This window comes from Macaca thibetana, chromosome 4 (assembly GCF_024542745.1).
Source record: "Macaca thibetana thibetana isolate TM-01 chromosome 4, ASM2454274v1, whole genome shotgun sequence".
In the NCBI taxonomy this organism is placed as follows: Eukaryota; Metazoa; Chordata; class Mammalia; order Primates; family Cercopithecidae; genus Macaca; species Macaca thibetana.
This window is the reverse complement of record NC_065581.1, coordinates 157430347-157574525: the sequence shown is the minus strand read 5'-3', so window position 1 is coordinate 157574525 and position 144179 is coordinate 157430347. Positions and strand designations below refer to the sequence as shown.

At 43.2% G+C, this 144179-nt stretch overlaps 1 protein-coding gene and 1 pseudogene across 1 annotated transcript; one reads left to right on the top strand and one right to left on the bottom strand.

Annotated features, from left to right (window-relative positions):
* The first annotated feature begins 3513 nt into the window (after positions 1-3513).
* LOC126953472 (histone-lysine N-methyltransferase SETMAR-like) lies at positions 3514-4515 on the top strand (annotated as a pseudogene).
* A 44865-nt stretch (positions 4516-49380) lies between these two features.
* FNDC1 (fibronectin type III domain containing 1) lies at positions 49381-124443 on the bottom strand. Its single transcript, XM_050789213.1, is given in 23 exon segments — positions 49381-50156; positions 53862-53984; positions 55523-55684; positions 56750-56779; positions 60478-60557; positions 65145-65253; positions 70231-70461; positions 72585-72728; positions 74793-74861; positions 81526-81652; positions 81654-81970; positions 82817-82928; positions 84883-84983; positions 86712-89345; positions 91197-91385; positions 94656-94763; positions 95509-95696; positions 97578-97695; positions 99539-99637; positions 106317-106523; positions 121190-121258; positions 121690-121776; positions 124126-124443. Coding segments are annotated over 23 exon segments (5568 nt in total). The 5' UTR covers positions 124274-124443; the 3' UTR covers positions 49381-50040.
* Positions 124444-144179: the final 19736 nt, after the last annotated feature.

Sequence of the window (144179 nt, the reverse complement as noted above, 5' to 3'; positions counted from 1 at the left end):
GGTTTGTTATACAGCAACTGACAACTAAAGCAATACTGAGAGTAACCTATGTAATATGGAGTAAAGGGAAAATATGATGAATTCTGCATGGCACATCTGGAGTGTCTCCCTGAGGCTGTGATGTGCACTGTGATGGCAAAACACCTTATCAAAAGTTGCTATTGTCAAGCTTTCAATTCAGGAAACTCATTCGTGTACAGCAACAGCGCACCCCCCTGCTGACGACACAATAGGTGCTGTGCTCGGCACCTCACACTCACCTCATTCAGGACTCTCAGCGCCCTCCCGAGGCAGGTGTGTGAACATCATCTCTGCTCTACCAGTGGGAAAACTGAGACTGGCGGGAGTGCGTGTGGGGACTGGGGTTTGAGCAGCTTGTCCATAGTCACACAGCTCGTGAGTGACATGACAAGGAATCACTTCCAGGCATTCCAGCACCATTATTAGGGTTTTTGTCTCCACATGTCTCTGCCTAGAGATGGCTCAGGACAGGAGCCCTGGCTTTGCCACTTAAAGATTCAATGGGCCTTTGGTTAGCCGTTTAGCTGCTCTAGGCCCAGCTGTCAAATCTGTAAAAGCAGGGAGTCGGATAAGCTCAATGATTTTCAAAGCGTGAGCCCTGGCGCTAGAGGGGGCCACTGGGACCAGCAGAGGATGGAGGTGGTACCTGCTGCTTCTCCCTTGCTTGGCCAGAGGCAGCTCTCCTTGTAGCTGATTCACATAGTGGGAGACACTTAAGAGTTATTTTGAGGAGAGTGTTCTGCTGATGAAGACATATTTGAGAACCACAGGCCTGGATGACCACCAGGGTCCTGTGATTCTGCAACCTGATAGGCTGGGCCTCAGCAGCCCAGTCCCTCACCTACAGAGCTGGTCTTTTTAATGGATTAGGAAGCACCCAGTCTAGGAGGCTGGACACAGCTCTCACTCTGCCCGCAGCTCTGTGGCTTTCAGGCCCCCTTCTCCCTTGGAGCCCCTGTCTCCTTCCTCTTCTCCTCCTTTCCCACTGAGCTCCTGCTTCAATTTGATGTCGGTGTTCCTCCCCATTATCCTGGCAGTGCTGGTCTTGAACTAGGTACAATTTCCTAACTAACGAGGAAAAGCAGGCCTTGTGGGCATCCTGGTATTGCTCACGTCTCACAGCTTAACTTTGATGCCCCGTTGTGCGGGAGGGTGAGCAGGAAAACCAAGACCAAGACCCCGTACATGCCTGGCAAGGATGGGAAGACATAGGGGCGAGGGAGACCTGTCGGGCCCCAGATGGACACAAACTGGGCTAGGACTGGGGAGAACCAAATTCCCTTGGCTCTGACATTCATCTTCATGTGGCTTCAGGCAAGTCACCTTTACAAGGCAAAGATAATCCTATCTGTTCTTTCAACATCATAGAATAATTATAAAGATTAAATGAAAATAGGCCGAAGTTGAATACTGCATATGCATGGAAAATATCATTATCTCTAAATGATAACTGTATATTATGTAGAGAAAATTTATTTCATGAAGCTGTGGCCTTCTTTGTTTTCTCTTGTCATTTTTTGTCAAGAGAGAAAACAGGACAAAGTGAAAAATATTAATCTTTTTTTCTAATACTTTATTAATAAAAGGCAAGTCCTAAATTATTTTGCTGCACAGAAAAGAAATAATCGATTTGGTATTATAACATTCAAACAAAAGGTCAATGGTCAGTGATTCTCCTTTCCTTTTCAAGAAAAGCCTTTGGAAGTTCTTCCCTCCAGCAACCTCGCAAGTAAGGTGTTCAGAGCATCTGAACGGACCCTGGAGACGGCCCCAGTCAGTAACAGTGGATGGGAGAGTGGCTGGCCATAGAAGTGGACTATGTTTCATGGGACAAAACGTGGACAACAGATCCCGCGGTAGGGACACTAACACCCTGTTTTGACAGAGCAAGTCAGAAAGCATCAGCTTTCTGTGTTTTCTGAGTAATTCTGCTGGAGGAAAGGCCCAGGACCTCAAGGCCGGCATCTGCTGAGGCAAGAATGCTCATCTGAGAGAAGATAAAACTAAGGAAGTTTGTGTTGGATGTTGGAACTGGGACACGTGTTTCTTGGCGGAGAGCAGCACCCACAGAAGTGCAGTTACACTCACCAAACCCCTGCGGAAACAGCAAAAGCTGGAACGACAGCCCGCTACTTTGAGGTTCGCCTCCCGCTGACATGTTTTCCTATGGTTCGAGCAGAAACTTCACGTGTCCTGGAGTTGACAAGAAGGGTGCTTTTCTGCTCTCATCACAGTTGTCTAAGGGACCAGTGACAGACGAGGACCCCAGGCCCAGAACAAGTTTTGGGAGGGGCTATGCATGTATCTGGTTCCCCAGCCCTGGTGCCGTGGAGGTCTGAAGCACGTGGCATCCTTCAAAGTCAGTTTGCTCTCCTACTCCACCTGCAGGGCTGACTGCAGTGCCTGCTACATAGTTTAAAAACATATTAAAAATTTTATATATATGCTTTCACTGTGCCAAAAAGCTTTTCTTTTTCTATTCTGGACTCTGAAATACTTTATCATTTTTAAGGAAAAAATGTAGATATGGAAAGTTCAAAATACCCCTGCCCTATTTCCTGTGCTGCCTCTTTAAGGCCATGCCTGTGCTTCCCCCAGGCTCAGAGGAGCTGCTGCACTGGGGAGAAATGTCCCCAGGGAAGCACTGTGTGAGGTCAGCAAATACTAGAAAAGAATGGAGACATTTTCCTTTACTTCTTGTATTTTGCTCTTTAACGGATTTTTTCCCCCAAATTGGGGAACTTTTTAAACATTGGCACAGGCTGTAAAATGCCCTTAATTAAAGTTTTGTTAAAAGAAGAATTTTGGACAAATTAAATTTAATCGGCAAAGAATGATTCGTGAACAGGGCAGCTCTGAGAATAGGCAGATTTGTGGACAGAACATGGAAGTGAGGCACGGGGCTGCTCTGCTGGTTACAGCCCAGTCTCAGCCTTATTTGGGCGTGGTCTGATCAGCAGACCATGCCTGACCGAAGCTAGGCTGCTGTGATTGGCTGAGACTCAGTTATTGGTTTGTTTGAGTGGAATAGTAATTGTGGTTTTTGCATTGTTGGAATTTGCCGTTTGATATTGGAATACATTCTTTAAAAAATGTTATGCTATACATCATTTTGATGGGCATTTCTCACTTTATTATTTATTTTTTTGCTGACACTTATTACTTGCTGTTTATTTTAGACTATGGAAATGATGTTAGAAAAAAAGCATTTTTTTTTTTTTTTTTTTTTTTTGAAACTGAGTCTTGCTCTGTCACCCAGGCTGGGGTGCAGTGGCACGATCTCTGCTCACTGCAACCTCTGCCTCTTGAGTTCAAGCAATTCTTCTGCCTCAGTCTCCAAACTAGCTGGAACTACAGGCATGCACCACCACACCCAGCTAATTTTTGTATTTTTAATGGAGATGGAGTTTCACCATATTGGCCAGGCTGGTCTCAAACTCCTGACCTCGTGATCCATCCACCTCAGCCTCCCAAAGTGCTGGGATTACAGGCATGAGCCACAGTGCCAAAAAGCAAATTTGTGCGATATTCTTATGTGAGTTCAAAATGGGTCGGATCATCAACAACGCATTTGGTCCAGGAACTGCTAACAAATGTACAGTGCAGCAGAGGTTCAAAAAGTTTTGCAAAGGAGATGAGAGCCTTGAAGATGAGGAGTATAGTGGCTGGCTAGTGGAAGTTGAAGACGACCAGCTGAGAGCAATCACCGAAGCTGATCCTCTTACAACTACGTGAGAAGTTGCTGAAGAACTCAACATCAGCCATTCTAAAGTCATTCGGCATTTGAAGCAAATTGGAAAGGTGAAAAAGCTCTGTAAGTGGGTGCCTCATGAGCTGAGGGAAATTTTAAAAAATTGTCGTTTTGAAGTGTTGTTTTCTCTTATTCTGTGCAACAATAATGAACCATTTCTCAATCGGATTGTGACATGCGACGAAAAGTGGATTTTATACGACAACCAACAATGAGCAGCTCCATGATTGAACCAAGAAGAAAATCCAAAGCACTTCTGAAAAGGCAAACTTGCACTAAAAAAGGTCATGGTCACTGTGTGGTGGCCTGCTGCCGGTCTGACCCACTACAGCTTTCTGAATCCCAATGAAACCATTACATCTGAGAAGTATCCTCAGCAGATCGATGAGACGCACTGAAAACTGCAATGCCTGCAGCCAGCATTGATCAACAGAAAGGGCCTAATTCTTCTCCATGACAATGCCCAACCACACATGGCACAACCAATGCTTCAAAAGTTGAACGAATTGGGTTACAAAGTTTTCCCTCACTATTTACCTGACCCCTCGCCCACTGACTACCATGTCTTCAAGCATCTTGACAACTTTTTGCAGGGAAAACACTTCCACAACCAGCAGGATGCAGAAAATGCTTTCCAAGAGTTTGCTGAATCCCTAATCTAGGATTTTTATGCTACAGGAATAAACAAACTTATTTCTCATTGGCAAAAATGTGTTGATTGTAATGGTTCCTATTTTGATTAATAAAGATGTGTTTGGGCCTAGTTATAATGATATAAAATTCATGGTCCAAACCACAATTACTTTTGCACCAACCAAATAGAAAAGCACTCTACTACATTGGGCTGTCAGATCCTTTAAGTGTTAAGTTAGGGGGTAACCCACAATAGGGAGGCAGCCTCAGGCCTAATGTAGTTTAGTTACAGTTTCAACATTGGAATACAGTTGTACTGTTGATTAGTTTAAAGCCTCTTCTCTCTGAAAATGAAACAGATGCATTCACATAGACAGATGCCATTCCCCTGGAAGCTGGCAGGCATTGGGCTTCGCTGCCATGCGGGCAATTTCCATAAGACATCTTGTTTCTATAAGACACATCAGTGTCCCAAAGCTATGGAAGAGTACCAAAAGCTGAAAGGCACCAGAACCATTAGGGGGAAGAGAACTGCCTCTGCCGGGTGCTCGCCTCAAGGTAGCTCCTAAAATTGATGTGTTGAGTTTCACAGATGTCTAGCAGGGCTCACTGTGTACTGGGGCCTCATCACAGCACTTAGTAAATGTGACCTCAACCCCCATAACAATCTCACAAGGCAGGTCCTGCTATTATCTCCAGTTTGGAAGAGGAAATCTAAGCATGGAGAGGCTAAAAACCTTGCCCAAGGACACACTGCTCCTAAGTGGCTGAGCCAGGGGTTTGGCCAAGAGGCATCTCTTAAACATCACATCATGGTGTTGACAAGCAAAGTCCAAAATAAGAACATGTGCTTTCTGAACACATGCACGTCACGGGAAAGGCTTCTAAGAGGGTGGAAGTCAATGCTAAGCAGAGATAACCCTTGTCAGAATCTTTTCATTATGCAGTGTCAGCTATGACTTCCCATCACCAGCATAAAGGCCACCATCTCAAAAAGAGTGCTAAGTGACCAGCAACACCAGTAGTAGGGAGAGTAAATCTCTTGAGGAGAGAAACCCCAGGTCTTTGTCTCTTTTTAGGGTAAAAGAAGGAGGAAGAATTGGCAAAGTAGGGTCTGGGGAAGGCTTGGTTTCATTATATTCTGAATCCTCAGCCAAAAGAGTCTCCATGACTGTTATTGCTGTCAAATGGAAGGTTATTTCTTTGTTATTTAACCTTGTTCTTCCATTAAGACATGAGAGGCTACACTGCGGTGTTAGGTTTGAGCTCTAACCACATCTTCATCACCTGGTGCACATTCCTCACCTTGTGGTCCTGCTGATCCCAAATAGTGGTGCTTCCCAGGCTTTTCTCCCGCACGGAGAGCCCTGTAAATGCAGAATTCTCTAAGGTGAACAACATTCTGGTTTGTCCTGGACCAGGTGATGGACTGAAGGGGTTCTGGGAACAAGAGACCTTTGGTGCAAAAACTGGGAAAGTCCTGGACAAACTAGGGTGAGCTCTAAGAAGTGCTCATAACCATTTCTTCGCCAATGGCAATGGATTTACAGCTGTTAATCTGTGTCCTCTAACCTTAGCCCACTTGTGACGGGTACTATAACAAGTACGTATCAACTACTTGGTTGGAGGAAGTAACCCCTCTCTGGTATCAGGCCATATCCACCCAGGCTCTTGAACTGTTTGATGACATGTTGACCGCCATGAACATTCCTTGGTTGACAGGGGAGCAGACAAGCATTCCTGACAGAAGGCTCTATTTCACAGCTGCCTCACTGCATGTAGCCCTCTGCAACTTGCCATAGGTACCAAGTAGATGGCATGCAATAAAACGGGCATCGTTCACTCAGCCCAGCTTTCCCTATAGCTCACCTCTCAGCCCACTCATTGCTTTTCATTCTATGAGTAGAGCAAAGTGCACCTCCACTGTCTTGCCGTAAGACTCCCAGGTATGGGAACCCTGGAAGTGAATCACAGGGTGTTGTCTGATTCCAGTCTACAGAGTGAGTTTGAAAGTGTTCCCTTCTCTACAATGTTCTGGAAGAGTTTGTTCAGACCTACCATTATTTCCTCCTTAAATGTTTGGTGTAATTTACGAGTGAAGCTGTCTGTGTCTGTAGTTTTCTTCATGGGGATGTTTTTAACTAAAAATCTAATGTTTTTAAAAGACATAAGGCTTTTCAGGTTTTCTGTTTGTCCTTGAGTGAGTTTTGGAAATTCGTGTCTTTCAAAGAATTTCTTTATTTCATCTAAGTTTTCAAATTTATTGGCATAAAGTTGTTGAAAACATTCCATAATTATCCTCTTAATATCTGTAGATGCTGTAGTGATGTCACCTCTCTCATTCCTGATATTAGGAATTTGTGTCTTTTTTTTTCTTATCAGACTGGTTAGGGTTTATCAGCTTTATTAACCTTCTCAAAGAACCAACTTTTCATTTTATTGATTTTCTATACATTTTTCCTCTTTCTATTTTATTGATTTGTGCTCTAATCTTAATTATTTCCTGACTTCTCCTTAATTGGGGTTTAATTTGCTCTCCTCTTTCTCTAATATCTTAAGATAGAAGCTGAGATCATTTGAGACCATGCCTGTTTTCTAAGACAGGTGTTTTAGTTCCATAATTTGCTGCTTTATCTGTATCCCCCAAATTTTGATATGTCATTTTAATTTTTATTTGGTTGAAAGTAGTTTCTAATATTTCTTTTTATAACTTCTTGGACAATTGGTTATTTAGAAGTGTGTTACTTAGTTTCCAAAATAGTTGATGATTTTCCACTGAGTTTCTTTATTGATTCTAATTTAATTCCATGTGGTCAGAAAATATGCTGTTATTTGAATTCTTTTTAATTAGTTGAGATTTTTTATGGATGAGAAAAATGGTCTACCTTGGTCTATTTGTTCTGTGTGTCCTTGAAACGAATGTATATTTTGCTGTTTGGGGCTGATACATTCTATTACTGTCTAGAAGGTTAATTTGGCTGACAATGTTGTTCAAGTCTTTTATAGTCTTCCTTATTTTTCTCTCCACTTATTCCGTGCTATTAGGAGGGATACTGAAATCTCTGAGCATAATTTTGGATTTGTCTATTTCTTCTTTTTAGTTCTATTTGTTTATTAGTTCTATTTGTTTTTCTTATTAGTTCTATTTGTTTTTCTTCATGTATTTTGAAGCTCTGTCAGTAAGTGCATAAACATTTAGGATGTTATATCATCTTAATTATTTGGTCTTTTACCATTATGAAATTGCCCTCTTTATTTCTGATAATAGTCTTCTAAAATGAATTTTGTTTGATATTCAGCCTTCTCTTGATTAGTGTCAGCATGATATGTCTTTTTCTAGCCTTTTACTTATAACCTATTTGTATATTTGAAGCATATTTCTTGTAGGCAACATACAGTCTGGCCTTGCTATTTTATCTATTCTGACAGCTTCTGCCTTTTAATCAAGGCAAGACTTTTCTGAGCACCCTACCCAATGCCTCAGAATTATGAACTTTTTATCTGGCTGGTAGAACAGCACTATTATTCATCCTGTGTTAACCCCAGGTACTGCTTTCTCTAATCCTGTTGGATGTTTCCTTGCCTTGCCTTCTGTATTTTTCTCACATGCATGAGCTAATCACTCTCTAACCCGCAGAGCTCTCAGCTTCTGTCTGTGGAGCTCTCTCCTCTCTAGTCTCTGCACTGTGAGGTTCAGCCACTCTGATCTCCCTGGACTCTCAGCTCCAACCACTTCACTCAGGGTTTTCATCAGGCTCCACCTGGGATCCCCCTTCCTGTCCTATGTCCTGAAAACTTTTTCAAGACAGTGACCCAGGGCAATTACAGGGTTCACCTCATTTGTTTCCTATTTCTCAGGGACTGCTATCTTTCACTACCCAGTGCCCAGTGTCTTGAAAACAATGGCTTCATATATTTAGCATGGTTTTCTAGTTGTTTCAAGTGGGAGGGTAAACCTTGCCCCTGTTACTCCATTTCGGTTGGAAGCAGAACTCCCAAGCAAAAAGGAGTCTTTCCCTCTGAAGTGAGCAGAGGTTGGGCCCAGAGGTTCAGAGGTTGAATCTGGAAGGCATTTGGGTGAGTTTTCCCATATTTGATTTTGATGGGATGGTATGTTATTATTTTTAAAGCAGGTTTGAAGTGTTTATAAATTAATTAGACAACTTAATTATTAGCTATTTTCATCCTTTTTTAGACTTTCTGTGATTCCTCTTTTCCGTGGAATTTAGAGAAGATCTAAAACCATGGGAAAATAAATTAGTTTTTACACAACCTTCAACACACAAAATAGCAAAATCTAAGAGCACTTGGAAAGCATTTGAGCCCATTCTGGATGCATCTTTTTCACCTTATAATCATAAATTAAACCCACTATCTTGTAGAACTGCTGACAAAACCCACAACAGAACAAATTGCACATATAATTTTAAATTGAAGGGATATAATTGTATTGGCAATGTTCTGTATATATAAGGATTGTCTCCAAGTGGAAAATTAGAAAGTTAAGCCCTGCGCCTACAGGAATAGTAAAAGCTGGATTTGCTGTAGGTTCTCTCCTATCCCTGTTGAAGAATGAAAATGTCTCGTGACTTTATAAGGACCCCAGCAATCAGCTTTGCTGCTGTAGAAGGTCGCATGGCTCCTTTGTCTCTGAGACAAGCCAGGGAAGTTTCAGGTAACAGATGCTCAGCACACCTCACTGGAGAGGCCAGAAGAGTACTTCCAATGGGAGTAAATGGCCTGCCATTAGGAAGATCAAACATCCATAGAAGTTCAGGAAATTGGAAATAAGGAGGGTCTATGTTAGGAGAAGTGACACAAACAGAAAAATGACACTGAGCTGCCAGAGAACGCCCATGCATGTTGCCTGCAATGAGGCCCAGACCTCCATTTTAACTCACTCCAATTTCTTTTGTTGTTGGAAGTTAGACTGTAAACATACTGTCTCCAAGGGTGTTTTAACTGCTCAGAACATGTGTTTGATTTAATGAGGCACCAGGACCCAGCCATCTTCCAACTCAGCTTTCCACAGAGCATGATGTTCATACAGCCAATCTGGATCATTCATTTCAAATCCAGACAGAAGAGAAAAGATCAAACAGTGGGTGAGGCCTTACAACGACCCTCGTCTGAGAAGACAGAAGTATTATCCCAGCAGGAAAACATACAATTCCTGTTGTCCTGCTGTTCAACAGTATCCAAGTCAACCTTCCTTCCCTGCCCACAAAATGCACCAGTTTCTAGGAGTGGATGTTCATGGAGGCCAGTCCTAGAGAGGGATGGAGCAGGGTCTCGGATGGGTGCTTTACTTTTAAATCTAAAAAGAAAGCATGAGAGGCTAGAACATGGAAACAATCACGAAGACTAACAAGGAATCTACTTGGGGTAGATTTTTTATTGCATTAGATGCCTAGAGCAGTCCCTTTACTGAAGCCTGGGAGATCTGCCAGCAGTGGCAGTGTGTGTTTCCCTCCTTCTGTGGTTGCTGCTGGTGGCTTTGGACTGCTCTGTGCTAGAACCTTCTTCAGCGATTCTAGATACACTTGGTCACAGCTCAGCTCTCACTCCTTGCTTCCTCCATCCTGCTTTTGCCCCTTAATGTCTGTGCAACAGAAGTGGTTGAATCCAATGGGTTACCACCCTCCTTGAGATCACAGTCATGGCACCACCAGCAGAGTGGCTCTCCAGTAACTCATGCTGAGCTTTGTGCCATGTGTCATACCCATCTGGTTAAACGATTTAGCCACTTAATTGAACAAAACTGATGGATAACATGAGGTGGAACTACACTCAGATTGCTTGTGGCCAATCCTTTCCCCTAACCGAAATACCAGTTCATAATCCTCATTGAAACCAATTCAGTACTCATTTGATTATTCCAGACATGAACTGAAGTGGTTGGCAGGAGAAAGCATAAATCAGCAATAAATAAAATGATACCTTGTGGAAGTCTCACTAACGAGTCATCTTTGGAGTAAAACAGAGACATATTGATGTTTTGAGTGCTTTCGAAAATGCTTTGATGAGAAGGACCCAATTTGGGTATAAGTTCTCTATGTAGTGAATAATGCTATAGAGAATACAGCAAAAGTTCTAAAATTAGAACTAAGAAGAATGAGTATTTGACTTAAAGACCTGAAGTGGAAGTTTTACTGGTGTGATTCCCAGCTTGATAACACAAAACACATTTCAGGATATCCCTGTCTGCCCCCACCCATATACCCCATTGAGTCAGAAATGGGGCAATGTCAAAGAACAACACTTCTAAGTTCATTTGTACTTCGCTCATCCCAACAGCATCTAGATACACATGGAAATATCATCAGCAGTATTTATTGTCCCTATGGATTTATGAACCCCTTGCTCTGCTCCCAGCACTGAACCATTACTCAGTGTTTGGAAAACACTTGCCCATTACGTGCAATATCAATGATGCCCCAAAGGCTAAGTCTGGGAGGAAGTGAAGTTTTTGAGATACTGCTATTGTTTATATGATCACTGGTGACAGAAACCATTGATCCTGACTTAGGGTCCAACTCAAGAGAAAATCATTCCTAGAGATACAGGGTTTCATTTTTGTCAGATGACTGTGGTTAATCTTCACTTGATAGTCTTTTAAAAAAAAATCTCATAAATCAAAATAGCAAGGAATCATAATTTATTTAGGCAGTTAATAACAAACAACTAGGTTTCCAGATCAAATATGAATGGAAATTACATCTCTAGGAGAAATTCACTTATTCCAAATCTGAGTTTTTCCAGGTTTGTGTTAGTCTGGACAATCTTAGGCCCTTTTACAAGGGCTACCATCAACATTTTTGCCTGGGAATAGCTCTTATTAAATGGGTTTTGTCAATTATTTAATGTTTTTAAAAGTTAAAACACAGGTTTTAACTTTCACCTGTTTCAATATCTCATATTCAATATGAAAACACATAAAGCACCCTTACCTTGCCTGCACGTGTGTACTTATGAAGTAACAGCACAACCTCTGGTTGGTCTGCTTTATGGTTCTTGAAAAGCTGGATAGGAATGGCCGGTATGTGCCCTAAACCACACTAGGCCCTCTGGACAGGTAAGACATTGGCCGCGGGAAAACTCCCAGAGTCCAGGAAGGGGCCAGGGTTACCTGTGTGCATTTGACAGTGGAGTTATCTGCACTGCAAGACCACGTGCAGTCACCCCTTCTGAGGTCGGGAGGCCTTCCTGAGGGCAGCTGAACCGTGTCACGGGCTCCAGCCTCCTGTCCTGGCCAGCGGCGTGCGGACTCCAGTGGGTGTAAAATACCCACTGCGTACGTGGTCTGTCCTTCTAGAGTCAACCACATCGAGGCCACTGGGAACGCAATAAAGAAGGTCCCTTGGGGAGGAAAAATGTTGTCTCTGTATCCCCTAGGGTGGGGACGTTGTCGATGACTGAAGACAGAGAGCTCTAGAATGGCAGGGGATGAGAGTCGCATACAGGAAAGAGGGTTGGAGAGGAGCGAAGGGGCGGCCCACCTGTGGTCGCCACGCGCAGCCCCTGCCTCCCCGCGGGAGAGGATCAGCATCAGGTGAGTCCAGGGCGAGTGCGAGGAGGAGAAGGCCCAGCCCGTCTGCGCCCTGCGGGGAGGGAAGGCCCTGCCTAGGACAAGGCGCGGGCGCTGAGGGATTTGGGGGTGCAGCAGCTTGGCAGCCCCTCGCTCCCGCTCCTCCCAGCTGCGCTCCTGGGTGCGAGGCTGCCGCGCCCGCCAGGGGCTCCCGGGAAGGCCGATCCCGCGAAGCGGCCACAGGGAGCCTCCGGGACTGGCTTGTGAGCTCGGGGAAGGCCCAGAAGGAGGGAAAAGTCCTTGTCCCTAGATTGTTCAAGTCACTGTCCCTAGATTGTTCGTGTGACTGTGACCCTCTTCTACCACCAGCAGTGAGAACCTAGGATGCTCTGTTTGCCACCAACACATGCCTGTGGCCCTGCTGGCACTGTCGCCTGTCCTGTCCTATTTCTCCAGGGAGCATCTGGGCAGGAAGTAAGTCGGCGCCAGGAACAAGGCGGAAGCCTGATGCTGTTACTTCTGCATGCAGATCCTTCGCGGTTTCTCCGGTTCCTTGCAGCTTTGGCCGGGTGGGCACAAAGCCCTGGGGAGCGCCTCTTCCAGGCAGGAGCTCCTGTGATGCGCCCACCCCCACATCCCCACGATGCTCCCAGGGACAGGAGCACCAGAATTTTCGGCATACCCTGGACACACACCCTGAGCTCAGGGAGGCAGGGGCACCTTGGTTCAAATCCATGGAAACAAGAACAGGCCAGGAAGGAAGGCCTGGGCCTTTAGGGGTGGTACCTGAGGTACACAGGAAGATTCCGGGGAGCGGGGATCTTTTTTTGTTGTTGTTGTTGTTGTTATTATAGCTGCACAATTCCATTCATTCTTCTTCTAAAACCACAGTATTTCAGGATTTAAAAAAAATAAAAACTGTTAAGCCATCTAGCCAACCTTCCTGATTTCACAGATTAGGAAATCGTAGCCCATAGAACCACTTATGGTGGGGAGGGGGGTCACACAGCAATTTCGTGGCAGAGCTGGGATTCGAACCTGTGTCTCTCTTGTCTAGTTGTAGGGCTCTTCCCAGCTTATCCTGTGTTCAGAGCCATTGTTCTTCCCAACTAGGTCGGTGTCTCCAGGGACCAGCTTCCCATTTGTTCCCGCAGGCCTCAGGGCAGCACCGGGCAGAACATGAAGACGGGGACTCACCCCTGCTGCACCTCTGTCCCATTTACAGAATTCAGAATCCGTGCCTGCTTTTGGGCACCCCCTCCCTGCTCCATCCCTGCTTGTTCCTCATCCATTCCTCCCAATTCTGGGACCATCTACCCTGGCATCATCATCAGCTGACCGTTTGTGACGTTTGCAGCCTCACACAGACTCCACAGAGCCACATGTGTCCACATGCACACACGGACGCACAGGTGTGTGCACCTCTGATGCCAAGAGGGCGTAGCCTCCGTGGCTGAACCATGGCCCTACTGGGCAGATCCATTGGGAACAGTTCACATGGCACATCAGTGCTGGTCTGTCCTCGCCCCTTCTGTGCTCAGAGCCACATTCCAGGTCCAGTCTAGCCAGCATCTGGGGGCCCTCATGACCCTAGACCAGGGCCAGCCTGGCACCTTCATGGAATGAGGGAAACCTGTCCCCTGCAGTGGATGGATTAAATGCATCACATCCGTGTACCTGAATGAGACAAAGGCTGCCAGCAGCTCCATGCCAGGGCTCAGCAGAGCTGGGTGGGCTTCAGCCCTCGGGTGCCCCTTACCAGGTAGAGTCTGCCCAAGCTCGTGCAGACCCCTCCAGTAACATGGTCTTTCTTTTCCTCCCTCCTCCCCAGAACATGGGACAAGAGAATAAAAGTGGGCTCAGGCCTGTAATCCCAGCACTTTGGGAGGCCAAGGTGGGCAGATCACGAGGTCAGGAGTTTGAGATCTGCCTGGCCCACACGGTGAAACCTCGTCTCTACTAAAAATACAAAAATTAGCTGGGCGTGGTGGTGGGTGCCTGTAATTCCAGCTACTTGGGAGGCTGAAGCAGGAAAATCGTTTCAACCCGGGAGGCAGAGGTTGCAGTGAGCCGAGATCGCGCCGTTGTACTCCAGCCTGGGCGACAAGGCGAGACTCCATCTCAAAAAAAAAAAAAAAAAAAAAAAAAGTGAGATTAATTAGTGAAGGAAAAACAGTAAAAACAACAGGAATATGGAGGCAATGATTCAAAAGATGACAACTCCTAATTCCAATGACGGGACATGATTTCCAACTCTAACACAAGCATCCTTTAATCACGCACTTATGACAAGCCACTAGGAATCGGCACAACTCAGGCACACAAATCTGTGAACAAGAAAACACAGGGCAATCTGTGTTCTCTTTTCAGGGAAGACCTTAGGAGCTCTGTTTATAAGTATTTGGAGGCTCCCTGCAGTCACGGAGTTGCTCTTCTTTCCCATAGTAAGGCCACAAGGTAAATATGTTTTCTTCTCTACTCTCTGGCCAGGCAGGAGATTGCCTCCGCTCGTAAAATCATCTGTAATCTCTTCAGCAGGGAGGTTTCTTCCATGGCTTAGGGTCTTCTTTCCTTCCAGACTGGTCCCCACCTCCCAGCCCCCATATCACATGGGCATCTCGCCTTTGCTGGCCTGATGGCCCCTTCTGGTTAAACTTCCCTGGCAGCCGGCCGAGGTGCAACCTCCTGTATCTGGACATGAGCTCTGGGCTTTGTCCTTGCCCCTGTCACAGCCAGCCAGCAGCAAGCCAGACAGCCTGGTAAATAGGGCAGTGGAAATTCAGCTGACGAGTGGAGGGTTTCCAACATAAATTTCCCTTTTCCCACCACAATTTTATAGAACTTTGCAAAGATGCACATCAGCACTTTTGCAAGTTGGCGCTCTTCTGAAAAGCATCAAGCTTGTCAAAGCTTTAACTTTTTATGTTGTTATTTCAAATGGTTTGATCAATGATCAAGCACATGATGTCCCTGTAACCCTATCCTAGGCCATAAGAAGAGGGTTTGAATACCAGGGTTTTAGAAAAGTCTGTTTGCCACATCAAGGAGAGTTTTATGTAACCCTTAGTACATTTTCTCTTTATCCTGACATCTCATTGCTATTTTTTTTTAGTATATTGGAGTACATTTAAATTCTGGCTACACAAGCCAACATTTCTGTAAATCGTCTTTCTGCCCTGTGTTAATAAGTGAATCTCCAGCAGAGAGACTGGCCTGGTTAGCTGACAACTCCTATGGAATGGGACCGAAGTAAGAAAATGTAATTAACAAAGTTGCAGCCCTAGGTGAAAGTGCAAGAAGTTCTAGCAAATTCCAAAGATATTTTATAGGCTCTTGATCTCATTAGGCCCTCTTTTGCAAAGGAAACTTACTGGGCAGTTTCTTAACTTCCTGTACTTCTCAGACTAAACTCAGAGCATTCACAAAGGCAAATTGGCTTCATTGACTTGATTTTAAACCCTTTCCAGTGAATCAAACAGTAATGAATGTCTAAAATACACGTCAGAATCAACACTGGGAACTTTTCTAACTTACAATGTTTTCTTAGTTATGTGCCAAAACAAAACCTTGCCAAGAGGAATTATTTTGATTTAGAGATATGACTGGTCTTACACAATTTGAGCTCTTTGAGGGCAAAACTGATATGTGATTATCTTTATATTTAAACATCTCAAAAAGTAGTTTTTGTAACTGAATGGAACCTAATACCAAGGACTTGACAGCCTCTCCAGGCCCTAAGAGGCCACAGCATGCCCCCGGCCTTGGCTCTTACATCTGTCCCTGCTAGGAGCATGCTGCCTGCCCCACACCGCAGCTGCTGGGGGAGCTCCTCCTCATCTCTCAAGACCATCTTTCCAAACTCTTTCTTGAGCCTCTTCCATTCATTGCATCCCCTGGCCCCCTGCACACACTCCAGTACAATTGATCATCCTTTCCATCAAATTCCCACTGCCTCTTATACATCCTCATCTCCTCACAAGGGACACTTCATTGTACTTACAGATGTATGCGTAGATTCCACTTTCTCCACCAGGGTTTCTCAAGCTCCGCACTGTTCACATTTGGAGCCAGATGACTCTTTGCTGTAGCATCCTGTACACTGTGAGGTATTTAGTAGCATCCCGGCCCCTGCTGCTGGGTAGCACTAGGAACCCTTCCCCAGTAGTGACAGCCAAGTCTGTTAGCCATTGTTACATATCCTCTGGGAGGCAGAATTGTCCCCATTGGAAACCACTGTGCTAGACTCAAAGCTCATGAGGTGTATGGCAATGTTTTATCACTCTTTAAATACTTAGCACTTAGCTCACTTCTTTCTATGTATTGGACATTCAGTATTTTTTGAATTTTGAGAATCAAGTGAATTAATACATGCAATACAATATGAATATTCAGCAAACCTTAACTATATTACTACTATTATCTGGAACTATGGCCCATCTCAGCAATAGGCAGTGATTATAATACTGACTTTATAACTTTCTGGTGAAATTAAATGTGCAGGGTGGGTGTCCAGCTGCTCTGGTGTGTGGTTGTGTCCACTTTGAACTTGGGCTGTCCTCTTAGATGGGTCATGATCTTTGAAACCCCGACTAAAGCTCTGGACCCGTGTCCACAGGTTTATGCTAGACCTGGTAATTCTGGCCTCCAGACCCTTATTAGGTGCTAACTTTAGTTACTAGAGCTTGCTTCTGCTTCTGCCTGCAGGCCTGGCCTAGGTCTCTGCCACTCCACTTCTTGCCTATCTTGACTTCTAGAAAGCCCAGGCCCCTTACCTGTTGTAAACCTCCACCACCATCTCTCTCTTCTTGTCTCAGTCACGCCTGTTAAGCTAGCCCATGACCCAGGGGGACTTGTTTCGCCATTCTCTGGACCCTGTAATTAGGTTATCTTTGAACTGCCCAAAAACCAGTAAGGTCTCACACATTCACCCTGGCCTGGTGTATATCACACTAAAGACAGCCTGCCGAGAGGAAACTGTTCCTTGGAACAGTTGAATTTGGGACTCTATGCCATGTGAAGTTCAGCCTGACTGACACTGTGACTCTCCCACTGCTTTAGTGTTGGGAGATCATCACTCATCACAGAATTCGGTGAGTTGTAAATGATCAACAGTGGTGACTTAATTGACAATTGCTGTGTTATAACATTGTTATCACTTATATTAGGGTTCTCTAGGGGGACAGAACTAATAAAATAGAACTGATAAAGGGGAGTATATTAAGGAGTATTAACTCACACAATCACAAGGTGGGGTGCCACAATAGGCCATCTGCAAGCTGAGGAGAAGGAAGCCAGTCCGTGTTCCAAAGCTGAAGAACCTGGAGTCTGATGTTCAAGGGCAGGTAGCATCCAGTATGGGGGAAAGATGTAGGCTTGGAGGCTAAGTCACTCTAGTCTTTTCATGTTCTTCTGCCTGCTTTATTCTGGCTGCATTGGCAGCTGATTAGATTGTGCCCACCCAGATTGAGGGTGGGTCTGCTTCTCCCAGTCTACTGACTCAAACATTAATCTCCTTTGGCAACACCCTCACAGATACACCAGGGACAATACTTTGCATCCTTCAATCTAATCAAGTTGATACTCAATATTAACCATCACATCAATATAGCAGCTCCTCAGTAACTATGGTCATTTTTGAGACCCAGGATAATGTAGGAAAGATAAGACTCTGACTTGTCTTTCCTACACTGGGTAATATCAGCCTCCTGGTAATATAGGTTGCCCCTGTTAGGCTGGCAATGTGGCCCCTATTCAGAGCAAGTTTAACATACATACATACATCCTATTATAAGGAGTATGCTACTTGCAGAGATCAGAAAAGCTAATCTGTAGATGGGACTTTTACCCTCAGTAGCATTTCCCAAGCTTGGCTGCTCATTAATTTGTTTCCTTGACCTTCACTCAGTCACTTACCGATCCATTCATTTATTTGTTCACTCAAGAGACATTTATTCAATACTGGCATGTGCCAGGCACCCCGTGCTACAGAGTCAGGGAAGCAGTGCGTAAGCCAAACTCTGGCAGACAAGGAGGAGTCCACTAGGCAAGATGTCAAAATAGCACAGGCAGCTTAAAAATAGACTTTTCTCTAGGACTTACCCTCCAGTATTCTAATTCAAAAGGTTTTAAGGTGGGCCTAAAGGTAGATTTCCTAAAAGCACACTTAAGGGCTGCTTTCAGCTGTGTGGACCTTAAAGGAGGGAAGGCCCCATGGCCCTGGAATGGCCCAGTGCCCTGAGAAGGTCAAGCGGGGTGCTGGAGAGCTGTCAACATGTCACTCTGAGGCCAGGCGAAGGGAACGCAAGTTAGAATAAGTCTGGTACATTCACCAGCCTCAAAATTCCTCTTCCTAAGCTGGAAGGCCAATGTATGCTAATTCTCTTTTACTCTGCCCCTTTTCAAAGATAATTTTCATTCAAAAAATAAATATAAAAAGATTTGAATGTTAATCTCCTCCAGCACAGGTTAAAGATGGTGATGCGGGTTTCTAGTCCTGTTGGATTTTGGCCAAACTCAGTTATCTGGATGAACTTTTTGCCACTTACATACCCAGCCAAGGTCCTAGATTCCCTATAGCCGATCCCATTTCTTCAGAATCCTTGGGCTTAGAGAATTCATTGTGAATCTTTTTCCCAAGAGAGATGTCCCAGATTGCATTTAGCTATTTAGGAACAAGCAATTAAAAAGCAGGATGGTGTTCGATGATTTTTTTTCTTGTGTGACTCCAACTTCAAATCCAGCAGGACTGAATCCATAAACAGTCGAAGTTAGTAACCTATAAACACCTCTGGCTCTCCCCAGTGAAGTCAAGGCCCATGCAACTCTAGACTCTGGGATACAAGAACCACATCAACAGATCTTCTTCTATCATGTGAACATAAAGATTTTGTTTCTTATTTATAAAAATTGTTTCACGTTTACATATAACAGCTTTAAATAAGTGTTAGCCGAACAGTGAGTTTCAGAGGCCCAAACTCAGAACTCGATGGCTCCAGGAGGTGCAGGAGCCAATTAATCAATTTCACGGCATTATAATAAACTCAGACTTTGGGAAGGCTTTTAATGTGTTACTCAACTGACATCAAGAAGAAAATGTCAAAATACTAAAAACAGACTGGAGTTAAAAATCTGGCCTCCAATTCCATGAGAAGTTTATTCATCCCTCTCATTTTATATACGCAGAGGTGATCTCACAGCATCACATGGCAGTGAGAGCAAAACGAAATAAAATCAACCAGGCAGGCTGCACGGAAATTCCAAAAACAGGACCCCATGAATGAGTGGGGAAGTAAGCCACCCTAAATGGAGCAAAGCACATTCTGCTTTGTCTGTTCAACTTTCCCCCAATGTAACTGATTTCCAGAGGTTGTTATTTTAATCAATGCCCAGCACAACCATATTGAATTAGACCTAGCTGATTTACAATCATAAATGTGTTGAACTGGAAGAGTATGCAAAGAATCTCTTGCCTAGCAGTTTTCCAAATTACTACCTCAAATTGCAAATACTCCAGGGACTTCCATAAGACTGAGATAGAGGCTAAGGGGAAGGATATGGCAGTCAGGACCCAGGCTCCAGATGTCAGCTTTGAACAGAACTGCTACATTTTCACCTATCATTTATATTAGTATGCCGAATCTAGATCATTTTTGGGGTGGGGGGAAATGAGCTTTACAAGATTACTCACACTCCCCACCCCTACCACGAAGCTGAAATGTACAGAAGGGTGGAGAATTGCCCCAGACGGCATAATTAGTGAGTGGCAAAGTACAATGGAATCTTGTTATTCTGGGTCTCAATATAGTTTGCAGATTTATCTAAATTTCAGATTTCAAAACTCTGATTAATTTCTCAAATGCTTCTTTGCAATAATGTATAAATTCATGTTGTGAGTCAAATGGAAAAAATTCAGTAAAGATTCATGCTGTTTTAAATCATTCTTGACCAATAAATCCTTGTAATTACCAAGCTACTTTATTTTCTTAAGCACAAAACCTACAGGCACAGTCCCAAAGGAAATTCTCCAATTTGGAATCCCTCTGAGCATTTATGTAATTTATTCCAGGAATGAATAAGAGGCTTAGCTAGCATGCCAGTACTGATTGATTGATAGTGACTGACTGAGAAAGATCCTGAAGCCACCACTGGCCACAGAGATTATGCAGCAATGATTAGCAATGTCTGCCATGGATGTGGGAGGGGGAAATATGGTATGGTTGCCCCATGTTTGTCATCCCTGTCCTCTCTTGTAATCCCAGCACTTTGGGAGGCCGAGGCAGGCAGATCACAAGGTCAGAAGATCGAAACCATCCTGGCCAACATGGTGAAACCCTGTCTCTACTGAAAACACAAAAATTAGCTGGGCATGATGGCACATGCCTGTAATCCCAGCTACTCGGGGGGCTGAGGCAGGAGAATCGCTTGAACCTGGGAGGTGCCATTGCACTCCAGTCTGAGCAAGAAGAGCAAAACTCCATCTAAAAAAAAAAAAAAAAAAAAAAAGAACCAACATTTTGTGGATGTTTGCACCCTCTCATTCCCTCCACTGGAGACTCTGGAAACACAAAGCCAGAAGAGCATAATGGGCTCCATTGTTCACAGCCTGGTCATTGTGGTTGAGATCTGTGTCCAGCATGAAGCACAGTAAGTATTTGTGAAATGAACTGATAGCTGTATAAATGAATGGACATCTGCATTTCACACCACCATATTCCCATCCTGAGACAATGAGCACAGCAGCATTAGCTGCTACAATGGAGAAGAAAGAGGGAGAAAGAAATCCTGGGGTGGAGGGTGTAATTAATATAGTATTTCCAAAATAGTATCCCAACATGTGTTCTTTGACCTGAATTTATAAGGAACTCAAAGACAAGTCTCTGCAGTTTAAGATCTATACTTTGAAAATACATTAGGCCCTGCCTAGAAAATGGTTCCCTTTTGGCTGGGATTTACAGTTAGCTGAACTGGGTGCTAATCCTCCATGCATGAAATATGGGAGATGTGAGTGAAATGCTTTTGCTCCTAACCAACTGTGTGAGCCCCTTAGGTCTGAAACTCCTCGTTTGTAAATAAGAGAGTTGCTCTCTTCCACTTGTTCTTTCAGTAAATATTGGTTGACTGCTGAGAGCTCCAGGCACTGGGCTGGAGGCTCGTAATCTAGGGAGGACATCAAACATTAAACAAACATCCCATTGCAAAGCCTGCTGAGTGCCATGAAGGTCACAGGACTCTGAAGGAAACAAGGTCCCTTCCAGCACCAGTAACCTGTGATTTTATAGTGGTTTCCATTGTTTCCCATCCCTGGGTGTCCACATTCCGACAGGAGTTGTGGGTGGGCACAATTAAAGGCATGAAGAGACACTGGGCCTGGAGTCCTGCCTCGATTTTGCAACTGGCAGGTCTCAGAAGCCCTCTTGCCCCTCCTTTTCCTCAGAGCCTTACAAAGAGGAGGAAAGTCTCTTGTACTTAAAATATTTTCTTGGATGAAAATGCAGTTTTCTTAGAAGTGTTGTTTGCCATTAAATTCTTCCTTGGCTTGAATTTAAGTCCTTCTTGTTCCTTCTGAGATGGAGAACCCCTGGCTAGCAGCTTGTCACCACCAGCCCCCTATGAGGTGCTTGAAGCCAGTCTCTGTCACAGCTTTGCCTCCTCTTCTGCAGAGAGATGCTCTCATTTCCATGAAACTCACTTCCTCAGAGAGACGCTCTCATTTTTGTGAAACTAACTTCACAGGTTTTCTTGCCTCTTCCTTTTAGACACTTTTTCTCCTGAATTCTTCCCCTGAATTCTTTCTAAGTCTCTTCCAACAGGACAAAACTAGACCCAATCCTTTGGAAAGGGTCTCACCAAGAATAAAAAGAATATTAATGTATTGTCAACTGTCTTTTCTGTCCTTTTCCTTTTTCAGCTTGGGGCAACAAGTATTTATTGATCTTATTAGATCTCAAATAACATTTATACTAGTTGGATTGTTATTCATTTACTCATACATAGCCTCCTAAACATTAGCATTGTACGTTTAAGACTTCGAAATAACATTAACAAGTATAATAACCAAAATACCAACCATAATGGGATTGGCTTGGTGAGCAGAAGGCTCTCTGGCCAGGTCTATGTTAAATTTATCAGGTAATTCGTGCATGCATAAATCATCAACTGTCTGTAAAATGAACCCAAATTTGCCCTCCAAAAACTTTCTAAGTCAGTTAAGGCAACAAACACAAGGGACCTTTGTGCAGCATGGATTTCATTATGAAACGCATCACTTATGCTTCCTAAAAAAACGTTTCCTGATAAAACAGAATCTTTTTCTTAGCCTGTTATTTTTATAAAATCATACTCAAAACTTGGACATTTCTAGGATCTCATATTAGTCCTTTTCTAATACTTCTTTATCATTTTTCTGAGAATGTTAATACTGGATAAAAGTAAAGTCTGTAGAGATTTTTGAAGATTTTTTAAGTCAAAACAAAAGTTATAAACAGAGGAATTGGAACTGAGGAGAAAGAAAGTGTTCCACCAAAGCAGTCCTACAAACCGCACTCTACAAACAGACACCAAATTTGTAAACCCAGAGACCCATATGGCTCAGAAACAGAGCACTAGCAGGTTCAAGAAGCTCAGTTTAAAAGCCAAATGGAATTCAAAAGGACTTCTATCATAGTCTGAGATCTCTTGAAGGACATTCAAGAAGCTGTAAATATGTGGTTTCAGACTCTAGGATCATTGACTAAAATCCTGTGCCTACCCTGGCTCTCCTCCCGGCAGTCCTCCCTCACCCCTCCTCCCTCACCCCTCTTCCCTCACCCCTCCTACCTCACCCCTCACCCCCACCCCTCACCCCTCCTCAGCCAGACACCTCTCCCTTACCTCACTGAACAAGAGCTCCTAACTTTTGATCCACCCCCTTCCCCTCTCACTTAGCACTTATGGTGCAAAAGGATGGTCTTAGGGGAAGTCTAAGAGATGGGTACATCTATGAATTCCCTGTCATTCATTTTTTTCCTAAATGTATTAGTCAGGATTCTTTCAGTTCCAAGTTTCAGAAACCCACGCAAACTGACTTCTCCGTAAAAGCAACATTACTGACATGTAATTGTGATGTTACCAAGGGCATTATTTCAGGCATAGTTGGACCCAAGGACTCAAATTATGTCTCTGGGAACTCATTTCTCTCATATATTGGGTCTGTTTTCTTTTGTATTTGCTCTGATATCTTCCAGTTGGTGGCAAGGTGACCACTAGGAGCATCAGCCTACCAACCCAGGGGCATGGGGAGCACCTCTTTACAAAACGTTGCAGAAAGAGTCCTGGAGGGATGCTCATTAACTGACCTTGAATCATGGACATCCTGAATTGTAAAAGGATGGGGTACTCTGAGGCGCCTGACTCTTCTTGTGGATCCATTTCTGGAGCTGGAGGACCCAAATCAGAGCAGTTCCACCCAAATCAGACTGGAATGGGTGGGTCCCCTGGTTCTTTTTCAGGGAAGACAGAGGAGCATTTATCTGAGTGGGGGAAACAGGCTGGGCAAACCAAAACAACAGATGGCGGTCAGGACAGGCTGGGGAATCACAGGAGCAACACAGCAGGGTTGGACTGTGTCCCTGTGCATGGGCATGCTGAGCCGGCAGGCAGCTCCGCTCCTGGTGCTCACCCAGGGCCCAGATGGTCAGCGATCCATACCACACTTGCCTTACAACCTCCAAAGCAGGAGAAAGGGGTGCTGCAGTGCCTCCCACTGGCAGAGAGGTGGTCCTTCCAGGAGCTGGCGCACATCACTTCCACTGGAAGAACAGGAATTACAGCCACAGAGTGTGCTTGGAAAGAAGAGAACCACTGGGAGTCCCAGGCGGGCGGACCACTAGAGGTCAGGAGTTCAAGACCAGCCTGGCCAACATGGTGAAACCACGTCAGGTGTGGTGGGGCACTCCTGTAGTCCCAACTGAGGTAGGAGAATCGCTTGAATCCAAGAGACTGAGATTGCAGTAAGCAGATCATGCCACTGCACTCCAGCCTGGACAACAGAGCGACACTCTGTCTCAAAAAAAAAAAAAAAAAGAGAACCAGAATATTTGATGACAGTCCCAGTGACATCCCATACCCATTCATTAATAAGACAGCAATGTCTCCCACAGGGACGAGCTCTGCACACCATGGACGTCTTTCTGCAAAGGGCGCCCAGGCCATTCACATCCTACTGACAGATCCAGGTCAACCCTCACAGCTGCAGACCCAACTCAGAGGGCATGACAATGCTCAGCGGCCAAGGCCCTCCAACCCTCCCTCTTTCCTTGCCTTTATTTCCACCTGCAGCGTCCCTCCCATGTTCCTAAGAAGAATCTCAATGCTTTATTATATCTAATTTTCCTTCTAACTCCAAAAGAGAAAAGAAACTTTGGAGTGGATACGGTTTAAGATGCTCCTTGCAATGCCTCTATGTGGAAGGGTCTGTGTGCCCCTCACAGCTACTGCTGACAGGGCCCTGGGTCTGCTCAGCAGGGAAGATAAACGCAGTCACTTTTCCTGGGCTATTTGAGTTACTTCATATGTTTAATAAGCAAAATACTCTGTATCTTCTCATACTTGTGAAAATTAACAGTCTAATTTTATCTCAAATTGGGTAACAGATTTTGGTTGTTTCAAATATAAGAAAATTCATACAAAGCAGAGACTGAGATCTTAAAAATCCTTTTTAAAAATCCTTTTTTAAAATAGGTTTTTCCACATTCTGTGCGGCCTATACAATATGACATGCATAATTACAGCAGCTCAGTCCTCATGTTCTTCCACAGTGTTTACAAACACCCTGAGGCAGCCATCATTAAAGAGAGGCACGGAAAAGTCACCCAAGGGGAGCAGGCTCTCTGCATGTGTGTTTACAACGCCGAATAAAGCTCTAGAACATCTCAGAGAGGGTTTTCCTAAAATACACTATACAACTAACTTGATTTTGCCATAGAAACAGACATATATAACTCTTCATAATTTCTATCTTGTATACATATAATTTATTTGTATAAATAGGTAAGACATTTAGGAAGCGATTTGATGACAGTCACAAAACTCAGGTGGTTTTCTTTAAGGAGATTTGTATCAGGAATATTTGATAAGACTTTTGGAAAACGCTTACAAGGCCATGATGGCTTCTTCGGGAGAACTGAATCGAGGAATGTTTGGTTTGCACTGGTGATCACCACACACGCAGGGAAGGTGAGTTCTTAACTATAAATCTTTCGCAAGCTGAGGATTACTCGTATTGGCCCAGATCAGAATCTATGGAAAACTAGTGATGCAGTGTTTCAGATTAAATGAAGGTTTTTGTTATTTTCCACTTGAAAAATGTGACTTTAGGCATCTTTTTTGCAAGAAAAAGTGGTCTTCTTGGCTCCGACTGAATACCATTTTAGTCAATGAGCTTATAGCATGGATCAGCAACATAGGATCACGTTTCCATCAACATGTGGGTGGGATTCAAAATTGAGGAAAGGGAGCTGCACAAATGCATTTAAGGTTTTAATCAAACCCACAGTATTTTCAGCAATGGTTCTGTGTGATTGATGAGCCCAGAACAATGCCAGGGTTTCAGCCACCACGCTGTGACAAAACAACTTAGCAAACAACATGCATTTATGAGTGTGGTTGTTTCTCAGCAACCAGAAAACCAAGGAGCAGTCTGTCTGTCACATAAAAAGTGTTGTAATGTGACCGGGCGTGGTGGCTCAGTCCTGTAATCCCAGCACTTTGGGAGGCCAAAGCAGGTGGATCACCTGAGGTCAGGAGTTCAGGACCAGCCTTCAAGACGAGCCTGACCAACGTGGTGAAACGCCATCTCTATGAAAATACAAAAAAAATTAGCCGGGCATGGTGGTGCATGCCTGTAATCCCAGCTACATGGGAGGCTAAGACAGTAGGATTGCTGGAACTAGGGAGGTGGAGGTTGCCATAACTGAGATGGCACCATTGGACTCCAGCTAGGCAACAAGAGTGAAACTCCATCTCCAAAAAAAAAAAAAAAAGTTGCAATGTATTGAATATTTACCACACAGAAGGCATTGTCCTAATCACTTTAAACAGATTATCTCACTCAGCCCTCATAATGGTCTTATGGGTAATTGTCACAATTTTACTACCTCCTACTGCATAACTTTGGGAAAGTTATTTAACCTCTCATGCCTTAGTTTTTGTGAACCAGGGATAAAAACAGACAAATTTCAGGAGGCAGTGCGTACAAATGGCATAGATCAGGAATAAGCCTCCAGGAGAAGAGATATTTGAGCAAGGACTTGAAGGAGGGGAGAATGTTAACTTTGCAGATATTGAAAAGAAGAATGTTCCAGAAAAAGGCAGCAACCAGTGCAAGGCAGGACTGACCTGCCCAAGGACCCATGCTTTAGAGGTCCTCAGGTATCCCAAGTGCACACACCAGAATAAATTCTCTGACACAATGCATGGGTGTTCAGACGCATTGAGAATCTGTGGCTCAGACCTGGTATACAACGCATTGAGGGGGTTCACAACGCATTGAGGGGGTTCACGACGCATTGCGGGGGTTCACGACGCATTGAAGGGGTTCACGACACATTGAGAATCTGGGGCTCAGACCTGGTACAGTGCGACCAGAGCCCTAAACATCCGCTCTTCTAAGTAACTCCTCCGGAAACACTTCTCTGCATCTCTCACCCCCTGTCCTGGAAACTCAAGGTGACTGTTCCAAAGCCCAAAGGTTGGTCATTGTGCTTTGGCCAATATCAGTGCCGAGAGAATTGAGCAGCAGAAGCACATAGGCAAAAGAAAAGACAAATTAATGAATTTGCCAAATCCGCAACATAAATGCATAGACTCTTGCACAATGAATTGTTTTTCTTTTCCTAGTGGTGTTAAGTGTCTATCTCATTCCTTCTCTTCATATGCTAATTCTTGATTTGGAGGGTGTCACAAACTAGTGTGGTATTTGCAACAGTTACACATGGAGGTTGAAGAATATTTTGCAATGTTAGACAACTCCCCTGACTCAGGTTTACATATATTTAGATGTAAACAAAGCATGCATGGAGCACCGTACCAATTCTTTCCGTTGGCATATAAATGGATTTTGGATCTTAAGTTGCAAAATAATTCAACAGTTTTAAAAATATTTATTGTGCTTTAATTCATATCCCAAACTAAAACTTTTGGCTTTATGTAAATCATATTTATTTTAAACTGTATATCAATAATTGTATTTTATATTTTGCTCTATATCTTAATAGATAATTATAAATAATTTAAAACAACACTCTTTTAGAAATGTGAAAAAACTTTTAAGTTTTAATTATTTACATTTAATTTAAATTTTGAGGAAGCTATCTTAAAATTTTGTCTACTTTGACTATATTTACATTTTAATTTTAACGCTTAGATTACAACTGTCAACAGAACACATTACGTAAAACTTGTTATAACAATAATGTTTCTGAAATGTGGGCCAAAAACATGGAATAAATACAAAATAATTTATGAATGTCTCTATAATTCATCCAAACATCTCCAGTCCATCAACTGCACACCAAGAGGTCAGAATAATTATGAAATGTAGTCATCTTTAATATTTTCCAGACATTTGGTCATGTAAAACCATAGCTTTGTACATTTATTTTATGTATACATGCTTATTTTTACATGTATTCCAGTCACTTTTTCTATGTCATTTTTAGTTCTGAGGTATATCTGTCAAGGTAAGAAGAGAGGAGAGGTTTTGCTGATTGTCAAGGTTATCTTGGTTTGTAAATTCACATTCAGACACCTAGTGTGGGGCCTCCATTTGCTTTCTCCTGGGGGCCCCCTGGGAGCTTGTGAAGAACCTGGCCTGAGACTGGGTGGTAAGGCCTGATCATAGATGATGGTGAAGGTCCTCCTAGCAGGCTGTGTGGGGACAGCTGGCCCTCCCCACACCAGACTTGGTGCACAGCCCGGGCGCTGCAGTCTCCCAAGGGAGCTGCAGTCAGGACTCCAGTCCCAGTAGGTTGTGCTCTTAGGCACATCTGTACGCCCCTCGGCATGAAGGCCCAACGACTGGGGCCTTCCCTGAGCATCCCTGCTGAGCTTCCTCATCAGGAAAGGGGGCTCTGGGGACACTTTTCTCCACTCTGACTCAGTACTTTGAGTTTTTTCTCTCCTAGTCCTTCCTCCTCTTCTTCCCCCAGCTCCTCACTCCATAAAATCTCAGGAGCCTTTTGAGACAGGCTCCTTCTGCATTGGTGGGTCTCCACATCTGCGCTGACCCACTGGCGTGGTGCTGTCCCATGGGGACAAATGGGATAGGAGGGAACCGGTGCTTTTCCGGTGTGGCCCTTGTTTATGCCATCACACAGGGCAGGGAAAGGCTCACCTGAGCCTCACTGCGGCTGGCCGTCTCCGCCAGCCACTTCGACACTTGTCAACTCTGCTCTCAGCTCAGCCAGCTCTTGATGCTCAAGAGGTCTTAGAGGTCCTATAGGCCAGCGGTCCCTAACCTTTTTGGGACGAGGGATCCATTTCATGGCAGGCAATTTTTTCATGGATGGGGATGAATGGTTTTGAGATGAAACTGTTCCACCTCAGATCATCAGGCTTTAGATTCTCCTAAGGAGCACGCAGCCTGGATCCCTCGCACGTGCAGTTCACAATGGAGAGACTCTAATGCTGCCACGGACCTGACAGGTGGCAGAGCTCAGGCAGTCATGCTCAGCCACCTGTCGCTCACCTCTGCTGCACAGCCCGGTTCCAACAGGCCACAGACTGATACAACGTAGGCCACTTGGAAGCTGATGAGCAAAGAAGTGACAGTATTTGACTTTTGTTGTAAAAAGATGACTCTGGGTACCATGTTGAGAGCACAAGGAACAGGAGGAGAAGTGGGAAGATGAGCTAGGGAGGCTCCTGCAGTGCCCAGGGGAGTGGGAAGGAGGCTCTGAGGGAGGTGGTAGCCGTGGAGCTTCAGGAATTATTTTGAAGATAGACCAAAGTGACTTCCTGACAGATTGGATGTGGTGTGTGTGAGACAGGAGTCAAGGGTGACTCCAAGGCATGTAGTGACTTCCCAACAAATGTTAGCTATTATGTCAATATCCTGATTTTGTGAATGGAGAAAAGGAGACAGAGAGAGGGTTCACATTGATGAATGAAGACAAGGTAGTACCCAGTCCAGTAAGTGGGTCTCAAATCACACGCATAGCTACTCTGCTCTTAAACTGGTTCTTTGTTTATAAAATATTGTTTTGTAAGTATTTCTGAATATCTTGTAAATAAAACATTACAACATTATGAAATTCCACAACTAACTTCATTCCTTCAAGGTGTCTTAATAGAATTTCAGCACAAACTGAGAGGTGATACAGTCTCAAGCTTTCCCATGTAACCGATATTCATGCAACAACCTTCCTTGTGCCTTTATCCTTCTTTAGGATCTACATTTCCAAGTGTCCAGAATTCACCTGTTTATTCTGATGCCATCATTCTTATTTGCTGATCTATTTAAATTAGTCTAGCCAAAGACAGTGGACATCTTTCTTCAGGGAATGTTAACAAGGGACATAGGAGTTGCCTTGGCCATACATCAACTTAAAACCACAGGCAGAATCAAAGGAGAAAATGTCTAGCCTCTTACCCTCAGATGAAGTCAATAAATTCCATAGATGTTGCTTTAGGGTGCATAATGGCTCCCAAGTAAGTTCACACCTGATGCTCAGAACCTGCGAATGTTATCTTACACGGCAAAAAGGAGTTTGCAGATGTGATTAAGTTAAGGGTCTTAAGACAGGGTGATTTTTCCTGGATTATCTGAGTGAGCCCAATGTAATCAAAATGGTTCTGATCAAAGAGGTGCAGCGGGGATTCAGAGTCGAAGGAAAAGGCAGAAGTAAAGCTTGAGAGTAGGTTGCTTTGTTGATGGAGGAAGGGGCCACAAGCCAAGGAACACAGGCAGCCACTAGACACTGAAGAAGGCAAGGAAATCGATTGTCCTGAGCCTCCAGAAGGAACCAGCCTGCCGACACCTTGACCTCAGCCCAATGCAACTGATTTCAAACTTGCGACCTCCAGGATTGTAAGAGAATAAATTTGTACTGTTTTAAGTGCTTAAGTTTGTGGTAATTTGTTATAGCATCTGAAAAAAACTATTAGAGATGCAGAGAATGAAAACATTATTTTAAAAAATTGTATGTAATCATTAACATGTATATTTGCTGAGCATCCATAGTCAAGATTTTCTAAAAATATCTTTTTTGCCAGTCTCTTCGTTTGCTTCATTTTGTGGAGAAGAATAATGGTAGTGAATTCTGCATTTTGGACAGAACCCTATTTATCACTATGGGCAGGTGAGATCTGTATTACTTAAGGCACAGTGTAAGCTACTATGCTCCAATACCTTAAAATATAACAGGCTAACCAAAACAGGACTTCTCCCCTCTCTCACACAGCAGTCCAAAGGCAGCAACCAGGGCTGTTAGGGTCCTTCTGCCAACCTCTACAACAGCTTCCAGAGTACAAACCAGCTTTGAAATCACCGTCATTTTGAATTGCAGCTAAAGAGAAGGTGAAAGTTTCAAGGAGAGCAAATACTCATTCTTTGTAAGGTCACGATCTTTGGAGGTACTCATCATTTCTGTTCCTATCCCATTGGCCGTAAGTTAGTGAGACGGCCATAAGGGAAGCATGTGCCCTGCTAAAACCTGGGAGTGCTGTTGCTAAAGGAAGAGGGGAGCATAAATGTTGCCAAAGCTCCATCCCTCCTTGCGGCATCCAGTGTACAGCAAGGGAGTGAAAAGCCTGGACTCTGAGGTCGGGCCTCCAGGGTTCAAATCCTCAGGCTCCCCTCGCCATTTAGCATTCTGCAATCACTGTTAGTTTCAAGCTCTATAAAGTAAAGAGATTAGGAACATCTACCTAAAGCTGTGTTGTGAGGATTAAAAAAGAGTACTTAGAACAGCACTTGGCACAAAGTAAGTACCTCAAACACATTAATTATTATTAAAATCAATTCATATATTGAAATCATTTAACATTTTAATAAATTATTAATTACTGATTCTTATATTCAAATGTTTTTATTAAAATTATTAAAATCAGGAGACACTCATGAGAATAAAAGTGGGTGCCTTTAGTGATCATGCTGAGGCATCAGGCTTAAACCAGGACGCCTCAAGGCAAAATAGGGACATCTAGTCACCGTAGTTATACAGCACTGGGGTTAATAGACAAATAGCACCATCAAATCTACTTCCTGGATACCAAAGGAATTAAGAGAAGGAAGAAAAGAGACAGTGATATTAAAGATATTTGCAAGAGTTGTGTTCCAAATACAAACTCCATCTTTTCAGAAATTCTTTGCTAGTTAGTTTCTGGAGATGGCTTCCACTTTTAACAAATGTTAGCTTCTCAGAGTTTCTACTTTCTAGAAACTAGAGACCATCTCTAAGGTTGCCTGATTTTTTTTTCAGTGAATTGATATGATTCCAGTCAAGAGAAACGAGATAAGAAATAGATATCAGCAACAAGGTTTCAGTCAGTACATTGGGGAATTCTACCAAACATTTAAGGAAGATATCAAAGCAATTCTGCATGAATTCTTCAAAAAGACAGAAGAGAAGGAAACACCTAACAACTCATTTTATGAGGTCAAAATTTCACTGGTACCAAAAGAAAACCCAAGTTCATTACGAACATAGTGAACATAGATGCAAGAATGTTTAACAAAGATATTAGAAAATTAAAGCTAACAATATATTATTACAATAAAAATAATAATAATAATACATCATGGCCAAGTGTGGTTTACCCTGAGAATACAAGACTGTTTTCACACTTGAAAATCTAATGAAGTAATTCACGAGATAAATAAACTGAATAACAAGAAGTATTTAACTATCTCAATAGATGCAGTAAAATCTTTTGACAAAATTCAGTATCCACTCGTGATAAAAACTCAGAGGAAACCAGGAATAAGAAGGAGCGTTCTTAACCTAATAAAGAGAATCTAGAGAAAAAGCTTACAGCCAACATCATACTTGGTGGTAAAAGACTGAATGCTTTCTTCCTAAGACCAGGAGCAAGGCAAGGAAGTCTTCTTTCACCATTCCTGTTCAACATCATCCTGGAAGTTCAAGATAGAGTGACAGGGCAAGAAGAAATGAGGTATATATAGACTGGAAAGAAGGAAATAGGGCTGTCTGTATTGACAGATGACATGATTGTCTATGCAGAAAGTTCCAAGATATCAACAACATACTAATAAGTGAGTTTGGCAAAGTTGAGGATACAAAGTGCACATACAAAATGAATTCTAGTTCTATGTACTAGCAATAAACTATTAGAAATAAAAACTTTTTTAAAAGTACCATTTACAGTAGTGCCAAAAAATACAGGAAGTGCTTAGGCATAAGTTCCACAAAATATGTGCAGGATTTGTATACTAAATACTAAGAACACGGATGAAAGAAATCAATCAAGAGATGAAGAAATCAAAAGATGATACCATAGTCATAGATTGGGAGACACTATTCTTGAGATGTGAAATCTTCCCAAACTCATTTAAAAATTCAGTGCAATCCCAATCAAAATCTCACAGGAATTTTTGCTTTTTATAAATCGGCAAGCTGATTCTAAAATTTACATGGAAAGGCAAAGGAACTTGAAGAGCCAAAATAATTTTGCAAAAAGAAGAAAAAAGCTGGATAACTCACATTACCTGATTTTCAGATTTACTATAAAGCTACAAAAACAAACGAACAAAAAAGACAGTGTGGTATAGATGGCCCGACAGACTAGTGGAACAGAAGAGAGAGGCCATAAATAGACCTATATTTATATGATCAATTGATTTTCAACAAAGGTAAATGAGTTCAGAAAGGCTAGTTTTTTTCAGCAAATGGTCTTGCAACACCACTCACATGCAGGAAAAAAAAAATGACCTCAACTTATACTTCATGCCTTAGAAAAAAATTAACTCAAAATGGATTATAGACCTATAAGTAAGAGACAAAATTATAAAACTTCTATAAGAAGACATAGGAAAAAGTCTTTGTAATTTCGTAAATATTTCATCCAAGTCACAATCTGTGAAAGAAAAAAATTGATAAACTGGGCCTTAGCAAAATTAAAAACTTCTGCTATAGGCCGGGTGTGGTGGCTCACGCCTGTAATCCCAGGACTTTGGGAGGCTGAGGCGGGCGGATCACAAGGTCAGGAGATCGAGACCATCCTGGCTAACACAGTGAGATCCCGTCTCTACTAAAAATACAAAAATTAGCCAGGTGTGGTGGTGAGGCTCCTGTAGTCCCAGCTATTCGTCAGGCTGAGGCAGGAGAATGACTTGAACCCGGGAGGCAGAGCGTGCAGTGAGCTGAGATCGTGCCACTGCAGTCTAGCCTGGGTGACAGTGAGACTCGGTCTCAAAAACAAACAAACAAACAAAAAAAAACCCTTCTGCTATATACAAGACACTATTAAGGAATTAAAAAGATAAGCCACAAACTGGGATAAAATATATGTTGATCATATGTCTGACAAAGAACTGGTTTCCAAACTATATTAAACACTTTTACAACTCAATAACAAGAAAACAAGGAACCCAATTGAAAGAAATGGGCAAAATATTTTTAAAAACACTTCACCAAAGACAATACCTATATGGCAGATAAGCACAAAAGATGGTCAAAATCATTAATCATTAGGGAAATGAAAACTAAAACCACAGTGTGATACAACACCACATCTGTTAGAACGGCTAAATTTTTAAAAACAAACTGACAGAAACTCACTCAAAACCACACAACTGCATGGAAACTGAACAACCTGCTCCTGAATGACTACTGGGTAAATAATGAAATGAAGGCAGAAATAAAGATGTTCTTTGAAACTAATGAGAACAAAGACACAATGTACCAGAATCTCTGGGACACATTTAAAGCAACTTGTAGAGGGAAATTTATAGCACTAAATGCCCACAAGAGAAAGCAGGAAAGATTTAAAATAGATCTATACCTAACATCACAATTAAAAGAACTAGAGAAGCAAGAGCAAACAAATTCAAAAGCGAGCAGAAGATAAGAAATAACTAAGATCAGAGCAGAACTGAAGGAGACAGAGACACAAAAAAAACTCTTCAAAAAATGAATGAACCCAGGAGCTGGTTTTTTTAAAAGATCAAGGAAATAGATAGACCACTAACCAGGTTAATAAAGAAGAAAAGAGAGAAGAATCAAATAGGCACAATCAAAAATGATAAACGGGATATCACCACTGATCCCACAGAAATACAAACCACCATCAGCGAATACTATAAAAACCTCTATGCAAATAAACTAGAAAATCTAGAAGAAATAGATAAATCCCTGGACACACACACCCTCCCAAGACTAAACCAGGAAGAAATTGAATCCCTGAATAGACCAGTAACAAGTTCTGAAATTGAGGTGATAACTAAGAGATGACCAACAAAAAAAAGTCCAAGACCAGACGGATTCACAGCCAAATTCTACGAGAGGTACAAAGGGAGCTGGTATCATTCCTTCTGAAACTATTCCAAGCAATAGAAAAAGAGGGACTCCTCCCTAACTCATTTTATGAGGCCAGCATCATCCTGATACCACAACCTGGCAGAGACACAACAAAAAAAGAAAACTTCAGGCCAATATCCCTGATGAACATAGATGAGAAAATCCTCAATAAAATACTGGCAAACTGAATCTAGCAGCACATCAAAAAGCTTATCCACCATGATCAAGTCAGCTTCATCCTTGGGATGCAAGGCTGGTTCAACATACACAAATCAATCAACGTAATCCATCACATAAACAGAACCAATGACAAAAACCACATGATTATCTCAATAGATGCAGAAAAGGCCTTCAACAAAATTCAACAGCCTTTCATGCTAAAAACTCTCAATAAACTAGGTATTGATGGAACGTATCTCAAAATAATAAGAGCTATTTATGATAAATTCCCAGCCAATATCACACTGAATAGACAAAAACTGGAAGCATTCCCTTTGAAAACCAGCACTAGAAAAGCATGCCCTCTCTCACCACTCCTATTCAAGATAGTATTGGAAGTTCTGGCCAGGGCAATCAGGCAAGAAAAAAAAATAAAGTGTACTGAAATAGGAAGAGAGGAAGTCAAATTGTCTCTGTTTCCAGATGACATGGTTGTATATATAGAAGACCCCATCGTCTCAGCCCAAAATCTCCTTAAGCTGATAAGCAACTTCAGCAAAGTCTCAGGATACAAAACAAATGTGCAAAAATCACAAGTATTCCTCTACACCAATAACAGACAAACAGAGAGCCAAATCATGATTGAACTTCCATTCACAATTGCTACAAAGAGAACAAAATACCTAGGAATAAAACTTACAAGGGGTGTGAAGGACCTCTTCAAGGAGAACTACAAGCCACTGCTCAAGGAAATAAGAGAAGACACAAACAAATGGGAAAACATTCCATGCTCATGGATAGGAAGAATCAATATCTTGAAAATAGCCATACTGCCCAAGGTAATTTGTAGATTAAATGCTATTTCCATCAAGCTATCACTGACTTCCTTCACAGAACTGGAAAAAACTACTTTAAATTTCATATGGAACCAAAAAAGAGCCCACATAGCCAAGACAATCCTTACCAAATAGAACAAAGCTGGAGGAATTACACTGCCTGACTTCAAACTATACTATAAGGCTACAGTAACCAAAACAGCATGGTACTGGTGCCAAAACAAATATGTAGACCAATGGAACAGAACTGAGCCCTCAGAAATAACACCACACATCTACAACCATCTGATCTTTGACAAACCTGACAAAAACAAGCAATGAGGAAAGGATTCGCTATTTAGTAAATGATGTTGGGAAAACTGGCTAGCCCTATGAAGAAAACTGAAACTGGATCCCTTCCTTACACCTTATACAAAAATTAACTCAAGGTGGATTAAAAACTTGAACGTAAGACCTAAAGCCATAAAAACCCTAGAAGAAAACCTAGGCTATTTACCATTCAGGACATAGGCATGGGCAAAGACTTCATGACTAAAACACCAAAAGCAACGACAACAAAAGCCAAAATTGATAAATGGGATCTAATGAAACTGAAGAGCTTGTGAACAGCAAAAGAAACATCATCAGAGTGAACAGGCAACCTACAGAATGGGAGAACATTTGTGCAATCTGTCCATCTGACAAAGGGCTAATATGTAGAATCTAAACAAATTTACAAGAAAAAATCAAACAACCCCATCAAAAAGTTGGCAAAGGATATGAACAGACGCTTCTTAATAGAAGACATTTATGCAGCCAACAAACATATGAAAAAATTCTCATCATCACTGGTAATTAGAGAAATGCAAATGAAAACCACAATGAGATACCATCTCATGCCAGTTAGAATGGTGATTATTAAAAAGTCAGAAAACAACAGATGCTGGAGAGGATGTGGAGAAATAGGAACACTTTTATACTGTTGGTGGGAGTGTAAATTAGTTCAACCATTGTGGAAGACAGTGTGGCAATTCCTCAACCATCTATAACTAGAAATACCATTTGACCCAGCAATCCCATTACTGGTTATATACCCAAAGGATTATAAATCATTTTACTGTAAAGACACATGCACATGTATGTTTATTATGGTACTGTTCACAATAGCAAAGACTTGGAACCAACTCAAATGCCCACCAATAATAGACTGGATAAAGAAAATGTGGCACATATACACCATAGAATACTATGCAGCCATAAAAAAGGATGAGTTCATGTCCTTTGCAGGGACATGGATGAAGCTGGAAACCATCATTCTCAGCAACCTAACACAAGAACAGAAAACCAAATATCACATGTTCTCACTCATAAGTGGGAGTTGAACAATGAGAACACATGGACACGGTGGGGGAACATCACACACGGTGGGGAACATCACACACTGGAGCCTGTCAGGGGGTGGGGGGCTAGAGGAGGGATAGCATTAGGAGAAATACCTAATGTAGATGATGGGTTGATAGGTACAGCAAACCACCATGGCGCATGTATACCTATGTAACAAACCTGCACGTTCTGCACATGTACCCCAGAACTTAAAGTAGAATAATAATAATAATAATAATAGAAGTGTCCCTGGTATTTAGGAAGCACTTATGGAAATTGACTATTACTGATGTATTGATGAACACGTTAATAATATTTACCTTGTATTTCAGCTGTGAACCAGGATACAAACTATTTTCCAATTTAGTAATTACACATTAACTCTGAAATATCCTGACTACAGATGAAGCCCTGAATTTTCACCAAGAAAATCTCCTGGGCTGGTGTTTTGAGAGCCCCCAGCAAAACTGGAATTTTATTACTAAAGCAGCTGCCAGTGGCTCCCTAGTGGGAAAGGAAGGGGAGCTGAGCGTGGATATCTCCAGTGTGCCTTTCAAGCGAAATTTTTTTTCCTGAAGGACTGTCTAGTCCCTAGTCATCTAACTTGAGACCAGGGGTCCCTTCCATGGGAAACCCATTTATGCTGGCAAATGCCCTTGTGGTCATTGTGTGACCTGTGTCTAGTTTATGCCTGCCTGGCATTGCTGTGGCACTGGGAGCCCAGCCTTGTGTTCTCCTTGGTGTTCAGAAAAAAAAAAAACCTGACCTTGGGCAGCCCTTGGTTGTTCAGATGGAACGTACAAATTCAGTACACCTCCGTAACAGAAAAAAATTCAAAGATTCATGCAAGTCAAGAATGAAGAGTCAAGCAAAGAGAGAGTGACAACTAGCAGTACAGTGGTCCCCCCCCTTATTTCTGGGGAATACATTCCCAGACCTTTAGTGGATGCCTGAAACCATGGATGGTACCAAATTCTACATGTATATATGGCTTATATATATATATAAAAAATATACATATGGGTGTGTATATATAGGTGTGTATATATGTATATATGCACACACATATATACAACCATATATATGTATGCACTATAACTGTATGCATATGTATATAGGTGTGTATAGACATATATATGTATAGACATATATGTATATACGTGTGTATAGACATATATATGTATATAGGTGTGTATAGACATATATATGTATACTCTACAGCTGTAAGCATATGTATACATCTATATATACACATATATACACCGTGTCTGTGTGTATATTTATATGGTGTACATATGTGTGTATATACATATATATATACACACTATGTTTTTTTCTATACATAAATGCCTATGATGAAGTTTAATATATCAAGTAGGCACAGTAAGAGATTAGCAACAATAACTACTAATAAAACAGAACAATTTTTACCATACACTGTAATAAAAGTTAAGTTAAATGCTTCTCTCTCTCAAAATATCTTGTAATATACCACAGGTAACTGAAACTGCAGAAAGCAAGACCTTGGGGAAGGACGACTGCTGTATGTATAAGGGACTAGGGTGTGGGCCACGCTAAATTCTCCAGTAAATGCCTTCAGGACGTGGTGGGAATGCAGGGAACCCAGTCTACTGGCCGAGAGAGGTGCCTCTTAGTGTTTAATCTCTGGCTACCGGCTTGAGCCATTTGGCTGTGACATAGAGCTGGAAACTGCCAAAGACACAGCTGAGCCCTGCTTTTGGTACGAGAGAGTTAAACCAGTTTTCAAAATGAAGGCAACAGAAAATTATAAAAATTCACTAAAACTGGTCAACAAGCTTTGTACCTCTCAGACCACCATTTGTTTCTCATTAACTAGAGCATTCTCAATGGATAGACAGCACTTTCCGATTCAGCATCAAAAAGAGAAAGGAGCTGTGGTCACCAAATAAATATTTCCTATATAACAGGCCAACCCAAAAATGTTGTAAACGGAATTTAGAGTCTCAAAGCAGCTGCACTTCACATGGAAATAGAACAATTGAGATGCCAGCACACAGAGAAACAAATAAACAAAAAGTATCCAACATTTAGGTCTAATTCCCCAATCTTATAGGAAAGTCCAGCTTTGCTAGTCCTGTGTTAATGTCGGCTGTGAACCGTGAGATGGGCGCGAGCTAGATGCACTCATCACCCCGTGGCACTCCCCGGCTCATGCGGTACCCTCAGCGTCTGCTGAGTTAAAGAAAGGGTGGGTAAAGGATGAGCCATGAAGAAAGCCCTTCAGAGCCGGGCGCCGTGGCTCATGCCTATAATCCTAGCACTTGGGAGCTGAGGCAGGTGGATCACCTGAGGTCATGAGTTCGATACCTTTCTACAGCAAAACTCTGATCACGTCAGCCAAAATTCTTCTCTGACTCTCAGTGCCTACACAGTGCCGTCTAGCTCCCAGACTCCTGGGTTTCATGATGGGGCCCACTCCTGCTCATCCACCTTCACCCCAAGTACTCTAAGGAAAGCTGTAGCTCTGGCTGAACAGAGAGGCTGAACATGGTGGAGTGGTTCTGAGCCTGGACTCATCGCTAGACAGCTTGTTCAAGCTTGACCAGCCTGGCCAACATGGTGAAACCTCGTCTCTACTAAAAATACAAAAAAGTAGCTCAGTGTGGTGGCAGGTACCCATAATCCCAGCTACTGAGGAGGCTGAGGCAGGAGAATCACTTGAACCCAGGAGGCAGAGGTTGCAGTGAGCCAAGATCGTGCCATTGCACTCCAGCCTGGGCAATGAGAGCGAAACTCCATCTCAGAAAGAAAGAAAGAAAGAAAGAAAGAAAGAAAGAAAGAAAGAAAGAAAGAAAGAAAGAAAGAAAGAAAGAAAGAAAGAAAGAAAGAAAGAAAGAAAGAAAGAAAGAAAGAAAGAAAGAAAGAAAGAAAGAAAGAAAGAAAGAAAGAAAGAAAGAAAGAAAGAAAAGAAAGAAAGAAAGAAAGAAAAAGAAAGAAAGAAAGAAAGAAAGAAAGAAAGAAAGAAAGAAAGAAAGAAAGAAAGAAAGAAAGAAAGAAAGAAAGGAAGGAAGGAAGGAAGGAAGGAAGGAAGGAAGGAAGGAAGGAAGGAAGGAAGGAAGGAAGGAAGGAAGGAAGGAAGGAAGGAAGGAAGGAAGGGAAAAGAAAGCTTCTGAAAATCCTCAAATATTGAGGGCACAAGTTTGGTTGCATTCATACTCCCAACATCACCCTAATTCTGACCTTGGGGCCCATGAAGTCCTGTGCCTGAGTGAGGAGTTGGTGCTGCCATCACCTCACCCCAGGGAGCTCCTCACCCCAGGGAGCTCCTCACCCCAGGGAGCTCACACACATTCATCCCTGAATGTACCTCAGACCTGGGCCACAGCGGGACTAGCTCTCACATTAGACCTTCCACACTCGTCTTTAAATCCCCCTACCAAATTCACATACTTTTCATCCTGATACTTATCTACAAATTTCCAAACCTTCCAAGGAGGTGACAGTGGAGTGGGCTTATTAGGGTCTTCTTAGTTTGAGCAGGTGGAGCACAAGCTATTCTGTCTAGGGCTGCGAGGTGGCCTCGGAGAGAAAGAAAGTACATCCACACTGAGGCAGGGAACCAGGGCGAAACGCAGAGCTCCTCCGGGTCCAGGTCCCAGGAGTGGGCGCAGAGCGCAGCTGGGCAACAGCACCTCCCCCAGACCCCGGTCAGCCCAGGTTGCAGAGGATAGCATGGATGTCTTCTTCCCCAAGTTTCATTCAACATTTTGAAGGCAACAAATACCCAGCTAGACAGCACTGAGTATACAATAGAGGCTGACCAAACCTGTGATGAATTGAACCACATGAGTACTTAGTTCTGAAGGAAGCCAAAATTTGTCAACTTAAACAAAAACCGGACCCTCTTGGGTAGAAAACACTGATTTACTTGAAACTATATCATTTCTCCTCTATTCTGATCACATGTCATGGGTTCCTGAGTGTGAGGGTTAGTTCTTGTCAGGAATCAAAACTGAGACATTTGCAGTGAATACAGCAGCAGAGTGCAGAGTTAGTGAGTAGGTTTGGACTTGACCTCAGGTGCTTTTCAATGAGAGAAAGGCCAAGAAGTCAGTGTTGACAGGGAGGGCAAATTCCGCGGAGAAGAATGCCTTGACTGATTAGTGATGTGTGTCCCGGCTCAGGGAAAGAGGAGTGGAGCCCCAGGACCGTATCTGCCATCTCTGTGGTGGAAGGAGCGGAGGCCTGAAGTTCTCCCCCTAGGCCTATAACTAGCTCTGTGACTTCCCCTGGTTATTTCAGCTTTCTGGGTCTCGGTTTCCCTAATTATATATGATTGACAAGGCAAAATAGCCTTGCTTTCTACCATCTCTAGGAAGAGAAGGGACTCTGAAGCCCTTTTCTTTTTAAATGAGCTCTCTAAAAATTGTTCTTGTGTTTGCTCACAATATCATAATGTGCTAGATGTAACTAACAATTGTAGGAAATGCATTATCAATTTCCAGATGTGGCGGATGCTGTTATTTTGTTCTTCCCAGTCTGCTGTCTTCCTTTCTCCACTCTGCTCTCCTGCAGTGGTTGATCTACATCAGTCTCGTCCATCAGCTTCCTTGCCACCTGGCTTCCAGATGGATTTGACCAATAGGGACACTGGCAGGAAATAGGAGGAGGAGGGGAGAAGGGAAGGCCGGGAGGGGTGTGGGGCTGAGGAAGCCCAGGCTCCCTCCCTGCAGGGCTGCCTCAGGCTGGTGCGGTCCCTTGAGTGAGATCATCATTTCTCTAAAACTGGACTTCTCAGTAAGACTTTCCTAGATTCTGCCAACCACTACTTCCTCTGGCCCTTTGGGCTCCGTGGTATTCCTATGGTACCTGTCCACACCTGCACACATAGCTTCTGAAAACCTGCAGGTCACATTTGGCAGACTTCCAAATGAGCTGCCTAGGGAAGGTCTTATGGATCACTGCTTACATCCTGTCCTTGCATAGAGTCTTATCGTGAGTCCCTCAAATTGTATCATGAGACATACTGATGAATATGCAGCCAACTAACGTTGAAAAGGACATATATTTGTTCCTGAATGATAAAGTTTTGCTGACTTTCTTGCTCGTGAAGCATTTTAGCCTATATGTTGTCATCTGCAGCCAATGATTGTAACCTATGCATCCTACCCTCCAATGGACAACCCCGATAAGAGGAATCCCTCTCCCCTCTCCTCAACTTTCTCATAAAAACATTCCAACTTGTAACAGATCTGGGGACATACCCCTTTGTTGGTGTGCCTTCCTAGGTCGATTGTCACATTTGGTTTCCAATAAACCTTGATCAAATGGTTTCTGCCTCAATAGCCTTTATTTTGGTTGGCTCTCCTTTATTAAATCTCCTTGAATTTCCCCAATGTGAATGGGACATCTGTTTACTGTTGGGCTGCTCATCTCCCATCACAGCACCTTATGTAGTTGGTAAATGATAAACGTTTGCTTAATTTATGCATACAAGATCCACATCTGTTTCGGTGGTTTTACTGTCTTTGTGGAAGTGGGACTAAGGTTGTGGAAAGCAAGGATAGAGAAGAGTCGTGGAGCAGAAACCAAGGTTTCCAAGTGAGAGCAAACATTCCAGGAGCAAACAGAAGGATGGGCACTCCCAGACCAGCTTGACTCTTCCGGTGTCTCTCTCGCTCTCCAACCCTCTCCTGTTGAAATCTTGGTGGGCATTACTACATGGATGGATGGAGATAGATAGATAGATAGATAGATAGATAGATGACAGGTAGATAGATAAAATAGGTGATAGATTAGATAGATAAAGATAGATAGATAGATGATAGATAATATAGATGATAGATTAGATAGATAAAATAAAGACAAGTCAGACAGACAGATAGATGATAGAGTAGATAGATGATTGATTGATAGATAGATGACAGACAAGATAGATAGATGATAGATAGATAGATGACAGACAAGATAGATAGATGATAGATAGATAGATGACAGACGAGATAGATAGATGATAGATTAGATAGATAGATAGATAGATAGATAGATAGATAGATAGACAGACAGATAGACATAAAGATTAGATATATATAGAGAGAGAATCTCTACCCCTATCTCCTCCTATTGGGACACCCTAGGGTCCCATCTGGAGTGTCCCCGTGGTCACCTTCTTGCAGCATCATTCCATTTTTTGCCCCAACTGCAAGTCTTCTTTGCAACAGAAAGAAATATAATAGCCTTGAGTCACCAGACTTTTATATTCCAGGTTCTACTTTACAATGGCATATAAGGTACCTTGGCTACTGGGTCTCAAATTTCTAAATGGAAAAATTATAAAAAACGAAAAACACGACCACAGAACTGGAAACAAACTAACAGAAGTCTGCTGTCAGACACTGGAGGCGTTTTTGCATGTCAGCGGGACTTCCTGGAGTAAACGACCCCGGCCTCCTCCATTCGGTTCTCCGAACAGACGTAAGCAGGGCCAGCAGGCTGAACGAAGGAGCACACATAGAAGAAATGCAGTCAGGGAGGCGAGCAGCAGGGCCTCCATGCAGTTGGTCACGGATCCATCCTTCCAACGAAAAGTCACGAATGGAGCACCTGCTCTGGGCCAGGCTGGATTAGATGCTTAGATGTCAGGGACAGGACAGTGAATGAAGTAACAGCCTGACCTCAGTCTTCATGATCTTTACAATTTAGTGGGCAGTAAAAATTGGTCTGGCAAAGTTTCAAAAATGATCAAAGTAAAATAAAAGATAAAAATAAAAGTGTTTCTATTAATTTTTATGTTTTCTAAAAGTTGCCAGCAATGTTCCGTCACTGGAGGTAGGTACACTTCATTCCGGGAAAAATCACACATTTGAGTCACACAAATACATGGTAAGATCCAAGACACTGTTTGGGAGGGAGATGAAGCCTGATTGGGCCACCTGTGGTGGGAGGAGCTTGTTCTTCCTTGTCCTCTCCATGCCTGGAGCTTGAAGGTGGCTGACTGGTGGGGTGAGTGGATTGGGATTGGATTCACCCTGTGGGTAGGATTCCCTCTGTTAGGTATCCAAGGCATAGCAACATAATGGAAAGCGGGCTAGTCCTGCTGAGTACAGAGGTGAGGAAGTGAGCATTCCTTTATCATTGCTTTGAAAATTGCACCTGAGGCAGGGCATGGTGGTTCACGCCTGTAATCCCAGAACTTTGGAAGGCAGGTGGATCATGAGGTCAGGAGATCGAGACCATCCTGGCTAACACAGTGAAACCCTGTCTCTACTAAAAATACAAAAAAAAAATAGCTGGGCATGGTGGCACACACCTGTAGTCCCAGCTACTCTGGAGGCTGAGGCAGGAGAATGGCATGAAGCCCGGGAGGCGCAGCTTGCAGTGAGCTGAGATTGTACCACTGCACTCCAGTCTGGATGACAGAGAGAGACTGTCTCAAAAAAAAAAAAAAAAGAAAAGAAAAGAAAGAAAAGAAGAAGGAAAAAAAAGAAAATTGTACCTTAGGTTTTTAAGTCCCAGTCATTTTTGGTGCTCCTGCCATGCTCGCCTCCCTTTTCCCAGCTACAAGGTGTCTGAGGCCTCTGCAGGAACCGAGCATTTGAGGGTCCTCTTTGTTGTCTTCAGGGCCTGCTTGCCGTTCTACTCATGTTCGTTCACTTTCACCACCTGACCCCTGGCACACTGGCTGTGTGTTTTCTGTCTGCTCCCACCTGGACACAGTCTCCATGAAGGCAGGGGCCCTGTGTATTTCTGGGCCACAGTATCTCAAAATGTGTCTGGCATATATTTTTGAGTCAGTTGACACTTGCTCGGTGAATTAGAGGAGTAACGTGTCACCAACTCTGTATTCACTGCCGGAGCCTCTATGGTCTCCTGAAGGAAGGCAGGCACCCCACCCTCCTGCTCCCACAACAATGGGGTAGGGAGTAAGAATGGGGGTGGAGCAAGCCAGGAGCCTCATGGGCTCACCACAGTCATCTTCATTCTGCCCCATCCTGGAGAGGTGGGAAGGAGGGGTCTGCAGGGTCCCCTCCCCGGAAGCCCAGCCTGGCGTCCACTGCGCAGTCTTCGGGGAAACGTCTCCTTGTCCGCTGCTCTTCGCAAGTCTTGCCTCAACCCCACCACAACCCCAAAAGCACTCACGTACCCCCACTTCTGCCCTTACACATTCTCCTCAGCATGTTTAGGCTTTTGAAAGAAAAGTCCAAGGAGAAAGTGGCATTCAGGTACCATCTGTTTTCACCCCAAAGCACCACATCTTCTTAAACAAGGGGTTGGAAGGCCCGGCTGCTATTCTGGAGTGGGGAAGGGAAAAATCCAGGCAAGGGAAAGTTCCAGAGGACAAGCTGGTGAACGCTGCCAAGTGCTGCTGAAAGACCGAGGCAGAACAGACTGCCTAGCAGCCACCAGATTCAGCCTCCGTGTGTGACTGGGGACCTGGGAGAGTGAGGGTGTGAGGAGGTGGCCCTGGAAACCATGGTACAGTGGAGTGATAAATGAATGGAATGTGGAGGAGACTCAGAGCTAAAACAAAGGTGGTGATTCCAGAAACTCAGCTCGAAGTGGAGGACAGCGTGATGGGAGCTGAAGGCGCAGGAGTGATGGGGAGACTCGAGCACGACTGAATGTTGGAGAGAATCTTTAAAGAGGGAGACGCTGAAGTCACAGGGGCTCAAAGTGTCTGAGTCTCCCATGGGGGCCAGGCACTCATCTTGGCCTGAGGGGACAGCTTTCTGCAAGAAGGTGCAGGGATGAGCACAGATGCAGGTCCCGCCGAGGGGAGCTACAATTTGGTGGCTCCAATTTGCTTTGCAAAGTGAGGTCATCTCCTGGAATTCAGAAGACAAGTAAGGGGTGGAGGAGAGGGAGACAGAGTAGAGTTGGAGGACGCGGGAACAGAGAGACAAACCCTGTGGAAACGACAGGGAGCTGGGGAATCAGAGAAGGGATGGCAGGAGTTTAAGGCATTCACAACATATGAGGTGTTCCAGCAACATGGGACGATTCTATCCATGGAATCATTTTGTCACTGTGCCCAATCGACTAGGAACTCTTTCCATGCCCAGAGAGGCAAACCCATTCTAGCCCCACCCCTCACATTCTCAAATCCCCTACCCTCTCGAACCGACCAAGATATGTGGCTTGAATAGGTCAAAGGAGGAAAAATAAGTCAAAGCTCATCTGATAAAAGCTGGAAATTATCAACTATTATTAACAAAATGGTTATATTGGAGATGCACGATCCCTTGTGAAGAGCATGTCACTTCCCGAGACCGCCCCACAGGCCAGGGACTGACCAAACAGGAAGTTGGCAACCCAGGATCCAACCACAAAACACAGAGTTCAGGTGTTTGGCACTGGGAGGTGATGGTGAAAATAAAGATAATTTAAGTAAGAGAAGAGGGAACAGACATCTGTTAGGGAGTTTGTGCTCATTTTTAAATTAGGACATAACTTAAACTTTTTTCAAACCTCAAGAAAACGCTAATCTGTGGGTACAAAAACGTTTTTCTTTTTTTTTGAGATGGAGTCTCACTCTGTCTCCCAGGCTGGGGTGCATTGGCGCGATCTTGGCTCACTGCAACCTCCGCCTCCCGGGTTCAAGTGATTCTCCTGCCTCAGTCACCCAAGTAGCTGGGATAACAGGCATGTGCCACCACGCCCAGTGAATTTTTTTGTATTTTTAGTAGAGACGGGGTTTCACTGTGTTAGCCGGGATGGTCTCGATCTCCTGACCTCGCGATCCACCCACCTCGGCCTCCCAAAGTTCTGGGATTACAGGCGTGAGCCACCGTGCCCGGCCAGGTACAAAAACTGCTTTCTAAAGGACCACACAGTAAATATTTTAGACCTTGTGAACCTCATGTGGCCCTATTGAACACTATTTAGCTGCTTTGCTTACAATCCTTTAAATAGGTTAAAAAAAAAAAAAAAGAAAGAAAGAAAATTCTGAGCTCCCAGGCCATAGAAACAAGCCAGGGGCCTCAAGTTGCAAGTTTAGACATTTCCAGTTATATTTAGTTTTTCAGGGACAGACATCTCACCGTTTCCCGATGAGGCTTACTTGACAGTTGGATCCTTTTAAAATTCTTTGTCATATTGGGCCAAGTTTTGTTCTCCTGATTCCCACTTGTATCTACTTCTGACCTCAAGAGTTGGCAAACTGTCCTCTTCCTCACGGGCTTTTTAAATAGATGAGCTTTTCCCTCTTCAGGTAAACATGCCGATCAAGTTCATCCTAACTTGATATGAAATGGCTTTCAAACTTCTTACTAACTTGAGTATCTCCTTCTTGGCATCTCCCTGCAAATAGCCTTTCTAAAATGTGGCTTACAGAATTTACACAGTTCTCGAGATGTGGTCAATTTGGGCAGAATATTGATAATCAATCTTACCACCTATGCTTGGATGCATTGTTTTTGTTTTTGTTTTGGCAGCTCTTGTCATCTGGGAATTATGGTAATTTTCATGTAAAATTGCAAACATTTATATCTAATAAAAGTTCAAATTTCTGTAATCAAATACAGCCTAAAGATTTCAGGCCGAGCTCAAAAATCATTGCATGATTGCATGCCAGTGAATTCTTTGTATTTCTGTGCAGTGAGCATAAACTTCTCTGAGGGGTGGCAAATCACAGAGGGGCAGTCACTTGTGTCTCTATGCTGAGCCCTAATGCCCACCTCTTCCAGTGGGGCCCCATAACCAATAAAGGCTTGTTAGACAGACCAAATGGCTCTTTTCTCGTGCATTCCAAATTGTTTAGACCCAAGAAAACATTTGCAGGAAATGAGCAATCTGCTGGTGGATGCTGATATGGTTTGGCTCTGTGTCCCTACCCAAATCTCATCTTGTAGCTCCCATAATTCCCACGTGTTGTGGGAGGGACCCTGCGGGAGATTATTGAATCATGGGGCAAGTCTCTCCTGTGCTGTTCTCATGATAGCGAATGAGTCTCGCGAGATCTGATGGTTTTAAAAATGGGAGTTTTCCCCCACAACCTCTCTTCTCATCTGCAGTCATGTGAGATGTGCCTTTCACCTTCTACCGTGATTGTGAGGCCTCCCCAGCCACATGGAACTGTAAGTCCAATACACCTTTTGTAATTTACCCAGTCTCAGGTATATCTTTATCAGCAGTATGAAAACTGACTAATACAGATGCTGACACAGAAATTTGGAGGGAGATGAGATAAAGGAAGCAAGCTATGTGCCTACTAGGAAATTCAGTTATATTTAAAGATCTTATCTTTGGCTTGGCATTGCAAGCATATTTGAATGTGGATTAGTGTGAAAAATAGGGCATCTCCTTCTTGAAGTCCCTTTTTAGTATAAGAGACCGCAAAGCTGCTTAAAGATTCCTACCCTATTTTCCAAACTGAAACATGGGTAACACATGATCTGTCTCCCTAAGGAATTCTAGTACTTTTCCAGGAGGTCAGAATGCTTGTATTTTCTTTACGGTTGTTGACTGTAGAAAGGAGCTTGTAGAATACGAGGAAAATATCAGACATCATGGATCTGTCACAAAGAGCCTGCAAAGTTCCTTCCTTGTACATTTTACCTTCAAACCTAGCAGACACATCAGGTTTCACCTCAATTCAGTGCTGGCACTGATAATCAACTCCAGAAGCGGGGACTGTATTCTGCAGTTGAATGGGTTGCATAGGGGTGCAGCCCAAAGACCCCAGAAAAGCGATTTCCTCCAGCCCATTTCCACCATTGCTGCTCTTCCGCTGACAGCTTTGTGAAAGAAGATAAGCTCACCATGGCACTGTGCCGCCTTAGGGACAGGGACCAGTCATGCTCATGGAAAAGACAGCATGTTTTAAAAATAATCAGAATGAGGGCTGGGCGTGGTGGCTCACGCCTGTAATCCCAGCACTTTGGGAGGCTGAAGTGGGCAGATCACCTGAGGTCGGGAGTTCAAGACCGGCCTGACCAACATGGAGAAACCCCATCCCTACTAAAAATATAAAATTGGCCGGGTGTGGTGGCGCGTGCCTGCACTCCAGAGGCTGAGGCAGGAGAGTCACTTGAACCCAGGAGGCAGAGGTTGTGGTGAGCCAAGATTGCGCCACTGCACTCCAGCCTGGGCAACAAGAGTGAAACTCTGTCTCAAAATAATAATAATAATCATCATCATCATCAGAATGAAATGTCTTTAAATAAACCCTATTGTGCTACAGTCAAGAGAGGCAAGGTGCTTCTATTTCAATGAGCAGATGTTGAGCTAAGAAGGAAAGACAAAGAGAATTCTTAAAAACAAGACTTTTAAACCATTTAGGACCTAAAATCTTTACCCATCTGGAACATATTGGATATGCCTCCATGGTGGCAACAAATATATTTTCCCTGTGGCTGTGGAAAGATCATCGCTTTAGGTGGAAAGCATTTGGTGTGCAGCGGTCAATGGTGTGGCCAGTTCTAGTACTGATACTGATGGTATCTCATTCTCCTCATTGTTTCAGAGCCCCGCAGCACCCACAAAAAGAATGCACACCTTCCACTGTTTCTAGAGTATGCATAGTACGTATCCCTGGATGCTTCTAAAAGATGTTAATATACAACACTTTTGCCCAAAAAGTCCCACACACATTTATCTGGTGAACAAGTACACATTTAGCAATTTTAATCAATATTCTTGCAGACAAGTGTGGATATGTATACGCATATATACATATATATATCAAAATTGAGAATTTACAAATAAGATTTGATACATTTAGTCTAACAGTGGGTGAGTCCATAGAGTAAATCTCAAGTAGGATATATTTATTGTCTTTGGCAGTGTTTTTAGTAATTCGGTTCTACTGCATACAAAGGGACGTGAAGCTTAAATTCAGCTAGTTTTGGAGAAATCCAAAATGAGAAAAACTGAAAGCATGTAGCATTCCATGAAGCAAGAACAGCATGCATATGCTGTTCCTGGAAATACTGAAGTATCCCAATTTCATGCCTAAAAAGTCTGGAAATCATACTGAATCAGCTGCTGGTTTCTGATGTCTCTGTGATGTGCTATTACAAACAAAAAAAAGTGGAGAAGCAAAGTTAACAGCAAAACTGAATCCTGTTCATTGTCCAGGCCAAGAAGTGGGACTGAGGTCCAGACTGAGATGACCAGAATGGCCAGTGTCCATCTGTGGCCTTCCTGGCACCTGGGGCAGCAGGACTGAGCACGCTGGCTGTCTGCTCACAGCCCCTAGTGCGACTTAGTTGGTGAGGCTGGGCAGGGCAAGCTTGCAGCATGATGGTCCTGTGATTACCACTTTCCAGGGATGGAGACCCCACACTCGTACCAGCCCACGTAATAGTAGGGGGTTCCAAAGCCAATGTTCCCAAAGCTGACGGGCTCCTGACGATACTGGCGATAGTAGCCTGGAAGGGCAACAGGAGAGGGGAAAAGAATCAGAGGCCCCTAAACCAACAGGTAAAACCCATCTTTACAGCCTCCTTCAGACAGAAGGCCTCTGGTAAGTTGTTCTTGTGACAAAATGCTACTTCCAAATAAACTGAACCATTTTTGTGTGGAGTTGTCATAGCCCTGGGGAAGGGCCAGGACCTCAGGCCCAGCCCCAACCCCAGCCTGGGGTGGGGTCTTCCCCACCTGTCTCTTATGCCTTTTGGGAAGGCCCAGCTGTAACTCGAAGGCCATGATGGAGCTGGGGACCAGCTCAGGCCTCCTCCATAGGAGCCCAGTGACTGAGTGTAAAGTATTTCTTTATTCCAAGCAGATCTGTAGAGATCGTCCTGTTTCCACACGTGTGTGACACAGCTAGGATGGCATGATCTCTATCTCCCCACAGAAGAGGATAATTTTAGCCAGTTGCTAGTCAGCACTCACTACTGGGCAGGCCCTGACCTGGATGGACAACATTGAGCCAGATGCCTGCCCCGTCCTCACAGAGCTCAGGGTCCCCAACTTACCTCTTTCCTCCAAGGCTTAATTCCTAGACTCTGGGGTAGATTTTTAGACCTTTCAAGGAAATCTCTCAAAGAAATCCTGTAGCATTTCTGACCATTTCTCCCTTGAAGTAGGAGGATGCTCCAACCTTCTCAAAACGTTTTTGGAAACTCAGTAACTGCTCTCATACTCTTGGCCCTGTTTACTTTCGCCAAATAAATAACTGCCTGCCCTTCCACCAGTGAGTGTGCTGAGTACCCAGCAGCTCTGTTCAGGGCCAGTCCCATGACCACAGTCACAGGGACACCATGAAATATGGATAATGCAGGCACTAGTAACTCTGGGGGACTGTAAGACTCAGAAAAATATGAAGAAAGGTGATATAATCTGTAGATTTGTTGTAATCGTTAATTTTATGTGTCGACTGGACTAGGCTACATATCTGATCCAACATTAAATGTTTTTGTAAACTATTTCTTAGATGAGATTAACATTTATTATTTCATTTCTTTTTCTTTATTTTGGAGACAGGGTCTTGCTCTGTTGCCCAGGCTGTTGTCCTCTTGCAGTCTGGTCACAAAACCAAGACAGGCTTGTAGGACAGACCAAATGACTCTTTGACCCAAAGGCAGCCTAGACCTCTAGATCACTAGTTCACCTCTAGGTCACTGCAGCCTAGACCTCTCCAGCTCAAGCAGTCCTCCCATCTCAGCCTCCTGGGTAGCTGGGACTACAGGCATGCACCACCACATCTGGATAATTTTTTTATTTTTTGTAGAGATGGGGTCTCACTATGTTGCCTAGGCTGGTCTCAAACTCCTGGGCTCAAGCAGTCCTCCTACCTCAGCCTCCCAAGGTGCTGGGATTACAGCTGTGAGCCACAGTGCCTGGCCAAGATTAACATTTAAATCACCAGACTGAGTAAAGCAGGTGACCCTCCATAATGTGGGTGGGCTTTGTCCAATCAGTCAAAGGCCTGAATAGAAAAAGACTGAGGTTCCCCTAACCAGAGGTAATTCTGCCTGCAAGCGGCCTTTGGATTTGAACTGCAACATCAGCTCTCCTCTGGATCTCCAACCTGACAACCTACCCTGCAGATTTTGCACTTGCCAGTTTGAGATGGTTCTTTAAAATAAATCTATAGATAGATAGATGGATGGATGGATGGATAGATAGATAGATAGATAGATAGATAGATAGATAGATAGATAGACAGACAGACAGATAGAATAGACGGATGGATGGATGGATGGATGGATGGATGGATGGATGGATGGATAGATAGATAGATAGATAGATAGATAGATAGATAGATAGATGTGAATTGATAGATGATAGATAGATAGATAGATAGATAGATAGATAGATAGATAGATAGATAGACAGACAGACAGACAGACGGACAGATGGACAGATGGATGGATAGACAAATGGGTGGATACCTAGATAGATAGATAGATAGATAGATAGATAGATAGATATGAATTGATAGATAATGGAAAGATAGATAGATAGATAGACAGACAGACAGATGGATGGATAGACAAATGGGTGGATACCTAGATAAATAGACAGACAGACAGACAGATAGATAGATAGACAGATAGATAGATGATAGATAGATAGATGGATGGATAGACAAATAGGTGGATACCTAGATAGATAGATAGATAGATAGATAGATAGATAGATAGACAGACAGATAGAATAGATGGATGGATAGATAGATAGATAGATAGATAGATAGATAGATAGATAGATAGATAGATAGATAGATGTGAATTGATAGATAATGGATAGATAGATAGATAGATAGATAGATAGATAGATAGATAGATAGACAGACAGACAGATGGACAGATGGATGGATAGACAAATGGGTGGATACATAGATAGAGAGATAGATAGATAGATAGATAGATAGATAGATAGATAGATAGATGGATAGATAGATGTGAATTGATAGATAATGGATAGATAGATAGACAGACAGATGGATGGATAGACAAATGGGTGGATACCTAGATAAATAAATAGATAGATAGATAGATAGATAGATAGATAGATAGATAGATAGATAGATAGATGGACGGATGGACAGACAGATAGATAGATAGATAGATAGATAGATAGATAGATAGATAGATAGATAGATAGATAGATGTAGATGGATGGATGGATAGATAAATGGATAGATGGATAGATAGATGGATAGATAGATGCTGGATAGGGAGCTAGACAAACAGATGAACAGATGGATAGACAGGCAGTTCTAAATATAAGGATAGATAGTATGGATAGATAGATGAATAGATGGATGGATAGATATATACATAAGTAGATGGGTAGATAGATGAATAATAGATAAATGGATGGATGGATGGATGATAGATAGATAATAGATGGATGCATAGATGGATAGATGGACGGATGGATAGATGGGTAGATGGATAGAGAGATGGATGGATACATACACACATATGTAGATGGATAGATAGATAGATATAGATAGATGATACAGAGAGAGATGGATAGATAGATAAATAGATAGATAGATAGATCCTATTGATTGTTTCTTTGGATGAGAGAACCTTGACTAATATGCTTATTTTACTGTTTTCTGTATTTTACTGTATTTTAATTTTTTGAAAATGGGTAACTCATGTACCTACTTACAGTATTTTTTCCAATCTAAAAATTTAGCAAATCAGAACATCTCATGTCTTGAAAATGCCTGATCACTCAGAGCTGAGTGCATAATGAAAAGGCTAGACTGCATTCAGTTGTTCTGTTTATTCATTTGGAGGCCAAGAGAGTTAATAACATTAAATTGTTAACTTTTGAGATTAGTGTATTTGTCTTCACCTTATAATGCCACAATCAAATAGCTTATACGTTACCTCCTGAAACATATCACGGGGGGTCTGCATGTGTGTTTATCTTTGCCTTCTCTGTACCTTTGTTTACGCCATTCCCCCCCTCCTTGAGGCTCACCCCCTCACCCATACATAATGGAAGTTATTTTGTTGATTCTTTATTTTTATTTTTATGACCTTAAGTGCTCCCAACATCCATCTTCAAATGACAAGGCAAAGGCAGACCTACTGTGGATTTTCCCTCTCTATTAATCCTTCTCTCCCACCTCCCAGGGTAATATATCAGGCATTTGTTTGTATTACCTTGAATGGTAGGGAGGGCTTCTACATAGGACTGAGGCCCTGTTCTTCCATCAAGGTGTGAATCCACAAATTGGCAATGGTCTTCACCTCTTCCCCAGCTGTCTCCAATGCTGTAGAATGTATCTGCATGAAGGAATTGATTGAGTCAATGACTAGATACAGAATGTCACAACTGGTTTAAGAGTTTTCACAAGCTTTGGAGAACTTTTGAATTGAGCATATTACTTAAACTGTGTGTGCTATACTTTTCATGTCTGTAAATGGTGATAACGGCACCAATCTCATAAAGGTTGTAAGAATTCAGCAAGATCAAAATATGCGAAATCCTTAATGAATGTCCAGTAAGTGGGAACTACAGCATTAAAACTATAGGCAGTTTCGAGTAGACCTTTCTATTCCTTAGTACTAAAAGCAAGGAATGATGAAAACTATGGTAGTTGGAGAATACATCATGAAATTATGAAAGGCGGGAAGGTCTATACAAACAGAAGAATCTATTTATCTAGGAGGGGGCGGGCCTGTAGAATGAGACGCTGTCCATGGTTCTGAGTCTTGGCTGCACAGTAGGACAAACTTGCTTCTCCCAATCCTGGGATATGACACATGGTTATGCAGCCTCTCCCAGGAATTCTGAAGCAGGGGAGGAAAAGGACAGTGATGGAAGAGAAAGAAAAGAGCAGAGAGAGAGAGACAGACTGTGCTTGTTGGGAGAAGCATATACACAGAAATTGCTAGGGTTGGGGTCGAAGGGGGGGACTTTGTTTTGACAGTTTTTAAATGATAACTGCTGACAAGAAAAAAAACACTCAAAATATATTTTTGACCAATGACAAAATGTAGACCAGCTGAGGTAAAGTTTTAACAATGTATACACTGAAAAATTTTAAGTTGTGCAAGTTTTAAAATAAAAAACAAGTTTGCTGTGTAGGTGGGTGAGTGAAAAGCCAGCTGAATAGAAATCGCATTTGGAAGTATTAGTAGCTCAAGGCACTCAGGTTATTCTTTGTTTTAATCTCCTACCATGATAAAAACAATGTGATTTTTATTAGGACACAGAACAGATATTACTGCCAATATATGTTCCACCATTTACATTTTTTCTCTGTAAAATTGTGGCTGTGGCAGGGGCTGGAGAGGAAACTTTGCCTCAATTACTCCAGCTCGGGCTCGTACTCATTATTATTCTATTAGTGGCAAAAAAAAAAAAACAAAAAAAAAAAAAAACCAAGAACAACCTAGATTTCTAACAGAATTTTGGAATCTCATAGCCAGTCATTCCTAAGACATAGTGAATTTTTCATTTGTTCATTTTTTATTTCTTTTTAGTAGAGAGGGGTTTCACCATGTTGGCCAGGCTGGTCTTGAATTCCTGATCTCAAGTAATCCACCCACCTTAGCCTCCCAAAGTGCTGGGATTACAGGTGTGAGCCACTGAGCCCAGCCAACATGTTAAATCTTTTAAAATATTTTGGGGTTGCCAGTGTAAAAACTAGTATCCTCAAAGTAGAATCTGTAAAATTGGTTTGCATTAGAGGCAGAGTGAGCCATAATCGTAGTTCCAGCCCTCATAAACATTCCGATGCACCTGTGATGCCAAGTTAGTACTTGATAAAATCAAAATGTTACATACCTTTCATAGCCAACCATGCACAAAGACTTACCTTTCAGGTTGTCACTGAGGAAGATTTTATACCTCAGTGAATTACAAAGAACAACTCCCACGAACTTTCGATACCACGTCCGCTTCACATATTGCCGTCCATGGCAGTCCGTGTAGCCGGGATCATGTTTGAAAGCGAATGGGATCCAGATAGGCTCACCGCCTTGACAACACAAAACACACCTGCTAAGCGTAAGCACTCCACGGTGTGTCTGCTCTCACAAAGTGCCAGGAAACTGGACTTCCTTCCTGGGCCTTCCGTTCCTTGCAGGGCTTTGTTTTTTGTTTGTTTGTTGTTGTTTTTGTTGTTTGTTTTTGATGGAGTCTCACTCTGTCACTCACATTGGAGTGCAGTGGCACGATCTCGGCTCACTGCAACCTCCGCCTCCTGGGTTCAAGGGATTATCCTGCCTCAGCCTCCTGAGTAGCTGGGATTACAGGTACATGCCAGCACGCCCTGCTAATTTTTGTATTTTTAGTTTCATCATATTGGTCAAGCTGGTCTTGAACTCCTGACCTCGTGATCCGCCCACCTTGGCCTCCCAAAGTGCTGGGATTACAGGTGTGAACCACCACACCCGGCCTTGCAGGGCTTTTTTGAGCAAAATTTTCCCACCCTCCTTCTCTTTCTCTGTCTTTTTCAGTACTAAAGTACATTTGGGGCATTATTTTCACCTGAACGTATTTAAAGTATTCACATTTCAATAAGGGATTCTCAGAGTTAAGAAGTCTTTAAACGGCAAGGAAAATAAACTGTAATGGCAGATTTGGTCTTTAGGGGCATGCCGTCCTGTCCCCAGGTCCCTCTGCATGGACTCCACTTCTTGCCACTCAGAAGACCTGTTTTGCACTTAAGCAACAAAGCTTTCTCAATTTCCTTGAAAAACAAAGTAAAACTTGTTGTTTGACTTGTTGCACTTTGCTACCTTTTCAGTGATTTAAAATATTCAAATGAGTCATGAAAATAAAGCATCTGTTTCATAGGACTGGCTACTCCATGATGTTTTTTCATACGTGTTGATTGCTATGGCTCTATTTTAAAATTCCCAGGTCATTCTTTCCCATAGAGTAAAGAAGATCAGGATGAAGAGTGAAAGGAAAGCATAGAAGTTAACAGAAAATTGTGAAAATGGTCCAGACTTTCTAATTGTGCCTAACCACAACAATCTCATATTCAATATTCAACTTGATTACCAGAATGTCCAGATTATCAAGAAGACAGACTTACCTGGGGGCCTCACAACAAGCAGAGGATTATCTGTAGAACGAAAAAAAAATAATGGACTTGGTGCCATATCTCGCAATCATGTAGTTTTTTAAATGGTTAGTGTAACTGAAAGAGCTAACCAAATTAGAATAAAGAAAAAGATAAGATTTGATAGATGCCAACATTTCCCTTGGTTTTATTTTCTAAACATTTCCTTTGGAGAAATACTGTTTTCTAGTTAGAGCATGTTGCTATTTACCTAGAAGCTGTGGATCCCTGAAAATAATAAGGTTTTGATATTATGTATTACAAAATAATTCAGTACTTATTTTAAAAAATTGTCTACCTTTAGAAAATAGTGTGGTGGTTTCTTAAAAAGGTGAGCATACACCTACTATACAATCCATCCATTCCACTCAGTCATTTATCTAAGAGAAATGGAAACATGTGCATCCAAACACTTCCACATAAATGTTTATAGTAACTTTGTTTGTAATCGTCAAAAAGTAGAAACAACACAAGTGTTTATCAACAGGTGATCTGACTAGGTAAACAAACTGTAGCACAGCCATACAAGGAAATACTGCTCACTAGTAAAAGAGAGTGAACTACTGATACACACAATGGTTTGGATGAATCTCAAAACGATGATGCTAGGTGAAAGAAGCCAGTCAAAGGAGTTCATACTGTATGAGTCTACTGATACCCAAATCTAGAAAGTGCAAACTAATCTATAGCGACAAGAAGCAGATGAATGGTTGCCTATAAACTGGAGAGAGAAGGGGCCTGGGAAAGCTGCATTGCACAGTAGCAGGAGGAAACTGTCAGGAGATGGATATGGTATCTTGACAGTGACAATTGCTTCATGGGTATATAAGCACAACTCAAAATATACTAAGATGTACACTTCAAGTATGTTCAGGTTACTGTATGGCATTTATACCTCAACAAATGTAAAACCTGTCTCTACCTTAGCCCAAGTAACACCATTTAAGAAAATATGACCCTAGCTTTTTAAGGAATTCTGCTTCAGAAAAAGTTGGGTTTTTTTGTTTTTGTTTTTGTTTTTTGAGATGGAGTTTCGCTCTTGTTGCCCAGGGTAGAGTGCAATGGCATGATCTCAGCTTACCACAACCTCCACCTCCTGAGTTCAAGCGACTCTCCTGCCTCAGCCTCATGAGTAGCTGGGATTACAGGCATGCGCCATCACTACTGGCTAATTTTTTTTTTTTTTTTTTTTTTTTTTTTTTTAGATGGAGTCTCACTCTGTCGCCCAGGCTGGAGTGCAGTGGCGCAATCTTGGCTCACTGTAAGCTCCGTCTCCCGGCTTCACGCCATTCTCCTGCCTCAGCTTCCCGAGTAGCTGGGACTACAGGCACCCGCCACTATGCCTGGCTAATTTTTTGTATTTTAGTATTTTAGTTTCACTGTGTTAACCAGGATGATCTCGATCTCCTGACCTCGTGATCCGCCCGCCTCGATCTCCCAAAGTTTTGGGATTACAGGCGTGAGTCACCGTGCCTGGCCAAAAAAGTTTATTTTTATAAAATGTCATGAACTAGGTAAATCTGGACGATTCTTTTTTTTTTTTATTTTTGAAAAATTATCATACAGTAAATTGCTCTTTTACAGTATATCTCCTATGAATGTTCACACCTGCATAGGTTCATGGAATCCTACCAAAATCGGCATGCAAAAGATTTACATCACCCCCAAATCTCCCTAGCCTGCACTTTGTACAGACCATTTGTTCTGATGCCCTCTGCTAGCCACAAAATAGAGGGACACACCATAGCCATAAGTGTCCAATGCTTGCTTTGCTCCCCTGCTCTGAAATGAAGTTCAACAGTCTGCCAAAAAAACATCCCAAATACCCCAGGGCAGGTGGAGGGAAACAAACAAAATGACACCAGCACAGAAAACAAGACCTGACCTCATGGCACAGCCTGTGTCACACACTACGTTTACTTTCTGTATTAATTTTCAGATTGTTATGTTTGGCAAACGCCATAATTCACTGACTTTATCGTTTTCCTGCTGTTCCTGTTGCTTGCCTAACCATTTTCAGCAGAGTAGCACAAAATGAAGGAGAAACTTGAATAAACTGATGGAATAAAGGAAGATGACCAGAGCAAGTAACTGTCCAATTTTCATGTGTGTGCGGCTCCTCTGGGAGCTCATTGAAAGCGTTTCCTAGAGAGATTCTTATTCAGATGGTAGGGTGGGGCCTTGAATTTTCCTCACCCACCCCTTGGAGGCCATAAAGAATGAATGAGGAGTTTTTCTTGGAGGAGAAGGTAGAAGACAGCTGTTTCATCAAAACTTTAGATTGCAGCTCCAGAAGTTACGTGTGTATCACTTTTACTCTCAGAAAGATTTCAGGTCGGAGTTTCTTGACAGCTTTTTGGATTTGAAATTTTTTAAACATTTTTTTCATGTTGATTCTGATAGTTGCCAAGGTCCACCTTGTTTTTAGAAAATGCAGTCATAATCACAGACACATCCCTTACTTTAGCAAATTAACCACAGATAATGGTTTTCTCTTGCTCTTTCCTAATTACTAACAGACACATATTTCTTAAATAAAGAGATGAAGACAAGTTTGAGGTCCTTTGCCTACATTTCTGGTATAAAGCATATTCTTACAAAAGATTTTATGTTTTCATTTATTTTGACTCAGTAGATTTTTAAATCATGACACTTAAAAATATCTTCCAATGACCCATTTTCTGGGATCAGGCTGCACGTAGAAGGTCATCTAGCCAAATGGAAGCTGGGTGTAGGGCTGGCTCAGCTGGGTTGCTCTGAACTCAGCCTGGCTTCCTGCTTGGAAAAGTCTCTAGGCCAAGAACTATCACAGTAGCTGGCTCTGCATGTGCTACCTTAGACCACAGGCCATAGGAACTGTGTTTTCAGAGGCAAGCTCTCACTCTGTCACCCAGGCTGGAGGGCAGTGGCGTGATCATGGCTCACTACAGCTCAACCTCCTGGGCTCAAACCATCCTCCCTCTGCAGCCTCCTGAGTAGCTGGGACTACAGGCATGCATCACCATGCCTGGCTAATTTTAAACTTTTTTTGTAGAGACAGGACCTCCCTGTGTTGCTCAAGCTGGTCTTGAACTCCTGGTCTCAAGAGATCCTCCCACCCTGGCTTTCCAAAGTGTTGGGATCACAGGCATGAGCCACCACCCCTGACCAGGAACATTTTCTTGCAGGGACTGAGAGCTTTGCCCACCAGCACCCCAAAAATGCAAGGGCATGCTCTGAATGACACTGCTTGTAAGACTGAATGATATTGTAATTAACCTCTCAATATTAATTGAAGATATATCTGCCTGCTACTAAAGGGGGCATCCAAAGTCTTGGCTCATTGGAGAGGCAACTGCCTGTCAGCCACATGACATGCGTGTTCTTCAGGTGCCTGCAATAATTTTTTTTAAACTCTGCAACTAAATTTTGTACAGATAGAGTCAACTTTATCTTTCCCATGTTGTTGAAATCTAGATTTTTTTCCTTTCATTGGAATTTGACCTTTCTGTTCCTCACAGAGCCCATGAAAACTACTTTTAATTTTATTATCCAAGTTTTAACCTAGCACAAAGCAAATAATGTTTACTTTAGAAACAGATATCCAACATGAGCTCATTAAATAGAAAAGTAAGTATTTATTCTATTGTAGCCATCATTCTAGATTATTTATTTCATTTTTTAGAAAAGTAAAACAAATCAGAATGTGAAGTCACTCATACCTGATTCGGTGACAAATGAGACCGAAGGGCTGATAGGTCCGTAGCCGTGAGGATTTTGTGCTTGCACTTTAAAATAATACCTGAAGTTGGAAGAAAATATATTTTGAAAGAAACGTGTATTTGACTTCTGTGTAATGAAACAGACTCCCGAACTGCTGAACACCTAAACTGTGACAGGCTTTGAGTTCTAATTTTCACAAATGCACATAGCACTAGTGATTCTTCATGTTTTTCCTGAACTTTCTCAGTTTTGAATAAATTCTCTAAATAATACAATTAACATAGCAGGGACACATGGCTAACGGCAATAGAAAGGACATATTAGAACACAGTTTGCTTGGTGACCACGCGTTCCTTCGCATCAGGACTGTCCCTGCTCTGCGCAGGCTCTCCTGAGCTCATCCCTGGTGAGATGCTCCTCTAGCCCTGCTCTCGCTCAGGTTTAAGACTCTGGTCTCCGCTTCAGTTCCACAGCCCGGTAGAGAGAGGGTGGTGGAGCATAACACTACAAAGCAGAATTCAAATTATAACCTAATTATATCCCTGGAGGCCATGTAGAAGAGCAGGATGTTTGCTCCAGCAACCACACAACTTAAGGTTGACAGCGAGAGGATGAACCGGGCTGGAGGCTGCCTCTTCAGTGAAGCTAATACGGCAATGGTATCTTGGGTGCACTGAGAAATGCTGTGGTTGGCTCTGGAGCTGGGAAGGGACCACCTTAAAAGTCACTGAGTTATGAGCTTCTGCGTCTCAAGGAAAGAGAAACAAGTCCAAGAAGGGAAAGGGGGAAAGATCCAGAGAGAGAGGCTTTTCTGTAGGACTAAACTTTGTCTTGGAAGAGCGAATGTGCTGGAAAGCACGCCGCCTGAGTCAACTAGCTCATCTGGAGGGAGACTGAGTCTCGAAGCATCTTATTGGCATTCTTGCAAGCAAAAGAAAAAGAATGGTGTTTAGAGAAGTAATAAAGACCAACACCACATTTGTGTCCCACTATATCTTAATCTTTGTGCTTTCCTCACCTCTTGATTCTAGATATTTTACATGCTCTTTTAGTGCTCAGCTACTTACAGATGAAAAGAGAGGTAAAGAGTCCCTGGTGGCTCTGTCATTTTAGAGAGCTCATAAGGGACCTCTTCTCTGGCTTTTGGCCAGTAAGAATGTCACACTTAAATGTTATAAAATGATTTATTTGATGAAGTCAGGCACACAGATTCTATGTACTAATTAAAATGCACTACATTTTTAAAAAGTGAACTATTCATATTCAGAGAGCAAAGGGTTATTAGGCCTATTGTACCAACAGCCCCGGCCTCAAGCCTTCCGAGCTGCTGGATCACCAAGGCCGTCTCTGGCCTCAGAAAAGAGATATTTTACTTTGGGTTTGATTAAACAGAAAGCAAAGAAAAGCCATTGGGTAAAATTAGTCTTCCTAAGCCATTTGCATCTTATTTAGGAGTATTCTTTTTTATTGCAATTTAAATAAAAAGATATGCACAATTAAGAACATATGAGTTTCCAAATCTCAATTCACTCCGCAGCTCGTGTTTTCCCAGTGACGCATACTTTTATGCAGTGGTTGTGGAGTTATTTAAGGCAAAACTCTGCAGGCAGTTTGAGCAGTGGGTTTGGCATACATTTGTGGTCCTGGGCAAACTTTACAGATACTTTTTTCGCTTAAAAAAGGAAATTAAAACATAAGGAAGGATGCATACTCAGGGGCTCCATGGGACACTTCTGCTGAGTAGTCAACTTTATGGAGGGAAGTGCCTCTATGCCATCAAGGAGGTGGCAGAAGGGTGACTGACGGGCTGAGAAGCACTATTCAGATGGATCTGTTTGTATCAATTTTGTTTTGACCCTGAAACCTAAATATTCTCCAAATCCACCTTCCCTGTTGACACAATGATTCTAGGCCTCCAGAAACTCACAAGTGACCATTCCAAAGACATATTCCCATTAGAACCTCACCTAAGGTGTCAAAGTAAATTTAAATATGCTGAGCTGGAAAACAACATGAAATTATGCAAAAAGTTAACATTCCATTTTTAAAACTCACATGAAACTTTGTCGATGGGCAAAAGTATACATTTCATACTCTGAATAGTCTCTGCCTCAGCCAAGTAACAAAAGCAATCCATGCCTCACCCTCTTAAGCTTCTGGCACCTTCTTTCGAACAGCCTCAACTGTGACAAGTCTGTGTGTTTTAAGTATGGATTTAAAATACGCAGACTCCAAAGAGTTCTTTGGGAGTCTGTCTGGTGTCTAAGGTAGACAATGCTCACTTAAAGTCAAAAGCAAGGTCTAATTGTAAATAACCAAAGCTCACCTTTATGCCCTGGCCCCTCTTTGGGGTAGACTGACTTCTGGTCTCCCCTGGATTGACTCAGAAGCTGGTTTCTCAAGCGAGCCCCCAAGAGGACTGAGACGACCAAAGTGAGTTCCCTGGAAATGATCTGCATTCCGGTGACACAGGGGCAAATGAGTGTCCTTACATCACACTTGCACTTTCCTAGCTCTAAAATTTAGCAGCTGCTCAGAAGGGTTTTGAGGAAATGCAGGAGGAGCTGTGAGTGTCTCTACCAGAAGAGCACATAAGCAGGTGGGCACCTCAGGAGAGGGAGATTAGCAGCTACAGCTCCTCCTTTGCCTCAAGGTGCTGAGTGTGTGTGGGGCCAACCCAAGGGCCCCTGGCACTGTCTGTCCTGCCTCTCCTCAACCTTCCTCCAAATTGGCCTCCTTTGTTTCCTAGGGCACACCCTTCTTTAAGGCATCCTCTCTGCTGGGAGCACAGCCTACTCTGCAGGATGACTGATTCTTATGATTCAGATTTACTTTCCCAGAGAACCTTGTCTGACTCCACTCTCTATCCCTAAGCTCACAAAGAAAAAAAATCCCCCCATTATATACTCTCAAAGCATGGTGTACTTCTCCCTCACAACACCCACTCAGGGAGGTTTATATTTATGTTGGTTTTTTTAAAAATCTGCCTCTTCCACCAGACTGTAAGCTCCTTGAGGGCAGGGCCATGTGTATTTTCCCCAGCCCAGCCCAGATGTTCCACCTCGCACTCAAGAAGTGTGTAGTAAGGACTGACTGAATGAGCCGTGTACACTCTCTAATACCTGTTGAAAGAATGAGTAAACCATCGCCCTACATAACCCTCCTGACATGACTCAAAGCTCAACATCAGTCTGGCAGCAGAAGTTGTGGAAAGAACGCTAGACTCGGTGAGTCAGGAGGCTGTGATTCAGATCCTATTGTAATTAGCTCTGTGGCAAGGCCTCTGGAAGGCCTCTTTCTGCTTTTTGATACTGAGGCTGTGCTGCAAAAGCATTGTCACTCTGCACACGCAAAAAAAAAAAAAAAAAAAAAAAAAGGACAGTGACTCCATTTTCTCTAATTTTCTTGGTTTTGTTTTATCTAATTGATTAAAAAATTAATTTGCCATTACTACTAGGGAAAAGCAAAAAAAAAAAGAGAAAACACTGCTTTCTCAGCTTCCTGGTTTACTACTTGCTTTTTATTTGCCAAATCCCAAAATTCATAATAATTTATGAAAGCTCAGCTCAAGTGGGCCCAAATGGCACGTTAAAATGTCTTGAGGAAAATTCACAGCTCGTTCAGTAGCCTTTCGGTGCCCACGGCTGGTGCCCAGATTCTACCCCCTTTACCACATGCCTGTCTAATGAGGGCCATTTTGTTCCAGCCTCCTCCATGTTCCTCAGCCTGTGTAGAAAATGAGAGGCCTCGGGTGCGCCATCACCTCACTTCGAGCTCTTTGCTAAGCAAATATGGTGGCTCCCCACAACAGAGGTCTGCTGGACCCATTTGTACCAGCTTGTGAGAGCCAGTCATTAAGTATTCAGGAACTCCGCAAGCCCACGGTGGCTTAAAATTGGCCACAGGTGGGAGTATTTACACCACAGAAGTTGGCTAATGGTATCAACCAGGGAACTCTTTTTCCAGAGAGCCAGTTTACCAGCACACCACTCTTGACCATCAAGTGCTTGGTGCTTTCCCATGCTCACCCGCCCGGGAGCTTTCTGAAGGTTATTACCACCAAAACCAGAAGGCATAAAAGGGGAATGAAGAGTCACTCTCTTTGTGCCCCTGGGAACTAGTTTTGCCTATTTCATGCCAAGGGCCATAAACTCTGGCTTCCAAAATGATTCCCTGGCCAGCCATGCCTAGTTTATGAAGGCATGCTTATAACCTCTACCAATGTGTAAAATGCATCTTTCTTGAATGATGTGAACTTCTACATCATAGAGTTTGGGAACCAGTTCATTAAAGTGTTCTGTGATTGCGGCTCCATTTTCACATATGAAGGTTACAATGCCTAGTGCCACAATGTTGGGGATGAAAAATGGACCAATTCTTTCAACACAGAGAACAACTTTTCTTTCCCTAATGGCAGGTAGTGTTTAAGTAAACAGAGAGGAAAATATAAGCACAATAGCCTAACAATGACAATACATACAGTCATTTCTTCTAAGAAACTTATATGCATATGGTAAGCATGCATTAACATTCTACTAGAACTAAACAGAGTATTCAAAGAAATCACAAAAACATTTAGATTCCTCCCTTCATTTCCAACCAAAGCATATCAGCAACTATGCACACAGCTCTAATCTTTTGTTTCTAAATGACCGACACATCATACCTCGTGTTGGGCTTTAGGTTTTCAATGGGCAAGTGAGTTACTGATGAAGCTTGAGTGGACCACTTGTTCCTGATGAAGTCTTCATAGGATGCACTGTAAACCAAGTAACCTGAAAATGGAAACAGGAAAGAACCTAATGGGCACCAAGGAACCAAGTCACACACAAGATGTAACCCACTGAGGACAGGAGTGAGGCAAAGCTGCAGATGCAGCTCCATGTGGGAACTGCAGGAAGGAGGGCACGCAGCACCGTAGGACAGGATGGGATGTAACGCTGGTACCTTCTGCTGAATCCAGATGGGGATGACAAAACTAAGACACTTCCTGATGACCTGCTGGCCCCCTACTTCTCTTGCTCATTCCCCAGCTTTCCCCATCGTCTCAGAACTAATCACGTCTCATCTTGACCACACAGAGAAAAAAGAAGCAGAAGAAAAAACAAGTACCCTCTACACATGTATTTAAGAGCTTCCTATTGCCCTGCACAGGAAACAAAGAAAGTTGCTGGTGGATGCTGTGCATGTGTGTGGGGCTGAGAGATCCCAGATGCCCAGGGGTCCCATGCCCATTTGGTGAAGGCTGTCCTGCTATTTCTCATTGCTGAGTATCTGTGCTGCCCTTGCCCTCACAGTCTAATCACAGCAGTGAGGCAGCTCTTCTTTCTATTGTCCAACCTGCTCTGTCTTACTTGCTAATAACAGATCTCAGCCGGTGTGCCCTTGACCCTGACACCTGCCCAGCCTTTACAGCTCTCCCAGGAGGCAAAGTGAAGTGCTTCCCACAGCTCAGCGCATCCCATATCCTAGGTCTCTTATGTGTACACAGAAGGAGAAAACATTTGTCAAGCACTTTCTTTGTGCCACACATTATGCTAACAAGGTACTCTCGATTGAATTTGATTTGATTAATCCTCATGATCCTAGTATGCAGGTATTGCCTTCCTCATTTTGCCACATGAGGAAACTGAGTCTTAGCAATAGGTTAAATATCTTGTCTAAGGTCACATGTATTGATTCATTCAACAAATATTTATTGTGCAACTACTAGTTGCCAGACATTATACTAAGTACTGGAGATAAAGTGGTGACCAAGAGCTCATGAAGCAGCGGGGTGCACTGGGAAACAGAATTATACAGCCAGGTTGAGCACTCTGCAGGACCAGTCCACAGTGCTGTGAGAAGGTGTGTAGCGGGAGCTGGCCCACCATGGAGCTTCCCTGGGGTCACAGTAAAGGAGCTGGCATCTAAAGGATAAGAAGCAGATAAGCTGTGTGGTAGGAGGTGGGATGGATTCCAGGTAGTGGGAACCCTGAGCAAGACACTGAAGAGGGAGGACCCAGGAGAAGGCAGTGTGACTGGAAACCGTAAGTGGCGGGAAGCGGGGGCATGAGCTGGGGCTGAAGCAGCACAGGTGGGAAAACTAGGCAGCACCCTTGGACCAAGCTAGGCTTTTGCTTTTCATTCCAAAAGAAAGGGAAAGACAGTTAAGACATTAAACCTATACAATTAGGTTTGCATATTCAACAAATCTCTCCTGTGCAGAATGCAGAATGCATTGGGTGTGGGAGTGCAGATGTGGATGGGACAGTCTAGTTAGACAGCTCTTACAGTAGCCAGGTGAGAGGTGGCAATAGCTTAGATGAGCACACCGCCTAATGGAGAGAAATAGATGGGTTCAAGAGGAATCCAGAAGGCAACACTGACCAGATTTAATGATGAGTTGACTATAGAAGTGAGATAGAAGGAGACTTGAAGATGCTTCAGGCTTGAGCAAATATGTGGAAAGTGGGACAGTTCTCCGAGATGGGAAACACAGATGAGGGCCAGATTTGGGAATGGGAAGGATCGTGAGTCTGACTTTTTTTTTTTTTTCTTTTTTGAGATGGAGTCTCACTCTGTCGCCCAGGCTGGAGTGCAGTGGCGCGATCTCGGCTCACTGCAAGCTCCGCCTCCCGGGTTCATGCCATTCTCCTGCCTCAGCCTCCCGAGTAGCTAGGACTACAGGCGCCCGCCACCGCGCCTGGCTAATTTTATTGTATTTTTAGTACAGATGGGGTTTCACCATGTTAGCCAGGATGAGTCTGATTTTTTTATACACCAAGTCTGAGATGCTCTGGAGACATCCCAGTGATGACATCAAGTGATTTTACCATTTGCATCTGATTTTACTATCTGGGGCTCAGAGGAGAGGATGATGGCCTGGCCTTGAGATATAAATCAATGACTCATTTCTGAGATGAATTAAAACCGTGTGCATGGATGAGACTCTGAGGGGAGAGAAGACAGAGCAAGAAGAAAAGAGGCCCCAGGACCAAGCCGTGAGAAATTCCACCACTGAATGTTGTACAAGCCTGGGAGGAGATGAAGAGGTTGAGAGAGATCACACAAGTTAAGAAGGAAAAGATCAATAACATCAAATGTACCTAAGAGGTGCATGTGATTTTATTTAGCACTCTACGATCTGATTAGTGTCACATCACATGACACTGATTAGTGTCACACAACTAACAAATGGGCAAGCTGGGCCTGGAAGCCAGGTAAACTGGACCCTGGAACCCTCCCCACACTGTTCCCTGGAGGAGAGTCATTGAACCTGGGAAGAGTTGCTGCCCTCCCCACAGCATTTCCCCTCTGGCACAGTGTAGTCAAGCCCTGCATGCTTCAGCTGGTGCTGCACACAATGGCCCACCCAGAGGGGACAGAGGTCACATGTGTGCCACGGAAACCCGGCTTCCAATGGAGTTGGCAAAGCTCAGACTCTTGGACCTCTGGCTTCCATCAGAACCCCGCGCTTCCCATGTAAGGGGCTGGTTTCTCGGCTGATCCTGTGTCTGGGTTTTGAGGGCTTTGGGGTTTTGATAAGGTGCTTGCTGAGCACAGCATAACTCCTGATTTCTCTGTTGTTCTCATCAAAACCAGTCCTGAAAGTGACTGATGAGCTGGTCCTGAAAAACTAAGAGGTCATCACATCGGTGATTTCCTACAGAATCGCTCCTAATAAAGTAATAACTTCATTCTTCAGGAGTGATTTGGGAAAGCAACAGGTTGCAGGCAGGAATTCTAGGAGTTTCACACTGTTTGGGCGCCACCTCATTACACACTGACTTGACTGCTTGTGAAAGAAAGAATGGCAGGTGAAAACGAGCAGAGCACACAACATCCATGTAGCCAGCAGGATTCAGATGCCCTGCAGGGGGCCCGATAATGTGATGCTTCGTTTAAGTCTAGGATGTATCCACTTGGCTTAGTTGTTCTGCAGATGAAAGAGCCGGTGTTTGGTTCACTAATGGATGACAAGCTGCCGCTATTCTCTCTCTGAGCCTTGTGGAGTCTGGTGTTTTCCCCCACGCCACAGGGCGTCATATGCTGCAGTGTTCTACAGTAATCAGCTTGACAGGAGTTGGCACAGCTCTGTGTTGGGAGTGCCCTATAAATACCTCATCCATATTATTTATGCTAGTGTCGTGAGTACTCATGATTAGGGCTCTGAGGTTTCGTTTCGGATGAGGTGCAGGGTGGGGCATGTGAGGACACTAAGGCTTCAGGGAGCTTTGAATGGCTTGGAACGCCCTTAAAGGGTATGGGTGTTTCAGAAGCCCGACCTCTACAGGACAATACAGAAATTACATCTGAATTAAATCTCAGGGACATTTGTTGAGAGTTCCCTGAAAGCTTCTTCACTGCAAGAACCCTTGAGGCACGTTTAACGGGGCCAATGCACTCTCATTCTACAGCCAATGTTTCCTAGAAGCCCTTTGAATCAGGATGCAGTGATATATTTATGTTAAGTAATATCTGTTATGCAAGAGGTCAAAAGCTAAACAGCTTAAAGTAAGGTTTTAAATTATTTTTTCTGCATGCTTTCTTGCTTGCTTTTAAAAATTACCATTCACAGAAGTGTGTTCAATTAATAAAAAGATGTTCTGGCTGTTTGATTACAAGCTTTCCTCCTTCCATTGATTGATTTGCATTCTATTCGGAACACCATGGACTTCATGGCTGTCCATGTAGCACCTACCCAGTACTGTACTTTTAGTTCCGCTAAAGACTTGAACTCCTTAATTCCACACCCTCCCTGCACCCCAGGCCTTTCAGTCTCACCTGGCAGAACACCCAGAAGCCTTCTTTTCTATGTCCCTTATTCTAGCATTTGTACTGCTATACAAATTCCACAAGAGAAGATGCTCTTTGGATATTCTTGAACACATTTTTTCATTGTAAGATACAATAGTGGGAACACCAAGACAAGCACTAGAAATTTTGAATTATATGAACTGTACTAGCACAATAATGGCAGAGAATGTTGAACTCTGACCTCTAATGCGACTGCTACCTCCCAGTCAGAGACACACACAGCCACAGCCATACTTCTTCCTCTTGCACAGCTCAGAGGCCCAGAAAAAAAAAATTGCAACTATTCACAGAAAATATCAATTCTCTTTCTGTAAGAACTTAAATTTCAAGATGTATCTTCAAATATGTCCTTGGCAGAGTGAACTTAAACATCTCAGAGGCCAAGGAGGCTCAAGATCCTCGGGCATTTTTTCATCACCTCCAATTCCCACATAAGGAGCCAAGAAGCACCCAGATTTGTCTGGAAGCACCCAGCAGATGTGAAAGGAGAGAAAGAGGCAGAGGCACAAGCCCAGGGCTGACTCCAACAAGGGACAGCTGTGTGGCCCAGTGGGAGCTCATGGTCATGCTCACTGCAGGATCTGATCTGGCAAGGGGCTAGCTGGACTCCCTGGCCATTTGCAAGATTACAGGATGTTAGAGATGTAGCGATGTTTTGCATATGGGGAAACCAAGGCCCAGAAAGATGAAGTACTGAGCTCAAGATCATGCAAATCAATCTGGGACGAGGATTTAGGACTTCTGACTTCCATCCAGTACTCCTTACCCTACCCCATGAGGCTTCCATTGTTGCTTATATTTCATCCAGCTGAAGGAAGACACCTACCCATCATCCCATTCATCCATCCAACCTACTCATCCATGCATGCACCCATCCACTCATCCATCATTCTTTATTGTCCACATTTCCCACCTACAGATCATGGGAACTCTGATATCTGCCTAGGACACACCTGTGACCACATCTCCTGGGGTGGCTTTGTCCCAATCCACAATGACAAATGAGTGGCAGCCTTCCACGGCCACCACGGTGATGTTGCGGGGAGAATGCTGGGGAGGCAGGTCACTCCTCCTCAGGTCATTGGGGATGATTTCATCCAGGCTGTCCACTTGGAAGTGATCCAGTGCATCAGTCAGAGAGCATGGGGCTGATGGGTCTTTATTTAGGTATGTCACGTAAGGAGCTGGAAAAGAACAGAGATATCCAATTGGATTGCTGGAGGCTTTTTCTGGAGGCAGAAATACAGCATCTGCTCCACAGAATCAGACCCACCATTCAGTCTCTCCCTGCTGGACAGAGGCCCCATCAGCCTTGATGCCAAGCTCAGAAACACACCCCCAGCTCTCCTTAATGGACCCATGTGTTTATGTCTTTCAATCTGGTAATTCCAAAAGATCCTATTGCCCCATCGACATCAATGACTATGCCTTCAAAGTGGTTTTGAGAGATCATGAAACTATCATTCAATGTAATGTAAGCCTGCAGCTCTCTGTCATTCCTGTGCCCCAACATTTGGAAAAGGATGAGTCAGGCCCACCCAACACTTTACTAGCATTCTCTCAACACAGTTCATTTCCTTGACTATATTGGGACCAGGAAAAAAATGTATACTGATCAAGATATGCAGACTTTAGCCTCAGCCCTGGGTGGCCTTCCCTAGAGCTTCATAAACCCCCACAACAATCTGAAGCATCTGTGCATAAGGCCAGGCCTGAACTGCTGTCTACAACATTACTGTTCAGTATAACAACAGCTACTCACATTTACAGATGGCTGGAGATTTTTCTACATACATTATTTCAGTGGATACACGATCCTGGGAGTGAGGCAAGATATGAACCGATGACTTCGTGTTACCATCTCTCCTACCAACACTGAGAGTGCTCACTATGTAAGGATCAGACAGGAGGCTGTCACCCCCAGCCCTTAACTCTTTCTATTATATCCCACTAAATTAGAAATGCCAAGGACTTGGGATTGGGGTTTTATACATGCAAAACTCTCAAGTGATCTCAAGTAACAATGTCTGGCAATTTCTGAAGATTCCACTGTAACTTTTGGGGCTATGTTGCCATTCTCAGTGGCTATTTGGAGTGAATGCAGTTTTTAGCTTCTCTATTTGACTTTTGGGCAAATAATGAAATTAAGACAGAAGTCAAGAAGTTCTTTGTAACTAATGAAAGCAAAGATACAGAGTCCCTCGGACACAGCGAAGGCAGTGTTTTCTAAAAATTAGTCTGAAGTTAGGCCTTTAGAACTTGTCCGTGGGTCTTATCAGGAAGTTTGGGGAGTGGGCTCCTATGCCTTAGAGAGTTGTAGACTTATGAAAAGAGCCAGACAATAATAAGCCTTTAGCATTCAGAGGAGTTCTGTGGAGTGGCTAATAATAGCACAGAAAGCATTTCAATTCCCGTCATGGAACAGCCGGGAAAGAAGTCAGCGCACGTGGTAAACACAGCCTGGCAGCTGCATACCAGAGACCCGTGTTAGTGTCTGCCTCAGGAACGCCACCTCAAATGAACATTCTTGTTCTTCAAGTATGTGTGGTTTAGACACTCAGTCACTACATCTTGGCTAGCAAGAGTTGTTCTCTGCCCGTGGCAGAACAGTTGTTTTGGAAACAGAATAAGTGTGATCTTAGTTTAAGCTGTTGCTTGTCTCCACTTAGTAACATATTAATCCAGCTGTCTCATTAATGAGGTTCATTAAGGGCATGGGAAAAGAAGACTTGCAAGACTTAACGCCGTTTAGTTTCACAGAATTTCCTACTGAGACTGTTTTAGTTACTGAGAAAGAAGAGGAAAATGAACTTCTAGATCCCAAATCCTTGAAGCTAACGAAAGTGATAGGAAACAACGAAAGAAAAAAGCTTCCTCTCCATGATACTATAAGCGCTAGTGGCTCAATTCAGTAAGCAGCTAACCTTTTAGGAAGAATTGAACAAACAGTACACACACAAGGCCCAGTGGTAAGTCTTGTCGTGGATAAACTGGCTACAACAAAAACACTCATGTTCCCTGGTCCAGATGGTTTTTAAGTGTTTCTTACTCTTACTCTCTGCAAGGCAGCCTGTCTCAGCTCTCCTCTGTTGGACTCCAAATCCTCCCCTCTTCTGATTTTGGCAGAAAGTAAAATAATACATATCTACACACGACTGACTCACTCAATTATCCCCAGTGGAAGCTTCACTCTGGGAAAACTTCTCAAAATGCACTGCCTTGGCCAGGCCAAGAGATTAGTAATGCTCTTCTTCAAAGACCAAAAGTTAAAAACCCATGTTTCTCTGATTAACAACATTATATTTACCAACAAATCGTTTCCTTCCAGCCAGATCAAATTCTTCTTCAGGAAAGGAACTGATGGCACCTTCTTCTGCGATGACCCCCGGTGTGGTAGCAGTGGTGGAAGGCTGGGTGGTGGTTGGTGGCCTTGAGGTCTCAAATTCATAATCTGAAATGATATGAAGGCTCTGTAATTGGGCACTGCCAGAAAAGGAGCACTTTCTATAGTCAAATGATACCTTCCTAACATTCAACGGTAGGCTAAAACCCAGACAGACGCACACACATGCACACACAGACACACACCCTAAAATAAATGCTATGCCCAAACGTAATTTGTTTCTACTAAAATACTATTTCTTCCCATTTCTGTCCCTGCAGAAAAGAAGCTGCAGACAGAAGAGAGAAAGGGCAAAAAGAAACACATATGACCAGAAAAAGTGGGGTTTTAGACTCACAACTGGAGAGAACGTTAGAATCCATCCATTGTAGCTCATGGCACTGGCCCAAAGCCATGCTCTACCTGCATAATGTTCTCTTTTAGGAAATAAAAGATAACATCAAAAAATAAACTTGAATTTTTTTCGTGTTTTTTTGGCCAGGCATGGTGGCTCACACCTGCAATCCCAGCACTTTGGGAGGCCGAGGCGGGCAGATCACAAGGTCAGGAGATTAAGACCAAGACCATCTTGGTCAACATGGTGAAAGCCCATCTCTACTAAAAATACAAAAATTAGCTGGGCGTGGTGGTGTGCACCTGTAGTCCCAGCTACTCAGGAGGCTGAGGCAAAAGAATCGCTTGACCCCAGGAGGCGGAGGTTGCCGTGAGCCAAGATCATGTCACTGCACTCCGGCCTAGTGACAGAGCGAGACTCCATCTCAAAAACAAATTTTTTTTCTTCTTCTGTGTATGAACTTTTTCTGGGCATGGGGGGTGGGATTAATCCTGCCAAAACAACTAATCCTTTAACATTTGAAAAAGAAAATAAAACTCTGCCCCTTTTTCAAACTGTTCAAAGATAAGAAAGATGCCTAGTATTTTCAAAGGTGCTAAAAAAAATCTTCGTTTGCTTTCTAACATCTGCTGTTTATCTTTAAGTCAGTTTTTGTTTGAAAACCTTGGGATTAAACCACTACATCAAGCTTTATTATGAATAAATAACACATCAAAAGTGACATTGTTTGCACAGTTGTGATTTAAGACAATTAGAGCTATGAATAATTGCAGAAAAGGTGGACCTCAAAAGTGAGAATCCTGAGCCTTGGTGTCAAAGGCCGGCACTGGACGTGGACAAGATTCCTTTAAGAACTTCTTCAAGTTGCAGAGGCAACTTCCAAATCACACAAAACAATCACAAGGTCCTAAGTATACTAATACCATTAGTTACCATTTACTGAATGACTCTCCCAGATGCTGTCCAAGGCACTTTGTATTCTTAATTTAAAAAAAAAAAATTTTTTTTGAAATGGGGTGTTGCTCTCTCACCCAGGCTGGAGTGCAGTGGTGCCATCATAGCTCAAACTCCTGGGCTCAAAACGATCCACCTGCCTCAGCCTCTCAAGTAGCTGGAACTACAGGTGTGTGCTACCATACACGGCTAATTTTTTAATGTTTTGTGGAGACAGGGTCTTGCTATGCTGCCCAGGCTGCTTTCGAACTCCTGGGCTCAAGTGATCCTCCCTCCTTGACCTCTCAAAGTGTTAGGATTACAGGCTTTAGCCACTGTGGCCGGCCTATGTTCCTAATCTTACAAACTTACCCTTGAAAAGATTCTATGATAAGAAATCAACAGATCTAAGCATCACATATTTTATGTAATTAGAAAAGGAGAGAAAAGAAAGAAATATGAAAGAGAAGAGCCAAGTAAGGAAGTTGGACTTGGTTAAACCAAGTAAGTTTTATAAATGAAGGTTGAAGGGAAGCCCCGATGGATAACTCCAGAATTCCTTGGGCCTAAGGAGGGTTGGGAGGGAGGGAACGGGGAGTACAGGGACCAAGTGGGAATCTGCATCTGCGTGTTAAGCACACTGTTTTTCTTAGATCAAATAGGCATTTGGGGGTGACATGGAAGCATGGGGTACAACCACCCTTCCCTAAGCCAGCCCTCGGCATTGCCACCGGCCCAAAGCTCAAAAGGAAACTTCCGTCAAGATCATCCATTCAATAGTTACAATCAGATCCTTTGATTAGGAAAGAAAGTGTGCAAATAATTTTTCAAAAGCCAGTTTGTACCTTCATCATATATAACGTAGGCCTCTTCCGTGGGTACTGCAGTGTCGGTCTCCAAGCCTGAGAACTCATCTAGTGAAGACAGAGAAAAGGACCGGTCATCCAGGGCTCCTTCTCCATGGTTCTCTCAGAAGCAGGCCCCAGAGCGTGACAATTCATCCACCTCAAGCAGGTCATGAAAACAAGTCCCCCAGGCCAGAGTCTCCACAACTTTTTCAGGAGGAAAATCATCAAAGCACTGACATGGAACCCAGACTTTCTCTCCTTTGGGCCCAGGAAAGGGTGATACAAATGCCTGCCCCGTCAGGAGCAAACACCCCGCTCCACATTCCCAGATTCCTCAGCACCCCCAAGCTCTCTCTCACCTCCCTCCTACCACCTCAGCCCACCCGCCTGCCTGCCTGCAGGGCTCTGATGCTGAGGGAAGCCCCCTGGCCCCTCATGCCACAGCAGGCGCTCTTAGGAAGCAGTCACGAGAGAGAGAGAGGAGAGTGGGCGGTTGGTGCTCAGGATGGTGACAAAAAGCCCCTCATGTGTGAACTCCCTTGTTCATCAGTCTTCATTCCTCCACCCCCTCCACCTTGCCTCTGGAATATTCAAGAAGCAGAGTAATTTCCTATCTCATCTACATCCCAACTTGGCAAACTCTACCAATGACAGTTCCCTGTGCTTCTCCACTTCCTACTGACTACCCACCCTCTCTTACCGACTTGGGAGATAAATCAGATTTCCTAATTTGCAGAGGAAATTTGGAAAAATATGCCAATCATTGCAAATTTCTCTTTACAGACAGATTGGGTTGTACTAACCGATAGGTCTATTTTGACTACAGAATTATACTTTAAATGTAATACAAAATTTCAGATGTGATTTTTGGAAAAGCCAGGAAACCCTAGTTAGAAGAACTATTACAATTCCTGTAATGACTAAACCAATGTTATGAGCATAAGTAACTTGTGAAAAGAAAGGTGAGTGATTTAAGCATAAAAGGCATCTTCACCTCCATTATCAGGGTAGTTTAAGCAGAACTCTTTTGGAAAAGGTGTAACGGAATCGATTATACTATTTCTCTACTTGGGGTATATAGATGCAGCTGTAAAAAGGAGAACATCTCACTGTAGCTGATAAAATCTTGAGTCAAAAGGTTTTATAGCTCAAAAAATAATTGTAAGGAATTACTTTCCTCCCTTTGACCTGAAGCCCACAGCAATTATATAGAACTCTCTAAACTTAATGCACCATTAAAAGGGGGCAAGGTGGGGAAAAGAGGAAGAAGTGACTAGTGGATGGCTCCAGATACCTTCTCTGTATCAGCCACTTTTATGTATAGATAATTCCACAACAAACCCTTGAGATACATTGAGCTTATAAATACTCACTTCTCAGCTGATACGGTTTGGCTGTATCCCCACCCAAATCTCATCTTAAATTATAATCCCCATAATACCCACATGTCCAGGGAGGGATCTGGTGGAAAGTGATTAGATTATGGGGGCATTTTCCCCCATGCTGTTCTCATGATAGTGAGTGAATTCTCATGAGATCTGATGATTTTCTAAATGGTAGTTTTTCCTGCACACTTGCTCGCGCGTTCTCTCTCTCTCTCTCTCTCCCCCTCTCACCTGCCACCATGTAAGATGTGCCTGCTTCCCCTTCTGCCACGATTGTAAGTTTTCTGAGGTCTCCCCAGTCATTTAGAACTGTGAGTCAATAAAACCTCTTTCCTTTATAAATTACCCAGTCTCAGGTAGTATCTTTATAGCAGTATGAAAACGGACTAATACATCAGCCAAGGACACCAAGGCTCTGGGAGGATTTACAGCACGCCTGAGACATGCAGATGGTAAAAGACAGCAAAACCAGAATGTGAACTTCAAGTACTCTGGCTCCAAAGACTACTGACTTTATACTTCATAAAACTGCCTCCACTTCTTAAAAGTTGAACTAACCAATAAAATTATTTGTCGATGTGAAGATGCTCTATTAGAATCACCATTCTACAGTGCAATGAAGGGGAAATTGAAGTAGAAGGTATATAAACTCCTGTGTCATTATTCTACCAGACTCTTCAACCTAGTTTGAATGACATGAATATTACATTGTAAAAACAAACTCCACCCACAAAGGGCAATGGCAGCCTCGAGTGGTCTGTCCAGCCCTCCTGGGATCACAGTAAGAACTCCCAGCTCCTATTCCGAGGCCCAAGAGATGGTCCTTGAGGCAATGACTCTGGTGTGTTCTGATTCAGCCAATGAATATTAAGCAGAGAGAAGTTGTAAATTATCCATCCATTTAGGGGTGGAATGGTCATTTCATGAAAAACTATTAAACACAAACTTTCCTTCGGTCATTCCAATGTCAATATGCCTGGGATCCAAGACAAATTACTTCTGAGCTTGTTCAAATCAGTTTTCAGGTTCACACCCTGTAAAGTTTGGGATTATCTTGCCATTGTTTCCTGGCCTACCATTTTCTTTCCCTTGTCAATTTAACCTTTAGGAGTATCGTCTTGCTTTTCCTCATTATCAGTTCAGTGTCATTTCTTTTCATTATTGTTTTTGGCCAGATCAAAACTGAATACATGGTGAAGTTTCTGCATCCCAGGGTGAACAAGAAAAGGGAAAAGTACACCATTTCCCTCATGGACTCTGGTGTTACGGGTAACTCCGTGAGGTGCTGAAATACTCCAGTGCATGTAGCAGGCTACAGAAATGATGCTTTTACCGGCAAATGAGTTCACTTCCTGAGATGAGTGACAGTTAAGTCCTCTGGCATTAAGTAAACAATCTACTAAGTGATTTTAGTGTTCTTTTTCTTAAGACCAAATAAACTCAGGCATAAATTTTCTAAAATAGAACCATCTTGACTCCAAGTAAAAATAACTTCCAGATGTAATGAAATATATTTACAATTAAAAAATTAAAAAAAAGTTGACCATCTTACTTTGGCCCACCTGAATGCCATTTTAAACTATTCAGAACTATGTAAAACTGGGTATTTTACAAGCCAACTCAGCACCAATGTGAAAAGCTTCAGCCTCTTCACATAAACACATTTGCCAGTCATCAACCACAGCAGTGTCGTTTATTCTCTTCAGTAGTTTATCAAGTAGCCATGAAAAAAATAAGTGAAAAATGTCACCAAAGAAGGAAGGCCTTTGCTCCAGAGATATTAAAAAATATTTTTTAAAAATTATTCTCAGTAGAAGTTTAGAGACAGAAGGTAAATGACAGCTATTTGAAACCCAAGGATATTTGCACACTGTACAGTTGGTCCAGCTCAAATGAATGTTTGCATTTCTCAATATTTTCTATCTGGAGACCCAGCTATGGTAGGGAAGGTCTGTTTTCTGTAATGACTGATGTTTTTCTGCAGCCTGTAACAAGGTCATGCTACAAATTCTTGACGGTGTTCATCTGGCTTATCACATTCCGTGTACACCCTCTGTCATCAGATTTGCTGTAGATACAGAACCTGGAAAACAAACAAACAAAAAAAAAGCACTGGCTTTTAGGACATGGAGAATGCCTATACCTTAAGGTCTTGCTTGGATATCCAAAGGTATGTACTTAGGTACCACAAGGAATTCGAGATGAAGCAGAAGACATTGTCCCAACTGCATGGAGTTTATTATCCAACGGAGAAGCCAGATCAAGCAGAACCAAACAAAACAAATGTTCGAGGCAGCATTATTCATAATAACAAAAAAGTGGAAATAACCCAAATGACCACTGACCGATGAATGGAAAAAATGCTGTATATCCATACAATGGAATAAAAAGAATGAAGTACTGATGTATTCTATAATGTGAATGAATCTTGAAGGCAATTATGCTAAGTGAAAGAAGCCAGACACAAAAAGCCACATATGACATGATTCCATTTATACAAAATGTCCCAAATAGGTAAATCCATAGAGAGAGAAAGTACATTAGTGGTTTCCAGGGTTGGGAGGAGGGAGGAATGAGGGTTGACTGCTGATGAGTACGGAATTTCTCCTGGGGTGATGAAAATATTATGGAATCTAACAGTGGTGATCATTGCACAACTGTAAATATATTAATATCCACTAAATTTAGAAGAATGAACTTTATGGCATATGAATTTTATCTCAACAGAGCTAGTATTAATACATTTTTAAAATTTAATTTCTTTTTTTAATTTTGTTTTTAAGTTCTGGGGTACAGGTGCAGGATGTGCAGGTTTGTCACATAGGTAAAATGTGCCATGGTGGTTTGCTGGACAGATCAACCCATCACCTAAATATTAACCCCTGCATGCATTAGTTATTTTTCCCAACGCTCTCTCTTCCCCCACCCGACCCTCTGACAGGCCCCATTGTATGTTGTTCCCTTCCCTGTGTCCACGTGTTCTCATTGTTCAGCTCCCACTTATAAGTGAGAACACAAGGTGTTTAGTTTTCTGTTCCTGTGTTAATTTGGTGAAGATAATGGCTTCCAGCTCCATCCATGTCCCTGCAAAGCACATAATCTCATTCCTTTTTATGGCTGCATAGTATTCCATGGTGTATATGGACCACATTTTCTTTATCCAGTCTATCATTGATGGGCATTTGGGTTGATTCCATCTCTTTCTTTGCTATTGTGAATAGTGCTGCAATGAACATACATGTGCATGTATCTTTGTAATAGTAAAACTTTAATTTCTTATCACAAAAAAATGACCACTTTCATGGTGAGTGTTCTTACCACAAATAAAGAAAAAAGAATAATACTAACAATAAAGGAGTGGGAGTTGGAGGGAACTTTGGAAGGTGATGGATGTGTCTGTGGCCTTAGCAGGATGATGATTTTGTGAGTGTATTCTTATCCCAAACTCATCGACGTGTATGGATTAAATATGCAGAACTTTTTCTATGCCAATCATACATCAAGAAAGTGGTTTAAAAAGATTAAAAGATAAAAATAACTATGATTACAGTCAATAAAGAAGAAAATGTTTAATGAAGTTGTTAATGAAAGAGTAGAAATAAGAAAGGCCATAAGAAAACTCTTTTTAAACTAACAAATTATATTGCATTAAAATGTGATATGAGGATGATACATTGCTGTCCCCACATTTAACTTTTCCCGAAGACTTTGTATTGATTTGTACTTATTTTCAAATGCTGTCCAGAGGAAAACTATTCTTTAGCTTGGACTAGGGAATCAGGAGACTGGACAGGAGTGAACATATATGTGTCATGATTTGCAAAGAAAATAAGAGACAAAAATGCCAAGAAAAATATTGACTTTCATGCTAAATAAAAGTCCAAAAATACAAAGTAAATGAAGGGAACATGTTAGAAGGCCTAAATAAAAGCAGACAAAATAAAACGTGAAATAATAGCAACAGTAATTAAAATCAAATCCAAAATAGTTCATTTTTGTTTACAACCAATTATTAAGTAATTATGTTTTAATTCTATTTCACCCTTTAAAATTAAACACATAAATGCATGCAGAAGTCAGATGTCAAGGAAAGCAACATCATATTTTAATACTAGAAATTCAAAGGTAAATTCAAATTTGTACTCACTGGGTCAATGGACAGAGTAGAAATTTTCTTCCCATTGTTCCTCTCCCTCTGTATGTTTCCATGTTTCTTTGGTGTGGAATTTTTAGATGTGTCAAGTTTTCTCGTTTACTTGGAACTTCTTCACAGAAAGACTAACTTCCAACAGAATTCCTATTTTGGATACAGTATTCATGTTCAGACTGATTGGGCTTATCATGGTCAGTAACGCGGCACAAGAATTCCAGACTTGATTCCTGAAAGGAAATGTCTTCACTCTGCCTTGGTTTAAAAAGACTTAAGCTTTACAGTTGACATTGCAATTCATTTCAAACTGAGGGAAAGAAGATGAATCTAGCTCCTCCACGGCTGATGCAAATCTAGAATGACTTCTTCCAAGGCAGCTTGAGCAGGGGACTGAGCAGAAAGGATGGAGACACATTGATATATGGGCTCCACGACGACCCGGATAAAGGCGTCCTAGCTCCTGCTCTTCAGGGAGAACAAGCCACTTTCAGAAGGAAGACAGACTCACATCAGGGGTGGCAGGATAGTGCAGATCAGCAAAGAAGGGAAAATGCTGCATTCTTACCCAGTGGAAAGCCCACACTCCCACAGGAAGCCCAGCCACATGAGGATTAGAATTCTCCAAAGGAGGGCTGATCAAAAAAGTGCCCAGCTGCCGAACATGCTGGGGAAACATTCCTTTTCTTGGAGATTCTCAACAAGACTATTCAGTGATCTAAGTGTTACAACAGTAAGAAATTTATCCAACCTTGTTTAAATCACATAGCTAATCACAGAACCTTTTAAGTAAATACATATATATTACAATCACTAATCTACAATATCCATTGGAACACACTTTGGGAAATGATAGCCCAAACAAATAATGTCACAAGTTTCAGCTAAATTCTTGACTTGGGTTGTGATAAGCGCTGCCAGGTAAACACAGGATGCCCAGTTAAATCTGACTTTAAGTCAACAAGAAATAATTTTTTCATATAAATATGTCCCATGCAATATTTTTATTTCCTAAGTCTTCCAACCTTAGCTGTGGCATGGTACTGTCAGACAAACCTGCTGGGACCAAAAATGTATCAGGTTGCTGCTTTGCTGTGCGTGGTGCTCATCCCTCCCTTGCAGGCTCTGCCACCCTGCTCTGAGCTGCAGCGTGCTAGTGTGCGTGATAAGTGGTTAGCATTAGAACAAAGCCAGTTACCTTCTTCAGTGTAGCACTCTGGGATCCCATTGGAGCTCATTATCAGGTTACCATCATTGTCGTGCCGTTCCAAGGTCCCAGGGGGACAGGTGGGGATGGGAGTGGTGGGTTTGGGGGTGGTGGGGGGGGGTGGTTGTCCGCGTAGTGGTTCGGACTGTGGTTGTTGGGCGCCTGGTGGTCGTGCGACGGGTGGTGGTTGTGCGGCGGGTGGTGGCGGTGGTGGGCCGCTGGGTTGTAGTGGTAGGCAGGGGCGTCGTCGTAGTGGTAGGCCGTGTGGTAGTGGTAGGGGGATGGGTGGTTGTTTTGATGACCTCCAAGCCCACCAGCGGCTTTCCTCCAAGACTCAAAATTGGCTTATCTTGGGCACTGGCCAGAGGTGTGCCATGTCGCCCCTGCCCAAAGAGTGGGAGGCCGTCAGGACTCACCACAGGGGTCCCTTCCAGATCTGAAATAAAATCAACCAATAGCTATGCAACGACGTGAAACAATCCAGAAAAAATAAAAAGCAAGCAATAAGTGTCTTCTCAAAGCTTATGTATTATCATGTTTTAATCAGTAAAAGGCAAAGGGATAAATGAATATTGCATCAGTATGCTCCACGGTCCTGAGATAACTCTTGTATCTAGCAAAGGAAGAAATACTTTCCTTTGCCTCATTCCTAAGCTTAAGGGGCGAAAGTGTTACTTTGGATTAAAGGTGGAAAACTTCTGTAAAGGGCCAGGAAGCAAATATGTTAAGCCTTATAGGCCAGATGGTCTCTGTTGCAACTACTCAATCAGCTTTTAGAGTGCAAAAAAGAAGATAGACAATAACAGCACATAACAAATGAGTTAGACAATGCATAATTAAGTGAGTGTATTGTGTTCCAATAAAACTTTGCATATGGACACTGAAATGTGCATTTCATATAATTATCATGCCACAAAATATTCTTTTTTCTGGCAATCATTTAAACATGTAAAAACTATTCTGAGCTCATAGTAAGTCTTACAAAAACAGGTAGTGGGCTACAACCTACAGGTTGTAGTTTGTGGACCCCTCCTCTAAAAGGGCCAATTTAAGAACAAATTAAAGGGCCACATTTTCTAGAGGGTGCAGCCTGCAGGAAGAGAACTAAAGCTGTCTGGGGGAAACACCAAGTTCTGCCTCTTTTGAGGCTCTTCTTCTCACATTGGTAAAAGTAACCAAACCAAGAGCAATCATTGTAAATGAGGGGGAGAAGGAAGATAGAAGCTGTAATTCTATAGCTAATTCAGTAGGCTTTTATTCTTTAAAAACCGTTCTCACTTACCCACAATGGTTCGACCATCTCCTCCTAGTTTAATCCGAAGAGGATTTCCATGTGAATCTTGGAGGTACCTTCCTTCTGCATTCAATACTAACCCACGATCAAGGTCCACAACCTAAATCCATGACATAGATTAAAGAATATATTGGACATTTTGAAATGGTCACATGAGTCCAACTATATATGTGCATACACCTGAAGCTTCCACAGAAGGAAACCATAATATGAATAGAAGACATTATTTTTGTCAATATGATTCATAAAGTCTTAAAAAATACAGTACGAAGCAGTCATCTTTCATATTATAATTGCTTACCCATGTAATATGTAAATTGTTTTAAGTTTCTCAAATCACAAAAGATGTTCAAAATATTTTTACCATCAAGTACACTGTGTCTAATGCTGGAAAGAAGGAAACAATGTGTCTCTCAGTTGAGGGGAGAGATTAAATAATTTGTGGCCCATCCGCATGGTAGAATATTATGCAGACAATTCTACATACATTCTACATACATGTGAACTCAGATTACAGGGCTGATTATTTTGCAAAAATAAAAATATATCCATTTGCATATATAAGCTTAAAACTGCAGAGAAAAAAATTATGGAAGGTTATACTGCAAATGGTCAACAGTGGTTATCTTTGAGAAGTAGTTTGGGTGAGGAATGTTTATTTTCTGTTTCATATATTTCAATACGAATTGTTTTAACTTCTTGCAATGAATGTGAATTGCTAGCATGTTAAAGACATAAAATCTTTCCATTTTGCTGTTAATGTTAAAAATCAAAGTTGCTATAACAAAAAAAATATAATTTGTAATCATGTTGCCTAATATAGTATGCATGCAAAAAAAAGTCACCTTCTGAGGAACTGTAAAACTTGAAGAAAGCTATAATTATCTTTATTAAGGAACAAGCTCACGCTTTTTGCTGGTGGTTCTCAAAGCATGGTCCTGGACCTGAAGCCTCAGCATCACATAGGAACTTGTCAGATACTCAAATCTCCCAGCCCTACCTGAGACTGGTATTTGACAAAATCCTCAGTGATCCTGAGCTGGCTTAAGTTTGAGAACCACTGCTTTGCACACTCAGGCTACTGGAGGAAGCCCTACAAGCAAGTCACTTTGGTGGATGCTGTTTTGGCATTGAAATAAAATTTATATAAATACTATTTTGAAATCTACCCCATACTGTTTCCATTCAAAATTGTTTGCAATAGCATTTTGCTTTAATGTACATTCTTCCTCCTATAAATTTCTCTTCCTTTAAGAAATGATAACATGCATCTTTAGATCCCCTATGACTGAAAATGTCATAGTCTTTTAGTACGTTTCCCTAAACCTTATCATTATAAATGGGAAGTCTTTATTGGGAATTATAGTATAAATAATTTTTTTATTCTTAGAAAAAGTACTTTAAATTCCTGAATATTGTAAAGTGTTCTATCTATTACCCTCAACCCACCAAAACCTCCTAAACATTTATCTTAACCCCAAGCAATTAAAGCTGTTTAGATATACATAAAGTACTAATAAATAATTTTAGTCCAACAATTGTTGGAAGATTCAAAAGATGATCTAATAAAAATTTCCAGTATCATTCAGGGTTTTTTGTTTATTCGTTCATTTTTACCCTGTGTCCTTTTAGAAAGGATTTGAGATGACTTACAGAAAATATGTGTAATGTTTAATCAAACAATAAACAAAACCTAAAAATAAAAATAAGCTACCAGGACAGGGAAAATATAAGTTCCTTTGAACGGCCATCCATTGGGTCTATAATTGCTATGGTTGGGCCTTGCATTCATTTGACCTTCCTAACCAGTTGAAGTAAATGAAAAACAAAGGCCCATACCTTATCTTGGCTATGAGAAAAAACAAGCTAGTTACCAGGAGAACCAAAGATTTTTCCAAGTATTAAAAGAAACTCTATACAAGTACGTATGAGTAGTTAAAACTAGAGGAGAAGAACAAACAAAGGCCACTTCATTTATGATTACACAATGTCCACCATTTTTCTCTTCTCAACAGCATGAAAACAACGGGTATGTGTAAAGAAGTTTACCCTACCCACTTTGTTCCTTGAGGGCCATTGATAATTCTCTGTCCATTCGGTTTTCCATTACTACCAGGAAGGACTTTCCCTTCTACATTTGGTCTGCCATTATAACCTACACAGTACCAAAAATAAAAATAACAGAGCCTGGTAAATTCAACATGCCCGGGAAGTTGGCTTCATACCAAACTATAAGTAGTAACACATCATTTCAAATAGAAACTCTAAACAGAATTTTAAACCAGTAGCTCAAATATATTAGATAATGATAGTCTCAAATTATGACTTCTCCATAACAGATCTGGATGTCAATTAAGAATACAGTAAAGTCACAGCTTTCTGACAATACTGTGAGAATGAGAGTGTGTGGCATAAGTAAATTTGCCATAGAAAACGTAAGACCTTAGTAGCTGTAGCTTTATTTTAGCCATGTGGAAGTTGGAGGAAGGAAGGGTTGGAAGGACAGAGAAAATTATGTCTAAAATGTACTAGACGCTGTCCCATTTTTTTAGGCATGTTAAACTAAACACAGCTATGCCCAGCTGACTCAGGTCCCAATCACCAATCACCAAATATAAATGCACAATGCTGTCTCAAAGCTTGCTGAATGCTGTGGGGCTGCTTGAGAAGTATTTGCTCAGACAGTAAGAAGACGCAGCAGCACCCTTACAGTTGTTTGTCTGTCTCTGCCTCACACGGAGATGTTTCTTATCAGCTCCAGTCTGCTCTGGTCCAGCCTTGACTGCTGGGCAAAGGGCTTGGACTTTCTGACCGCTACTTGCAGGGCAGACATTTATTTCTCTCATTCCTTCATTTATTTATTAAATATTTATCGAGTTCCTACTATGTACAAGGGAACGTTGAGTTTTACATCTATTATCAGGGAGGTGGGTTTGACTAAAACAGCCAATCTTAGTGGAAAACTGAGTTTGATATGGGGCATTGTTCTGTGTTTACATTGGGCTAAAATAACAATGCATTGTACAGATCAGCAAAAAAAAATTCATTCAAGAACGTTCTACAAAGCCCCAATTACACACAAGAAGAGTTTAAAGCACCATTTAACTGAATGCAATTTTATGGTACATAAAAAAAACCTCAGACCCTGCCCTGGACATAAACTCCTGTTCATAGCTGACTTCGTTCAACCCTCTGTTATAGAAATACAAAGCACACATCTGCCTGTAACTCCTCTTTGTGACAACAATCTTTAACATGCATTTTCTGGAGGTTTTAGACAACATTCACTAATTGCACTGTCTGAGCAATTCATACCCAAGATATTTGAGTTCATCTCAGGGTTTGTTTGGTTGAGAGTTTCGCATGCAGAAGATGAGAACAAGATAAGAACAAGAACAAGATATGCCTACACAGGTATCTAACCAGCTACCATGGATCCCTTAAACACATGAGGGCGCATGAACAACTAAGAAGCAGCTAAGTTGGGCATCACGGTTGTGACACATTTTCACAGGTTAAGACTGTATGCCAAGGAATTCAAAGAGGCAACGTAGGACAGTGAAATGACTATAGAATTAGAGGCAATGTGGGTTAGTAATGGCTGTGAAATTAGGCCATTTGGGATTGGAATGGCAACTCTGAGCTGTCTGCCTTAGGACAAGTCCCTCAGATCCTGAGCCCCAGCTTCCACATCTGGGAAACAGGAATAACAATGCAAACCCTAGAGACCGTTCAGAGGATGAAATTATGTCACATGTGCAAAGTTCTTAACACGGTGCTTGGACATAGTAGGTGCTAAATAAAATAGAATAAAAACTTCTCAGGCATTGCCATGAACACTACTGAACACCTTAAAGAAAGATCATTTGAAAAAATAAACTACCTTGTCTGTAAGAGGGTCTGGCAGGCTGTCGGGAGAGAGGGTTACGGAATCTGGCATGCATCATCCTCTGGCGCAAGGACAGCATCGGAGTGGTGGAGTGGCCGGGCGGGGCACGTGTGGTGTACCTGGGCCAGGGGTGGGTGCCCGCGACGGGGTTCGCCGTGGCAGCGCTTCGAGGCGGCGGTAGGGAAGGGAGGTGGGAGGCCCTGGGGGAGTTGCCTGGAGGTTGGGGGAGAGGTCGCTTCGCAGGAGCCAGGCTCCCTCCGCGAGGGGCAAGCGCGATGGCAGTCTCCCTCTCGTCCTTGGCGAGGCTACCGTCGGCATCTTTGCCGCCCCTGGGAGTGGAGGAAGAGGGCCACTTTGGCACAGAGGAAGACAGAAGGTCTTCCTTCCCGCCTTTAAAAAACCCCGCGTCCTCCTCCTCCTCGTCCTCGGCCGAGACCGACTGCTGGGACTTGGAGGACAGGGGCCTCTTGGAAGGAGGCTCCGACTTCCCGGGTGTGGCCTGGATCGCGCCCTCCTCCTTCTGCCCCGAGTAGGGCGCTGCCCTGCTGGGGACCCGGGCGCGGGACTGGGGGCCACCGGGTCGGCTGGGCCTGGCGAGGGAGCCCGCATGTCCGCGCTGGGACCTGTCGTCGCCACCTGCCCCTGCGCCTGTCGGAGGCTCCACCTGCTGGTGCTTGAGAAGGGACGCGGCTGCGTCCTTGGCTCGCGCGGCGTGCGCTGGGGCCCGCACATCCTGGGCCTCGACTTCTGTGCTGTCTTCGACGTAGCTGCCCTGGGCATCCTCGTCCTGGTTCTGGAGGGCTGTGGGGAGAATCCCTCGGGAGCTCGCCGTGTAAGGGTCCGAGGAGAAGTGGGAGCGGCCCTGGGACGTGGGGCGGGGCCCCCTGGCTGGAGCCAGTGCGAGCCTGGGCTGGGAAGGTGACTGCCCCGCGTCTCTGCTCTGGGGGCCCGGCTGGTGCTGGGACGTGGAGACGGGAGAAGGTGGCTGCTGTTCTGGAGCCCGGCCGGGTGTCATCCTTCTGGGAACACTGGGCCCGGGATGGTGCTGTGACCGTGCTGCGGGAGGACGAGGAGGGGACGCGTGGCGGTCTGTGGATCCCGGCTGCGCTTTGGGAGAATGACCCTCCGTGTCCGCGTCTGTGCTTTGTTGAACGTCTTGAGCCTTGGAGGACAGGGAGGAGTATTTGCCCTGAGGATGTGCATCTGCCCCTGCGGATTTGGGGTTCTCTGGGATGGGTTCCTTCCGATGCAGGCTGGCCCCTCTCTGGGGGCTTCTCCTTAGGGCTTCCCAGCCCCGGGAGACGGGCTGCCTGGAGGAGGAAGGCACGTGGTCGTTGACAACGGTGGCAGGAAGCGGCTTCTCATCCTCCTCGTCTCCATGGATACCTGAGCTAAGCCTAGGGTGGGAATCTGGGTGAGAGTGAACCCTGGGGTGGGCTCGGGAGGGCACAGTGGACTGTGGTGAACTGGAGGGCTGCAGCCGAGGTCCCCGCCCAATGCCGAACCTGCTTGGAGACCTCCCGTTGGCAGCAAAGGGCTTGTGTCTGAGCAAATGGAAGTGTCCAGAGGCAGGCCGGGCCCGCAGCGTCTGGGCCGTGGCCTCCGCCTGCCTCCCGCCGTCTTCCCTATCGCCGTTACCGTCGCCTTCGCCATCAGAAGCCTCCGCTCCCGCAGAGACCTGCGGGCTGGACGAGAGACGAGAAGAGACGGAGGAGGACATGGTGGACCGCGATGGAGCATTGGAGTTGGTGGCTGCGGTGTCCTCACCATCCTTCCCGCCCCTGGAAAGCGGAGGGCCCCGGTGTGGCTGGGTGGGCAGCAGCCGAGATGATCCCCCATGGGGTGGAGAAAGTCTTGAGGGTGGGACTGAGGCACTGGAATCGTCCTCTGCAGCCCCTGAATGGGGGGTCCTCCGCGCCGGCGAGGCTGGCTTTGCACCGGGGTGCACGGAGCTTCTGTCGCGCAGAACGCTAGAGGGTGACTGGCGGCTGGGGGACAGGGCTGGCCGGGGCTGGGCGAAGGCGCCCTTGGGGTGGGGGGAGCCCACAGCGCGCTCGTCTTCGTCTGAGTCCACCAAGTCGTTGTCATGAAAGCTGGCAGGCAGGGAAGGACGGTGAGAGGTGCCCTGGGTGGCCGCGTGGTGAGCAGGAGAGGCCGAAGCCAAGGGTGGCGCCCCTGGGCGGGGGTGGGAGGCCGGGGAAAAGCCAGGCTTATCTACGCCTTCCCTTCGGGGCAGCGCTGGCATCCGGACCCTCACTGCAGTCCTGCCGGGAGCCACGACCGAGTGGCCGTGTCTACTTGGCGGCCTCAGCGTCCGTTTCTGGTCTTGGGTGTCCGAGGGAGACCTGGGCGAGTCCTCCCGGGAACCCAACTCCTCCTTCCCGGTGACTTCCGTCGACTGAAGATCCAGCTCCTCTGCCTTCTTAGCACGAAGCTGGGGTTTTCGGGGCGCCCCACCATTCGCCAATATTTTGTTCTTCAAGTCAAGAAGAAGGTCCTTGGCATTTCTCCCTTGGGGAGAAGCAGGCACAGAGGGGTGTTGGGAGGAAGCTGGAGCAGGTGAGGAAAGCTCAGGTTTTTCGGGTTTCTCATTGTCCTCCGTGTTCTGCTGAACCTCCGCCTTACTGGCTGCAACAGATTTTAAAGAATTGCCTGTCAAAGAAGAAACTCAAAAGTGAAAGCGGAGGTGAGACAAAGTATTAAAAACAGCATATGGAGGCATTTCAAATCAGTAGTCATAATGGCTAACTTTTAATTCCTTAGAACCCTGGAAATGTGTTTTCGCAATGATAGCATTCTTTTTAAAACTTACATTTTGCTTTAAGTAACAAATATAGTCCTAGAAAATATACGTGAATTAAATCTCTATCTGTTGAACCAGGTTATGCCACATCTTATTATGTGAAGTAATTCTGAAATGAGTACTTTGAAGTAACTCATTTATTTTATAAATGTAAAATCTTATATAGGATTTTCTTAATATAACTAATTGTCAATGTATTACAAATGCATTATAGCCATCCTTAATAGACAAGAAACACAAATACACCTGGTGCAAATTGCTGAACAATCTATACTCAAAGTGATGGGGAATGTGTGACGAGCAACTGATTTGTCATTTTTAAGGCATTACACAAAGTTCCCTCCTCCCATAACATGTCCTTACCTGCTTCCTCCTTCTTGTTTAAAATTCCATTAATAGTGGACACATTTATAATTCTCAAATAAGGCTTCAAATAAAAAACTCCGGGGATAGGCAAACATTATATTAAATGTACTGTAATCACCCTGTCTTCAGAACAGACTGAGGGAAGAGATTCTATAGGGGAGAGGAACCTATATTGCAGTGAGAGCGCCAGAGGGGCAAATCTCACCCATTTCACAGATTTTTCCATGACAAAATTGTCTAATATTGCAGTCTACCATGGGTCTTCATAGCACACAGTGAAGGAAAAGCTGCCAATATCCAGCACAAATGTGAGGAAGTAGAAAAGAAAACACGGTCCAAAAACACTCCCCTCCAGTTGTGGATCTTTATTAATGTGTTTGGTTTGGATATGGATCAGGTGAGCTAGACAACTGACATCCTTCTGGGTACAGCTGCACTCCCAAATGATGGAATACAAACCACAAATTTTACTTTAATCTGATTTTTAAATTGTACTTTTTTAAATTTTAGATTCAGGGGTTGCACGTGCAGGTTTGTTACGTGAATATATTGCATCATGGTGAAGCTTGGGCTTCTAGTGAACCCATCTCCCAGCCAGTGAATACTGTATGCAGTGGGTAATATTTTTAACCGCCACCCATCTCCTGTCCTTTCTGCTTTTGCAAACTAAACATTTTTAAAGCTACATAGAAATTGAAGAGAGCTAACAATGAAAAATGTCACATTACCATTTCTTTTTTTTTTTTTTTTCTTTTTTTTTTTTTCCTCGCTCTGTCGCCCAGGCTGGAGTGCAGTGGCCGGATCTCAGCTCACTGCAAGCTCTGCCTCCCGGGTTCACGCCATTCTCCTGCCTCAGCCTTCGGAGTAGCTGGGATTACATGCACCCGCCACCTCCCCCGGCTAGTTTTTTGTATTTTTTAGTAGAGACGGGGTTTCACCATGTTAGCCAGGATGGTCTCGATCTCCTGACCTCATGATCCGCCCGTCTCGGCCTCCACATTACCATTTCTAAAAATGTTCTTTCCCTGTCACCACAAGCCTAAAATTAATAGTGATGTCAGATTAATCACATAATTAATACATTAATCATACTGCAATAATAATTGTTATCAATAATCAACAACATTTTAATCTTTGAGAAGACTAATTTCTAAAGGGAACACAAAAATATTTTAAAAATCAATATGCAACTGAGCCCAGAAAAATCATCGCTAAGAAGTTCCAAACCCAAGAGCATGACTCAAAGTAACACAAAACAAACAGCAGGAATGGAGAGAGAGAGAAGACAGCCACAGACACACGATGCTTACTTGTTGGCACAGCGACAATGAAGGCTTTGGAGTGAGGTCCCAGGCCTCTCCTGTTTGCGGCCCGGATCTTGAAAAGATAGCGTTCCCCAGGCTGCAGACCATCCACCAGGGCAGAAGTAGTGTCTCCACGATAGGTGAGGGACTTTGCTCCAAACGGTTTGAGAGCCGGGGCGTATGAAAGAATGTATTCTGAAATGATTTGGCAGATGGTTGGAAGGAGGAAACTGAAAATAGTCCTGTGTCCAGCAGGCAGACTATATGGGCAGGACGAATTAGCACGTGCATTACTAAAATTAATACACTAGCAATGCACGCCAAGTCACCAGCTGGAGCCTGAAGACACAGCAGAAGGTGAACTCACATTCATCTGGGCAACCAGACAGGGCTGTGTATTTAATTAGCTGGCACTTTGCTATTTTAAGCAAATTAAACATATGAAAGCCAGGAGGCCAGTCTTCATACAATTCCCCCCAAATTTACACACCGTTGAGTTTCTAAAATTGTATTTATTTACTAATTTGCTATGATCGATATGTCCTGATAGAATAAACTAAGGAAAACGAAGTGACAACTGCTAGGAATGGATCCTGAATAACTTCTGACATCTTCAAGAGTTTCACTTTATTAACCTGGGTTATTTCTGTTAGCACATTTAGCCAGAAAAATTCCATATTTGAAATATAATTTTGTTTTTGTAGGAATTAAAAAAGTTCTTACTCAGTATATGCTGATAAAGATATTTCACAGTATTTTAGAGCTGTGAAGAAAAGTTGCTAAGTAATAGATTTATGTGATATCTAATGTTTCCATCTGTAATTGGCTTACTCTGTAGTCATATAATAGCACTGAATTTGGAAAACCATAGCAAATTCAGTCTAAGGAACTAAAATATGTCTATGCTCACATGGAAATATGATAACATAAGAGAATCATTTTTTAAAAAATAATTTTCACCTTCAACTAAAAACTGTCATACCTATTTTCCTCTCAATGAACCCAAGATTTACAAAACATCAAATTAATATGAGTAGGGTCTGTGCATGGTGGCTCATGCCTGTAATCCCAGCACTTTGGGAGGCCAAGATGGGCAGATTACTTGAGGTCAGAAGTTTGAGACCAGCCTGGCCAGCAGAGTGAAACCCCCATCTCTGCTAAAAATATAAAAATTAGCCAGTCATGCTGGTATGTGCCTGTGGTCCCAGCTACTCGAGAGGCTGAGGCAGGAGAATCACCTGAACCCGGGAGGCAGAGGTTGCAGTGAGCTGAGACTGCACACTGCACTCCAGCCTGGGTGACAGAGTGAGACTATGTCTCAAAAAAGAAAAAAAAGAAAGAAAGAAAAGAAAAAGAAATGAGTAAGAGTAAAGAAAAGTAACTTGAATCACAGAAAAGTCAACAATTATCAGGCGCATGGATAATCTTTTATTTTCCCTTAGCTCCAATCTTTAAAAAGTACATTCATTTAAAAAAAAAACAAAAAAGTTTCAACCAAAAATGCTTTTGCAGCATTTGTCTGGAAAAAACACAGCATTCATTTCTCATTGAAAATCAACAAACTCGTCATTTGTGGTGGTCAAAAGTAAGAATTAAGAGAACCCATTGTCTATAAAATTTTGTGATTCAAATTTTAAAATAAATTAAATCCATCTGGAAAATAAGTTTAGCCATGTCAAAGTATATTCTTCTATTATGTTTTATATTTCTCGTACATAGAAAATGCCCCGATGTAATTATTAATTTTAATCTCACCACTACATCCTTATGAAAACTACCTAAGCAGGGTTATGATAGCGAGCTTTTTTGGACATAAAAACTCAGTTGCAGTTATTATTTCTGGCAATATTTAATTGACTACCATGGAACTTCTTTTGCCAAGGAACTGTAAATATCAACTAAGATGACAGAGAGAGGAAGAGTACACAAGTTGCATGGTAACAAAGTCACTAGGGGTGCAATAATTACCTTTTCATTTTTTAGCTAACAAAAAGTAGTTAGCAAAAAGTCTTTATTCAATTTTCAGAGGTCTTCTCAGCAGCACAACAATACTTAATAGAGAGGAAGTTAAAAGTTCAAATTGTCATAAAAAGAATGATTTAAAGCAAGCTTGTTCAACCCGTGGCCCACAGGCTGCACGCAACCCAGGATAGCTTTGAATGTGGCCCAACACAGATTCATAAACTTTCTTAAAATATTATGAGATTTATGCATGGCCCTTTTTTTAAAAAGCTCATCAGCTATCATTAGTGTATTTTATGTGTGGCCCAAGACAATTCTTCTTCCAATGTGGCCCAGAGAAGCCAAAAGATTGGACATCCCTGATTTAAAGGGACCAAATTAATATTTTTCTCTTGTTGTGGATCTATTCCAATGGCAAAAAAAGAGAGAGAGAGAGAGAAAAAAAAAAAATAGTACAATCTATTCTTGAAAAAAAACAAAAAGTGAAAATCCATTAAGTATAGAAAATACAGTTCCACATCGACCTTCCTTAACTTCTATTATTCCATGAAAAGACATCCTACGTGTCAGCAAACATAGTTTTGGACGAATATAAAAGAGAACCATTCAGTTTTTTCAATTAAGAAAATCTCAAAGGAGATTAGTAGTAATTTTCTGGATTTCTTTAAGCTTACACAAACATTTTATAGTTTCTGGATATATTAGACTTAAAGTTGCCCCTCAAAGCTAATAACAATAAAAATTATTTATTTCTTGAATAAAACCTCCATTCCTTTCTATTCTTAGAGTATATTTGCATAGGCAGTGCCAGGAAAAACTTCAGCCTAGCTCTTTAAAATGTCTCCAAACAGATTCTGAAAGGTTCTTAAATGCTTTTACATTAACAATAGAAGATTTTTTGTGTGTATTTAGTATTCTCAACAGACTATTTTAAAATTTAACTAGTTGTGAATGCTTTACTCTATTTTTGTTCTTTAAAATATCTAGCTTTTTGCTATTTTGGTGTTATGTTTTCCTTGTCATCCATAAATACATAAACAAACAAATGGTGACAAATAGGGAATAAATCCATTTTCCAGCAATTATTGAGCTTTTCAAACCCATTAAATGGATTTACGGTCCCACGAAAGATATTGACGGCTCTGCAGGATTCCTGCTGACCTCTGCTTTTGTGATCTTCCTAGCACAAAGAAAAGACCCATAGCATGAAAGCCAGGGTGTTGTCCAGATGGGAAAAGGTTATGCTGTCACACTCATGCAATGAAAAACATCCTTCCCAACAGCAACAGCAAAAAGCCTTCAAAGGATGAAAAGAATAGTCACTTTCGTGACTGCTTGGATCTTGGGCAATGAAAATCTTGCATGAAATATCCTTGTCCCTTGGGTGAGCACCTCTTAGACGTATGTTGCTTCCCTATTTCATTTTCAGTCAACAAAGCCGTAAGCAGAGGCCATGTTCATCAGAATCAATGCATCTTATAGTTTAGGGAGTAAGATTCCTACCTTTCACTTTCCCCTCAGTCTCTGGTAGCGCATCCCAAGATACAGCGACAACTGTAGGTTTGCCATTGACAGGCCAGACATTCAAATTTTCAGGAGCTGTGGTAGGAGCTACAAAATGATAAGGAATGAAACATTTTTAAATGCCTTAGTGGACATTCTAGATGTAAATAGCACATGGTCTGTAGGTACACATTTTTTTTATTGAAGAGCTACTGTGTTAATTTTTATTATACCTGAGAGAAAATTCCACACTGGTTCTTTGTGTAATATAGTGATTTATGTCAATACAACCAATTCATTTAATGAGTTTAGACATATCTAGGGAAATTGTCTTAGTAATTCAGAATTTCTTTCATTGCCAAATATTGAAATATACTAAGATTAAGCTCCAGTTCCAACTTCATCTTAATACAACTTTGAAAGACATAGTTTAAGAGAAAAGAATGGTAGCCTTGGATACAGACCAAAATTTTTCCCAGAATCAAATGCAGCCTCAGCCTCAGGAAAGCAGAGGCTCTCCTACATGCAAGAGCATCCATTACCCAGGGGCATTCACGCATACAATGGTGACTGATAAATGCTACACACTGGGATTTAATGTGCTCCACATGTCAGAACAACAGAACAACATGCTAGTGGAAAAGGCCAACAAATGGTAAAACATGGACCCAAAGAACAGTTCCTTAACTTCTTTGCACGTATGCATAGAAACTCTACCAAAATGTAAGGTTAATGTGACTTTCAAAAATGCCCATGCTGGCCTTTGTCACTGTTGGCATCTTACATTGTCTTTAAATCGTATTTTGGGTGTAATTCCCAAATTGAAAATTCAAAGGCCGTTTCAAATACAGACCAGATTCTGGTGTTCTTTGGAAGACTGACGTACTCCATTTGCCATCTCTTTCACCCTGTGAAATACGGACTGCAAATTCATACACGGTGTCTGGAATCAGGTTCTCAATCAGCACACGCCTGTTAGCGATCTGCTTATAATCCCACCTGGCCAATTCCCCCTTCTCTCGATAGCGCACGGTGTACTGTCTATAAGAAAACACAACACAATGATCTATCAAATTCTCTGCAACTCAACACTAGATGCCTTGTTTTTCCTTCCTCATAAGTGATGACTTTGGGAGGTAAGTAAGAAAATCAAAGAGGAGAAAAATCTAAACTTTTGACTATGTGACTGGCTCAAAGAATCTGCTTAAGTTCCAAGCAAAGTTGTCTAAAGTAGGAGGAAAAAACAGAGCTTAGTGTCTTTTCAAGACCAAAAAATCTTATACTGCTCAAAAGAGCAAGCAGAGATTATAAAGGGAAGGGAGAGAAAGGAGACAGCTTTTATGAGGCAACTACATTATCAGGGATGTGTGTTAGTGAGTGTGAGTGTGTGTGTGTGCATCTGTATTTGTGTCTACTCAAGGCATCAGTACAGACCTGGCCCACAGTTATCTCAGCTCTCCAGAAAAGAAAGACAAAAAGACTCATTTCATCCCAAATCAGGCATGTTTTCCATAGGTTCAGGAGGAACGGGAACATGTAGTTTTGAGTAGACTTACTACCGTGAAAAGGAGCGAAAATGTGAAACACAGCAGGACAGAGGCACCTACAGAAGGAACTGTGGTGCATGGTTATCGGGGGAGAAATACGCTATGACCAAATACGGACAGTTCAGCAACCCCTGACAGCAGACACCCTCGACAGTCTAAGAGCCACAAACACCATTTATTTGATTCCCTTTCAAAGAAATCGTCTTTGTGGCCTCTTTGCAGTAGAAAGCATTTGATATATTTAAAATGTGCTATTTGTTATACTGAATATGTCAGGAGAAGATTTCAGTTGAAGACACAGCACACCAATTAATACAACAGTTCTGCTAAGAAAACTCAAGTCTTCTCTGGTTTCAGCAAGATGTTGGAAATCAAAGTCCAATGGTAAAAGGAACACTTCGTGTTGATGAAGACCACATGGCTAGGGAGAGAATCACTATGAATCTTCTGAGGTCTTTCAAAAAAAAAAAAAGCAGATATCTTTTTTACTAGCAGACAGTGGAGGAAACTATATATCTAACATGAATAATCATTTATATATATGTATATATATAATGCCATCATCATATCCCATTCGTTTTAAACTATATTCCCCTTTCCTGGTTGCAGAGAGGTTGAAAAATTAATGCATAATAACCAGGCCACCACATCTGTGGCTTTGTCTTGGTTACTTAATGTATTCAGTCATAGAATTTTGATGGCTATATTAATCTACCACTAACTAGAAATGATGTTCACTAGTAGCCTTTTAACATAAGAATATTTTAACCTTATGATTGGTTTGCCTTTTATTGCTGTTGCAAATGAATATAAAAGCCAGAATAGCATCACATCATGGTTTAAGAGAAGATAAGTGTTATGTGTAAATGAGCCAGACATGAAGCAAGTCAGTGTTTAGCAAAGTCTAATGAGGAGCTACTAAGTGTAAGGCATTAGACATTGTCCACCACTCTACATAAAGTCCATCCTACAGTGACTCTTCCTGGATCACAGGAGGAACGGTGAGACTCCTCCCAAAGTGGACCCTGTGCATGAACAGAACATCAATGAGAGAAAGCAAAACACAAATAGAGGCAAAGAAAGAAATGGAATCTAGGAAATTTCCAGACACAAGATAAATCACTGAGCAAGTGAGATGTGAGTTCCTGCTGTGTGTACTACATACGAGGCCCTGGTAACATCTGATTTGTGGGAAAAGTGTGAGCACACTTGGGATTAACTAGGTTGTCATAGAATATTTACCATTCAGCTATTCAGCTACAAAAGAGGCCAGCATTCATGTAAGTCAGAAAATAAAATCATTAAATACATGTCTTTTCAGGGCCAGAAAAACCCCATCTCTCATATATAAAGACAAATAAATAAGCAAAAGTACCTTGATGCAACAACTTTCTTCTGTTTTTCTAGAACAGGATCCACCCAGGACACAAGCACAGACTGAGATGACATAACTCGGACGCTTATGTCATCAGGTACATCCAATTCGTCCTCTTCTGAAATGACAATGAGACCCAGAGAAAGGCTTTCTCTCACAACAGGTTCTGCTCTGAGCTCCTCAGTCCTTGACAGGCCATTACTCACCCTGCATAAGTTTTAGATTGCTTGTGTGTAATGTAGACAAAATGAAATTGATAGAAAGGTAAACAATTATTTGATTAGTCAGTGTAGAAAAACAAAAATCTCCATCTTGCATTTCTTAAACACAGGCTAAGAAATGAGCATTTTGGCCAGGCGTGGTGGCTCACGCCTGTAATCCCAGCACTTTGGGAGGCCAAGGTGGGCGGATCACAAGGTCAGGAGATCGAGACCATCCTGGCTAACATGGTGAAACCCTGTCTCTACTAAAAAATACAAAAAAAATTAGCCTGGCGTAGCAGGCAGCTGTAGTCCCAGCTACTCGGGAGGCTGAGGCAGGAGAATGGTGTGAACCCAGAAGGCAGAGCTTGCAGTGAGCCAAGATGGCTCTACTGCACTCCAGCCTGGGTGACAGAGCAAAAACTCCGTCTCAAAGACAAACAAAAACAAAAAAGAAAAAAGAAAGAAAGACATAAGCATTTCACTTTAAAAGCTGCCCAACCCAATCGACATATAAAACAGTACAAAGGGGATGCTTTGCCTGGGTGAAAGATGGTCCAAGTAACTCAGTGCTTTCTCAATAAACACTGTTAAGTTTCTGGAAAATAATAACATTTTTATGGAAAGCAAAAGTTTAGGAGAAGGAAAACTCTACTCACATTTCCTTGACGACCATGGCATGAAATGAAAATTCTGGTTCAAACAAGTGGAAGATTCACATTGGGTTTGATGCCCTCACATTTTAGAAGGTATGAGTCCAAGACAGATTAAAACGTGTTCAGATATGAACCAGAAGTCAGTTTGCCAATTTCTTACAGAGATTTATCTTTGTTATCAATAGAACATATCACAGCCACAAAGCTTATAGTCTCAGTTCAAAAGACTCACAAGACATCTTCAATATTACTCTGTAGTCTCTTGGGGTTTTTTTGTTTGTTTTAGTTTTTTGTTTCATTTTTTCTTTTCACTTTTCAGGAACCATATTTCAAGAGGATGTGGATTTTACCACCAGCAGGGGAAGGTGAAAATAGCCTTCTAGAAAAGTGATATAGGGACTTATCCTATGGCAGCAAGTCATCAATAGTAAGAGTGAAACATCGTATTTGTGGAACTTCATACAGTGTAAAAAAGTATAACTTTGATTTTTTGTTGTGAACTCATGAAAATAATCATATTGCAGATTGCCTCTTTAAATTAAGATATGTGGTCCAGAAAAGGTACCTGTCATTTGTTAATGTATCAGGAATATAGAAAATGTCTCTGAAAGGACGTGGGAAATGTAGCCATGTGGACAGTGATCAGGCTCTCAGCAAACCCCTATGATGCTTTTTCTGAGGATTCTCAATGTCATTTTAATGCAGATATAGCTGAAATAATATGTGTGTGCTTATCTTGCATGCACCACCTCCTGCCTGATCTTCTTTCTCTCTCTTGTCGTTCAGTGCATCACCCAAGGCAATTTAGGCTTGAGCCAGACTGCACCTTTACTGGAATGAACGCTTGGCTGCTCCTATCACAGCAAATCTACTGCACAGTGAAGTGGTTCAAAATAAACAGTGAAATGTATTCCATCACAAAAGCACTCTATCCTTTGCATATAAAAGCAGCACGCTTACACCCAAAATGTGACCACGTTTGCCCTGTTATTTCTTTTAGCCTCAGTAAAATTCATGTAATTTATCATTCAGCCAGCATCATTTGGAAACAACATAGCGTTCATACCAGACTACGGTTTGACCAAATGCATCCTTAGAAACATACCTGAGATCTTTCGCTTTGTTAGGGCAGCCCTGTAGACTGGTTGGCTCCGGCCCTGGGAGTTCATGGACTGCAGGGAGACGACATACACGGACTCTGAGGCTGTGGACCAGGGAGTGAGGGATGAGATTCTGGTTTGGATTTCTCAGAAACACACAGCCCCTGGGGGTGGAGGGGGTTCTGCATTCCTCCTCCCCTTCCCCTTTTTCCATTTTCTCTTTCTGGGGGCATTTTCACTTCTTGAGGACAACGAAGGGCGAGCCCAAGAACTGCAGGAATTAAACTCAAAAAGAACACTATTATATTAGAAAATGGGGAACCGATTTTTACCAGTAATTCCTGAAAAATAGGTTTCTACCTCATCAGCATCAAAAAGAGATAAACAAAAACAAAACAAACCCATCAGAAAGAGATAAATGCTTTAAAAAAGAATAACACGTTTACCCACATAATTCCCCCAATTTCTTTCTACTTCCAGAATTGGTAAGAGGGGGTTACTGTGTTTTTAATCTGTTACCAGAAAGAAAGAAGAAAAGAATAGCCAATGTGCAACATGAGTAGCCCAGGTCTTTCTTTCCCTGTGGAATGCTGTGCCCTTCAAAGCTCAAATCCTCAAAACAGAGTCTCTGAAGATTTACTAACAGCACATGGAAGCCTTTCAATGTACCCCTTATTTCTGGATGGTTCTCTCAGTCAGTTCTTGCCCCCACCCTCTGAGGGATCCCACTAGCATGCAACGAAACCCGAACTTGAAAATTGAACAGTTGGTCCTTGAACAACATAGGTTTGAACTGTGCAGATCCACGTTATACATGGATTCTTTTCAACCAGATGCAGATAGGATTGTATTCCAGAGATGCCAAACCCGAGCATAGGGAGGGCCAGCCTTTGCTGTATGTGGATTCTGCAGGGTCTTGAGTCTGCAGGGATTGGGGTATACTCAGGGAATGCTGGAACCAATCGCTGTGTATACCAGGGGCCATTGTAGTTGGAGAAAAAAAAATGCAGTGATGGAACAAAACTTGTCCTCTCAATTAGTATGGAATCATAAAGTCTGAGACCTAGGTAAAACCTTTTTTATTTTTTATTTGACCTTCTTATCTTATAAATAAGGACATAAAGCTCTAACAATTGAGTGACTTGCCCGGGGTCACACATTTAATAACTCATAATCTATCCTGAATCCAAAATTGCTAATACCTCACTCCAGACTCTCTGACCAAGGCTCCTGTTGCAGCTTTAATCATTTCAAGAATAAAAATGTGGCAATCTGGCCTATATCTAGTACTGATAGTTATAATATCAGGTAGGACCTAGGTCAGTTAACGGAGGTGACACTAAGATCCTAAGGGGAGCTGAGAGCACGCACTCTCTCCTTCAGGCACTGCACATGTTCAGATGGCAGCAGGAAATCGCTCTCTTGTCTTTACAGGCATGTTGTGCTAAACAGGAAAGGAGACTTGTGTTCAAAATTCTCACACAGAGGGACTGTTTATGGAGAGTGAGCTGCTGTAGAAGAATCAGAGGTTTCAAGGGAAGAGGATAATATTTGACAGCCTGCTCTCTACAGAGAGAACGCGGGTGATACTCTAGCCATAAATGAGTAAATTATTTATACGGAGGCACTCAGCATTCACCTCTTATTCTACCGGAAGATTTTTAAATGTGTGTTTTATAAAAGGGAGGAAATAGTTTGTAACACTTGAATACACAGAACATCAAACTAAGCTTCTATACGGAGGAGTCACTTCAGATCTGTTCGTTACTCGGTGCTATTGACGACGAAATCTCGCCAGAAGTAAACAAACAAATAAACAAAAATAGCCATTCAACCTCACAGTCCAGGGACACATGTAAGTAACTAAACAGGGAAAGCAGTGTCCCATCATTTCTCAAGAACCACCAAGAAATGAATAATTTCCCACAACTGAAATTTGTATGTGCCTTCAATGTATTTCTTAAAGTTCTGAGATTTGTTTTTAATGCCCAGATTTCATGATTTGCTGCACTCTTGAAACTAATCTTGGCCCAAAGTTATCATTAAGAAAAAGTTTTACTCTGCAGTAAACACAATGACAGCTCTCCTCTGTGCTAAGCTTCTCACGTGCACTTCTTCATTGAGTCTTAACAAAGCCCCGCGCAGAAGCTACTGTTGTTGTCTTCACTTCACAGACAAGGATAACAGGCCCACCCAGGTCTGCAGGCACCAAAGCCTGACTCTCAATTACTGCAGAGGAGGGGCGGGCGCAGAGCTGAACAGGCCACGGACACCCAGCAAGCTGTCTCTTCCTCATAGAGATATGATGAACATACAATGGTGTCAAGATGACCTCTTTCTGTGCCCCTGATTACTGAATAAAGAGGGGAAATGGGCCAGATGAGGTGGCTTATGCCTGCAGTCCCCAGCATTTTGGGAGGCCAAGGTGGGTTGATCATCTGAGGTCAGGAGTTCAAGGCCAACCTGGCCAACATGGTGAAACCCCGCCTCTACTAAAACATACAGAAATTAGCTGAAGATGGTGGCAGGTGCCTGTAGTCCTAAATACTTGGGAGGGTGAGGCAGGAGAATCACTTAAACCTGGGAGGTGGAGGTTGCAGTGAACCGAGATTGTGCCACTGCACTCCAGCCTGGGTGACAAAGTGAAACCCTGTCACGAAAAAAAAGAGAGGAAATGAAATTCCCAAAATGGCCCCAACGTCATCAGCCCAGCGACCCCAGGAACCCCCAGTCAGTGCCACCACATCTGCCCACTTCCCGACCTCAAGTGTGTAATGGACGTGGCAAAAATGCCCTCCATGACTCCCACAGCTCCTTGGTGACTTGTAGAAGGAAGTCCCTTGCTCCCTCTCAGCTCCCCATCCTGCAGCCTCCTCTCCCCTGACAGTTCCATGGCCCCTCCAGCTGCAAGTCTTTGCCCAAATGCCACCTTCTCTGTGGGGCCTCCTTTGACAGTCAGTTCAACACTGGGGCCTCCCTGGGATTGCGTCTGATGCACGAGATGCCCAGTAAGATGTGTTTAGTGACAGAGAGTGGCTCGGAGAGCGGCTCTCCGCTGCAGGACATAAGGCCCACCCCTCAAGGTTCCTTAGCATGTGACCACTCTCTGTAGTACCAAGGGTTCTGTGGTCTCTCTGGTATAAACAGTTTGAAAATCCCATGCAGGATAAGTGGGTAGACAGGCTTCCCTTGACATGGCAGGTCCATTCCAACACCTTGAGGAAAATCCACTTCAGCCCCATCCTGCACCACCTTTTCCCCATGATGGGGCAAGCTTCCAGGAGCCCTCCTCCTCACAGTGACCTCTTACATCATTCACGGTAGCAAGTCCAGTGCTTTTTATGTGTGAAAATTTAAGAGCTAACTCATTTGACCAGAAGCCCAAGAGGCTGTCCTGTCCACCCAGGTGGGGACCAGAACCCACCCCGATCTCAGATCCAATATTTGCTCACGTTCAGGCAGCAAAAAACATCCTTCCATCATGTTCAGGTGAGCCAGCAGTTCACTACTGAAGAAATAAAAACGACAACAACAACAGATCCAGTCAGTTGAAAAACCTGTCGATGCTAAGTGACACTTTAGTGTGCGCCGTTCCCAAAAGGCTCAGAACAAAGCGAGCTGTCCGTTGAAACAAAGCTCCCCTGCAGCAGCGGAGATGCAAAAACAGGAACTCTATTCTCCTGCTGATATGCGGGGCAGAATTTGACCCGCATCACCAAAGTAGAGCCAGCTTACCTGTGTAGGGTGGCTCAGGAAGGAATGACTGAAGGGTATACAAATTATTCTGTGGCATCAGGGGGTGGAGTCTCTAATTCGAGCTCTTGCTGCTAATACTAAAGTCACGCTTGGCAAAGGACATCCAGCTTGAGTTTCTCCTTTTGCTTCCTGCATTCCCTTGACATTTCATGTGTGAGTTTCTCCTTTTGCTTCCTGCATTCCCTTGACATTTCACATGCTGCTGCAGCAGATGGGTGGCTGGTCTCCTTTGTGTTTGAATAGGTCTGGAGTCCGTACTCTGGGCTGGCTTTGACGCTGTGCCTGGCTTTCTCAGCTGCCTATGCTACCATGTGGAGATCACGCAAAGGCACAAAACTCCATGCGGCCAGCCCGTGCCTGGAACACCCAGCCCGCCTGTACTTGGAACACCCGCCAGGCAGCAGAGTTCCTCCAAGACAGTCTTCAGCAGGTGGCTGAACAGCTACAAACAGAATAGGGACATCCTGGGCTGTATCAGGGAAGGGATCTGATGTGACCATCCACCCAATGTCTCCGCCAGATCAAATCCAAACTGCTGACATGTGGAGTAGAATTTGGCCTGCATCACCAAAGTTGAGCCAGCTTACCTGGACCCAGGGAGCTGGCCTCAGAGGTCCTGAAGAGCACAGAGCTGCTTATCCAGGCTCCTAAATGCATGGTTGTACCTTCTGCAGAGTTAGGCGATCTCAGAGCGCCTAGGAGTGTGGTCTCGCCAGGCTTCCGTCCAAGCCAGTGCTCTGTTTCCACGCGGCTGCTGCCCACCTCGGCTGTTTCCTGAACACCGTTTCTGTCTGTGCAGGCCGGCAGCTCTCCTGCTAGGCAACTCTCCCCTCTCCTCCCTTACCACGCCCTTGTCTGGTCTCGCCCGTCTCAGTCTCACTGTCTGCTCATCCCTCTCCTTGTCTGAGGGATTTTACCTTTTAAGACTAAGAGGCCCCAAGCAATGGTTGCCAGGCTGCCTTCTCAGCATCGCCTCCCGGCATAGCACACACACCTTCCCCCACCGCTCCCACCTCCAGCCTCCACACCACAGGGCAGGAAGCTGAGACGCCTGCTTATAAGCAAGGGAAGAGACCCCTCCAGGTAACAGAACTGGCTCCTCCAGGTAAGGGAAGAGGCCCCTCCAGGTAAGGGACGAGGCCCCTCCAGGTAAGGGAAGAGGCCACTATAGTTAAGGGGAGAGGCCCCTATAGGTAGGGGAAGAGGCCCCTCCAGGTAAGGGAAGAGAAGCCTAGGTCTTGCATGAGTCTTCCAGAAGGCCCAATAAATCACATCCTTTCCCTTGCTTGAGTACTGAACTGATAGGAAATGCCAGAATAGTCATTTGTGGGGGCTGAAAACCTTATGACAGTGGTAAAAAGCAAGCTGGGGAACATGGGGCAAGTATGCTTTACACGGAACCCAGAATTAGGCTCTCCGCTCAAGCAGCCCTGGGCCCTGCGTGTGCTCTCTGTGGCCTGGCTTCCCCACAGGGGCAGAGATGAAGGGCCCAGCCATGCTTACCCCACGCTTCTTCCAAGGCACCAATGAGAGAAGCAGGAAGCAGGGGTGAGACAGCTCTGGGCACTGTCTCCACAGGCAGGAAGCATCAGGCCTGAGGAATAAGTCGATAAGCCCTGCCCCTCACAGAGCCAAGCCTATAGCCGCTATCCAGGCTTATGGATGAATAAGGCCTGCAAAGATCAGGACTCTCCCTCCAGGCTAGAACAAGCACATAATCTCTCCCCGTCACAACAAAGGTTCCCATCAGCATTCCCTGGCCAGTGCTTCCTTTACCCAGTAAGGGGTGGACAAAAGGGAGGATGGCCTGAGTGATAGTTAATACTGAGTGTCAACTTGATTGGATTAAAGGATACAAAGTATTGGCCAGGCGTGGTGGCTTATGCCTGCAATCCCAACACTTTGGGAGGCTGATGTGGGTGGATAATCTGAATTCAGGAGTTCGAGACCAGCCTGGCCAACATGGTGAAACCCCATGTCTACTAAAAATACAAAAATCAGCTGGGTGTGGTGGCACGTGCCTGTAATCCTAGCAGCTCGGGAGGCTGAGGCAGGAGAATCGCCTGAACCCAGGAGGCGGAGGTTGCAGTGAGTGAAGATTATGCCACTGTACTCCAGCCTGGGCGACAGAGCAAGACTCCGTCTCCAAAAAAAAAGATACAAAGTATTGATCCTGGGTGTGTCTGTGAGGGTGTGGCCAAAGGAGATTAACATTTGAGTCAGTGGGCTGGGAAAAGCAGACCCACCCTCAATCTGGGTGGGAACAATCTGATCAACTGCCAGCTCAGCTAGAATATAAACAGGCAGACAAATATGAAAAGAGAGACTGGCCTAGCCTCCCAGCCTACATCCTTCTCCTGTGCTGGATGCTTCCTGCCCTCAAACATCAGACTCCAAGTTCTTCAGTTTTGGAACCTGGACTGGCTCTTCTTGCTCCTCAGCCTACAGATGACCTATTGTGGGACCTTGTGATTGTGTGAGCTAATACTTAATAAACTCCCCTTTATATATATATGTGTGTGTATGTGTGTGTGTGTGTAGCATCTATACACACACACACACACACACACACACACACAGTCCATTAGTTCTGTCCCTCTAGAGCACCCTGACTAATACAGCCTGACTTGTAGTTTCACTCGGCTACCATGTCTCATCTTAATGGGACCCAAGGCCCAGTGTCCTAGGATTCTAAAACAAAGCTTCAAATAACAAAATGACAAAAACAGCCAAGATGACAAGATTAGACTCAAGTCCAGGAAAATGGCCTGACTCGAGTCTGTGCTGTCGGATCAGGAAGCAACTGACAGGCACTAGGAAGGCAGCCTGGGGCTACCATTAACAAAAGGTTAAAATGATGGCGTCCAGGATGGAGATGGAAGAAACAGTAGAGATTCAAATCATTGCAGCACCTGGCAAGTGGACATTACAACTAAAATACAATGCTCTGTCATGAATGAGCTTCTCAATATTGAAATGATCCCAAAGACCATGGAAACATTGAATACCAATGAATATGAAACTCACCTAGCTTTTTAATTTCGTGTGTCCGCTCATCTCTCGTCAGTGGAACATAATTCATCTTCCGGCCACTCTCCCCGTAGCCCAGGAGAAAACCCCGTGATCTGCGTGGACTCTTGGCTCCAGACAGGCGTGGTGCCTTCCATGCAACGGACAGCCTGTCATCTGAGGACCGGACACGCACACGCAAGGGCTTGTTGGGCACTTCCTTTTCTTAAAGAGGGCAGGACACAAAAGTGGTTAGACGGTAGACCACTTAGAGTTTGCCATCATGCACATAAGGTTTCCAGACACTGAGCCTCAACAATTAGCTGCTGAGCATCAAACATACGTTTCTTGGTAACTAATTCTAGTAAGGACATTTTTCCCCCAACGGTATCAATACTCTATCCACATATTCCGCCCCACGTTTCATACCAAAAGGTCTCAAGAAATTAAAACATTCCATGTTGTGAGACTGCCCGCCAGAAATCTTGAATGTTTTACAGTGTCCCTTTTTATCTATTTCCTTTTGTCCCCGTTAGGCCAAAATTATATATTCTCTGGCAAGAGCTAAAGGTCAGTATAAAAATATAGCAGAGAGACATTATGTGCTATTTATAACTCTCCTCCAGAAAGCTTTTTCACTGTAATGTAGAAAAGATGGGCTTTCCTTGACTCTACAATGAATCATTAACTGATTTCTATTTTGGCCCTAATTTTTGTTCCATGTCTAAGTCTTGCTCCTCCAGACAAAGCCTGGTCATGCTACACCATCGCTGCTATCCTCTGTGTCTGTTGTTTCTTTTTTCTTGCTACATTAATCAATTTTGAGAAATCCTCTTGCTAAGCCAATCAATCTCAAGAAACGTTCTCACTGTGAACTTTCCCAAAGCAGGGCATTCTGGTGGTCAATACTTAGTGTTTAAAATGTTGCTTGTATACCAAGTAAAAGCTGGTATGTTTGGAAACAAGGGTTAGGGATCATATGACTACCACCTTGCCCTCTTTTAGAATATGCCGCTAATCACATTGTAAGCCCTCATTTGGGGATCCAGTTAGGCTAAAGAGCACCTCTTTAATTGTGTAAGGCAGTTACTTCCCAAGCATTCTTCCTCCGTATATACATTAACCCCATCACCAATTCTGACTAATTTTATTAGACTGGAAAATTCCCAGCTAGGCTAACATTTCAACACTAAGACATAAAAACAAAATCTAATATCACGATTTAGCATACTCTTCAAGAACACATAAATCAATAGCCTTTGGAGATGCTGAAATGGCAGACACCTGGTTCCAACATCCTGAATTGGAATATCCACTTGTAGATTAGCTGGAGTTACCCAGCCAGTCACTGGGCACCCCATTCCTACAGGCTACTAAGACAACACCATGTCGTGTTCAACAAATACTTTCCCTAATAATCAAAGTCATAATTGTTTTAAAGTTTTTTTGTTTTCAGTCCAGAAGTATAATCCAGTAAAATGAGCAGATCTACTGAGAACACACACACAGGTCTTATGTGAGTCAGCTGAAACATGAATCATTGAGCAGACACAGCATCCTCTGTCCTGAGCTCTGCTGCAGTCCTGAGACCTTCCCAGCCGTGTGTCTGGGGATGGAAACCGCTCCTGGGGGTTACACTGTCCCTGCTGGGCCTTGGGGAGGATGGTAGGTCTCTGCTCCAGGACAAACCGATTCTGACTCAGCAATCCCTGACACTCAACAGTCATAAGCTGCAATAAAAAATGTTTAAAAGGTCTTTGAAATTTCCTGAGGGGCGGGGTCCCTGAGGAGTCAGGAGTGAAGTTCCAAGGACAAGGAGCCTGGTCACAGATGGCACAAGCTCGTTGCCTGCAGTGTCTGCCGGTGGCTCTGTCCTGCACAATGCCAGGTTCACTAAACATGAGCCACACACCCCAACAGCAGGGACAACAGCTTCCTGCTCACTGCACACACTTCCCCCTTCCAGGCTCTGGCTTTGCTGTCCATCCTAGAAGGAGACCAGGCCCACTGAACAGCTTTGAGGACAAGGCCAAGGCTGGCTCTTGCAATCCCCCTGTTTTATGAAATGTTTCGCTCTGCAGCAAGCTCTCACATAGTTCATCTAGTTGTCCTTACAACAGCTCCAAGGTAAGTAGGATAGAGTCATCACCCCCATGAGAAAACTGTGGTTCACAGAGGGGAAGTAGTAGCTGACAGACAGTCACGTAGCTGTTTAGGGCCAGGCAGGGACCTGAGTTCAACCATTCTGATTCCCAGTTTCATCCCCTTTCCATGGTGCCCCTTTCATTTAAGCTCCCCCTTACCCCATGGGCCATCCCACCAACCTCCCAACCGCTTCTAATTAATGTGAAGCAAGGGTTTTGAGTCAACAGGCTCCCTTCAGAGTATTAACACACAACTGCCTTGCCCAGTAGGCATTACATATAACAAACAGTATTCTCAGCAGGTACCAAATGGACAAGAGAAGGACTATCACCAAAGACCGCCCGGGAAGAACTGTTCCCTAGACAACATGGAGCTCGCTGTCTCCGTAATAACCAGAGTGAAGTGAGAATGTCCTCCCTCTAAACACAATTGTCTCTCTTTCAAATCTTTGGGTTTAGAAAAACCAATTCCATTTTTTTCAAGTATTTTGAAAATTTCCTTTCTTTAATACTCTGGGTTATATATACCATCAAACATCTTTTATAGATCATCTGGTAATCCTCTTTTAAACTGATGTGCATATTAAGAAAACTAGCCATATGGTTCAAATTCATTTGCAATTAAATTATTTAAGTGTTTTCTCTGGGCTGTATGTGATAGCCTCACCAAAGCCTTCTAAAATTCTCTAATAAATCTTTGTAAGTCTTTTATCTTGAAAACAGGAAGTCACAACTGCCAAGGGTGATGGAACTCACATCTACCAGCGTTGAGTGTACTTCAGACTTGGCTGGACACATTCCCTCAACTGCTCTTGGTACAACGTAATCAGGTGAATTGTACTCAGAACTGGCTGATAACAGAAGACCTACGGCAACTGATTATATGTCACCCACTTGGCACGTCCCCTGGGTGAAAAAATTACCATCCAGATTGCAGCAGACCTCAGAAACCAGACAGGATTCAAATATTTCTCCTGATTTGTGCCACCAGCTTTGCAAATTGACAAATGTTCTGAACTTGTACAGAATCAAAATCTTTTTTTTTTTTTACAAAGAAAAAAAATCTAAAAATATGATGTTTTACCCATTCTATGCTAGTTAAACTTGGTAGCTTCTGAATTGGGCTTGAAGTCACAGGCTCTGAAGTCAAAGTCTGCATCGAATCTATTACAGGCTATGTGGCTTAGACTTCTCTCTGATCTTCAGTTTCTTCTGTAAGATAGTGCCCAGCATATGGGCTTTGTAATATAACCATGTAAAACGTTCGGTGCCATACCTGACATATGCTGTATTAAGCACACTAGTTGTGTTTGTGGCCCTGACAAAAATGAAATCCCTCGCTTACTAGATTCACTACCTGAGTGGGCAGCCCCCTTCAGAATGGGAGCTGTGAATGTATCACAGAGGTTACCACCACGCCTTGCATACAGGGGCACTAAAAAAAGTGTTTCAAAGAAGCAAATGTGAACAAAAGAGAGGGCTTATTGCCAAGGACCCTTTACATTGAAAATCTTTTCAAATCTGAGGTTGCCCATAGCCAGATGAGGAGTGTTATTCATCATCTTCATCAACATCTAGCAATTATCAGTGACTCGAAATCCCTCTCTTCATTGGTGTAAAAGAATGCATGACCACAGCTGTCTGGTGGCTGCTTTCTCTTGGCCCAGGTCTCGTCTGGCAGGACATGCTCACTTCCCAGCAGAATGTGAGGTTTCATTCCATCTACAGCCTTGCAAAGCCGCAGTTTACCTGGTTTGTCCCACTGACCAATCTGACACCCCAGTGCACTGACCACCAGCTTCACGAAGATGGTCCTGGTGTTTATCCCTGTGACCTGAAAGAGCCGACCTGCATGCTCACGGGCCTCCAAATACCCACCTCACCCCAGACGGCTGCCCCACCATCCCCAGCACCAGCCTCCAGGATAACTGTGGACACCAATCTGCACGCGGGGGTGGGGGTCAGGGGGTGTCCAGCCATTTAGACCACAGCCATGGTGCTCAAAATTCAGTGTGCACCAGAAGCACCTGGTCAGGTGAAAACAAACCCTGGCCTCCCACCTCCATCAGGACCAGGCCTTCTGCACACTCCTGATGAAGAAGCTTGATAAGGAAGAGATGAGAAGCCTGAGAGGAAGAAGAAAGAAGGGGCAGGGAAAGGGGAGGGAATGTGTGTCCGGGAGCAGTGAAGGCCGGCTGCTGATAGCCGGATGGGGGCAGGACATCAGCTTTGTGGACCACACTCTGCATCTGAACTCCCTGACCCCAGCTCATGCTCAGGCCCAGTACTGCCTGACGTCTCCAGACTTGGTCAGCTCCAGCAAATGCCTCCCCAGCCTGCATCCATCACAGGCTCATTCTTCCTGTGCAAGTTCTGACACATAATCCTCCTGAAACACCCTTGAATTAATTTACAGTACTCTTCTTCTACATACCCAATATTTGCAACACTTACTGCAAAGTCCCTCTTTAATGCCATATTTTCTCTCCCATACGCAGCCTCAATATGTGTAACTATGTACTGGTTTTCTGTGATATTTGGTTAGGCCCAGCTAGTTAACAATAAGGAGAAAGGACAATTGGCAGCCATCCTTGAAATCACCCAATCACAGCCCATTTGCCAACCAAAGAAGTGAGGCTCAGAAAGGCTAAGGGAACATCTCAAAACCAGACAGCAGGAAGCTGAAGCCAGAATTGGCACCCCATCTGTCAGATCGATAGCCCTAGCTCTCTCCATGGCAGTTCTTGTTGAGAAGCTCATGGTGGTTGCAGAGTTGGTGTCACCAGTAGCCATGTGTGGCACGAGCATCACACCTTCTCCAGGGGAAGGTCCTCTTGGTGCCTCCCAAACCCCACTGATGAAGGATGTGGTGGGCAGCACCAGGATGCCCTGGCAAGACGTGCATATGCCCTACTTACAGAGAAGCTGGCACAGTTCCCAAGGACCAGACTGCCCGTCAGCACCATCTGTCCCATCAAGATCTGCTCATTGCACTATTCCTCTTAAATGTGTAAGTGTCTAGTGCTCTGGGAAAGATCCCTGATGAAGAGTCAAGCATCTGGCCAGCACACTAAGGACAGCAACACCCTGCTTCCTCCAGAGACGCCAGAGGAGCGCCCCTCAGCCAACCCCTGCAGTCAGTAAACTCTTACTGCATTTTCAGGGGTTGGAAGAAGAGAAGAGATCTTAAAAGCAGGGGGCGGGGAAAGATGAAAAAGAGAAAAGAAAAAGAGAGAAAGGACCTTGATCTCCCCTGAGCTAATCAATGCCAATTACTAATGTCATGGATCGTGGAAGCCCAAAGAGCCTTTATAAAAAAAAGCATTTGCGCTAACTTTCAAAACAAACCAGACAACATCACCACCTTCAGTTCGAGATTTCTGCTGCCCACAGCAAGCATCCAGTATTTCAGAGACTCTGGCTTCCTGTCTTCCAGGATCCTGCCTGACATCCTGGGTGTCATCAAATCAGGAAGCCTCAGGAAATGCCACTTGATACGGAGTCAAGAAAGGGACGTTGCTGTCAGTTGCTGGTGCAAGGCTGCCGGCATCTGTGCCCCCAAGTGTGGTACCCTAAATCCATCAGGACTGTCTCAGGTACAAAGTAAACTCTTTAAGCCATCCTGGGGCCACTCCATTTCAAAGAGTTTGTGTTGTCTGTTTCACAGAAGAAGGGCTGAATCACTCTATCACTTAACTAAGCTTTCTTCTAACTTCTCACCAAAGTTTATCTAACAGCAGAGAGAATGAACAGGGCCCTCCCCAGAAGCCTGCAGCATGGAAATTCATTCCTAATGTTCATTTTTATCTCAAAATTGCATTTGCATTTTGTAGACTACTCCATAACATTTTGGTGTTTGTTTAAATAAAAGTAGGCTGGGCATGGAGGCTCACAGCTGTAATCCCAGCACTTTGGGAGGCCGAGGCAGGCAGATCACCTGAGGTCAGGAGTTCAGGACCAGCCTGACCAACATGGAGAAACCCCGTCTCTACTGAAAGTACAAAATTAGCTGGGCTTGGTGGTGTGCACCTGTAATCCCAGCTACTCAGGAGGCTGAGGCAGGAGAATCGCTTGATGCCAGGAGGCAGAGGTTGTGGTGAGCCAAGATTGCACCACTGCACTCCAGCCTGGGAGAGAAGAGTGAGACTCTGTCTCAAAAATAAATAAATAAATAAATAAATAAAACATTTGAATGCCTGGCCATCAGGAAAATTCTCCCTGACCTTATGCCTTCATGGAATCTTGGTTGTGTCACGTTCTCCCAAGTTCTGGAGACCCCAGTTTGAGAAGCCCCGAGAATCACTGGTATGGCAGTGGCTTTAGGATGTCACCCAAAATATCAGTCAGTAGCTGACTTTGGTATTGACCCTAGTAGAGTGCTATGAATATCAATAAAAACTACTTTGTGCCATCAGTTTCACGGTAGAGGTCTGAGGCTGTGCTGGGCTGCAGAATGCCAAGTGGCCCTGAAACTGTGGTCATCCCCTGCATTAGTGACAATGCAGAGCTCTACATGGGATGGCCATGAAGCCCTTCCCACGACCACAAGAATTAAGAGGTTCTACAGTTGCTTGCATGGATACGGCCCTCAATTTGTATAGATCATAAGCCTTTGGAGGGGAATCTTTCCCTTATCCTACCACTGTGTAGGCAAGGCTAGAGTCTCTGTGACCCATTTGTGGCAGTGGCTTATCTCTAGGCCCAGAAGACCAATACCAGTAGCTCTCCTCAGCCATCTCACGATTCTGATGTAGACATCACTGTGCCATCTGCAACAGCAGCTTGGGGTCAGCCCTATCGCGAGCCCGGCTCACTCGCTCCCCATCCCCAGCCCAATCCCCACGAACACAGTGTGGAAGGATCAGTCAGCTTCTCTGGGGGACTAGCTATGAAAGTTTCCTCCATTACTGGCATGAGTGTATAGAGTCATTAGAAGCATCTACTCTAGATCCATCTGGTGGTGCTTTAGTTCTCAGCCATTCCCCTACAGGATTCGTGAGGGCCACAGAAACCAAAGAAGGCAATAATCCTTTTCTGGTCTTAATGGCTGGATCCCCACAGTATAACACAGAGATGGCCTCACAGCCTATAAGCAAAGAGAAGGAGTGTTAAATATTCTAAGGAAAACTAGACCTCAGTTCAAAGCGTTTTGATTTGTTGGGGATTGTTTCAGTTTAAAGTTCTTCTGTATTTGTTTCCTTTGGGAATAGAATGGTAAGTAATGCAGTTGTCTTCCGGCAATCAAAGACCTTGTTTTGTTGAACGGCTATTGGTTACTTCAACTTTTAACTGTTCTGCAACACACACACACATTGGCTTCACCTGCAGATGAAAGATCCAGTTACAATATATGAGTAGGTTGATAACTTTAAAGGGAAGTGCTTCCTTTCAGGTCTAATATCTGAATTTGCAGGGATCCCACAAAAGCTGCTTCCCCTCTCAGAGGTATCACAGACCCACACCTGCCCTCTTTTTCTCGCAGATATCCGGAGAAAAGCCCAGATATCAATCAGAAAACAGCAACTGAACCCAAGATGCTGGCCTCATCAGAAGTATTAGGTTTTATTAAACTACCGTAGGTTCTTCCAGGACTTGAACGCAAGCGCTTCATGCAGGGCTGCCCAGGCAGGGACCACCCATCTCCCACCTTCCCAGGGCCCCGGCCCCTCACACTCGGAACAACCGCTCACCAGTCTCTGAAATAAGCACACATCCTGGTGTCCTAAGAAAGCGCCTCACCCCCACTGTTTGTGTCCTCACATGAAATGCCTGTGATTTCAGCTCAAAGGTAGGAAAAGGCTGCGTCCAGTTATCTCTTTTCTGGCCAGCTAGCTCCTTCCTGCCTCCCTTCCATGGCATTTCTGTGGGGGCAGGGGGGTGCGGTACCAGCAGGGACTCCTGAGGCCTTTGCTTCTCCCCAAGGACATCTAGCTAAAGGAGTCAAACAGCTCCTCACACAAACCTCTGTCTCCCACATTTTTATTACCTAAAGAATGGGCTCTACAATTAGCAAAGTCTAGCTATATTTTAACATGAGAGGCAGCTTTGAAATGAGCACTCGGATAAAGAGATTCAAGCCCTTAGGGTGGAAGGGCTCATTCTGGGGCAGTATTTCCTTGGGAGGGAGTAGTGGGCAGGCCACCCCACAGCCCATGGATCTGGCTGTGCAAACACCTCATCTTCATAGACCAGCCAGCCCAAAGATTTCCAGTTTACAGATGCACACATCTTTTTTTTTTTGTTTGTTTTTTTTTTTTTTTTTTTTTTTTTTTTTTTTTTTTTTGGCCCAGGCCCTCAAACTAGCAAAAGGCAAGAAATAGAATCTCTGATTAATGGTAGCACCAATCTGAGTTCAACAAACTGGCTTGCCCAGAACCCCCGAATCAATGTTGAAGTAGACACAGATGACCCCAATCTTCTCACAGGCGCCTCTGCAACATCCAAGCCCCAGCTCTTGTCAACACTCTTGTCAATGCCCACTCCTCTACCAAACATAGGTATGGGGCAGAAGCCACCTCCAAATGCATTTCCACTGAACAAACATCTGAGCATCCACTGGGCAACTGCCCCAGGCTCTGGAGACAGGAAGATGAGTAAATCAAAGTACCCTGCCCTTGAGGAGCTCACCTTCCAGGCCATGAACCAGAAACTTTTGCCCTGTGAAGTGCACATTAAATAAAACTAATATCGGCATGAGAAAGCTACTGCGAAAATAATGCCACAGGCATTAATTCCCCATTGGCCAAAGGCTTTGATTGAAATTGTACTGGGAAAGAAGGCAGTCTTTGATTCATAATTAATTCCATGATTTTGAATTGGGATACATGTTAAGCACGAGTCTGGTGCGCAGCAGCTCCACTGCCTGGCTGCAGAAATATCTAGTGGAGCCCTTGCTTTGCCTATTGGTTTACTGTGCTGGCACCTTTTGCACCAAGTGTCAATGACACATGTCAGTTTAAATAAGTTGACACGGCCAGCTCCACTGGTTCATTCAGCAGAATTCCGCCATTGCGAACAGAGGGGAGGACACTCAACAAGGGGACCCTTGGAGAGGTGCTTTCCAGTGTTATCACTGGGACAAGTGTTTCTTCTGTGTACCTTTGGTGTATTCAGGTACATTCTCAAAATGCAGAAATTACAATTTAGCATTGCCTCCTTCACTAATATGACTTTTGAATGCACTGGCCTAAAATATTCAAAGTAGGGTAAAGAAATAAGAAAACAGCCATTTGTTCAGTATGACAAATGGTTTCCTAGTGCTCACAAAGCTTAGCATCATTCATTAAAAGTGGAATCAGTTCACTCGGTCTCATAGATTCATGACATTTCAAAACTAAAAGGAAACTTGGAACCTTAGAAAGAACTTTGGAGCCTAAGAAAGTTCTTAGAAAGGAACTAGAAGCTTCTTGTTGAATCCCATCATTTCATGGCTGAGAAACCTGAAGTGCTTGGAAGACGAGGGTTGCTGATGGCTAAGTGCTAGTCAGGGCCTCAACCTGGAGCCAGAGCCAGGTGTTCAGAGGTGAATAGTGTCGAGATTATGGTTTGGTGGATTAATTATACTCTTGAATCAGCAGATTGGGGAGAGAGCCATCTCAAGACATTATGTTTAGAGTTTTCAACTTCCACATCAGTCATATTTAAATAAACTGTCAAGATAATATGCCTGAAAATTGGTGCTCATGTTGATGAAATACTGACAGAAAAGGCCAAAATACAAGTTTGGGGTATACATGTCCCATCATTCTGTAGATATGCCCATGAAAAGAGTGCTAGATAAGAAATATTTACAATGCCAAAATATTTACAATGCCAAACTTTGGTTTTTCGTGTTTTCATAGTTTCGTTGTTTTGGTGTCAAATAATTAGTTCAACAGTAGGTATCAACTTTCTGAGCCAGGCACTGGGAGGGATCCAAAGATGAATCCCGCCCCAGATCTGCCCTCAGGTCTACCATGCTTTCCAAGAAACTGATGTAGATGAAGTCAGCCTTAAAGAGAAGGTGACAACAGCCCTTCCTTGGAGCCAGCAGGAGGGAAGGGAGCAGTGAGGGTTCAGGAGGGAGAAGAAGGTCAGCTGAAACCTTCATCCCCCCCAGGGAAGGAGGAAGCAAGTCACCTACTAGAAGTGAAAGGAACCCAGGCCAGGAAATGGGCTGGAGCAAAGTGGTGACATTTTGGACTAACCACTATGGCAGAAAGAAAGGAAACTGTGTGAGGACAATCAGGAAGTGGCCAAGCAGCACTGAGGGCCTGGATGAAGTGAGAAAACCAGCTCTGACAAGCCGTTGTAACTCAGATCAGATCAACTTTTCATCTGTTTCACAAAGCCCAGTCATCAGCATGGCAGACAGAGCAAGCTGGGGGTCCTGGTGGAGCAACGGGCAGAGGCAGCACTCCAGCAGTGAGGCCGCTGAAACGACGGGGGCAGACCTGCATGTGGAGTGTGGTTGGAAGGATGGGACCTGGATAAAGTAAAGAAGAAATGGGAGCTTCTGGACCCCGCAGCTGGGAAGGGTCTACAGGTCTAAAGTCTACTACAGTCTGAAATGAAGCTTCTGACGCGAGGGCGTTGAGGAAGTGAGATGATGGTGATCAGATGGGGATTCCAGGAGTCTAGATTTTGGAAGGGATCAACTCTATCAGTAACTTTAACTCCATGAGGGGAGGTGGCAGTTAGAGCCAGGAGGTGAGAATATCAAATGGGTCATTGTCATGGATGCCTGGCATAGAGACCCACTATGCGCCAAGTACCTGAAGGTGCTGGATTTAGGGAGCAACCTGGAAGTCAGTGGGTGACCAAGATAAGGAAGGGAATGGCTGGTCCGCAGGTGAGTATCACGCAGCATCAACTGGAAATGGCCAAGGAGTAATTGTGGACTCTCTGCTGAACTTGAGTCCAACCTACCATTTGTCCAAAAAAATGAGCAAGCATCGTGAATTATATAATGTAAAGAAAAATGAGGCAGAAATTAGACTTTTATTTCAGTCCTAGGCCTAGTGTAGGCTCCAAAACTTGAGAAAAGCACAGAGGACTCTATTTTTAGAAAAACCTTAAAAATGATTAAATAGATATGATCATATTCAGAACTAAACTTAACCAGAACCTAACACTGTTTCCCAGATGAAGAGTTTGACCAAAGCTGACTAACTAGCTGGGCTGAGGCCCTAGGCTGGCGGGTAGCAGAGTGGGGACGTGTCTGTGTCCCTGTCCTGACCCCCAGCGCCTGGCTCTGCACTGCCAGGTTACTCAGATCCAGTTACAGAAAAAAGCCAAAACAACTTGCAGAAAAGAAGTCTGCAGAAAAGCCACATAATAGTATTCCAGTAAATGAACAGACTTGTGACATCTCTTCCCTGGGGACAGAATAAGAGGGTACAGGTTTCCATCCCAGCAAGAGGGATTCTGCATTAAGTACAAAGAAAGCTTTCCGGCTGGGAGAAGTGAGATGAGCAACACAAGAGGAGCCAAAACTGCTGCCCTCGCGCCACATTCTCGCTTGGTCCTGTCATTTCCTGAGTCCCGAGAGGTTTCATATTTGGATGACTGACCAGTCTGGGAATTGCTGAAGTCTTGCCCGACGTCCAGGACTCTCTGGTATGGTCCTCCTCCTCCTCCCCACATGGCTTCACCCTCACAGTCCCTTACGATTTCAACTTGGTGCCGCTGTCTTATCAGGGTCTCCTAGGCTCCCAAACCCTCACTCCCATCTGCTTATTCTCTATTACAGTACTGTTGATTTTTAAAATAATTTATGATTGTGTTACGGGTTTCATTGTGCCCCCTCTGCCAAATTCATATGTTGGAAGTCCTAACCCCAGTATCTCAGATGTGACCATATTGACAAATAGGGTCTTCAAAGAGGTGAGTTAAAATGAGGCCATTAGGCTGGGGCCTTAATCCAATTTGACTGGTGACCTTATAAAAAGGAAATGTAGACACACAGATACCAAGGATGCATGTTTACAAAGAAAAGGCCATTCGAGGACACAGCAAAAAGGTGACCATCTACAAGCCAAGGATAGAGGCCTCAGGAGAAATCAAACCTGCCAACATCAGGACCTTGGACTTCTAGACCCAATCATCAAGAGAAATAAATTTGTGTTGTTTAAGCCACCCAGCCTGTGGCATTTTGTTATGGCAGCCCCAGCAAATTAATAGATTATATGCATCATTTTGTGCATATTTGTTTGTTATCTTTCTTTCTTATTAGAATATAAGTTTCACTGAGGTGATCCCTTGTCTAGCTTGTACCTCTAGCACCTAGACCTCCACCTGTAATAAGTGAATGAAATAATTAAAGTCCTATTTTTAGGTAAAGACAATTCAGTTGAGATAGCTGTAAGCCTGCAAAAGGAGATCTTCTGGAATCAGAACTGCAGCCATTGTTTCTAGCAGCTTAAAAGAATAGCTATTCCTGGCCTGGTGCAGTGGCTCACGCCTGTAATCCCAGCACTATGGGAGGCCGAGGCAGGCGGATCACGAGGTTGGGAGATAGAGACTATCCTGGCTAACATGGTGAAACCCCGTCTCTACTAAAAAAAAATACAAAAAATTAGCCGGGCGTGGGGGCGCCTGTAGTCCCAGCTACTCCAGAGGCTGAGGCAGGAGAATGGCGTGAATCCGGGAGGCGGAGCTTGCAGTGAGCCGAGATGGCGCCACTGCACTCCAGCCTGGGCGACAGAGCGAGACTCCGTCTCAAAAAAATAAATAAATAAAAATAAAATAAAATTTAAAAATGGCTATTCCTCTGGTTTCTGAGAAAACACAGGAAGGACGTGAGACCCTATCAGTCAAAGCACTGAGGTGAATCCCTTTGGACCTTACACCAGGTGCCCATGCCAATGTCTGCATTTTTGAAGGCAAATTCCTCTTTGAATGAAGACAGGGAATTCTGAAGACTTCTTTTGTTTGACAAGATTATCATATATTTAACAATTTCTTGGAATAACAGCAGATCATATTTTCCAAGCCTCATCAAAAGGTATACATACATGGTGATCACTTACTGATAATTTCACAAAATTATTATTTTTATTAACAATGAAATGTAATTTATGAAGTACTTTAACCTAGTCTGTGCATTCTAGATATTCCTGATTTTTTTTTTAAGTTTTGCTTTATATTATATGCTTCAAGTGGTTTGAGCCAGCAATTTTTTCTGGTATCTTTTTTAATCACCATGTATGACAAATTAAACATCATGTAATATAGCAGAGTGGTTGGCAACCAGGGCCTACAAAGCCTCCTGCAGACAGAAGTTAAATAATATCACAATACATACAACCAGTAATGAGCTGGAACACGGCTGTCTGATCCCTGGTCCCCAGAGTTTCTGCTTGCTTACTCAGAAAGGTCACACACAAGTGTGCACACACACTATTAAAGAGGGCATAAGAAATTAATTACTTCTGAAAAAGCAAGAAAATCACTTGTTCTAAAGCTATTGTCATTCAAAAAACTTTATCAGGAAGGATGTAAAAATAAAACGCTTATTTAAAACACAAAATATAAGATACAAATGCAAGGCACAAACATCCAACAGTAAAAGGTTTATATGTGTCTGTTTACGTGTGTGTCTTCAGAGGTAAACAACCTCTGAAAATAAACACCTTTTCTTCTTTTGCACACTTGCTAGGTGTACTAACTTGTTGACCATTTTACTGTCAGTATTTCCATGCTTTGATTCCTGAGCTCCTGCTCTTCTTTCTGCTAATCCTCAACCACTCATGGGCTCTCTATTTCAAATTCTGCCCTATAGCATGACTCCTAAGTCCATGTTCTTACTTGCCTCTTCCAACTTCCATTCTGTCTTCTCAAATCACCTACAAACCATTTCCATTGCAACACCTCATAGTCATTCAAACAAGAACACTTAGCCTCTCCCCAAAAGCCAGTTTTCCTTTCTGATTGTTTTGTTCGTCCACTCTCTTTTCAGATAGCATGCACTGTGAAGACCACCTACACCATCATATCTGGTCTGAAAAGCAGATAAGTATCATTGGTTTCATCATACTCACCTTCCTGTCAACAATAATGCCAGATTGATATATTTAAACACATGGCACATGAAAATAAAACATAGCTCCTCACCACCGTGCCTTTGAGATATTACCCAACCACATTCTGAAATAGCTGCGTTCATTTTACATTATTTTTTCACCATCAATTAAATATATTCAAGAAACACATAAGAAATGTCAACACTTTTCTCAGCAAGTAAAACAATATGACCAGACAACATGAACATCCAAATGAGAAAACAAACAGATACACAAATATGGAGCAGAGATGGAAGGTAGGTCATCTAACATATCACAAAATATCCCAAGGTCATAAGAAAAAAGCAAGACTTGAAGCAACATGTTAGCCCATAAAAGCCACTATTTTGGGGGTACCCCATTCATTGATTCACAGGTAGAAGAGCTATAAATACCCTAATCTGGTCAGTACTGCCATCTCAACCACCATATTTGCCTGGGAAGAGGGCAACAATATCCCCAGATATAGACGCAGACACTTCCCCACACGAGAACATGAAAGAACGGTGAACAGTAAGCAACACTGGTTACAGTCTAGTTCATCGGGTGCACAACAGATTGACCAAGACTGTGTGGCGTGTGTGTTAGTTTAGCGATGGGAACTCAGTGAAGGTTTGTGAGCACATGTGTGTGACGGAAGCACAACTCTCTTGCGAGACGTTGCTTCAGTGAAAACATGAATCTGACATGAAGGAGCAAGTAGTACCTGTGACGGTTTCATTAAATGGTCCTGGACCCTTAATGGGAAAACCATCAATCTCGATCCATTCACCTCCTAAATTAAGGAAATGCAACTTGATAGTTAGAAACGAGGACTGTTGGGTTTTCCACATTACAGTGCATCCATAATGTATAACTAAATGATCTTTTCAACAATCTTCAAAAGGATCTGCTCAGCCCATATTAGTGACTCGACACCTCAGCTTTACGGACAATACATATTTTTGGTCTTTTACGCACGGTTTACTATAGCGAGTATTCAAAACGTCTGGATGAAATGCTAATAACCTACATTAAAACTCTTTTAAAAGAAAGGGTAAGTCTCTTCCACTTTTCAATCTGTCAGCTTGCTAGACAAGTCTAAAAAGTTCTTGTTCAAAAATTATTTAATAACTCTAAATTTACATTTACTGGAAGAAACAAGAAGGGATGTCGCTCCCAATCTAAGTAACAACACTACAGCCTCTGATTCTAGATAGGACTTACCAGGTGGGCTTTCAGCTCTGTAAACAGGACGGCTCACTCCACTGTGGTTTTCTGCAGTAAGCAGCACAAAGTACACTACCCCCGGCTCTGAAACATATGGTTCATATCAAGCCACCGATTCAGATCTCCAAGAATGACACAGTTTCACTCACTAACCATGAATAACCATCTTCCTTATACCAGTTATAACCAAATACAAAAATCTAAATTTAGTGACAAGCATAATGATAGATGTCTCTCTTTTTTTAAATTAAAATCACTAACATTCTTCTCATGCAACTGAAAAACACATGACCCAAAGAACATAAACTTTATTTCATACAAGGTACATGACGTGTGTAATAAACCTGGATTCATAAACAGTCAACAAAAAGAGCTTTTGAGGGTTTTAATGTGAAATCCATGTAGGAAACAGGAACTCCTTGTCCACTAAATAGGTGTTTGAACATACACTGTCAGTCACTACTAATAATCTTTCCCCGTTAGAGGCTCCAAATGAAAATCTCCAGTAAATAATAAGAAATGTCAATGTAACTCATCAAATGTAGCATATGGCAAACCTTCACTGCAATACGTAAAGCTTCATTAAATTTTCTCCTTTTCACAATAAAATGTTCCCCTTACTATGTCTGCACGTTGTTTTTGACCATTCCAACAAAAAGCTAGAAAAATATGTATTTCCTGGAGTCTTGGAAATGCTTATCTTGACATAACTGGGCTTCACCTTTTGACTTTCATCTAGGGGTCAAGGCCAAATAGCAGAGGTCTCTTAGGCTGAGCCCCTAAAGTTGATGGGATGGGAGAGGAAACGAAGACCCGTGTTACAGGGGAGGGTACCCTGAACATGTAGCTCTGCAAAGTAAAACCCTAGTAAGTGCTAGGTTTCCCGAAAATGAATCACTCTCTTGTGACAGGTAAGTGGGGTGTCAATTCCTTGAAGAGATGAAAGTCTGTGGGTATTTCAGGGTATGAGAGCTGGAGAGGTGAGGGTTAGTTCTGTCAAAGGTCATAATGACAATGACATTTCTCAAAGTAGGGAGCATTACTATAACAAAACTTCACTCAGTCCTCAAGCCAGAGGCCCATGAACAGAAGCCTGGCTGATGCTCCCTGAGATCAAGACTGGTGTGACTTCTCTCTCATTGTGGCAGGGCCTGGTGGCATTCAGGGTTTGGCACGACCTACCAGGCTAATTGGGAAATGCCCTGGGGTCAGGCAGAATGCAAAATCATGCTTCCCCAGACACTTTCTCTCTTTACTCTGAGCTTGTTTGTATTTCAAAGAAATTTAATCCACATGTGTTTGATACCCGTAGAGTTAACTCATCAAAAAGTTGTCTGGGAGATACTATTTGTTTTTTAGTGAGCTCTGTGATTCTCTTTTCACATGTTTTTCTTCTCTGCAGCTATCATGACAACCCGAGGTTTGAGCAAGCAGATATGATTGCTCATGCCTTTGATCTGATAGAATCTCCATTTAACCTCACAGCTGGCCTTGGGGAGCCAAGGTGATGTGGAAGAGATTAAGGGAAATGGACATCTAGCTGAAGCCATGAGGAAGGGAGTCTGTCTTCCTTCATCTCCCTTTTATACACGTTCTGCTCTGTTACCCAGGAAGCGTGATGTCAAATGCAGGAGGTGGAGAAGGAGTAAGTGTGGTCAGCTGTGGTCAGGGGACCAAAGCTGAGGAGCCCGTGATCCACTAAAGTATCAAAGTGCTAAGGTGGCACAAGAGGAGACCTGTTTCCTAAATGCTGACTTCTGTTCTTTCCTTATGATCCATCTTAACGCTGGGCCATGACATGGTGCAAGAATCAATGGGGCTTTAGGTTACTGGAATCAAAAAGTAGAAGACGGAGGATTCAGAGGCAGCTCGAAGCCTAAGCCCAAAACCAACTACATCTGCACTTATAAGACAAAATATATTGAGGCAAGATCTCAAATATTCCAAACCTCCAGAATCAAGTTAAAATCAAATTTAAATAGGGCAAAGTGTTACATCTTTAACCAGACGTGGCTAGGCATAACGTATTCCACGTCTACAGGGACATACGACTTGCCCAATCTCTGATTATAAAATGGCATGTAAGTTCGAAGTCTCTAGATCAGCCCACTCCATTGTCTAGCAGTCAAGTTTCTACGAAGTGAAAAAAGGATCAATCTACTTTCTGAAAGCACATTCAGAAACTAAAAATCATCTGCCTGCATCAGTTTGGAGACGGGAATACTTGAGTTCACATGCACGGATGGGGAAGCCCAGGTGCCCAATGCCGGCTGTCAAACAGCAGCCCCCTCAGAACTCAGCTCTCCATTCCCAAAGAACTGCAAGGGACTTTGAACCCAGCCATGGGTTGTCTCACCGTCATCCTAAGAATGCAACTGAGAATGTTGGTGCACAGTTAATTCTGACTGGGAACAAGATCAGAGTGTCACTTACCCACATCCTCAATAAGGAAGGAGTATGTCTCCGCATTCACCTTGATGTATTTAAGACTTTTCATTGACTTCCCATAGGCAATGTTGTAATGCTCCACAGGTCTACTGGTAGCATCTTTGGGTGGGTCCCACGTGACTTTCAGGCCCATTTTAGTGGACAGCAGTTTCACGTGCCTTGGCTTCAGTGGGTGGTCAACTATGTAAACAGCGCAACTATCAACTCATGGCAGTAACAGATTGGGAAAATGAATTTTTTAATCCTCTTTGATATTGTTAGGAAAACAGTAAATGACGTTTAATCAGTATGATCTGAAAGACTTTAAGTACAGTCATTACAGTATGACAACAAAACACATATACCAAACCCACAGGCCTTTGCGTATTTTGGATAACTGTGGGTGGTAAATTTAAACCAAAAGGGAAACAGATCAAAATAAACTCTAGGCATTGGCTGGCTGGATTACACTGTCTTGCTAGTGACAGAATAACAAATTAGTAATTTGCCATATTCTCCAGTAGCATTTATATAGTAAATAAGTTATTAGTATGTTGTGTGATGCAGCTGGACAATCTTTAAACACCTCTGAGAGAACAGTATAAAACAGTCCTGATTAAGAAAAATATCCATTGTATTCTAAGTGAGATAACAGAAGCATTTATTTCCACAAAGAAAACAAACCAAGATCATCAACAGCTTAAAGGGGTGGTAAAACTCTGGTTCTATCAGCATACATCTAATTTAAATGCTTCCATATTTTGTTCCAGAAGAAAAACAAGTTAGTACAAAGTACGATCACTTTTTTAACTTGACTTATGAGGTTCCAAAGAAATTCACTTCATTTTCAAAATTACTAAAGTGAAACATAACATTTTGTCAAATAAAATCTCTGGACTCACTATGTAACCCATATTGTAATGCAACATAATATAAATGTATGTGAAATATTCAAGCAACAGTCAAACACAGTCAAACAAATCTAGGGCAAACCTGGAACTGAAACTGACTATTGAGTCATGCTTCAGGAAAGAAAAAAGTAACCTAAAAACAAAACCAACAACCTTTAAACTTAGTAACATTAAGAAAAACGCATTTGGAGTCTCAGGGAAGAAGAAAAGGAAAGGAGCATGTTTCGTGATGACACATATGTGAGTTAGTATGTGATTTTAATATTGGATGAAAATTCTGAACAGAATAAACACAGATAATTCTAACACACATCACTCCCCCCAAAATTGCCCATTGCCTCTGGAGTAAAATGATTAGCAAGGGAAAGAACTCCTTAGAGAAATTCAAGGGACGAAAGTATAGTATGAATTTGAGGATTTTGAAGCATTAGAGAAAGAATGTCTATTCTGGAGACAAAAGCATGATGTTAGGTGTGGACACAGATAAAAATCTACAAAGCATTCCCTCCCAACTCCAGAGCTCAGGTTCCTGTAAACCTGTGAGGGAGAAATCACAGGTAGGCAGCCTCATGCTCTCTGGGAAATTTTGAGTTGGGAAGACTATGAAGACACGAATCAATTTCTGGGTGTTTAAAATTAGCAATAGTGGTTACTCTTCTCTGATTTTCATTTACCTTTCCTTACCTACAAGCAACTTCAGCAGGAATCATTCCCAGGAATCCAGCATTTCATACTGACCAAAAGGTGTGTAGAAGCAAAACAAGATATCCGAAAACTACAAACGGAAGCTCATGGTTGAGCGTTTCTCCCAAGGAAGAAAATGAATGAATGAATATACATATAGCACTTTTCTTTACAGTTCAATTCCAAATCTCCCTCAAGAAAAGTGAGATCTTGAATAGACATTCTAAAATGTGAGAACTGTGAAGCCCAAATACTGTCACATTTTCTACCAGCACCAGTGATTCAATCAGTACACAGCTACCTAGGCCAGAACATTACTTACTTTTAATACTGACACATGAAAAGAGCAATTTATGTATATGTTCATTGTTCTTCCCTGCGATACCTTGCATTTATCCTTGGACACAGCATAGAGTAATTTCTGTGCTGAGTCACACAGCTACACCAGGGACGGAGCCAACTACACACATGGCTTTGCCCAACTCCAAAGCCCAGCTCTGCCAGAAGCTCATGCTCCCTCAGAATTGGTCTCTTATTATCAGCCGTCGATGACCATATCCACTGAAACATACTATCCTAAAACAAACTGTAAGACCTCCAGAGCTGTTTACCACTCCTACCACCCTCCACCCCACCTTCCCCCACCATCTTCCTCTCTTGGGAGCACTCTTCCTCCCTACCCACCACAATCACTTCACCTTGTGCTGTGTGTCCTCATCGACCCCTCTCTTCTGGAAGAAACGGAATAAGTGAGTGATGTTCTCTCTCAGGGACATTTGCACTCTTATGACAAAACTTTAAACCAGAGGAGTGACTTTCTAATAGTGACAATTTAAGCCTTAGAGAGTTACCTAATGAAGGTTGTTTTTTTAACATAAAGGCATTTTGGGGACCCTGAAACCAAATCTTACAGGCAACCTTATTGTCAATCTCCTTATAAGATCAATTCTGAACTTAAGGTTCTCAAAATGCCTTAGGCCAAATATCATGACCTCTTCCTCCCACCCAGTGCACCACACACCAACTGGGTCAGTTAAACAAAACACCACCTGATGAGATATTTTCATTTCCTGGATTCCCATGGACTTTGATATTAAAATTGATGTCATTTTTGGTGCTTCATGCCTAACTTGTCCATGCCTAACTCAGAGAGAACTGGACAAAAAGACAAACAGGAGGCCCAGATAAAAAGCAATCCCGCCCATCATTCCAGCCCTGCCTCTCACCCCCAGTGCCTCAGCTCTGAAGTCATCAAACCAGCATCTAACTAAGGAATAATCATTCTGGCAAGCGCAAGTTAATGGGCATGAGCTTAGATTACTTGACAGAAAACATATCCTTGGGGTTAGAAGAATGACAGTTTGTTCTGTTCCTGATTATCATCTTGAAGGTCTCATGAGTGCAGCCCTTCAACGTGAAATAAAGCTATAAGGAGTGTGAATGTAGCTTCGGGCTCTGTTGGTTGCATTCTGAGTTCTGTGTTGTGGAATCAGCACTCTGGTAGCATAAAGATGAAATATGACAAAGTGAGTCCTTATTTATTTTTAAGTGTTCTTAGAAACTTGAAACAGACCATCCTCTCTGCTGGACAAATGAATCACAGAATCTTTGTAATCATTTACAGTATTCTCATCTAATGAAGATGATACTGGATACATTCTTTAAAGCTATCTATCCCCTGCACTGGGTCTCTAAAGAAAAAGGACAAACCGAAACATCAATTCAACAGGAATCATATAGTCCAACAGAGGGAACATTGGGAGGTAACTTCACAGTCCATGCATGACAGGTAGGGCCATGACAAGATGTTTTTTTCATATTCACAGGATGCAAAATGAGGAAATGAGCTTAGGTTGCAGCCTAAGGGATTTGGGTTAAATAAAAAGAATTTCCTGTCTGTGTCCTTCCTCATTCAAGACTGTCTTTGAGTGGAGACAGATGGTAAGGTGCTCCAGACAGAAGAAGAAAGCCAGTAAGAGCCTGCTATGACTCCAAAGATTTCATAACACAACAAAATCACTTCCACAGTTCATACCAGTAAACTTTATTCAGATTCAAGAATATTTTGCTGGGGACTGAGTGACAAAATAATATTTTGGTTGTCTTTCAGATACCCAGCAATTGCCAGGCTAGACACTTCTGTGCCGTGGCTCCCATGGGGAATGTGACCTTTATTGGTTTGCTGGAGAATGAAAAATAAGAGCACAATCAGCACCTAGATTTCCTACTTTGGTCTAGCACCAACTCCAGGACTTATCCAAAAGGGCCCAAGGAGGCCAGTTTTGTTCAAGGGTCAAAGTATGGATCCATGACTGCTCTTAGATAGACAGAGTCCAAGATTCCAATGGCTCTGCAATGTCTGTCCTTGAAGGGTCTTCAGCTTGCACAGATAGGCCTCCAGAGGTTCCCTGGAGCTGCTGACATGCTGAGTCCAGAACTAAGCCTGAGTCCAAAGGTAGGTCCCTGGGCCAACCTGACCAACATCTACAGGGTCTGTTAATCATAGTGGATGGAGCACCACACCTCACCTGCCCCTTCAGGGCACCATACCTCACCTGCCCCTTCCTCACCTCCTCACTCAGTGCTGCTCACACACTTGGTGCTCACTTAAATGGTTTATGATTGAAGGAAAAGATATAAGACCAGCAAGATCAATCTGGGGTCTCCAAGAATCTTGCCTGTAAGTCATGAAGACCATGAAATGCCTACAAGGACCATGAACCTCCAGCAAGTGACATCTATGGAGAGTATATGCTCCATCTAAAGGTACAATTCCATTAGGTTCCTGCTGACAAAAAGAAATTCAGACAAAAAGTATCCAGGCTCCACATTGTCAGACATTCTGAGATTTTTTTCTAAGAAGCTAAAAACCCTGATTTTTGTGTGAAAACTCCCAATTGTATATTAATTGGTGAATAACTCCATTAAAAAAAAAAAAGCACTATGTAGGGCACACACACACACACACACGAGCTGGCCGGACTCAGTCCACTGGCAGCCAGTCAGTGACCTCTACCATGACCCCAGAAGAAATCCTTTATTTATTGACCCACACAAACTCCTCGTGTCCAATTTCAATTCAGAGACTCTGTGGATTTGGGTCCATGGGGAAAGTCTATGAATCAAAATGAAAGCTAAAGTCTGGAGAGGAACTGTAGCAATCGCAGACCCTGAAGGCATCAGGTATAGGTCTGTCCAAGGAATCACATCACATTGCCAGACCTCCCCTCCCTCCCTCGAGAGACCGGAAGGCTCTGAAAAAGCTGTCCTGGGCTCCAAGAAGTAGGGAGACGCACCCCAGGAAGCCTTCGGGGAGAGGACTGTGGGATGCTACACAGGCTCCAACTACCAGCAGAACTGTTGACCTCTGCATGTCTATTTCTGGCCTAAACATTCCAGACCAATATTCCCCTACTGTCTATATGGTCCAATATGAGTTTCAAACTCAACACATTCAGAATGAAATTCAATATCCAATTATTCAAAATCTTGGTTCAGACACCACCACCTGTTCAAGCACCTGAATTAGATATTCAGCCTCATCCTTCAGTGTCCAGGCATATCCATAGTGGAGGAAAATAAACATGCTTCCTCTCAAGGAAACTCTGTCAAGCACTATTTCTCAGAATAAAGAGAAGGAAGGTTCAGAATCAATGAAAAAAGTGAATCAATGGTAAAAATAATGCCATAATGACACAATTCGTAGAGAAATCATGCTGAGAAAACTGTGATTTGAAATAGTAACTGAATCTTTCTGGATTAAAAGTGTTGCTTTTGGTCTTGGTTTTGTTTCAATTTTTTAATGACATATAGTTACTTCATTAAGTTCTTAAGGTAGGTAAAAGGAAAAAGACGAATGGATGGTAGATTTCAGAGGTGGGGGTAGGGGTGGTTATAAGAGCATGACATGTCTGGGCGTGGTGGCTCACGTAGGTAATCCCAGCACTTTGGGAGGCTGCAGCAGGTGGATCACCTGAGCCGAGGAGTTTGAGACCAGTCTGAGCAGCATGGTGAAACCTCATTTCCATACATTAAAAAAATACAAAAAAATTAGCTGGACATGGGGTCATGCACCTATAGTCCCAGCTACATGGGAGGCTGAGGTGGGAGTATTGCTTGAGCCTGGGAGGACAGGATGCAGTGAGCTATGATTTATCATTGTACCCCTGCACCTCAGCCTGGGTGACAGAGTGAGACCCTGTCAAAAAAAAAAAAAAAGCACGACTACTCCAGGGAGAAACAAAGAATAAAACTATCTTCTATCAGGCACAATTCCTCTGAATATGCTCCATTTTAACTTACTGATTTTAGCCAAATGTGCTACAGCACTGAAAGTGTTGGCTCAGAGTCAGCATTCAATAAATATTAGGGGAATAAATGAATACTTTAAGTTTGATTTACAGTCTACTATTTAGAAACAAAACAGCAACTGATAAACATGCTTACATTTTTAAATTCTGTGATTGCACTGAAACAGAGCTTACCACTCACATAATTAAAATACACAGCTGAGGTTAAAAAATATCCACTAATAAAATGTTGAATAGGTAAAACCAAATATTTTCTGAGACAATGAGTGACGGCACAGTTGCAAGAAAAACAAATGCTATTTCTCCTTTGATTTTTCTACCAAGTATTCCCTGGAGAAAATTATTCAAGTAACTAAAAATCCATTTGATTTTGTTTGCAAATCAAGTCTTCAAAAAATAGATTTGCTTTCTCTTTGGATCTCAAAACTCCTGGTCCCACTGTACTTAGACAATTCATGGATTCCTAGGACCCATCTCTTACAGTGATGTGGTTTGGCTCTGTGTCCCCACCCAAATCTCATGTCGAATTGCGATCCTGAGTGTTGGAGGTGGGGGGGTGATGAGATCATCGAGTGGTTTCTCATGGTTTAGCACCATCCCCCAGTGCTGTCCCATGACAGAGTCTCACAATATCTGGTTATTTGAAAGCGTGTGGCAGCTCCCCCTTCACTCTCTCTCCCCCTTGCTCCACCATCGTAAAGACATGCTTGCTTCCCCTTCACTTTCCACCAATATTGTAAGTTTCCTGAGGCCTCCCAGCCTTGCTTCCTGTACAGCCTGCAGAACCGTGAGTCAACTAAATCTTTTCTTCATAAATTCCCCAGTCTCAGGTAGTTCTTTACAGCAGCGTGAGAATGAAATGATACAAATACCAAATGGAATACATTTGACCAAGAAATAAAAGGGCCTATATATTTCTCGTGTGCTGTTCAATAACAAATTACATTTCGGTTTCATTTCCCCAGGCTAAATGTATGAAGCACCCGTTTCCGAACTTGAAGCATGGGGCACAAAAGTGCTCATGATGAACATTTGAGTTCAAAACAAAATTGAACAAACAGATAAAAGAGTCAGAAAGCAAATTATCAGGTTTATTGCTGACAAAGCTGAGCTGGAGAATGTGGACGCTAACGTGTGGCAACCATTGTGATTCCTACCTCATGGTCTTCCCTACTCCAGCTCTGGACCATCAGAGGACCTAGCGGGAGACTGCAGGGCAGACTACTCAGCACACAGCTTCCCAGGTGTGGACAGAGAGCAACCGGCCTAGACCTCACCCCATGAACTCCCACAGGGACGTGGGAGTGGAGCCACGTCCTTAGGAAGGCAGACCTGAGAGGAGACACTCATGCCTGTGGCTTCTAATCCATTCACGCCACCAGGTTAAGAAAGAAGGCCGACCAGGCTGTACTCCTCCCAATCGCTTTTGGCTGCACCGTGGATTGCAGGACAGGGCACAGACCAGAAACGTCCTCTGTTGTGCTCTTCAGTACCACAGCTCCTCTCCTTGGAAGCCCCCTGAACATCCCCAGCTGGTTGTCCCTGACCCCACTGGGTGCAACGGTCAACCTGTGGTCAAGCTGTGGCTGCCCCTCAGGATGAGGATGAAGACGACCTCGCTCCACCTTCAGGAGATGCCCTGGATTCATCAGTGACCTGCCATGTATCTTCCTGGGGTTAAAGATGGGAGTACTGCCCCCATCAGGACCCCAGAAGGCTTTGACATGAGTAAAACTCATTCTTTAGCCGACTCCAAAGTCAAGCTGACCTCTAGGCTGAAAATTTACTGCTGTCTTGTCCTTTTCCAATGCCAAATTTTGCACAGCTTGTGCCATCCAAAATAGCCCAGCACAGTCCCAGGAATGAGATGACAGGCATGATAATCTGCTCATAACACAATACAAGCAGTGTAAGAACACCCAGATTTTCACGGAAATCCGTCCCATCACAAAATTCCAAACGTAGTGCTTTCTTTGTCTTATAGCTCAAAACCAAAAGAAATTAAAGTCCAAATAGCTTTTCTCCTTTACTTCTTATACTATTCAGCCTCAGCCAGGGAAGAGTCTTTCCAATGCCCAGAAGGGGTGAGAGTTCCCTCAGCAACTGTGGCCTCTGCCATCATTGACTGAAATTGGTGCTGTTTCTTCAGGGTTCCCTAAAGTAAAAATAAGTGAATCCAAAGCCTCCTGCTTGCCTAAATACTTAGAGTCCCCCACAAAATCTCTATAAGGAAGCCAATCCACACCGTATGGTGGAAAGAATACACATTATTTCTGTCTATCCAGTAAAGCTCCCCTAATTATTCTGGTAATGGACGAGTGACCCCAAACTGCCCAGGGAACGTCCCAGGAATTGTTCTAACTGGAGCTGGACTGGAAATGTGGCCAGTACTTTCTGCTCATGAGGCTGTGGAGGAAGAATCCTGGCACTGCTGATGACCACCTCTTGCTGTCACATTGAGAAGAGACCAGAGTTGAGGACAGAGTTCCAATGATGCTGAAAGCCCTAGTTCTAGGCATCCCAAAGGCCAACTGGCCCCCTGCCCATCCCATGGTATAGCTCCAAGAACCAATGAATTCTGGAATTTAAATGAGCTCAAGTTGGGTTTCTGCCATCCATAGACAGACCTCAATGGGCTAGGACATTATTAATCAAGATCTTCTATGAAAGTAAAAATTGGTCAGATGCAGCAGCTCATGCCTATAATCTCAGCACTTGGGGAGGCTGAGGCAGGTGGATCACCTGAGGTCAGGAGTTCAAGACCAACCCGGCCAACATGGAGAAACCCTGTCTCTACTAAAAATACAAAAATTAGTCTGGCGGGCATGGTGGTGGGCACCTGTAATCCCAGCAATTCAGGAGGCTGAGGCGGGAGAATCGCTTGAACCTGGGAGGTGGAGGTTGCAGTGAGCTGAGATTTCGCCACTGCACTCCAGCCTGGATGACAGAATGAGACTCCATCTTAAAAAAAAAAAAAAAAAAAAAGTAAAAATTATCATTTTTGAAGCTACTCCCACAGCCAGTGTATTTGGACACACTCAAAGAAATTGAGGCAGACACCACCTGGTACGACTGCCATTCCTAGTGAAACATTCATGGCAGCCCACCCAACCTGCAGCAAATGCTGAGAAGCCAATGAGGACAGCCTAAGTTACAAAGAAACTCCCAAAGGAATGTTAAGGGCTTTGGAAATACACTGGTCCCATAAAACCCCAAAAATGCTGAAATTATTTCTTAAGTATACCAAAGATTGCTCTTTAATGCAACAAACCCTTCGTGCTTACGTAAGTCTCCCTACTTCATCTTTGTTTGAAGTTCAAGTTTTACTTTCCATTGGAAACCACCAAATACTTCCCAGACTCTGAAATGAAGAAAACACAGATCTCAGTGTAACCACACATCTTGGACCAAAAAGTCAACAGATAATCAGCCAGAAAAGGTTAGGATGTACTACAATAGCAGTATAGCTTGGAGGTAGGAATCAATGTGATATATGACATAGAGACTAGGATTCAGAGGAAATGTGGAAAAATTCAGATATTATTCATACGATACCAGATAGCACAGAAATATTCAGAAATTCAGAAACATCAGATGGTTGACAACACATAGGCAGAACACCGGAATGACTCAAATGACTGACCAAATTTTAAATATTTTTTCAAATGGATGTTGGAATTATATTTCCAAATATTTATGACCCAGCCCCCAACCCAGAAAAAAGCCCTGGAAGTCCAGGTTGTTTTGTGGCTCTGTGATGTAAAACTAATACTAGTAAAATTTGCAGATGGTGGATTGAATTTTCCCCAAGGAGGCTGCTGTTGGGTAGACACTGTCTGGGTATGAAAATAACCACCTGGGCTCCCTTCTGACATTTCTCAATATGCATGGGGTTCAATAAAAGTGTTTTCCACAGTTGGCATTGGGTTCTTTAAGGATAACTGTACAAAAAATAAAATCACACCCTAGCTCTTCAGAGTCTGAACTTATTATAAAACACACCAGGGAACGGAAAGAGCTTTACAAACAAAACCTCTGACACCACACGGTGCTTTGTCAGGTCAAAGAGGAACATCAAGGCAAGCAGGTGTCCCAGGTCCCATGGGAGGTGGAGGACAGCCATGGAAGCAGATCATGCCCCACAGACTATTCCTGGTTCACATTCCTCACTCTCCAATCCATTTCCCCATGAAACTCTAACTTACTGGATTCTACTCCAGGCCCCAAAGCGCCCTGTTATGTTCACCTAGGGAGGGTGGACACTGATGGAGTGAGGAGCGCTGCCCTAGGCTGCAGGTCCCCATTACTGGTTGCAGCTAATGCTCACTCCTGAGCAGAAAAGCCAGCTGCACCCCTGGGCTCACCTCTCCAGCCATCGCAGCCCCACCTAAATTCCCCGTGGTTATCACCAGCTGTTCTTCCAGCATTTTGATAACAACGCACCATTTTATTCAGATGAAAAGGCCAAATTTTCACGCATGTATGCCAATGTGCTTATAAGGGTACACTGGATAGTCACTGAATACAGTTGTGAATCACATTTTTTCTTCATCATCTCAAAGAAGCCAAATGGTGAAGCCATCCAAATCTCCAAAGGCGAACCACTGGCCAATCTTTAAATGGCATTTGTCAGATTCATTTCTATCCCCTCCAGACTGTCAGCACCACCACCAACTCCACTTGTTTCTGTGCAAGTGCTTTCCACCTCTTGTGAGCTTCAAGTGGTTGCATGTCAGGGTGATCCTCACACCTGGGCTTCAGTAAACTGCATCCTGTGCCAGAGACCCCTGTGTCTCTGGGGTCTGCCTGGGGGCTGCATGTAAGCTTGTCATGCAGGCGACTGCCAGGCATGCTGCCTCACATGAAAAGGTCCCATGGAAAGAGCTTCCATGCTGCCTGGGCAGTTCGCTTTTGCCTCTAGGGACCTCAGGAATTGGCTCCCAACCTCCAGCCAAGTTCGCCTGCACCACTGCACAATGCTGGCAAACTAAGCCTTTCATTTAGAAGTACTCTCATTATTTCAAGGGTTAACGGCTCCTTATGGACAAAGTTTGCCTAGAATGTGTTAGATTCTAGATTGTTTGTTTATTTGCATTTCAGGAGAAATGGAGCAAAGAGAAAGAATATTCATTAATATAGTTTATCTTTCATTATTCCCTTTCATTATCTTCCTACTTTACTCCCTCCTTCCCCACCACCCACCAACTTGGAAAAGATGTACAAAGCAGAAAAATACAAAAATGGAGCAATAAAATGAAGCATGAAGAAATTCTGTTTCAAAATAAACTGCAAGCAGCAAAACTAAAATCAAACTCTCAAGCCAACAGGAACTGACTGTAATTTGCCCAGAGAATATTCTTAAAATAAATCTCCCTTATCCCTCAAGATGTTTCTGAGACATTTTAAGCTGGATTTTTATTAGTCGCATTCAAGTCCAGTTTCCCAACTAATATATTACAGTCTAGCAGATTGCATTAAATTCAGAAACCACCACTGTAGACACTATGAATTGGCTACCCAAAAGCTATTCCCAGCTTCTTTCTCCCTTGCCTTCTACTACAAAGGCTGGAATAATAAACATTCAGCCATGACGTTTCAGCTTCCCTTGCAGCTAGAATGGTCACATGATCAACTCTAGCCAATGGCAGACATAAGGAAGTTAGTCCTGCCATTTCTAAGAAAGCATTTTAAAGGGGTTAGGTTTGGCTGTTATGGGCTAGTGGCCTTTTGTACCTTCCTCCTTTGTTTCCCCTTGGGATGTCAACATGATACCTGGTGATGCAGCTGCCAACTTAAAACATGGAGTGACAATCTTGAGAATGATGACAGCAAAGTGGAAAATGGAACAAGGCTATGTGTCCACAACCTTGTTAAACCATGGGACAGTCCTGGTCTCTCTGCTCCCAAGTTTACTGGTGAATGAGATAAACAATTCTCTTACTTGTTTAGCCACTGGTAGTCAGATATCGTGTTGTCAGCAGCCCAATCCACTGCTACCTAACATCACTTCTGGATTTGTAGAATCAAATCATTTCCTGATTTTTAAATGAGAGCTGCTTTGGTGTAATTTTCATTACTTTCTGTTTGTTATTTTTAAGGGATCCCCTCTGGGAATTTAATTTTGACAATTTCAATGCTTATTTGTCAGTAGGCCATTGACTTGAGTAATTACATCTGCCCAGAAAGTGATGCAGCCATAAATCAGACTGAATTTCACCATCAGATCTGGCTGAATTCAATCATTAGGATTTGAGGTTTTAAAGTTCTTGGCCATTTTGTTTAGGATCCAGTGTAAGCAAAAGCTACTGTTTCAGAGAGAAAACAAGATTCCCCCCCACCCTCCACATAAACCACCAGCTTTCCAGAATGGTTTGGGGAAATTGAACTGGAGGAATTCCATAGATACTTGTATTTATAACAATCATAAGAAAAAACCAGCCCTAAAGAGCAAATGCCTATAGTTGGGAAGGACTCATGCCTTCTGTTGGCAGGCGTCAGAGACCCAACTAGAAGCCAGTACTTTGCAGGTTTTTGTGGAATTTTTTCGCACATTCTTCAAATTCAATTTGTAACCAAGAAATAGTTTCTTAAAGAATGACCATTGTTTGCTAGTCCAGCTAGTCTCAGCCTACTATAAACTGCTTGGCATGCCAGACCAAAAAACACTCCCTGAAAATTTATTCCTTCTCCCAAAATGTGAAAGTCATTGTCTAACTATGCTAAACACTTGGACATTACTGTACCCAAAATCGCCACTTATATTACTCAGAAAGCTCCCTGAAAAACACCCTTAGAAGAGAGGCCAAGCAAAGGTTCTGGAGGGGTAGGTTTGAAACAGAGTGAATGAGACAGACATGACCAGGAGCGAACTACCACATAGACCCAGTGACAACCCCACTTGCTAATGAGCCATTTTTAAAACATTACAGATAATTATAACTCATTTAATGATTATGAATGGGCATAGGTAAATTATCAACAAAGAGGGGAAAATATACTACACACCTAATAAGCTAAGAGTTTAAGTTTTGGATCTACTTGTAATATAGCAAAAAATATTTAAGGAAGTAAAAAAGAAAGGAAAGGAGCATTTGCTGACCACATACTTAGTGCCAGGCATTTCATTCATTTATGGAACAGATATTTACTGAGTGCCTACTATGTGTCAGATTCTAAGCAAGGAGCTGGCAATACAGAAGTGATTTAAAATGAGCTGTGTTATCATAACTATTTTCTCTTTGATCCCCATTTCAAGCCTGTGCACTGCACTTTGGTATTCGCATTTTTATAAATAAGGAAACTGAGTCGCAGAGAGTTAAGTGATTTGCCCAAGGGCACACATCTAGTAAGTGACAGTTGAGCTCAGACCTATCCGAAACTATGGACCATGCTCTTTCTACTATACTTTGTTCCCTCTCAGCTGTAACTGTAATAAAAGCAGTAAGTTTAAACGTGGAGATAAATCAGAACCAAAGATATAAAACTGAAAGCCAATGGTGGCAGCTGAATTCATAAAGACACATGAACTTGTGCCCTGAATGAGATCTTGTGAATGTCAGGATTCCATGCTGCCAAGTCTTCATCTCTTGCTCCTCAGCTTACCCTATGTCCAACAACAGTGAGTGTCTCCTCCTAGAAGCACCTCTTCTCGGGTCCTCCCTGACCATTAGACCAGCTTCTAGGACACCACACTCCCTGGTTTCTCTTCCACTTCGTTGACCACCCCGTCTTGGTCTCCTTTGCCAGCTCCTCCTCCTCTGCCAGAACTCTAAATAGTAGAGCACTGCACAGCCCAGCTCTGGCTTTCCCACTTCTCTACTCCACTCCTTCCTTCTCTACCCATGTAGCACACCTGGTGCTATGACTGCAAAGACCATCCACATGTGGAAGGCTCCTGAATTCCCAACTCCAGCCCTGGCTTCTCCTCTGAGCTCCAGTGTGTCCAACTGTCTACTCAACATCTCCACCCAAAGAACACAGAGGTCTGAGGGATGACAGTTTAAATCTGAAATTTTAGTGATAGGAGATCCAGAAAAAAAAGTTGCATCACAGAAGCAGGAGAGATTTTCAGGAAGAAGGGGATGTCCATCAGTGTCAAGTCAGGTCAAGGGTGGAAACAGTCCATTTTTCTCCTCTTGAAGGAGAGTGTCCACCACCATTCAAGGCCCCCAAAGAAAGCAAATATGCCACTCAAGTTTCTCTCTATAAATATCAAATTTAGTCCATTTTCTATGAATGGAGCTAATCCCACCTACCTCATAGGATTGATGCAAGAATAAAATATGAAAGAAAATCATAAAACACTCCACATATGTGAGATAATGTCAATATGAGGAATAAATGCCACAGAACACCTGATATCCCCAATCACAACCCAATACAAAATGACCCAGCCTGATTCCCAGTATCTCAGCTCTTGGCCAATTCTCCCTCCGCACACAGCAGAGGGAGCATTGGGTCCTCATTTCCTTCCATCTTGGAAAATACACTTTTAATTGGAATTTTAAAATCTTGACAGTTGAAAGAAAACTTAGATAATCTGATTCAACTTCTCCTCTTCCATCTGCCTATTGATTGTAAATCCAAAATGTCTTCAGTGATTTCCATGACTGGACAGACCCAGTCAAATTCCAACACATTTCCCTACCTTCAAAAGTAAACATCTTTGAATATGCTATTCAATTGGGTGACATAGCGTTACTAAGCAAGCCACTCCCCTGGGAATACAAGTGAATTAATTTGGAGATATGTAAGAAAGGCAATGGGCTTCAGTCTACTGAAGGAAGCACTACATTGGCACATAAAAGATGAGGGTATCTATTAGACATTTACTATCAGCTGAGTGCCACTAACAAGAAACATTATCAGAGCCCAGGGGAAAGGAAGTCCTCCCAAAGCTAGGATAATCAGAGAACAGAGTATGGCATTAATGGAATTCAACGAGCGCTTTTACTAGAGATTTCCCCCATGTGTGGGAGCCCTGGGTCACTCACTGCTTTCTAGGGCTTGAATTCCAAGAGGACACGTAGTCAATCCCTCCCTGTGGTTGTGACCCAGACTATCTGTGACCCCTCTAAATGCTGAGAATTGTTTCCTGTAATGAAACTACATTACAATTTTAGAGTGCCAGTGGACCCCATGGAACTCATCCCAAGGACCCCAAGTCAGAGTCTGCATGCTTGTTAACATGGACACACAATTTGCTCAGATGACATCTAGTGTTCGTCTCCTGAACCTCATCCTCCCTAGGTGCTAGCATTGAAAGTACAGTCATGATGCAGCTGTGAAAATAAGATCACCCCAAGGCCTCACATCCTTTGGGTGTGGTTTGTTTGAATATCAGCAGGTACATATATGGATTCTGAGAATTATTAGCCAAAACAAGACGCTTCAGTTCTCCCAGTCTATCAGAAAGCAGTAGAAGGAAATTGTTGGGTGGGGTGGAAAGTGGTATTAACAAACAGACTGGAGCCAGGGCACATGTTACAGGAAAAGAGAACGTGGTGGTTTTCCATAGCATCAAGAAGGTTGTCAGATCTGTGGCCCATAGACCGTCTGTGGTAGAACAAGGCTGCCCTCATCTCATGACCTGGAAGTCTCAACTAGAAAACACAATCTAGACAGAAAAAAAGAGAAAGGCACATCCAAAATTTTACAGAAAAGGAGAAAAATGTACTGATTTTTTGAGTTTCAGATTGAGTCAGCACCGAAGTGTGCCCACCAGGCAAAGTCCTCAGACAAAGTTGGTGGTTCTTCTTCCTGATCTTACAATTCTGTATGCTTCAATGTAAAAACACTACATCTGGCAAGTAGAAGTTGATTAGAAAGTCCAAGATGATCCTATATTACTACATTTATTGTATTTGGTTGTCATTTATGGTCACAGCAATTCCAACTTCTTTATTACTAAATCTTTGTAACCCCAGAGCCTAGCACAGTGCCCTGCCCACAGAAGATATGAGTTAATTACTTATTATTTAATCTATCAGTGAAGGACCTAGCCAGGCTTGATCAAATAATTAAGACCACTTGAATGTCCATAGGTCTTTGGAACTCCAGGTTGACAGTTCAGCACAAAATGCATCTCAGCGGCTTATCCCTTCCTCATCTGGGCTACGGCCCAGTGCTGGAAGCTGATAAACTCTTTTGCCTACTGAAAATGAATCATCATTGATCATTAAAGGAATGTAAATCAAAACCACAACGAGATACCACCTCACGCCAGTCAGAATGGCGATTATTAAGAAGTCAAGAAATAACAGATGCTGTCGAGGTTGTGGAGAAATAGGAACGTTTTTACTGTTGATGGGAATGTAAATTAGTTCAACCATCGTGGAAGACAGTGTGGTGATTCCTCAAAGATTTAAAACTGGAAATACCATTTGACCCAGCAACCCCATTACCGGGTCTATACCCCAAAAAATATAAATAATTCTGTTATAAAGATACATGCACACGTATGTCCATTGCAGCACTATTCACAATAGCAGAGATGAAATCAACCCAAATGGCCATCAACGATAGACTGGATTTTTAAAATGTGGGACATATACACCATGGAATACTATGCAGCCATAAGAAGGAATGAGATCATGTCCTTTGCAGGGACATGGATGATGCTGCAAGCCATTATCCTCAGCAAACTAATACAGGAACAGAAAACGAAACACCACATGTTCTCATTTATAAGTAGGAGCTGAGCAATGAGAATACATGGACACAAAGAGGGGAACAGCACACACTGGGGCCTGTCAGGGGAGGACAGGGGGTTGGGGCAGAGCATCAGGAAAAATAACTAATGCATGCCAGGCTTAATACCTAGGTGATGAGTTGACAGGTGCTGCAAACCACCGTGGCACACATTTGCCTATGTAACAAACCTGCATATCCTGCACATGTACCCTGGAACTTAAAATTAAAATTAAAAATTAAAAAAAGAAAAGGAATCACGTGAGTAAGCACAGCATACGTTATGAATTAAATTGTATCCCTTCCAAAAATATATTGAAATTCTAACCCCTGGTATTTGTGAATGCAACCTTATTGGGAAATTTTGGAAATACGGTCTTACAGAGTTAAGATGGCCAAATCTAATCCCATATGACCAGTGTCTTTATAAGAGAAGACGCAGGGAGAATGCCATATGATGTGGACGCAGAAGTTGGACTGGTGTGTCTAACAGCCAAGGAAACCACAAGAAGCTAGGAAGAAGCAAGGAAAGGCTCTCTCCCAAGGCCTTCCAAGAGAGCATGACCGGCCGTACAGATTCCAGACTTCCAGCTCCAGAGCTGCAAGATAATATATTTCTGCTGTTTAAAGCCACTCAGTTTGTGGTACTTTATTACAGCAGCCCTAGGACACTCACATACTGTGTAAATACAATCTTCTCTCCAACTGAAAATGGACTTCCAACACAAAGCAACTCTCTCACTAATGCATATGCTGACACCACACAGTTAGGGTGGGAGGGAAGCAGGGCACTGTCCCACACTCAGCACCACTCCCTTATTCTGCTGGAGGCCAGTCAACATACATAAATATATTTAGATATATCACATGTAACTAATACCGAAGAAAGCACATCCAGTCATTTAGTAAGTAGTCACTGAGCCTCTGCTATTTGCGGGCAGCATTCTAGACAAGGAGCCTATAGCAGGGAATAAAACCAACAAAATGTCCTGCCCTCATGGAGCTTACATTTCAGCAAAGGAAGACAGTCAAGTATCAAATAAGCCACTAAAATATATGAAATGCCAGGTGTTGATGAGGGCATGGATCAAAATAAGGCAGTGGTAAGATATGCTGGGGGTAAGGATAAAATTACCCTGTTAAAGACAGGGAGAAGTCCAGAAGGCCTCTTGAGAAGATGTTGCACAAAGAACCTGAAGAGGGTGAGGCATCAACCCATAGATTGTTTTTGTTTTTGTTTTTGTTTGAGACAGTGTCTCACTCTGTCACCCAATCTTGGCTCACTGCAGCCTCCACCTCCTGAGTTCAAGCGATTCTCCTGCCTCAGCCTCCTGAGTAGCTGGGACTACAGGCATCTGCCACCACGCCTGGCTAATTTTTGTGTTTTTAGTAGAGACAGGGTTTCACCATGTTGGCCAGGCTGGTCTCAAACTCCTGACCTCAGGTGGGTGATCTGCCCTCCTTGGCCTCTCAAAGTGCTGGGATTACAGACATGAACCACTGCCCCCGGCCATCAACCCACTGATGTTCATGGAAGGTTGCTCAGGCAAAGGGAACGGCCAGTTCAAAAGCTCTGAGGCTGGAAGGGGCCTCGTACATTGCAGGACCAGCCAGGAGGCCAGGGGCCAAAGCAGATGGTAGACGGCGAGGGAGGGCGTGGTATGGAAAGGATCATGCACAGTCTGGAAAACTTGTTGGGACTCTGGTGTGTATCCCCGAGGGAGTCGGGGAGCTATTGGAAGGTTCTGTGACATTGTGCATCATGAGAATCACTGCAGCTGCTGTCCTGAGATTGGAGTGTTGTGGGAGAGGACAGGAGCAGCGTGACTATGGAGAGGTCACTGCAAAAATCCAGGTAATATGGCTTGGACCAGGGTGGTAACCACACTTGCCTGAGATGCCAAATTGCATGCCATGATTTCTCCATTTACACACACACACACACACACACAAAACACTTGCAAGCTAACTGCAGGGATCACAAGCCGAATGGGCACAATACTTTTAAAAATAGGCTTTGGCCAATCTCAAAAGGTGACATGCTGTAGAACTGCATTTATATGACATTCTTAAAATGACAAAATTATAAAATGGGAGAACAGATTTGTGTCTGGGGTGGATGGGAGGAAGGAAGGTAAATGTGGCTACATGAGGAAGCACCAGGGCCTTCTCACAAAACTCTCCTGCGTCTTCACTGTCCTGGCTGGGATGTGGCACTGCAGCTACGCAAATGCCACCTTTAGGGGAAACTGGGTGGAGGGTACATGGTACGTCCACCTTACTGCTGTCAACCTAAACAACAGAGAGGGAGACTCCAAGAGAAGATGATGTTGATTTAGGAGTATGTATTGCGATGTGAATTTGCATGCTATGGTGAATTATATGCATATTTAAGGAGTGAAAGGCAGGCAAAGGCTTTTAAAGGGAAAATAAGGAAGATGGCAATTGTCTTGAGATAATCATCCTTGGCTACAAGGATCAATGAAGAGGATAGTACCAGTCGGAGGATGGACAGGAAGTTGCTGGGCAGATGTCAGGTTGTCATGGCCTTTTGCAAGCTTGTAATTTTTGCAGTCTTTGCTGAGAGCTCTTATTATCAGGCATTTGTGCGTGAGAACCCTCCCCTCCTGGCTTTTCATGGCTCTGTTTGTCAGGGTTTTTAGCACAAGTGACTCCATTTTGATTCTGACAACGTTCATGCTTCTTATAATTGAACAGGAATCTATAACTATCTCAAAATTAAAACTTTTTAAAAACATTTTTTGAAAAATAGCATTTAAGCCTAAAGTGAAGTCCAAACCACCGACCTTTATGTCTTAGGGGGAATGGGCACACCAGAATCGGCCATGAGAAACGATCGCTGAAAGCACCCGACAGCGCGGCATTAAGTAAACACAGCCACGCCGGCTTCTCTGTGAAGGGCACACCTAAGCTTTCTGTCCTCTAAGTGTGACTGATACATCATCATGAGCACACATCCATCAGAGGAGGCGGAGCCTTCTCTGCAGGGTGATTTTATTTTATATGTGAGTCTGTGCCACCACGGCAGCTTTCTCCACCATCCCCCAGAGCACCCATACATTTCTCAGAGCTTCTGTCAAAAGCAGCTTCTCCTTCTGATTCTTCAGAAGGGGCTCACAGTGAGCCCGCCTGCCCCAGGTCCTGCCCTCCCCTGCCTGGCTAGGGTGGCTTCTCCTGAGCTCCTAGGACACTACACCTGTCGCACCCCATCCAGCTCCGTGAGTCCCGCCATGGGTGACTGTGGATGAGACTTCACCTCCAGACAAATGTGGGGTCATGATAAATTAGGAGACATCACTGCACACCTTTCCCAGGTACTTTATTAAAATGCTAGCTAACTCCAGTCACAGCACTAGGGCTTAAGGTACCCACTATCCACACTTCTTCAAGAGCGGCACATGCTCAGCTCCACTCTGTTTGCAGACTTAGTAAAAGTCTCAGTAAA